The sequence below is a fragment of the Ixodes scapularis genome, unplaced genomic scaffold (assembly GCF_016920785.2).
Source record: "Ixodes scapularis isolate PalLabHiFi unplaced genomic scaffold, ASM1692078v2 PGA_scaffold7__128_contigs__length_106722199, whole genome shotgun sequence".
Classification (NCBI taxonomy): domain Eukaryota; kingdom Metazoa; phylum Arthropoda; class Arachnida; order Ixodida; family Ixodidae; genus Ixodes; species Ixodes scapularis.
The window spans coordinates 86,817,893-86,962,071 of record NW_024609882.1 but is presented as its reverse complement, the minus strand read 5'-3'; the positions used below and the strand labels follow the sequence as shown (position 1 = coordinate 86,962,071).

Here is a 144,179-nt window from a genome sequence, read left to right as displayed (position 1 = left end):
ACAAGGCTTGCAGCTTATCCGGCGCATATCCCACAGAATGGGTGGAGCGGGAGAGAAAACCGCCAAGACTCTCGTACAGTCAGTCCTCGTATCCAACATAATGTACGGTGTTCGGTTCCACAAGCTCACGCACCGTCACGAGAAAAAGCTTGACTCGTTATACAACGATGCACGGAGAGCCATACTTGGACTGCCAAGATTTGCCAACGTTGAAGCAACTAAGCAGTGCATACAGCTCACCGATTGGAGACTAGACCTCGAGAAACAAGTCCCCGCACACAACGCTCCACTTAGACAGACAGAGCACGGCAGAAAGATACCCAAGCTTCTCAACCCAGAGGGTAAGAATGATGCAGGGGACATCCCACTACCCGCACCCCCATGGGACCTCATCGACCTCACACAGTCCCAGCCAATCCCGCGCAACATGGACGCGCAGAAACACGCTAAACGAAGGGAACACTACGCCCGAAAACACGCGGTCGAAGTTCGGACGTTACTGGCGGACCCGTCCATCACTATCACGTACACTGACGCGGCAATGAAAATAGCCGGCCCAGAGAATGCCACGACAGCCGCCGCCATCTTCTATTCTACAGACAACCCAATGGGGACAGCGATCTCGACCACAATCCAACCACGAGGAACCGATCCTTACTCTCCCGAACTCGCCGAAGCCAAGGCAGTGCTCTTCGCGATAGAGAGCCACTTAAGACACCTAGAGGTGACACAAAGACAGCACGACGCAAATCAACTATACATATTTACGGACTCGCAGCACGTCACCCGAGAATGCAAAAGGCACGGAGCCACGACACGCAGAACCATCAAACGCATTTTCCACACGGCTCTGCACCTATTCCGTGTACTCCAAACAAAGGTCTGCATCCGATGGATCCCGGGACAAACGGCCATCCACGGCAACGAGGCGGCGCATGACGCGGCCGCGAGGGAGCTAACCAGTGCACACCCCTCGCGTGTCGACGGAGAATCCGACCCCTCATCGACTAACAGTGAAACTGCCGATACAACCTACGACCCGGTTGAAGCTCTGCGAATGCGCAAAAAAAGAATGGAAGCACCGACTAAAAGGCTCCTGGAACCCCGAACCAAATCCCATTCCACCGAACCACTTCAAACGCAAGGAAATGGTGATATTACGACGAATTCGTACGGGTGGCGCGAAAACACCATATATGACTCAAAAATTCGAGACCATCAAGAAACGCAAGCTGAACCCTGATTACGAAACCCCCGACCAAAGAAGTCAACTATGCAAAGGAGACGGCACACTCTCAAAAATTTACCACCTGATTTAGGAATGTGAGGCCCTCGCCACACACAGAAGCGATGCTTGGGCCCAGCTGGGCCAAGACACTGCTACCTCTTACGAGAAGTGGATCAGACCGTTTGGCGACTCTGAAAGACGAGTCAGAATTTTACGGACACTGCTCGATTATACGATGTCGAGCAACCTAAGTTAGGACATTTAGAAGAGATGATTTCGAAGGGAAAAGTCCCGAGAAAGAAGTCACGCGCAAATGCGACCACTTCCCCTTTTTTTTTTTTTTTTTTTTTTCATTAAACGTTTTACACACACATTATATTTTTTCCTCATTTTATTTTACTCAAACAGCTGAACCTGCAATTGGTTGCCTCTTTTCTTAGATTTTATGTGGAATCTAGAGGCCTTAAATACATCTTTAAGAATAATATGTAAAAACATTGACAAGTATAGAAAACTTTCAGGTCTCAATTAAAATTGTACAAAAGTAAAATTTGTAAGCACTCGATTAGGTGTTAAAACGAGAGGCTGGTTCCAAAATCTGCACCGGGCTTCTACTCCTATGACTCTGAACCAGGAGTGAAAAAGCATTCTCAATCGTAGGTAAAGATCTTTTCTTTTTTTTTTCTGTATAAACGAAATAACAGGAAAGATACATACACTCTGATAAAATTACGGGATATAAAACTTAAACGAAAACGAAGTTTTAGTTCCTAAAAACTGCTTCAGCGCTTAAAATGAAAAAAAAAAGATGAAAACATCACGTTTTGTACTCGGAAGAATAGCGGCACTGAGTAGACCGTACCGAAAGGCCTGCAGTGTCGCAAATGTTTATAAAATACACAGAATATACACGCACATATATACGTAGCGCTTTTAAAGATTAATAGTACTGCAGTAAGCTTAAAAACGACAACTTAGCGTCAACCGCGTCAACGCTTCCCCGATAAAAGAACAAAAAAACTTAGCTTTTTATGTTTTTTAATGTTTTAGCACTCGTAGGTCACATAAGCCCGAAAGCTCGCAAAAAAAAAATAAAAAAAAAGGAAGCTGAGAATGATCCGACATTTTTAAGAATATATTCGCACTTTGGCGGTCTGATATGGTGACTATAAACGACTTGCGGTTCCTCTAAAGCCGAAGGGCGGACAGGCACTGACGACACACTGAACGATTATGCAACTCGTGAGAGATGGTTGCGAGGATTATCCTAAACCACATTTGGGAGCCACGGTTGGACGAACGGATCTAGAGCGGCTCAGAATGATCGGATCCGAGCGCGGGCTCTCAGTGGGGTCATTGGCACGCTTATATGACGGGAACGTCCACGACACGACCGGCATCGCGCTGCCGAGCTGACCGAGATATCCTGACGCTTGGGAACACCCAGAGGGCGCCTCCGCCGACAACAGGAGTTTAGAAAAAAAGTAAGGAGGTGGTTTTTTTTTTGTTGTTGTTTTTTTGGTTTTTTTTGGAGGTGAAGGGAATCGAATGCGCCACTTTTCCCAGAAACAGGTGCTTCAACCGAGTCTGCTTGCCACGACCGTGGTCTATAAAGTACCATTGGTTTAAAAATTATTCCTGACAATGATAGCACGAACGGAAGTAACGAGAATAAAAGAAACGCGGTGGCATAACGACAGCGCTGTAGCTGCCGACGGATTGCGTTTGCGCGTCGTCCGCTTTCTTTTTCCGGCCGGCTACACTCCCCGACGGTGCTTCGAACGCCATCTATCAATACGTGCGCCAAACGCCCATAATGCCCAGAATGCAGCGCGCGCAGCCACGTGCGGCGTGACGTGTGAAGTCATACGGGCCTGTGACGTCATGAGCCTAACAAACAGCTAAATATGACGGGAAAAGTTTACCGCTAAGTTTAGCGAAATGTTTTCCTGCCAAATTTAGCCAAAAACTTTCCCGCCAATTTTAGCAGACAATTCTCGCGATAAATTTAGCAGAAAATTTTCCCGAAAACAGCCTCTCAAGAATCGGCCGGTTTCAGTCGCGCTCACTCTCTTTTCTGTGGTCGAGAAACGCTCGAGCTATGTGTACCAAATCTATTCGAGTCTTCGGTCAACAAATCCGCACATTCAAAATTAAATATAAAAGAAGATACGAAAGCAGTTTTGTGGCCTCCTTAAAACTCCAAATACGTTGATCAAAAAAGTTTTTGACGACCCGACCAATGGAATTTATCTAATGGAAATAATTTAGCATTCGCTCTTTCTCATCTACTTTCGACCCTTTTCCATTCGTTTAGGACACCTAAATTACGTTTATCGCCGCTTTCCTTTCGCTTATTATCCATTTCATTAGTTCATGACCCCTTTCGAATCGTTGATGACCCGTTATCGATCTTTTGTCACTCGCTTTCGCACTCTTGGAAAGTACCAAATCCATTGCCAGAGCAGCGGCTGAGCTGGGCCTCGTTCCAAAGCGGCGCTGCGCAGGCTCTTCTATGGCTCCGCGCTAGCTGTGCGACGCTCGTATCGGTCCGAAGCGCTGACGTCAGCACGCGTTACCCTCTCTTTCTCGCCGCTGCCGTGGTAACACATTGAATCTAGAAACACGATACCTCCTCACCACCCCCCTCTCCTCGCGACAGCATGCATGGTGCTGACAAACGGACGCACCGACTGACACCAGCGGATTTTTGTAAAAACGAGCGTTATAATGTTCATGCAATAAAAAAATTTTGCACAGGTTACAAGAGGTACATGTACACGCCATTCTTAATGTTGCGACGTTCCGCAAGCTGGAAGACGCGGTGACGTCGCACGACGTACCAACGTTGCAAAGGACGTGGGGCCGCTGCCTCGGAAGTGTCGTTCGTGCTACCGGCCAATGGATCTTCAGGCGCAGAACATGAAGTGGAAGCGATATAACAGCGAAATAGTCGCACGACAAACGCTGCCCCCAAATGCGTGGTCGTCGTCGCCTGCTTCACACTCCGGAAAAGCAGAGAAAATGTAGCGCGGTCGATTGTAGCCGCCTGACTTCCGGCCATAAGTTCCAGTGCTCGTATTTCGGTTTCAGTTTTGAGCAGTTGAGTTTTGTGGCTTTATCAAACATCTACGTGACTCTCCAGCTCAATTTGTATTCGGTAATCTCCAGACACCGTATTAAATCGCATGGGAAAAAAATGTCAAAACAAAAACTGTGTATGTGTGTGGGGGGGGACGTTTTTGTGGATGAGAATGTCTAAGAACGAACCGCGACGCAAGAAACGTGAGCATCATAAACTAAGCTCCGCGGTTCTTCAGTCGTCAACGAGCGTGGCCGAGTTCCTCCTGAAAGCGCGATGGCTCATGGATTGCCGAGCTGCGCACTTACCTCGCGGTCGACGACGACAGTATTCTCCTTGAGTTCTTCCTGGCTGTCCATGGACCAGCCGTCATGCAGACCTGCCCGCCTGGATTCCGCGTACGAGTGGCGCCTCCTGTCGTTCAGGGAATCCTTGATTACGAAATCAACTTCCGCCGGAACTGCCCCTGTAGGCTGAGAACGAACAAGAAAAATTTATCGAGTTATTATTAGGGCTTGGCGTCGATCAAACATGTTAACGCGATTCGACGCTGCTCTTTATGTGATTTATATATCGACTAATTCGATGCGTTGAACTTCTGGTCTCCGATTCACTTCTGGTACCACCACCACCGACGCTTCGATCCAACGGACTCAATCAACCAGTGACGAAAGAGTATCGCTACTGTGATTTTTTTTTCTACGTTTTTTTTACAGATTACACCAATCACGCAAAGTAAAGTCGCCGTGGTCCCGCGCTTTAATTTGTGCGTGATTGGTTAGGTCAGTGATAGCTTAGCCTTTGTATTGTGCAGGCATACTTCCTTGACGATACAGTTTGGTCGCTAGTTGATTGGTTTTGTCGTATGGGTTGCCTCGGCTACCGATGGAAGCTGAAGCGAGACAAAGTATAGCGCAATATGGGAAAAAACAATAAAGAATACATATGTTTTCATTTCGACTACTTTTAAACGCAGATTTCTTTTCTTGTCAGCCTGTTTTAATTTAGTTTTCTAACTTTTGACTGCAACGGCCAGCTATAAAGTTTGGCTTTCACTGCCCGGCTCTAATGACCGGCTACAGCGGCGGGCTGTAGTGGCCGGCTGAAACAGCCGCCTGTAACGACACCGAAACGACGTACGCACAAAAGGAACAACATAAAAAGACCCCTCCCCCGGTAAACCGCTGCACGAAGACCTATCGTACATTCAGTGCTTACGAGTTATGGTTAGTGGGATAAAGCGTGTATGCACTTTGCAACATCATTAATGGCGATGTGTACAAGGTTCTTTAAATCTTGGTGATCTGCCGCCCAGAAAAAAAGAAAAAAAAGAACTGGAAACCAGTTTTAGAAAAGGGAGCCCTTTTTGCATCCTTGCCTTAGCTTTATATTAAACCTAAATTTCAATTATCGCGCTTTGTAGCCACTCGGCAAGCTCAATGTGAACTCATCAAACCCTTCCCTATTTCCCATGAATTGCCGGAAGGACTCTGATCATTGATACGTTCCCGCGCTCAACGGTTTTCTACGGAAATAATTGATATAATTTAAAACACAGAACGCTCGTGATCGGAAGGCGACAAGAAATAAGCCCAGTTCAAACTTACGTTGGAGATACGTTAACTACGGCGTAACACAAGATAGTCTGCTATTTTTCACGTGGTTTCTCAGAACACCACCCAGACTGATCAAATCTTGCAAAATCTCTGCCTCAAAGTAAGAGAATCTCACCATGCTTCGTGTCACCTTATGCTCGAACGCCGTCGATTTCACGAGTTCATGGGGCCAACCAAACAGCGTCAAATGCCTCCAACATGGTCTTTGCTATGTTTCTTTACGTGTGTTATCATATTTGACCCAGCCATGTAAAAGAAAAAAAAAGGCAAGTTACTTGCGTTTCTGCCGCTCTACGATTGGTTTCATCTCTTGGTGACGTCGGCTGCGTCTGGGCTTATAGTGCAATAAAGTATAGGATGCCGGAGGGGGGATCAGTAACTGGGTTCAAGCCCGAAGCCAAGTGTCCTTCGCGCGCTGACTGGTCAAATGATCCAGCCCACCACTCACGAATCAATCCTGTTCATATGTGAAAGCGCTCGATCTCACTTGAATGACGTCAATGTTCCAAAGCATAGGCTTTGAATTGTATGGGTGACGTTGTTCTAACTATGGTTTAAGTTTTAAACTCTAATACTTTAAAACCCTTTATTTTCGTGGCCTAGATTTTTTGCAAATTGGAAAGTGCAGTCATATTCGTGACCATTCAATTTCGTGAACTCTAAAAACTGGAATCCGCTTCTACAGACAACATAAATATTCGCGCCAACTAAAGATTGCGAATTCTAACAGTCTCGAAATTTTCGAAAATTAGGTGCTCACCAATATTCCGTTTTACAGTATTACACTTTAGGTGTTTCTGTGTAAATATTGTTATCACAGTGCAGTTCATAATCTGCTAGTTTACAAATACGGTCTTTTTGAAAGTTCAAGCTGTTGGGGCGTACCTTCACGACAGAGAGGAGGTAGGAGGCGTATCGAATCCGCAAGTTGTTGGCGTACACTTCGAGCACGAGGGCGTTTATGAATCCGGCCAGAATTCCCGTGGCCATGGTGGGGTCGATGAACATGGACACGACGAAGGCGATCACCATGACGGATAATAGAACACGCCACACGCGGACCCCCGTCAACCGCAGCAACCAGAGCGACGCTCGACGACTCACTGGGGACTTCGTGGCGATCAGACCGACCAGCATGGACGCGATGGCGCGCAGGATGTCGTCCTGGACAAGGAAGTGGCAGTGCCAGGCTGGTTTATGGTTATATTTATTAAAGCCCGAAATGCTTTTTAACACCACCCCTAATTCCAAATTCTTGTGCGTCCGTCCGTCCGTGCATATTTCGTTCAACTTAGCGGGGAAAGTGGCATCACGTAATCTATGCACGTGACGTATACGTAAACGCAGTTTCCCCGCTAAATTTAGCCGCAAAACTGACGCCTTGTGGCCAAAACATCAATTCAATTTCCCTGCTAATTTGAGCGGGAAATTGACATCACGTGATATATACACCAATTCAGTTACTCGCTAAATTTAGGGGGAAAATTCACGTCTTGTGACCCAAACACCAATCCAGTTTCCCCGCTAAATATACGGGGTGTCTCAAAAAGCGGGCAGCATTCTTAAAGTGACCGTAAAAATCGGTTTCTTAACTTAGTGTTCTACGATTTTGAGCAGCGTTGCTGTCGGGTGGTGCATGTTTTCTATAAAAGTTGAGAAAGGAGAACTTGCCTGATGAAAAAGTAAAAATGAAAAAGTCTTAACTACTATGGTGTGACGATATGAGTAGGATTTAAACGAAAAATACGAGGCATTGGGTGCGCGCGAGAGGTGCGTTCGGAGCAGAGGACCAAAGGCAGTGACGAAGAAGGAACGCATCGCCGCACCGGTGAACCCGACGACCGAGTTCAAGCCCGGACAGACGTCGAAAGGCCTGGCGCCTGCTCGGTGTCATCGCCACGAAGAATCGACATCCAGGCTCAAGGCTGCTGTGAACACCAAGAACGAGCAAAGCCTTAATTGTGAGCGGAACCTGTCTGGCTGACTTTATGTGGAGTCGTAGCTCGCTCTGCTTCCCACACTCTTTTTTATATTTTTGTAAATAATTTATATTCTTTTGTACACACTGTTCTGAAATCCCGAGTCCTCATTTCCATCTTTTTGTATCACATATGTAAACGCAGCAAAGCCAGCGGTCTTCAAACAATAGAGCGCCATTTGGCACGAGACCAAAGAGATGGCGCAAGCGGCCGCTACGCCAACTGCCGCCAACGAACGAGCACACGGCGCCGATAGCCGAAGTCGAAGAGCAGACAATGTTTTCGACTCAGAGACCCGAGTTTTCTCGATGTCAGTTGCAAATACATGATATTATCTTCCTTACTAATAGAACACATTGAATGGACACATAACTGATTAAAAATATGTTGCCGTGTTATTTTGACTGCTTTTTTTTTTTTTTTTTTTTGGGGGGGGGGGTATTTAATTATGTCGTCTGTTTTGCAGTTCCTTGTGACTGCGCATGTTTTTTTAGTTCTGTGACTGTCGCCGCCTGCAGAACGCGCGCCGCTTCTGAGTCTAAAGGATCGTCTGCTAATGACGCCGGCTTCCGGAGCCGTATGTTGGTTCGTTGGCGGCAGATGGCGACGCAATCACTTGCGCCATCTCTTGTATCCCGTTCCACCGGCGACCTATTGTTTGATGACCGGTGACTTTGCCGCTTTTCCAGAGGAGTGAAGCCTTTCTTCTTTCCTCAGGTACGTCTGCTCTTTGCAAATTTTATGGAAACAATGCACCATCTGTGGGCAACGCTGCACAAATAGTGACGCGGTAGTTTAAGAACCTGGTTTTTGCGGTCGATTTAAAGAGCCTGGCTGCTCTTTGAAAAACCCGGTAAACGAGGGGGGGGGGGGGGGGTCGACTTCGTGTTTCCCCCAAAACATTTTCAGAGAAAATATATATCACGTGACAAACCAGTTCCCTCACCCCCTCATTCTACTTTCTCATTATCCTTGCCTCTCCCATCCTTCCCCCACCAACGCTATTAGGTGCTGCTCTTAATTTCATGCATTACAAGACTTTGAATGTACAGGACGCTGCCAATATTTATTTATTTATTTTTTTTTACTTAGTTCACAAAAATCTCTTCACCTTGCTTGAGAGTCTGCCTTATGAAAAGGTCAAATTTAAATACAAACATTAAAAACATACATAAAAATAATTCTATAACTATTTTTGGCAGCATTTTTTCTTTATTTAAAACTGGATTGCATTCCGGGCGCACGCCGTAGATTTCTTGCGAGAAATATTTCTGTAAAAATTAGCTTGACAATAAAATACACTAATAAAGCATTCTCAGTATTCCTTTGGCTTTCACATCTCTAGCAGATATGAGAGCTTAGAGACACGTAAGTGAGGCGCTTCTAGGAAACAACATATGAGATCCCGAACATGTTGGAATAGTCATCGGCCGCTTTTATTCAGAATGCCGCGGCGAAAATGTAGAGAGGATGCCTTCCCTTTCAGGTCAATCGTATTTTACTCCTCTTCAGAGTAACGCTGAGGTCGCAAACACGTTGTGAAATGCGTGTTCATATCCTCTCTATTGTTCTAATATATACACATGTTTAACTCTCAACACACTCAGAGACTGAACGAACTCTGTTGCCCACAACTGCAACATAGAAGCGAGAGGAAGCTCCAACTACGTGACCTGTAGCCACTGGCAACTCAAGGAAATGCTGGTCGTGACAAACCTCGGCCATCCTAGTATCGCTCTATACTCAAGGAGATTGTGAATTTTGCCAGTAGAGCTTAAATCAACTTATGAAGTTAAAAACGTGCATCTAATAATGCACGGAGAAGAAGACGAAGCATGGAAGTAAGACGTTCTGACGTCGAGCTTCGTTACCCGTTGTTTTTCGCCATAAAAGCAGAGATCAACGTACCAAACTTTGGTAACAGAAAATGCCGAAAGGTAAGAGGTCATCAACGCAGAGGCTGCTACCACCGTAATCACCCCCGAAAACCGGGAGACAGGTCACTTTGTGCGGCTCCGCTGCGGCGGCCGCGATAAGCCTAATGGCGACTTCGGCAAGCCACCTCACTAGTATCGGAGCTGATTTGGGACGGCAACCAGAAACCGATGAACATGGAAGCAGGTTCCAGTTCAACCACGCCGCCATGCGGCGATTAACGAAACGCTACCGAGGAGGAGACGCCCCATGGTGCCGTTGACCTCCCAGCACCCAGCCGCAAGGCTGGTGACACCAGCCCTCCCTGCAGCCACGGTGAAGAGCTTGTAGAAGCTTCTGACCTTGCCAGTGACGCAGACTCGCGCAGCAGCTCAGTGGACCGAAGGCCAGTCACGCTTTCATCAGTTAAACCGTCTGAAACCGGAGCGGGACTAATCAACGCCGCTATAAACAGGGTGGAAGGCATTATGCGTGACGTTGCTCTAGGGAGCCCTTTTTTTAATGGCGGCCACACCGAAGTTATGCGAAATCCCCCATCTTCCAAAGAACTCGAAATGACGACAAACGACGGTTGGACACTGGTGAGAGGAGGAAACAAAAAAAGATGGCCCCCCTGACGGCACCACTAGCAAACCCTCGAGGAGACTTACGCGGAACGTGACCACACAGCGTCGAACGTTCATCTTGAGACCTCAGCAACTCGTCCACGTTGCCGAAATAGCACCTCGGAAGATCCTGGAAGCTGTACAAAAGGCAGTGGACAGCGGCGGATTTCTGCTGGACCTTCGAATTCGTATTAAAGAGGACGCCAACACAATCGCCGTCGACGTTTGCAACCCTGCCCTGGCGGACAGAATCCTCGCGGCGACCGACGTTCTCGTCCAAGTTGGAAAGAGTTCCATCGGCTTTCAAGCCTACGAAGCCGCCGGCCCAAACCAAATAAGGTGTGTTATTTACACTTTTGGCTTGGATGAATCGTTGGAAGTAATTTTGGCCAACCTGAAGTGCTGGACACACGGGATTATCTCAACCCGACAGTTAGGAAAAAGCGGCGAGACCGGAGTCATCACTTTTGAGGGCAACACGTTTCCGTACCAAGTCACGTATTTCCACAAGGTATGCAAAGTCGCCCCTTACCGACCCAGGGCGGTCGTCTGTTACTAGTGTCACCAAATAGGACACAAAATGGATGTGTGCCCTGACGACTTACAATGGTGTGGACGCTGTGGGCGCCCTCACAATGAAGAGATGTCTGATTGCCAGAACCAGACCCCGCAATGCCGAAATTGTAGGGGTGGACACATGCCCACCGGTGCCACGTGTCCCAATACAGTTAAGGCTACACAAAAGAAGCGGCGGAAACTAAAGCCCAAGAACGGCAGGCTTAAGGAGGTTCCCAGGTCTCAGTCCCGGGACCGGGCAACAAACAAGAATCAACACGACCCAAGGAAGAACGTCGGGTCTTCAAGGTCAACACCGTCCGAAAGAAACGAAACGTTGCCGCCCCCCCCCCCCCCCCCCCCTACTTGCTGTGGAGGACTTTCCCGCACTCGACTCTGGACGTCCAAATTCGGAGAGGGCGCCCACGCTCGGCTCAGTAGTTGCCGAGCACAACAAAGCGGCGAGGGACCAGACATATGCCAAAAAGGTCAAATCCTCAGCACGGCGAAAGGGGCCCCCGAAGGATAGTCCCTCTCCAGAGGCACGGCCACTCGATTAGGACTCCCCTTGGGAGCGGCCTGCCGTATGCCTCACTCCGCCGGTGAGAGCGATAGTTCTACTTTACCCCGCAGCGCCAGCCGTGGCGCTCGTTATCGGTGAGAGATAGAGTTCCTTTCGGGGGAGCATATCGAGGAATTCTATACTTCGTTTCAAGTTAGTATGTACATGTTAGCCGCGCGTGCTAAAAGCGCGAGATAGTTGCTTCGAAGGAAGCCTCGGCGGCTGCATGAGCGCTCGTGCAGCGAGTGCTCCAGTCAAGGCAGTAAAGGCTAGCCGCTCGCGCTAGCACAGCGTTCGCGGTTAGTCCATGCTAATTTAAGACGAAACATAGTAAGAGAGAAGCAGTACGCGCGGCCCGGCCCGGTGTGGCTATTTAGATTTTGTTTTCGTGAAGCCGCAAGTCTCAATTGAAACGAATGCCAGATTGCATGAATGATGTGACAAATCTGTGTAGAATAAAAGCACATGATTCTTTCTGCGAAAAGCTCACAGAGCTACAGGCTGTGCGTTAAAGCTGCATTCTGCTGGCAGTATGAGCGAATTGTCGTTTCCTTGTTCCCGGAACTGTTGCCCCGTTTCTATTACCACTTTAATATAGGAGTTATAGTTGGATAATAGCTAGGCCGTATGATTTCCGGTTTTAACCGACGCTCGACCACGCGCGAGCTGTGCCATTTATTCATATGTGAAGGACAATATAAAATCGGATTCCGAGTACATAACTTCAGCAATATAAACTTCATTGTTCACAAAAAACAGACCCACGGAGTCGTATAGTTCACAAGCGAAGTACCTTTCGGGAAAGAGGCTTCTGCGAAAGCCTCAATATATTCTCTAGTGGGCTGTTTAGGTCACGAGCCCAATTTGCCAAAAAAGGTCTGAGGAGTTTTCTGAGAAAGAGCTCTTCGCTGTGGTAGGGGTCTCGGGAGTTAACACACCAGATCAGCGGGCAGTCCATAAGGTGTGAAACCACCGCGCTCGAGAGGATCTTCCAAATCCTTCCACAACCACGAATCTCTGCCGACTGTAGAGCCCTTTCGACAAAGGTGCAGACGAGCTTGCACAGCCAGACAGCTTCAGGTCGTGGATAGCTGAGTCCCCCTTGGTCAAGGCTAAACATGGACTGATATGCTCCATCATGTGATGCATTTCCCTTAAGTTGCGCTTGCATTCAGGACACGTCACCTGCAAAGTTTAGCGGGTTCTATACATTAGCCTTCCTTGCTTTCACTGAGAAATTCTTATTGCTTTGCTAGGTTGAATGTTTCAGCTAATTACTTTGAAATTACGACAATTTATACAAATAAAAATGGTCACCTTTTGTTGGCAAACGAAGGCCAAGTAGCCAGCCATGTAAGTCAGCGGCGCGACCCGAAGTTCGGAAGAGACTTCATTGTACTTCATCAACTGCAGGATTTCCTGTTTCACGAGTGGAGTTGGCACATTTTATCGCCGTCTGGCACTCAGAACTAGAACGCGCATTTACATTTCCGGCAGCTTCCAAAATGCCAACACAAACCACACACGCGAGCGCAGAGTGACACTACGATATTTTTGCCGAGCACACCGGTGCGTAGATGGGGGGAAAGCGAGTTTTGCTGCCTTCTGCAACCTCGGCACCGCCTCGGTATTGGCAAAGCCAATGACAGGAAGATATTCGGGTGGCGGAGCGAGAGCGCGTTGGGCGCCTTCTCTATACTCCGTTTCACTTTATGTTGTACCGCAGCGAAGGCTGGAAGCGCGTGCTCATAGCGTTGACAGCTGCCCTTACTCCACGAGAGCTTGTGCCGCCGAGATCTGCCCCAGAGCAAGGAGCTCGCGCTTACAGCCTTTCCTGCGGTACAACATAAGGTGAAACAGAGTTAGCTTTCAGCTGACGAGACCGCTCACCGATGTGCAACGCACCCACGGAAGATGGGAGAAGTTCTCCTTTCACGCGCGCTCTTTTGTTTTCGGAAAAACATCGGCAGGCCGCACCAACAGGGGGGATTGAGTGGCCGTGCCAGAGGAGACCCGAAGTCAGTCCTTGCTACGAGACCTCACGATCGCCATCGAAAAGCTTCCTGGGAGAGATTTCCGCACTCCCAGATCAAAAGGCGATAATGCAGCAGCAAGTACAGACACTGCAGGAGCTAATTGAACAACAAGCACTGATAATAACCCGCCTATCGGGAACCACTCAGGCCATCACGGGAAACCTCAGACGAAAGCAAATTGCGTTCGCCCGCCGTCACACCGGTGGTGACAGTAACCCGAGAAACAACCAACACCACGGCGCAGTGCAGCAAAATGGGAAGGCGCAGGCGAGGTGGCGTAGGGAAGTCCACGTGGATTCTGCAATGGGACTGCAGGGGCTTCACCGGCCGCCTCGCCGAAATTCGACTCCGCCTCGAGAAGGCAAGCAAGACACCAAAGGGCAGACCCCTCGTTCTCCTCCTTCAAGAGACGGATAATGACGCCATGTAACTGCAAGGGTATTACACCTACACTGCACCTACGATAGCCAGAACCCGAAGAGGGGTCCGCAGAAAAGGAAAACCTCCGGTTAAAGATATTAAGGGCTAGGCGGCAATCTTCGTAAATAAAGACGTACCTCACGCACAACTGGACACAGTCCCCTTTTGCGATCCGGGCAGGGACGTAGCAGTTGTTAAGGCGAGTGATGGGAACACGAAGATTAATCTTGTATCAGTGAACTATAAACCCGGGGTTAAGCAGTGCGAAAAGGCGGACTGGTTCCGGCACCTCTGCTCAGCGATCCCCTTGGATGAACACATTTATATAGGGGGAGATTTTAACGCCGCCCACACTATGTGGGGTTACCCTCGAGATGCTCCTAGGGGAGTCAACCTGGCGCGAGCCGCATCAGAAGCCAAGCTCAAGCTACTAAACGAGTATGATGTTTGCGCCAGGATTGGAACGCACAAGAAGCAACATGACACTTCCCCGGACCTCCCATGGGCCACATCGAAGCCCCGGTTAACCTGAAAGGTGTTACCAGACTCTATGGGTAGCGATCATCTACCCATTGCAGTCACCTTCAACGCATTGCGCAGGTCCCAGGCGCCGGAACGAGCGACTTATATAATCAATTGGGACTTGTTTCCGGAAGCACTGGAAAAGAATCAGCGGGAGCACGAACAACCAAGCCTCACAATACGGATAGAAGCAGCTATTGGCCTCGCGACAGAAACCCGGGAAATCAAGGTGGGCACGCCGACCTCCGACTTACACCTATTAAACCTCTGGGCGTCAAGATTACAAGCACTGCAGTGGTACCGCAACAACGGTAAGACATTGCCGTGACGAGTCAAACAAAACTGCGCCATGGCGAAAGCGAGAAGGTACACCCTCGAGCTATGCCGACAAAGGTAGAGAAAACACTGCACCTCCTTTGGAGTCAAGACCGGGCTTGCTCAACTTTGGGGCACTTTCCGAGGAATGCAAAATCGTGGCAAGACACGCACGGCAGGACAGAACTTGGCAATCCAAATGGGCCTTATGGAAGAAGAGCTAGCCATCTTAACGGGAGCGCACTTCTTCCCACAACCAACCGGCACCAACAGCGGAGCACCGGGAGCGGACGTCGAGACTGAAAGACCGGAGGGCGGTACAGTTTCCGAACGCTCGCCCATGGATTCTTCCTTCACGCGTGGGGAGTTGCTCTCGGCCATCCATAAGGCCAAGGCTGGAGGAACCCCTGGACCAGATGGGATCTCAAATACGGCCCTTCGAAACCTGCCCGAAGACCGGAAACATGAGCTCCTGGACTGGATAAGCAATATCTGGGAGACAGGCCGGGTCCCAGAGGAGTGGAAGGAGTCCTGGGTTGTGCCCATACCAAAGGCCAGAAAGCCCCCTACGGAGCTCGGCAACATGCGACCTACATCTCGCATATCCAACCTGTGCAAGTTAATATAGCGTCTCGTCTTGGGCTGTATCCAGTGGTACGGAGAGGCAAATGACGTCCTGGACCCACGCCAGACGGGTTTCAGACCCCACCTCTCCACCCACGACAGCCATCTGTTGCATCAGGACGTCCTAGCAAAGAAGCCCAAACTAGATCCGAAGGTGGTCGTCACAGTCGACGTCAAGAAAGCATTTGATTCGGTGCCGCACCACTCGATAATCGAAGGAGCACGAAAGAGCGGTCTCAGTGGCAGAGTCATCGCATTCATTCGCTCGTTCCTCGATGGACGTCACTATAGAGTCAGAGTGGGCTCTACCGCGGGCCCAACAATGAGGAACGGCACAGGAGTCCCGCAAAGGGACGCTCTATCAACGATGCTATTCAGCCTCGCGATGGCAGGCCTTCCAACGAGGTTGGGCAAAATTGAGGGTAACGGCTTCTCCATATACGCCAATGATATTACGCTCTGGACTTCAGAGGGCCCGCCAGGCGCCCCAAAATAAGCCCTACAGGATGGCTTAAACACCGTGGCGGATTATCTGAGAGAAGTCGGGATGTCTCCCTCTCCCGAAAAGACGACCTAGGTTGTGGTGGCGGACGCAAGTAACAGGAAAAAGGGCATGAAGAATCTCTCCAACCTATGCCTCGACGGCCGTCCCATTCAATGTCAACACAGCATCCGTGTTTTAGGACTCCCCAGCGACGAGGACGGCGGAGCGAGCACCTGGCTTACACAAGCCACCAAAACGTGGAGACAGACGCTGGGACTCATGAGAAGGGCCACCTCCAAATCGGGGGGGGGGGGGGGGGGGGGGGAAGGGGGGGGGTTCAGACGAAAGCATTTTCCGCATGTTAGTACATGCCCTCCTCACGTCTAAGAGAATGTACGCAATAAACTACCTACGTGTCACAGGAGCACAAAAGCGCAAACTGAAGGTGCTGCACAGAGAGGCAATGAGGGTGGTCACCGGCCTCCCCAGATTTGCCCCAATAGAGGAGCTCCACAAACACTCCAAAGTCAATACTCTGGAAAATAGGCCGAAATCCGTCGCAACGCACAAGTCCAGAGATTCGAGCAAACCAGACACAGAAGGGCCATCCTCCAGCTGTTTTGGTGTCAGCTAATGGGCCGCCCCACGATCTTTCCTCCTCCACCCCGTGGGAGGACGAGGGAGTGGTAAACCATCGCCCCATGAAACAGAACGTAGACAAAGACCAGAAGGGCAGTAGGAAGAACGCAGCCAAAAAAGCACGCGGAATCCGTACAGGACGCCCGTCTCTTCTCCTAAACAGTACGCGTCTCAACCGGCGCAGCTGTCAGAGAAGACGGAGGAGGCACAGCCATTGCATGGTTTTGTCTTAATACAGAATCTAAGGCAAACTTTGCGTTTCACAAGAAACACTCGACCAAAAAAGGAGAGCTAAGAGCCATATTATTCGCCATGGAAGACGAGTCCTTGACTCCAGAGGGGTCCAAGCACCTACGCGTGTACACAGACTCGAAAGAGGCCCTAGCCAATTGCCGCAAGCGAGACTCCCCCAGCAAAACAGTAAAAAAAATAAAAGCTAGAGCAAAGACCCTCAAATCCAGAGGAGTTAAATCACCATCTCTCGGGTCTGGGCCACGCCGGGATCGAGGGAAACGAGAGAGCACGCGAAGCCGCGCAAAAGCTCATTCCTTCTCCCCCCCCCCCCCCCCCCCCCCCCCCGCCCGCAACAGGCCAAAGTGCGATTCTCGACAACCATCCGCCCGCACTTGTTCAAGAGGACTCTGATGACGAAGAGGAGCCTGACTGGGACGGGGAGGCGACCCTTGCCCGCCTCGAGCGGCGAAGGGTCCTGCGCAATAAGCTACCTGAAGACAATAACCCACTGCCAAACGGGTACGGTCGGTGGGCTACAGTGCGTCTTCGGAGAATCGGAACCGGAACGGCCGTGTCCCCAGCAGTTCGGGCTAACTACGCGAGATGTGCGCTCAAGATAGGTCTAGAAAGAAAACACGCCGACGATGAATCTTGCAGACGATGCGCAACTGGACAACAAGCCACAAGGGCCCATCTCTTATGGGACTGCGTGGAGCTCAGCCGGACGCGGGAAGAAGCAATTTGAAAACTGCAACATAAGCTGCGCCCGGGATGTCTTCGGGACTGGATATACCCGAGGGGCGCACCGCAGCACTGCAAAGCCATATTGGACTCGCCTCTTGACTTTGTCGCGACAGCAAACATCCAGGACTCCATCTGAATAGAGACATTTCTGGTACCTCCTTATCTATCCACACCCCATTCCCCCACCCCCATTTCTCTCCGATATCAGTGGACAATTGATTAGAGAGAGTCATACGCGCTTTACTTCTTTTTTTATTAATAAAACATGTTCAATCAATCAATAATCTACGCACTGCGTTTCTTTAGCCGTCATTGAATAGAATCAAGACGAGCGAGCATGCGATACTATTATTAAGAGCCTTTATTTACTCTCATTTTAGAAAACAACATCTAGGATGGTCAGGCGTATCAAAATATTGCCTATACCTAATGGGTTTTAATCTAGATACAATCAGTATGAATTTTAAATACCTGTAATACGCCGGTTTTCTTAAAGGGGTACGGAAACCAAATTCTGGAGCTCATTTCTTTGTTTCAACACGACGCAGGTAGCAGCACAACCACCGAAACATAAATATTGCGCTAGAAAACGCAAGAAAACATATTTTAAAGTGAATTAAACGATAATCAAAAACCACCTGGTAGTTGGTTATGAAGCTTCAATGGAATGTCGTGACGACAACATGCCTCTGAAAGCAGCGCCGCAGCGGTATGTCCGCTCACTGGTATAGATTGCCTAGGCCTGAACGCAATACCGAGGCGTCTTGGTGGAAAGAGCCAAAACGAAGTGAGCCACCTTGGTTTCAGCTCTCGCGCGACGTGCAAACGCGTGCTTCGGTTGTTCTCAGGTTTGGTGCGCGTGCTGGCCCCGCGATCTCTACAGCCCTTGGGTACTTCGACAAAGCGAGATTGTAACGCGTTGACGCCTCCAAGTGGCAAAACTCGTCACTACGGTACGCTTGGTCGTCCGAGGCATGATGACGTCAAGACGTCTGCCGGATCTCCCGAGATGCATCGCGCTCCTCCATGGCTGATTTTGAAGCGCTCGCCAAAATCGCGGCATTTAGAGCATAAAATATAGCCATCTGCTCAAAATACGACCGTGCGATTATTCATTACAGGCTTAGCGGATCATATTGAACTCATTTCTTGATGTTTTCTCTATATTTCAAGTTTCGATTCCGTATCCCTTTAAGGGGCGGTGCAACAATTTGCGGACTTTGGCTAATTATACGCGGGAATTGATCCCGGCCACATAAAAAAACGAAGGACCGAAAACTATTCTTTCCTGCTTGCCCTAGTTTTCATTAAAAAAAATAAAAGAAATTGGTATCTCTGGCACCCCTCAACTCAACATTGAAGCGGCACCAGCTTCGCCTGTGACGTCATTCGGAGTGCCGTTGGTTTCCGGTTGGGTGCTTCTGGCTTCCGTTTCCCCAGCGCTCGCCGGCTCACCGGGCTCGCCGCTCTCCCGCTCTCCCGTCGATTCCCGACCAACATGGCGGCATGGGCGGACGGCCTGAGTGACGTCGAGAGCAAGATGCTTGCGTATAGTAAGTCAGTTGGACTTGTGCGGCGGGCAGTCGACGCGGCGGGCAGTCGAAGTCGAGGTCGAGACACCAGGAACAATAACGATACCACGACCAACGCACTCCGTCGAGCGAGGGAAAGACAAAACGTCCGGGGTTCTCGTGTATCCGCCGTAGGCGCCTCAGGCGTCGACGGATGACGGCGACGGCAGGTTTGGTTGGCTTGCGGTAGATGGCGCCACAAATTTTTTAGCGGCAATATTAGGCTTTTGAAGCGTTTCTGCATGCCTAAACAACAAGATTTTTTAAACTTAACCTTAGATCATGCTTACAATTGCCTAACACTGTCACTTACAAAAGCCACTCCGAATGACGTCACACCAAAGGTTCCATCTGCGGCCACCATGTGGCCGCAGGTTGTGAAAAAAATTGTTTTTTATTTTGCGATTACGCAGCGAAATAGAGGTATTTTGGGGTATGATGGCACCTTTTCTCTTACTTGTGCCGAAGTAAACAATATAAAAAATACAAGCTGTAGATTCGTTCAGTGTTAAAATCATTGTACCGCCCCTTTAAGACATCGCCTTGGACGCCGTATATTTTACAATTCTCTGAGATTTTAAGGCTAAACGAGACAATGAGGAAGTTCGGGCGAGAAATAATAGTTACGAGAGCGTGTGACACACACGTCGCTATTGCAACCCGGCCTATGGGGTGGCCTCTCTCTACTTGGTGACAGGTTAGAAGTACAGTATAAATGTTGCACTTCCTCCTCGCGCTTTTGAAGCCCACCAGGATTTGCCTGCGTGCGTGACCAAAAAGTGCTCAAAGGCAGAACGCTCGCGCTGGAGGCTTCGCATCTACTCGGTTCTTCAGGCTTTAGACGCTTTGCAGCAGCTGTGCGTGGACGCCACCATAACTGACCTTCAGTTTTTGTTTCCTCTTACTCCGTTTATTTCACTTCATCATTACCTTAGCAGGCCAGGTTATTGCCATATTAGATTCAACTGTGTCCTTTTCTAAAGCATCGGCCTTTGTAGAGGATCATCAGCTACCGTTTCAGTTGCTCGGCATCTGAGTAAGACAAGAGAAGGTCAGCAATGGCGGCTGTAATTTGGCGCGTGTGTAAAGCGTCTATAGACTCCTTTGAACTGAAAATACCTGCATAATTTCTGGGTTCCCCACGCATGAACGCCGTTGCGCCTGCTTCACATATTTACCGCCAGGGGGCGCCACCTTCCCATAAATTGAAGGCGATGCTTGCGCGCTGCGCACTGCTGCTACAAAAACGTGCGTGATTCCAATACCTTCGGAACGCCTATTTCACAGCTGGTGAGCAGCAGCATACGTAGTTCCTGAAAGGTAATACGTCTATTGGAGAGATGGCAAAAGAATATTTTTCAAAATTCATTAAATAACATCACTAATTACATTTCTTAGGGATACACAAATCTAATTAGAAGACACTGCAAATTCGCGCATACTAAAACTAATTACTTTGCAACGCAATTACTCTGAAAAATAATGGAATTACCTCTAATTTACTCTTCAATTCATTCAAGCAGATATTCCCGCCCGTGACGACGGAAGTGTTGAGCGTAATGTAGACATCCGTAAAATATGACTAAAACAAACACATCACCGGTTTCCCCGTTGATTCGACGGTAAACTCGATGTTATTATTCAATCCTTATTTTGAAGAAGTCCTGAACTTTCGTTGGTCGGGCAATGGCAGCTCGTTTTTACAAGAAGTCGTAACGAATCTTGTGAGATGTGGCCAACCTTTGCCGAATAAGATCCACCATTACCGAATCCATTTTGCGGAAAGCTGAGGAAATGTCTAAAATATCTTTCTTCTGACTCGGACAGAGTGGAATCGTTCTCCCTCAAGGTCGACACATTCCCGGACATTCTTCTTGAGGAGTATCGTTCCATAACACAAGAAAAGCGCGTTCTCACGCAACGGGGCCGGATGTTTTTTAGAGAGAAACGCCTCGAGAGAAGCAAACGGGTGGCGGGCGCCTCCTGAAATGTGTCCTTCTACAACGAATCAGCGGTCATATCTGCCCTTTTGATTTTCCCTGAGTTAACTTCCCAAGGTGAGGCTGCTTTGCTCGCTTTTTATCGCTTGACTTCATTCCGCTTACCCCTAAGCTGACAGTGCGGTTGTAGCTACGCGCTTGTCGGACCAGTCGGCCGTCGCCTCCCTATCTTCGCCTGACTTCGCCCTCTGCACCTGAGTTTTGTCCTAGGCGTGATCGAGTGACGAAACATCGACGCACGACTGCTTCAACGAGTGTTTAGCTTCCACCGCGATGACAGCTCAAGTGTGAACGCAGCATAGACAAAGCAGATTTACCTACGAGGGACAAGACAACTCACGAGAAGTTCTGGGTCCTGAGCGAGACATTTAAAATTAACTCCTACTTCATCATCGCAAGTTTTGAAATATGTTGATCTGTCTGGTGACGCGCCTTTCATATTGTAGCCATGAACAGCCCCCGATGATTTGGCGCCGTGAATCCGTCGTGACTAGAGTTTCGTGAACCGTAGCTTTCCAGCTGTCTTCACTCAACCGTTTTTTTTATTTGCTTTTGTTTTTTATTTGCATTTGTGTTTTCTTTTTTTTCTTCGCTTACGACTCCCAAAAAAAGTCAAATTGGACGTTTTAGTCATTTATACAGCGTAAGGTTGGTCTGCCAGTAGGGGCGACACTGGTTTACACTGTAGATGAGCAATTTTGCCAGTGCAGTACGACTGCTAACCTGGGGTCTTTGACGTGCTCACGCAGTAGTAATACACGACCGCACGCCGGTACGATGCTCATCCAGATCGAAACGGGCAGGCGTGGAGCTCGAACCCAGGATCCCTGGGTTCTGCAGCGCGAGCTTTCGCTGACCCTCGACTCCCGCGTCACAGATTTTGTTCACAGACGGGCCTCAGAAAATGTAATTACGAAAGTAATTACTAATTTCGTCAAAGTTACTGCATGAAAGCAATTAATTACATGATAAGCTACGAGCATAGAAAATAATTCAGTACATTAGCCATTACAGCAAAAAGTAATATAACTACAGTAATGTCATTACTTCCATCTGTGATGTCATGGTCGGTAGGTACAGTTCAAAACAAATCACAGGTCAGACGGACGAGCTCGTAAACTTTCAAGATGTCAAAACAACGAGCACTGACATTTTAGAGCTGAGGCCAGGGAACAAGCGAAGAGCAGAATGTGAAGAGGAATTGCAACGGCCGGGGTGCTTTGCGGTTACAACCGCTCTGGAGTCCCCTAAGCAGTATGGAAGGTGTTAGTACTGTTGGGCGCCACGTTTTGTAATGACGTATAGTGCCTGTCATCCGGCACCCGTCGAAACCTCAAGAAGCATGAGAGAGCTGGGCAGGCCAGCCTGTCAAGCAGCGCCATAAAGAAGCCGTGGAAGGTTACTTAAACTTATTCTCCTTTGACAGCCGGGAGGCCTGAACGCGGGGCTTTGATTGAAACCTCGGCAGAATGCTGAAGCTTCACGGAAATAGACACAAAGGAAGGCCTGTGTAGAAAGGTTTTCCCTAATTATCGTCACCCAGAGATGCCTACAACTTACTCTTGAGTAGCAGAAGGTAAAATTTGGGACGCAGTTTTTGTGAAATTGAGCTTCTATCACTTTTCATTGCCCGGGATGTTGCTAGGGTCTCGGGAACTGACAGCTCCGGCATATTATTTTGCAAGTCTGCCTAAAACGCGGCAATGAGAACAGTGAAAATAAGAAACAACTTATCATGATGTAGAAAACCTGAGACTGTGGTAAAAGCAGAGAAACTTGGTCGAAGACGAAAGACAGGGGAAGAGAACGTCTCAAACTCAGGTCCTGCGTTTATTTCCACAATGTCTTATATACCCGCAATCTAACCACCGACCGCCGACGTCATAAGGTCAACCTTTGTTATCTATACAGTACTACCCACACTGGTCTTCACCTCAGCCGTAAATGGTGACCTCAATCCCGAACTGAAAGCTAAGGATCTTGAAGAAAACGAACACAACAAAACAAACACACGGGAAAACGAGAACTGCTATGACGCCGCAAAATGACTCATTGCACGTTCACTTACAACTATTACAAAAAATGGTAGACGGCTGGCGAGTGCGCGCCGTTCGGGTGGAGGGTTTCCGGCGTGTGACGGCAATTTACCGGCGCAATCTTTGCCCAAGCCCCAAGACCAGGGACAGCTTGCCTGTCAGACTGTATCCGGTATCGTCATATCCAAATGGAGAAAGGGGAACAAACGAAACAATGCGCGCCGATTACGAGTTCGATAGAAAACGAAGCCTTCGACACAGACATACCTTTATGCTCAGTAAAAAGATAGTAAACACAACGAAGAAAAAGATATACTATTTTAAAGGAAGCTTGCGCAGGCCCAGTTTGCTCTGGATCACAGCGTTCTATCACACTCCTGTAATAAAAAGAAAATATATATATATTTATAGTCTTGCAGCCCGACACTTGAATGCGCATTGCAATTTAAAAAAGGTGGGCGCAATGAAAAGGCTGAGGATTCCAGAAATGTTAATAACAAGAAAATAAAGTATAAGCAGCGACGCTGGTAAGCCTTCTGGGAGCCTCATTATATAGCTTTATTTCTTGGAAATAAAAAAAAAATATTTATATTTTAAAATTTGAGGCATATGCTCCACACATATTCATTAATCTGAAATATTTAATATAGTAGATCAACGGCTAGTTGGTCGTTAACATAAATGGCTCGCCCTGTGTTATATTTCTGTAGTGTCCCCTTTTTTTTTGCGCAACTCTTCACGTATGTTTACTAATCTGCACTCATATTAAGTTTATAATTTAAAATGCTGTAATCTGTCTCGACTGTGTAAATATAAATACCAAATAATATAAATACCACAACTGAGAGTCCGAATATGTGTTGCTGATGAATTTGCCAATGGCATCCTAAAATAATCGAAGAAGCTAACAAAGCTCACGAGCGTCCCAGGCAAACAAAAGCGCCAGTTGCCGGTGCTTTGAGTTCGAGTGGAGAGGCTCAAGGGGTGCGCCTCTGGAGCGGTTTTTGTTGCCGGTGCCGCCGGCAAAGGCTCGCTGGCGATTGACCATCCGAATTCGCCATCAGTTCCACATATTTTACAACAGTGTGGAGTAGCTTTCATTGGGGTTAGAAAACTCATTAGACATAATCAAATTTGTGGCACCATCTATCAGAAATATCGAAAACATTATTCAGCCTGCCTTAGAGATGGCGGCACGCCATCTTTGTTTTGGGACACAACAGAAGCCACTCGGGGATGTCATGCATAAACTTACTCAAGACGTTCTTCGTCAATCTGAGCGCCTCCGATGCAGCAGTCACATTCCGATTCTCAAATCTGATGATATGTACAAGCCACATAAAATAATTCCATCCATTGGGCTTTTTTTTTTTTATACGAAAGTTTACCCTATATCGACAAAATTATGCCATTTCCCACCCTTTCACTCCTGCCGAACACTAGCGCTTGCACAGTGAAATCGTGAGCCTGCGAGTTTGTATAATGAACTTCGATATTGGTGGAACGCATCTCTTTAGCTCCATTTTTGTTTAAACGCAATGTTCGCTAGTTCGCAAGTAAGAGATTAAACAGGTGCTTAATCATTGGATACTGTGATCAATAACGAACCTCGTCAAATGTCAGTGTGCAAAAAATTGCTTTGTTCATAAACCAACGGTCCCCGCGGTTTTGGAATTCCTCATCAAGGATTGGGTCGAAACGCAGATGAACAGGCCTTCGTCTTTGAGAGTGGCAGCCCGGCATTTTCAGTAACGGTCCGATAGGCGGCGCAGAGAAAACATAAGGCGTATTAAACCCTTCTTGGGTGCAAACGACAGCGCGCCATGGCATTGCCTTAAGTGCGTGGTTCAGGCGGTGCCAGGAAATATCCCCTCAGGCTCTCGGCCACGAAAACGTTTTTTTTCATGTTTTTTTTTTTTTTTTTTTTTTTACTTAGTTTTTTTATATTTTACTATTGACTCGGGTAATTTCCAACATGATAGGAGGGAAGCCCAGTTATAACCTCCATCGGGGAAATAACCACGTTCTCTTGGCATTGCCGTACTGTCAGCTTGCGGAGCCCAAACTCGTATGCCTCTTTTGCAGCGGTTATGTTCACGTCAGAACGCCAAGCTCTCAAGCAAGGATAGCGGGTAGACCTCAAAGCAAGCTGCCTTGATGCCTACCCACTATCTTTCAAAGGGAGCCAATCAGCGCCTGGTGTTAATTTGCAGTCGACACAATCCCTGCAAAGGAAGCAGACAAACTTGCGCTCCGCATTTTTTCGGTGGCGTTCACTGAATTAGTGTCGAAAGGGTGAGGGTTTGAGCCCAACGCTTGCCGGTCCAGCAGGAAGTCGGTGTATGGCGGACGCTCTTAACACCACCTAGGGAGCGTCGTCTCGATAGAGTAGTCATAGCGCGCGCGCGGCTTTGGAAAGCGAACGTATCATGCGTCGTACGCACGGACACTGAGAAGGGCACCGCGGGTTGAGAAAGACCGCACAAGCCAGCAGGTCTAAATTTTCCTCTGCCATGATGAAATTTCCCATTTGCTTCGAAACTTTTTTTGATGCGCCGTTTGTATTGAAAGCCAGCCGGAACAGCTGACAGACGAAGCAGACCACATGCAAGGAGCAGACGTCCCTTAAGCCAAACTAGCCGACCGAGCGGCGAGCAGACGATGGGAGCATAGGTCTCCTGCGCTGAAGTTTTGAACAAACTGTGGCGCCCTCACTTTGGGTAGTACAAGCTCACCTGATTAAGCCTCGCTTTACTTATGACTAGGGTGTGTACTTTCCGGTGTTTATTTGTGAGAAAAATCGGCGGCTGTTTTTCGGTGTTTATTTATTTTCAAAACACCGGTGTATTTCGGTGGAACGTCTCACGACGAGGCTAAAATCGGTGATTATCGGTGAAAAAAAAGCGATTGATCACAGACAGAGAGTTCCAATTTTATTCACATAGTTCATACACTTCTTCTCCAGGAAGCAACTATTTCTCACACTTGGTTATTATAGTAGATGCAAGCACACTTTCATGCTTGCATCTACACGCAAGGAACGTGCTGCCGTCAGGGCAGCACGTTCCTTGCGGTTCGCAACCCGCAATTATGAAAACGCACTCTCCTGTACGACACGGACGTTGGCAGTGTCTTCCAGGATCCACAGCAACCTCTGAATACATGGCTTGCACCGACATCACTTGGCCAGACACAATGGGGAAAAGGCACGTGAGAGCCTACCCTCCACTGTGTTAATTTTTCCACAAAAGGGGGCCATGGGAGACACAATAGGGGAAAGGCGTATGAGAGCTTAGCAATTCCACAGCGTTCACCAGACGCTTTTGTCCCCCAGAAAGGAGGGCGGACTGACGCCACCTGCAAGCCATGTATAAACACTGGAAGAATGCAGGATCCACGAAATAACACGTTTGACGAACCTCTACGGGGAAAGGGTTTCGCTAGGTCGGAAACTAGCAACGACCGGTGTTTTTCGGTTTTAACCAGGGCGAAAATATCCAACCACCGGTGTTTTTCGGTTTTAACCGATTTTATATTTTTGTCACCGACGGATGTTTATCGGTGTTTTTCGGTTAAAACCGGAAAATGCACACCCTACTTATGACACTTTCGCTGCGCTTTTTTTCTTTCAGTGAATAGCTCAAGAACGGGAACACACCTTTCGAGATTCAAAATCGGCTAGATTCAACGCCGCAGGACAGTGGAAAGAGGCAGATTCATGCCACCACCGCTAAGGTACGCGTTTCTTATCTCTGTGTGGTGGCATCAATACATCTGCCATCTACACTTTAGTTTTTTTTATCTATTTTTTTTTTTGAGTACGTGAAACGAAACGGCGTCTTTTGGAGTCACGCTTTCAGCGTTTTAGCTAAGACCTGGATTTTGACGGTGTTTTATTGTTTGCTGCTTTGTATTTTTGGTTATCTTGTCTGAAATGAAACAGACACACTTCTACAAGTCTGATAATTTGAGACGGTCAAGTTTTTACTACCATGACAAAGCCTGGTAGATAACCACGAGAAGCGGCCCGCGAAATTCAAAGGAAGAGCGGCAGACAAGGGATGAGAATAAAGCCACGTGACGGGCGCCCCGTTGCGGCGACACGCCGAAACATTCTTCTCCCGAGCGATGTAATATCCTCTCGCGCTCCTCGCGTTCCTCGCTCTGCCGCTTCCTTTCTCGTCGGGTTTGAAAACCATGTTTCGGGCCCTTGCCACTGCAAAAGCTGCGCGCTGACATTTAGGTTCGCCGAGAAATGCTCTGCGCTGCCTGTAACGCGAGTCATGATTGTGCTTTCATGTTATCGCCGCCGCGCTCTTCTTATCTGTTTCACTGCTCACTGCTCTGTATATATTATCTTGCTCCTGGCAATAAACGTTCGTTCGTCACTTGACACGCAAGAGACTACACTACCAGATCCTCGCGCTCCAAATGTAGGCTTCGTGAATATAGAGGAGGCTGTGGTAGTACCATGGCCACTTCTATAGTCACAAAGCCTGGCAGGTCGACGACGGAGCCATAGAGTGCCCGGTTGCAGATTTGGAGTGCGAAGATCTGGTAGCACAGAGCATTTGTCGGGGAACCTCGACGTCAGCGCACAGCTTTTGCAGTGGTGAAGACACGAAACACGGTTTCAAACCCGACGAGAACAGAAGTTGTAGCGCGAGAAACGCGAGGGTCACCAGCGGGGATTTCATCGCTCGGGAGAAGTGTGTTTTGTCGTCTCGCCGCAGCGGGGTGCCCGTCACATGGCTCTCCTCTCATTCGTTGTCTGCTGGTCTACGTTTTCAGTTTCGGCGGCCGCTTCTCGTGGCTATCTGCTAGGCTTTATCAGTATAGAGGAGGCTATGGCACTACTCAAAGCGAGTCCTAACAAGTGCCTTTTCGCAGAGCCCCTTGGGCAACGCAGGAGACCTACGGATGAGAGCGCATCAGGGCGTAAGACAGTCCGAGATTCGGTACTTTTTAGACGTCGCTTGGCATGACGCCTTGCCAGGTGATGCCCTATTTAAGCGTCCTTAATTTACCCCCTCCACTCGCGGACAGAAAAAATAGCCACGTAATTTGGAGCCGATTGCCTTTTCTCTCCATCGTCGTAGCAATAGACCTTTCGGAAAATTACTAGGCATCAAAGATAATGTTGGGAACGTAGGTTCACGCGCTGCACGTGCCCTCTTTTCCTATATAACATATTATAACTAAATAAACAAATCAGAGCGTACGTGCAACGCGCGCGTGAAGTGCCATTTGTTTTAATTTTTTTTTTCTTCTTTCAAACACTTAGAGCTGAAGACGCCAACACGCGTATCGCGTATGTCTCCGTTCCCGGCAGTATTTTGTGTGCTTGGGTGATTCGGCCAAAGGTCTACTTAGCACGACTCACTATACTCCGTTCAACATAAAGGTGAAACTGCAGCCAGTGCCACAAGCACGAGAGCTCAAGGTCGCTACTTTGAAGCCTATTTCCGCAGAAGGAGCGCTTACGATAGAAATGCACGTCTCAAAGCCAGGCACGCGGGCTAGATCGCTCTTGTAGCTTTGGCTGCAGTCTATGATTAAGGGCGAAACAAGTATAGCCGCATACATGTCGAGGCATTCATCATCGTTTGTAACGAGTCCAAATCGAATACTCACGCGGTGCTCGTGTGCACTCATTTCAGAATTTTTATATCGTCACCGCGGCTAGGGAGCCTACATGTCTGTCTGTCTGAGGGTGAAGACATCCATTGTTGCTCTGAATGTGCCAGCGCGTGACGCTCTCGTACAGTCTGTGCGTGACTTGGGCGGTGAAATGGCGTCTATGCATTAGCCAAATCTACGCGCTCGAGCTGAGTTACACCAGACTGTGCGCGCTTCAGAATGCATAAAAAAACTATTGGGCAGAAAAATGGCTGAGATGTCACCACTCAAGCAAAAGCACGCCTCTGTATGAAGGCACTCTAACCGCGGCGATAGGAAAGTTCTATGACAAAATCTTGGAGATCGAAATGTTTACAACGCCAATAATGCAATCCCCACAGCATCGTGATGGAGTTTTGCGAAGGAGTGACCGAAAGAATCCGTGCTCTTCTATCCTTGATATTACGCGGTAACTAAGAGGCCTCCTGGTCAGCTTACTGCGTGCGAGTGCACTTGGGTCCCATTAGTGTCAGCTAGCTTGTGTAAACTGAGAAACAATCCTAGCCAATATCGTTGCACGGCTCCTTCAAACAAATTTGCTGTCGAGCCCCGTGCACCTGGTCGCTCTACGGCCAATTGAATTGCGCCGGAATTAGCCGACGAGGATTCTGAAGAAGTTAACACATAGCGTAGACCCGGAACGCAGTAAGCCACTTCCGGCGTTATTTAAGCTGTCAGCGTCCACAGATGAAGCCAAATAAGGCGGCACGTACGTTCATGTACGCTCCTGAAAGCTCCTTGGCCTTGAGCAGCTGCAAGACGGGGAAGAGGAAAAGGGGCAGCACGCACGAGATCTGGTACGGAATGGGCTCCAAGATGAACAGCACCAGGAGACCGATGATGACATATAAGCACTGTAAATGCTAACATAAAAAAAGAGAAAAAACCTTTATTAGTGTAGCGTTATTAACACATGAAAATAAGGTAATCGCGTCAGCCCAAGCAGCACGCTGGAAAAAAAGTTTTACAAAATTCAGCGTTTTGCATTCCAAGTGGTTTATAGTGTCTTTATATAAGCCACTAGTCAATGCCTTAAAGAAATTATTTTGAATAACGGCTTATACTTTGAGGACGATTTTATTCTACTATACGTGATTATTGTCGAGAGCACACTCAGATATGTCCAGCAGAGAAAAGACTTCTATAATAAAGAACTGGGCTTACGAGTTTGAAACTCGTTTCTGCGCTTCTTTTTTTATTTTTTCTCACTGATTGACATGCCTACGACCTAGTAAGACATCTCTAAATTATAACCTGCCATCAAGACGTAGATCACGCGAGCTTGGTTTCTTGTTGAAATGCATACATCCATATTACAATATTTGTCTCTGGTCTGATTTAATCACAGTCATATACCCGACAGAAATGTTCGTCGTATACGCACACTTCAAGTCAATCGTACTTATCTAAAGTCACCCTCGGGCCGACTGCAACTGACATTGACATTTTAAACCCAACTTAGCTTAATTTGAGAAGTGCTTGCATCATGTATTGAAATAAAGTTTATGCCTTGTGGCTGTGCAATTCTTGTGTTACTTCTTTTTTCGGTAAAAGAAATGTGTGAACCAATCTAACATTTCTTTTTTATTTATGCGTAATATGCGTGCCAACTCACAATTGCGCCAATATGTAGGCTTCGGCCGTTTTTGCGCGCTTAAAATATTCAAATGCAAATTCGAATACAAATGCAAATGCCGCCTTCGCCGTGAACTACTCCACGCAAGTGACAACATTTACTTGTATGCCGTAGTTGCACAATATCGTGCAAAATTTAATGACCCTAATGTCTAATCATTTATATAATCTAAGGCTCATTGTGATATCTACGGTATGCAAAGCGTAGAAATTAAATTACTCGCCTTTCTGCATATGATTGTGTAAATTATATATATACTTATTATACCTATACTATTATTTCGAAGTCTTTAAACAGGTTTTTCTTTTCTTTTCCTTTTTTTTACAGCAAGTGTTGGTTTCGGTAAGAGTTGGGTATTTTTAATGCAAGGAAACATTAATTTGTAGGTAGGACAGAGTAGCCGCCTTCACTGAGTGGCAGCCAACCTCTTCCCAAACATAAGCGTTAATTTTTTTTTTTTTTGGTATTTAGAGTGCTTTGCGGGGTGAATTGAAGAAAGCGGAAATGTTCTGAGTTGTGGTCACCCAATATTATGGTAACCGGACAAAAGCTCACCGGACAAAAGCTCACCGGACAAAAGCTCACCGGACAGAAGCTCACCGGACAAAAGCTCACCGGACAGAAGCTCACCCGTTTTTTCACACACACGGACAAAAGCTCACCTGATTTTTTTTCGTTACCCGGGCGAAACACGGGCTGAACTAAAATGCGGACGCGATGGACATTGCACCATTTTAGGTGAACTTGTGCCTCATCCTACGCAAGGGTTTACTACGGTTGATCGAATGTCATTTCGTCGAAACATTTTTTAGAGAACAGGCACGTTTTATTGAAGCCCCGTTTAGAGAAAGCAGAGCCTCAGTTTAGAGATATTGCCGCGCGCCAAGTAGGCAGCGCGGCCGTAGCCTAATGGTTATCGCGCTTGCCTCCCACGCGAAGGGCCAGGGTTCGATTCCTGGCCGCGATTATGCATTTTTGTTAACACTGTAATGTGATGTTCTGGTGAAATCGAGAATCGTCTAGCTGATTCGAGGTCAGAATGTTCTACGCGTCGAACCTTCTACGTTGAATGCTCCAGAAGCCAACGTGTGTACAAAAGCGGCTCCGCAGGCAAGCCGGAGCCAGTCTCGCCCCAGCGTTGGACTTTGCTGTCACGCCGACTTCGACGCCCGCGACGCTCTGTTATTACCTTTTGTACCCTTTTTATTTTCGGCACAAGTTCGCCACATTAAACGTTTATTTCTTCTTGTTTATTTATTGTTTTTGGTCACCACCCGTGACAATATACCGTTTATCAAAAAGGGGACGCTATTTAAAAAAGGCTTTTCTACTTCACGCGTGTATCACTGGAGCGCATGTTAACCCAAGCCCCCTGCTGCGCTCCCGCCGCTTCGCCGGCGGCAGTCTGCGGCGGCTCATTACAAAAATGTTAACTCACCTGACTTATCCGTACACGCCGCTTCGCGGTGGCCGAATTCGCTAAAAGGAGGCTCATCGCCTTTTTTTCTAAACTTGGTTTCTCTGTGAGACCAACATGAAATTTTCTCTTGGTGAGCTTTTGTCCGGGTCTTTTAAAAAATGGTGAGCTTTTGTCCGGTGAGCTTCTGTCCGGTGAGCTTTTGTCCGGTGAGCTTTTGTCCGGGATTCCAATATTATGGTCTTAAAATTTCATCAGAAAAATTACGCACAGTACGCATCACCAGAGGTAAACGTTTCACTGATATGCAGGTTATTTTTTTTCAAGGGTTGAACCATGGGACGATAATCGGTCGCCCAGTGAGCGAAGCGGTGATCAGATCGGATGAGGATGTTTTAATTAAGCTTAGGAAGACAGACACGATACCTATTATGCAAAGGTGATGGTATCGCACTTAATATTCCTCAAATTCCATAAACTGTCAAATAGGGGTAGAGCGAATTAGTAATTATGTTTCTTGTGAATTATTCTTGCTTCGAATTATTCTAAAAATAATGATCATTTGGTCATTATAAAGCAGTTCTTCCTGTATATCAAGGTTGTTGGAAATCTCATTTTGTGTCATGCTTATTAAACATTCAGTTATTTGCTGTGTCCCTGGTGATTTTAAAATAACTCCGTGCGTCTTTAATTTTTTTGTTTGAAGAGATGACAGACATTTGTTTGTTTCAAGTGGATATTTGAAATAAAAATAAGTCCGTCTTATGCTGAGAATTTTGGTTTGAAGGTTCGTTTCTAAAGGTGAACACGTCTCTTAAGAATTTAAGGGACTTTCATACCCTACAGACGTACTGGGACAGAATCCTTCCGGAGAAGTTAAGCTAACATTGAAATACCCTTTGAATTCGGAAAGTGTTAGTCCTAACCTTTTTTATGAACTTTTTTCGAATTCCCGTTTAGTAAGAGATGCGCTATGGAGTATACTTCAGTTCGGTGTGTGCCATCGCTGCCACTCACCACAAGGGCAGACTTGAAGCCCAGAATTATGAAGATGATGAGGAGCCCATATCCAAATACCATTCTTACAATGGGGCTTCCATGGGCTGTATTATCGAGGCGGTTGCCTACCTCGACAACCTTGACGAGGGTCGGATTTACCGTCATTTTGGTTTCGAAATATTTCTTCTCCCTGAGGGGTACGCTTCCTTCTTCTGAAAGTTCAAAGAAAACGTTCGGTCGCTAATATAAGTTTCTGGAATGCAAGGTCTGGATCTTTCACTTCATCTTCCTTTTTTTATAAATACTGCATGCTATTCACGACACTCTACCACGTGACTTGGTGCTACCTAGGATGCCTTAATGTCCTTCTGTTTAGGGTGATTCCACCCTTTGTAGTACCCGATGCCGACAGCACGCGCTTAGGGTTAAAGTACAAAAAAACCGACGAAAGCAAAATGTCGCCATATAGAGTGCCTTTATACACACGCACGCTTTTGCTTGAGTGGCAACATCTCAGCTATTTTTCCGCCAATCGTTTTTTTTTTGTGCATTTTGAAGCGCGCGCAGTCTGGTGTCAGTCAGCTCGAGCGCGTGGCTTTGGCTGATGCATAAATGCCATTTTACCGCTCAAGTCACGCATCGAGTGCTCGAGAGCGTCACGCGCTGGCACATTCAGGACAACAATGGATGTCTTCACCCTCAGACAGACAGACATGTAGGCACCCTATCGCCATAGCACAGTTAGCGCCACAAGTGCTTGCTGGGACACGCTCTTTCACGCGCATCTGAACAAAAATGAAAAAGAGAAGTGTAAGACAAATTGGGCCAGGTTCGCTAAACTCGTCAAACAGAATGTTGGCGCCGAAGTTTGCAGAGCGTGCTGATTGGACTCCGGCGACGATCGTGTCACGCGGGAAGAGATGTCAATCATCCAAACTCTCTCGGTGCTCAAATTCAAACGATATTGAGGGCCGGTTGCACCAACACCGCTTAGCGCAAAGCGGAGCTTAGCCGGGAACCTAAGCTTAGTTTCGGTTTCATTCGGTTGCACCAAAATCGGTTATCGCTAAACCTAGCACTAAACTACGCTTAACTTGAGCGCTCAACATTGGGCGCTTTGCTTTTGGTTGTTTCTTAATCCTGGATTTAAAACATGGCGGCTGGTTTGTCGCGGTCGACGCGGTGGACGAAGTTGGTTGTGCAAAGTGTTTTAGGCTACACCAGCGTGAAAGTCTCGACAAAATGACCTTCGAATGTGACAAGGATGCAAAATATTGTCGCGTGAAGTGTTTATCGACCCCTGTTTTCAAGTTGGCTCTCCACTCTCAGGGCGTGTTAGCCCTAACCGCGATACGTACGGAGCTGTGTGGCTCACGTCTGTCTTCCCGTTGGTTCTTCTGCCAACGAGCTTATTCGCACGTACTTACTAATTTTCGCATAACTGTAACGTATTATTATTTACCACCTTGTTTATTTACACTTGCAGCGCCTATCTTTCGATCCGATCAGCACGTTGAATAGTGGCAGTACATGATCTCGGCGATCAGCTCATTGTCCACACCTCTGCCGTTTGCATTAGATTGCGGCGCTTTTAAGTAATAAAACAAGCAAAAAATTCAATTTCTTTCGTTTTCTGAGTTTTGAGATACTCTTCAGTGAATTTTCCTAATCTAGCGAGTAGAATCTTGGATTAAGAAAACTGTATCGTTTCATAACCGTAACTTTTTTGGTGATCGCGATTTTTTAGGAATATTTTGCTTTATATCTTTCATTCGTGGCGACGACAAATCGTAGCGACTAATATGCTAGATTCGTTCATTGCTGTATCGGGGCAGGCTGGGGCAGGTGATGCGAAGAGACGTCCGTTCTTATCGGCACGATGTGATGTACTAGTGGGTGTTTTCTTTTTTTTTTCTGAACTCGACAGTGTGAAACTGAAGTCCGTTTGAGGCTGCAGCGGATGTTCAACGACGGTACAGTGCAGTTTTGTCATCTTGCTGACAGCAACGAGTGCCGTCGATGCAAGGTTTCTTGACCTGACCTCTCGACGACTTCCATTCGACGATTTCCGGGCATTTTCGCAGCTGCCGTGGCGAGTTCGTCACTGCTTTGAGCTTGATCGGTCTCAGGCATGACTTGATTTTAGTAGTCATCTTACCTGCCTACTTATATCGATGATGTTTTGTCTTCAGCGATGTAGCGAGTAGAGTGTCCTTCTCGCGTTCGGTGAGATTTGGGGCCCCCGATGGCTCCTTCACCTCAAGATGTGAGCACGAAAACTACTGCCACTGTCGAAATATCCTGTTATCAACCGATATTAAACACACAATCACAGATGTAAAGAGCATTCGTGTTTATTTAAAGCTTTGACTTCTGTCATTGAAAGTTAAGCGAAAAAATGGTTGAATTTGGAGACCTTTAATTTGTTACTCACCGAAGAAATACAGCGAAAGCAGATGCCGGCGGCGACTACTACGGCAGTTTTTTTTTTTACATCACGTGATTCCTATCCGCCAATCGTACTCGTCCCTCTGAGCGTTCCCTAGTTCGCTCTGTTTGTCCCTACATTCCCTACGCAAATCCAGCGTTATGCTAGGGGCGCGTCTGTTAAGCCGGGTGTGCGTTAGTGCAACGGGAATTTAAACCCGTGCTTAACCGAGCTCGGTTTAGCACGCTAAGCCGACTTAAGAAAGAGCCGCTTTCGGTTAAGGTAAGCGACGTTGGTGCAACCGGCCCTGAGAAACACATTGTCATAGCGAGCTTCACCAAAACGTGCGCGAGCAAAAAAAAAAAAAAATCGGGTTGTGTATGTTTATACAGCCTCGAACTTGGTCTCCCTCACAGGGGCGACGAGTCTCCCAGCTGTAGATGAGCAATTTAGCCAGTGCTGTACAACCGCTAGCCTGGGGTCTTTAACGTGCACCACGCAGTAGTGATCCACGACCGCACGCCGGTACGATGCCCATCCAGATCGAAACGGGCAGGGGTGGGGCTCGAACCGAGCGAAACCACGGGGCCATGCGATTGTGCGGCTGCACTGATGACGTCACGCCCGCGTGTACCTACATCCCCACAAGCCTGCCTAGATTCTCCCTAGGCGGCCTGCAAATGCTCTGACCTTTATCGTCGTGAGATCGTCGTTCGTGGAAGTTATTGGTGACGACAAAGTAACTTGCGCGGTGACGGCAAAGTAATGCGCGGTGAACGCGCCTTTAGAGCTCATCTTCCGCCGCTGTCAGCAAAGCTACCGGGGTCACTCAGAGGCGGTTTATGTAGTGACGTCAGTAGTGTGTGAGATATGAGGAGGCAACGAGGAATGGGCGTGGAAAAACAAAGGGACGCAAATAAAAAGGTGTGTGTGACCAATACACACACACATACAGAAACACATGCAAATAGGTGTCAAGACGTGAGGTAGAAAATGTTCGGGGGAGAGGGGAGGGGGGGTGGTAGTGAAGAAGCCGGATATCCCTTTTCCTGAGTTTTTTAGTATTCCTTTGTGAAATTCTCAGGCTGCAACGATCGCCCCCCCCCCCCCCCTCCCCTTCACCTTTACGCCCCTTGCCCATCTTTCGATGCCACAAGGGTGGGGGGGAGTGATTCCCCCCCCCCCCCCCCCCTTCAGCCCCCTATTTTGACGCCCCTGGTCAGGAGCGTTCCAACTGAGCGACAGCGAGGTACAGCACAGCGTCCGATTTTCGGAAATAATAGTTCTATACCTTGTTCCATCTTCGGTCCAGACGCAGCCAAAGCTACAAGCGCGAGCTCCAGGCTTTCAGCATCCCTGCCAAGCACGCGCGCTCGTGCAGTGCAAGCACTGTTCTGGGCCACATGCTCCCGCTTGTAGCATCGGCTGCGTCTAGACCGAAACTGAAACGAAGTATAGATGTTCTGGAATTAAAATGGTTCGCGTTTCATGAATTCAAGAGCGGCCATTACATACTTTCAACAGAGAGGCTCTTGCTAGGGCCCGTATACGTCTCAACCGAGCATGAACTAATCGCAAAGACTGAGAAAGCGCGAACAGCTTGCCTTGACTGCTTTGACTGCAGCACTCGCTGCATGAGCGCTCGTGCAGCCGCCGAGGCTTCATCCAAAGCAACTAGCTCGCGTCTTTAGCATGCGTGGCTAATAAAAGACCATGCTAAGGCGAAACAAAGCGTAGTGTGCAGTCGCGTTCGGTGGCGTCCTTTTAAAGTTTATATACCCTTGACGTCAGGGTCAGGATTATCACTTGTGAATGACAAATTCAATGGAGCGTGTTCGACGGTGACAAGTTTCAATACCATGAAAACTTGGATTCATCGTGTTCCTAAACCATCACCGTCAATAGTGCAACCTGACATTACTCTTATTTTTGTTGATGAAAGCAGAATTAATTCGTCTGGCTAATCTTGAAAAGCTGACCACACCGACGTTTTTGCTAGCCTACGCGACCGACGTTTTTGCTAGCCTACGCGGCCAATAGTCATTCATTAAGAAAAAAAAATTGTGAAATGATTTTATCCCGCCGATGGGGGGACAACTGCACGTCGAAAATCGGACAGCGCTATTTTGCTGGTTCTGACCTAACCACGTCGAGCTACATTTTGATCATAATCAAATGGCCGAGACCGATTAAAGAAATGGCAGGGACGTTTTCCAGAAAGGTTTGCTTTATCGACGGAAATAAGAACAATATAAGACTGTCAACTTCTACGGTGTTGAATTTAGAATGCATTGATCTGAAGCCTCCGCCGTGCTATTTGGGAAGTGTGAAGCCTGTTGGTAGCAGCTGATAATCTTTCGCGTGACGTCACATGTATGAACCAGGGTCGTCTTCACGTGCTCTGTCGTGCCGCCCTTGCTCGGCCCCCAGGGAGTGGTAGGGATGTTTCGCCCCTTGACAGGAAAATATCAAGACGATAAACGGATCTGCGGGTTTGTGAGAAAAGAAAACTTCGCGGCAATCTTTCGGCCCCTCCCCCCAGTATGTCATAACACAAAGAGCAGATGCGTTTGATGAGTTTTGCGACCCTGATGTCTCCACCCTAAGCAAAGCTCACATGAAGGCACCCTACTGCTACCATACGGTGCTACTAGCCCGAGTGGGCTAGTGTACACTAGATTTCCTATGTAGGCTCCCTACGGGAGCCAGGGTTGCGCGTTCATCCCCGCAGTGCCGTCTTTTCCGCATGAGATGTTGATCCTGCTCCTCACGTGTCTGAATTCGGCGAATGGAAGCGCCGCGAGTTCGAGGCGCGCGGCGCGCTCAAGAGCAGGAAGCGTTTGGTGGGGCGCGCGCAACGTATACTTTCCTGCACGGCACTTGATCCGGCTCATCACGTGAAAGGATCTCGGCGAATAGCGGTGCGGCGGCACGTAAAAAACACACGTGCAACTTTGGTTCCCGTAGGGAGCCTATACAGGAACTCCAGTGTACACCAGCTTGGAGCACGTGGACCGAAAACTCGCGCTGCAGAGCTCAGGGAATAATGGGTTCAATCCCTCCCCCCCCCCCCCCTCCCCTTCCCGTTCAAATCTGGATGAGCATCGTACCGCCGTGCAGTCGTGTGTCCCTACTGTGTGGTGCACGCTAAAGACATCAGGCTAGAAATCGTACAGCACTGGCTAAATCGGTCATCTACAGTGAGCGAAAATGTTTGCGTGTTCTGGCAGACTAAACGCCTGCTGTATAAACAGCTAGCAACTTGTTGTGCGTTAGAAATTCTGCTTCATTTTTTCAACAGACAGCTTGACTTTATTATTTTTATTTTGATATCACACTTATTGTTGGGCAGTCATTGGCCAATTCTTCGTCAGTACTTGGACAATTCTAAAGGTGCCGCTTTATGGGCAACATTAATTATGGGGCATCTTTGGCCATGGTAAGGTGAATTACACAACGACCTTCTCTATATGGAGTACCCTTTCAGAGGCCATGTACACAATTGTGCACATTCCAAAACCGCGGCCTCTAGAACGAGCGTTTCCGAAACTCTGCATTTCTGATGAATTTAGACAATTTGTCTACTATTTATCTGACAGCCTAAGCGTTTACAGCGCCATCTAGTAAGTGGTGAAGCAAATATACATGTAAAGAGACAACATGGCAGCGCGCGGGACGGCACCACCAGGTAAGGCAATTCTAACAAATTTTGCTGACTTTCCTTCTTGTCCCGAGGATATAATAAAATATGAAAGCTATGTGTAATGCTTTATCCTGTGTATGGTCAAAATAATTTTGCCTAAGCACAAACAGCACCTTGCCAACAGCGCAATTAGTGCATGGTTAGAATTGTGTACAAAGCGTCACAATGGAAGCAAAAAATAACCGTGTGCCAAACGCGCTGCCTAATGTTCCACATTATGACTTTTTCAGGCTTTCTGGAAGTGCCTTGCACATCTCTTTATAAAGTAAAGCCCCATGCTGCGACAAAAGAGTCGGCCGACCGATTACTAGAAAAGATTGCTTCCGGGAACACCTCCGACTTCGGTGAAAGCGATGACGAAGATGACGTTGCTCAAGAAATAATCGATGAGAGCATAACCTCTGGCCGCGAAAACGAAGAAAATGCTCACCAGACTCCACTATTGCAAGACAGAGGTCCAGAGGAAAATGTTGCGAAGAACTTTCAGTGGAAAAAGAGAAGATTCGACCCCCCACCAAATATCGACTTCAGCGGCCACGGCGACTGCCTATCTGAGCCGGACGAAACGTGTACGTCGCGCACGTATTTTTCAAGGTACGTGCCAGAATCCATTTTCAAGTGCATGGCGGAACAGACGAATCTTTACAGCGTCCAAGAAACCCACAATAATGTGAACACGACAGCTGACGAAATAAGTAAGCCTTTTGGTATCCATATCCTGATGGGTGTCGTTGCTCTGCCTCGCGTCAGGCTCTACTGGGACCCCATCATGAAAGTTCCCTTGATCAGCGAGACCATGCCTGAGAAAAAATTCTTCAAGCTCCGCAACACTCTGCATATTGCAGCTGAAGCTCCTGACGAACAAAACGACGATCGCCTGTGGAAAGCGCGCCCTTTCTTGGATCAGATAAGGCAGCGGTGCTTGGAGCTTGCCATTGAACAAGAATCGTCAATTGATGAACAGATGATTCTCTTCAAAGGCCAACTTTCCATCAAACAGTATGTCAAAGGCAAGCCGACCCCTTGGAGGATCAAAGTATTCGCTCTCTGCGGTAGGAGCGGCCTGCTTTACGACTTTGCGGTTTATCAGGGGGAAAACACAATTCCCGCTGAGCTGAAGAAAGACTACGGCCTTTGTTCTGGTGTTGTAGTATACCTGTCTAAAAGAATCCCAACTGGCTGAAATTATCAACTCTACTTTGATCATTATTTTACGTCAGTGCCGCTCCTCCGCAAACTCCGAAACGAAACGATTCTCGCCGCAGGGACTGTGCGGATTAACAGGCTGGGCAAGTGTCCCCTTGAACCAGCGAGAGTAATGAAAAAGAAAACGCGAGGATACTCCACTGAGTATGTCACAAGTGACGATATTGTTGTGGTTTCGTGGAAGGACAACAGCAGCGTATGTGTGGCTTCCAACTTCGTTGGAATCGGAAACCAACAGCAGGTAAAAAGATGGGACAAGGGCAAGCTTGAACACATCTTTGTAGGGCAGCCGGAAGGAATTACAAAGTACAACCGGAATATGGGAGGCGTCGACAAGATGGACTTCCTGCTTAGCCTGTACCGAATCAAAATCAAATCAAGGAAGGGGACGCTAAGAGCAATCTTTCATTTTGCAGACATTGCTGTATGGAATGCTTGGCTAGAGTACATACAGCATCATCCGGACATGCGGTTGTCAAGGCTACTGGACCTCATGCATTTCCGCCTGCAGATTGCGGAGGCCCTCATCACGTCTGTGCCAAGCGAGAGAAAGCTTGGGAGGCCGTCACAAGAAATTGAAGATGCTCCCATGGATCCCCCGCACAAGAAGGCAGCGGGCATCCAGCGGCCATGCTCGGATAGCCGTTACGATGGCGTGGATCACTGGCCAGAAGCTCGAGATCAAGCAGTCCCATCAAGGTGCAAGTATGAGACATGCAGAGGAAGATCCCGAATATTCTGTAAGAAGTGTCGCGTCCCGCTTTGCCTGACGAAGGACCGCAACTGCTTTTACAAATTTCATGCTTGAAAGCTCCCTTGTTTCATGACCTTTGAGACGCTTTGTACACAATTGCCTACATGTCTGTAAAAAAATAAACTATAATGATTTTCTTGTAAGTTGCACGTTATTTCGTCTCATTTGGTTGTAAATTGATATTTCAGACACAAAAAAAAGGTCTCTTTCCGGAAATAACGATTGGCGTCTGAAAGGGTTAACATGACTCCATATTAGGTAGCCCGATTTCTGGGTGATCTTTAGATTGCATGCTCAAAACAAACTCATAATATTAGGTTGCTAAAATCGGCATTCTTGGTGGCGTTTGCCCGAACTAGAAGCAATTCAGCGGGGCGAGCTTCAGGCTCCGCTCATGATTTCAGTTGATCCTCAAAATGTGGAAAGCGATCAAGTGGAACCACGGTGGAAGAAATACATTTAGGTGATGACTCTAGCTCCTCTTCCCGCGGGGAGCGAGCGACCAGATCGTGTTCCGAGCTAGCCTCGAACCAGGAGTAGTTAGTTCTTCGCCACCACGGAGGGCGCTGAGGTATCAGGCAGTGTTGTACGGAACGGCGTTCCAAGGAACGGCGTTCCTGGAACGCGTTCCTTTTAGGAGGAACGAAGGAACGCCGCCGTTCCATTTTGCATCGCTGGAACTGGAACGGGAACGCGTTACATTTCTACTGGAACGGAAAGAGTAACGGCGTTCCTTTTTTCGTCTAGTGGGGTGATTTCTATTTTTTTCTAACAGGGAAAGTACGAAAGTACAAAAAAAAATATCTTTACGAAGTGCAGGATCTCGTTAACGTTTTGGCTACTAATCTTATGAACTATTTTGTGTGGTCCTCGCTTGCTAACAGTTTCGGGTGCAGGAGAGCTGGCGGGCATTGATACTTTTTTGAGTGCCCGAAACTGCGGTACAAAAAGCAAAACTTTTAGTCGTAGGAAAAGGCAAAGAAAGAGGGTTGTTGCAAACTCAGGTACTTTCTTTGGTTCTACGAATCCTCATACACCCAGAAATCTTTTTTCCTACTACATCCATTTTTGAACTTCAATAACGAGACCTCCAATTACAAGAAGATCACAGATTGTCAGATATAGGACTCACCCTTCTACCCCGACCATTATTCACTTAAAAGATACACAAAAAAATAACCTTTATTCCTTTCCTTGTACCCCACCTCCAAAAAAAAAAAAAAAAAATCTAACCTTCACAACGAAGCATTTGTAGCTTTCAAGACTGACTTTCCAAAAGCCCTAGCCTCTCCTTCCCTTGCTCGTCTTACGGACAGCAACATCGAGAAGCAACTGTTGTTAAGTTCTAACACGGGACTCTGTTGAATTGAAACGTGTGAGGTAGTTGTAAAACGCTCGTGCAATCTTGGATAAAAGTACATTTGGCTCGTCTGAATTATCCTCTACAAACATGGACATGGTTGTTCGCTGAGATTTTTAACATGAACATGTCAACAAATGAAACCCTGCTTCCGCGTGTTTTCTTTTCCTTGTGCCCTTCCATCACGACATACAAAATCGTATGCTGACTATTCATGGGATAGATAAAAAAATTAAAAAAACTGTTTGATTTAACTAACTATGGTAATTAGCCAAAAATACAAATGTAACGTATATGTAACGATACGTTCCATTTTTTAAACTGTAACGGGAACGAGTTCCTTTTTCACATATGGAACTTGTAACGGGAACGCGTTCCAAAAATCAGAAGGAACGAGGAACGAGATTTCGTTTCTTTTTTTGAGGAACGTGTACAACACTGGTATCAGGTCCCTCCTCGGCGGCCACGGTGTCGGCGGCGTAGAGTCCTCGCCTTTTTCGCGGTGTGGTGGTGTTTTGGTAGTGTGCGGCCAGTAGCTGGCCTTGTGTTTTGCTTTGGTGCTGTGTCGATCAAAGGTGCCACCATCGTGCACAAAGGTGAGCCTTAACCCGAAGAAGGAGAAGAAGGAAGACAACACAGATTTACGGACTCTGGCGACTCGGTGGCGGCGTGGCGGCGCTAAGGTGCAACAAGACGCGGTTAGCGAGGGAATGCGGGACCACCGCTCCGAGCAACTACCGGAGCGGTCGGTTTGGGAGGGATCTCATACTTGGGCGCCATCTATCCCCGTGCGAGTGAAACGCTCGGTGCGCTGAACATAATGTAGTCGCCGCGTCGGGCAGAGGGTCATCAACTAAATGTTCCTTCCACCGTGTCTCAAACCAAGGAGACCGTTTGTAATTTATTGTCGGACGCCTTCGGCGGAGGTTGGTCGTAAGAACGCATTCGCTGCGTCTTCGTGTGGGAAGGAGGAAAGGAGATGGAAAGTAAAAGACGCTCTCAGACGACCAGCGTGTTTGTCCCATCCTCGCGGCTCGTATTTCAAGCGCAGCCCCCAAACCACGTCACTCGGATCGAGAAGTCCACTCTCTGTTATACCCTCTCTCTAGAGTCTATTATGTCGCAATCGCACTGGCGGACACACTCGTTTTCATTATCGACTTTCAGCCTGAAACTTTACTGTATTTCTAAGCAACAGCGTTAGCAACCATTTCGCGATTGCGGCTCAAGCGCCGGCGTGAACGAGGCATTACACTCCATTTCACGACAAGTACGAGGGCAGCCGACTCCATAGTATCCAATGGAGAGAATCAGCGGCACCAAATATTCTCGTCATGCGGTCATCGTCTTTACGTGTTTCCTACTGGCGACAAATTAAACCAATAAAGCACAGTGAATCTACCGTTACCCGGTGCATTCACTGCGCCGGGTAGCGGGGCGTGATTCGCTCAAACGGGGAAAGCGAATGCGCAAAAACGACGAGCAGCGTGACAATGCAGCTCTCATGCTGCTTGCGACGCTGTCATGCTGCTTGCCAACGTCGGGCTCCGTAATAATTTTTTGGTTAGAGTTTTCCTTTCATTGATATCTCTCATGCCGCTTGTTTGACTCCATCAAATCTTAGTGTCAGCCGCGCATCGATTCAGTGTGGAACGTATTCTAGTGTTTTGCAGAAAAGTTGGACTAGATGCGTGAAAGCATAGCTTTACCGACGCCCCGCCGAAATGTTGACGCCCATTAGAGGTTCTCGAGGGTCCAACGGTATTCATTTCCATTTAGCTGTTGCCGCATATCCGAAGGCATTCCTGTGTCTTAAGGGGATAAAAAAAAAAACATAATGAAAGTCACTTTTGCATTAGACGTTCCTTCAGGCAAATAATAAGGGGAATAAAAAAAAAAGACAAAATGAAAGTGAATTCGCAATATACCTTCCTTTGGGTAAATAATGTGCCTTAATGACGTAATCGCTTGAATGTCAAAATATAATTGTGGGCGGTCGAGTATAATGCGTCGTGTATTGAGGCAAGAAATATCGTCCCAAACAAAATAGTGTCTTGCATAATGAGAGGTTAACCGTTTAAATCGTTGTTTTTGCCTTTAGTGTAATACATTGGTCATCTTAGGCCAGACCGCACTTTTTATTAGACGATGCCTTATGTGAAGTCACGGGTAAAATGTGCCAGGTCCACTAGTTTAGAAGACACATGCCTCAACGGTCGTGAACATAAGAATGTCAGAGAGTGAAAATCTCTTATGCTGGCAGGAATCGCGCTGGTTCTTATTTTAGTCACATGACTTTATTGAGGTGGTTCTTATGGACCGGGGCTGATTGTCTCACATCTCCGATGCTCCGTTTAGAGGGCGACTCCGCTCCATACTTTCGATTTTGGGATTATGACTGTTTTTAGCGCAGTCAGTGCCCCTGAATTACAGGGTGTAATTTTTTTTTTCTCTTCATTGTGCATAGTTTTAAAGATATCGACGCCTCAAAGTTTTGTTTGGGGCACGGCTGACAAAACCAAAACTAGCCGCTCGAGGCCCAAGCAACACTGCAAATCAGCCTCTATGTGAACGTGACGTCTGGATCGTTCTCGTTCAACAAGTACGCAGGCCAAGCGGCAACTACCTCTGTTGCGCTAGCCGCCCAAAGATAGAAGGTAAGCTGATTTGGTTTTAATTCTCTATACGTGGTAGTTATCGAGCATATGTAGCAAGAGTTAGTGCCTATATCCAAAAGCTAGCGACTGGAAAACCCGTGAACTCGTTCGGCGCCGTACTCGGCGGCCTCCCCCGTACGTGCGCTATGCCGTACTCGTCGCTTGTATACCCAAAAGCAAGCGACTGGAAAACGAGTGAGCTTGTTCGGTGCCGTACTCGGCGGCTCTCGCCATAGGCAACCTGCAATGCAGTTTGGCGCTACAGGTTTCGCCATCTAGCGGCTGCAACATAATGAAACTGGGTAGGCCAGGACTACGCGGGGCCGCGGGGCTGCGGGCGGGCGCATCCAGAAACCACGTGTGAACGTTGCTTTTCGGAACAGCGTGAGTTTTTTTTTGGAACCGTCTTTCGTAAAAGGAAGTCCCAACTTCACGTCTCTATAACCTCACCTGGTTCCTGTGACATCTCGCCTACTCCTAGAGTTCCCCCCCAAAATAAACGTAGCTACTGCTGCATGAAAGACGACCACAGTCGCGAAGATAACTCAAGCGTCGAACTTCACCGCTTCCCTTCGAGATCTTGGGAAGCGACACGGCGACAGAAGTGGATTACTGCTGTGCGACGCAACAAGTAAGTGAATTTTACAGAAACTGTTGGGGGGGGGGGGGGGGGTAGGGAAGTGAACGAAAATCCATATGCAGGCTTGGAAAGTGGTCGGACGAACTCATTTTGCAGACTACTCGGCAAAATAACATATTTATACAAGTTGTATTACGAGTCGCTTTGACAGCCACATTAGGGAAATGCGATAGGAACAATCGGGCCGATTGTTGCTTCGCTGTGACGTCGAGGATTGGGCGATCAGGTCTTCAAGCGAAAGGCCCGTCGGCCCGTTCCGGCACTCGTAATGCCGTTCGGCACGTGTGGTCGCAACCAAAACCTTCCAAACCTGCGAGTTTTCAAAAAGTGGATTTTCGTAGTACAAAGTTTTGTTTGTTTCAGCAACCAAATTTAATGCTGAGTCTGATAACAAAAGTGACGGCGTGAAGAAAGCAGAATGTGAAAGTTTTTCTTTGGAAAAATCTCGCGCGTAGTACACTTCGTTGCCTGTCGCCATTTTACATCAGGCTTTGCAATGTGCGTGCGGTTCTGTAGCATGCAGAGTTTGGTTCTAATTACCCAAATTTTATTCTAGTGTGTGTGGGCGTCGGAAAGAGAGGACGGCCGAGCGAGGCGCGAGCGGGGGCCAGCCGGCGAGGAAAGAGCGTTCTGCACGAGGCTCGGGCCAGGCACGAACGATAGAGCCGTTCTGGCCACTGATCTCTATGACAATTGGTGGATCGCGCTTCCCCGCTTGTTCGCTGCAGCGCAACTGAAGCCACTGGACATCACTCGCTTGGAATACGATTTGCCGTTTTTGCTAGCCTTTGCTGCGGTTTTCCAGCGTGCTGTGGACACGTTTTCTACTCGTTCGTCGTCATTCGCCGAAGAAGTTTTTTGAAGACTCTGTGTATTGTTGAGACTTGCCGTTGTGAACACGTGGAAAATTTTACGAAAGTGCAGTGTCGCAGGAAAAAAGGCACAACGCGTCGAAAGGAAGGGCTGGCGGCGTGTTCAAAGCTTCCTTGGCACGCCGAAGTGCCGTGTCTCTGTGCCTTCGCACGCTTGGATACCGACCAAGAACCGATGCCGTGTGTATGTGTTTAGCGAGTGCAATGTGCATGAAGCTGTTCGTGTCTCTGGATCGGCGTCTTTTCCCCTCGTGGTTTAGGAACGAGCTTAATCCAGCGTCCACTAGCGACGGAAGATGGGGGGAAGGAGGTACGTCTTTTTTTCGTCCTTAGACGATTTACACAATACCGTGCACAACAGCTCCTCATCACTGATCAGTGCTGGCTTATTATCAACCTACTTAATTGCACTTGACGTTTGAGCGCGGCTCGCCTAATTGTAATTGGTCAACAGATTGCACACGACGTATCGGCCGCGCTTCAAAGATTTTCATTCTCGCCGTCTTGTACTTTTGCTTGCTTTCGAAAACCCCCCTGGCTCCACAACGTTACCCTATTCGTGCTCCCACGGAATCTATTAGAGTAGATTTGGGACATAGCCATGGTTAATATAGTACATAAGAACACGTACAGATCTCCCCCTTTTATTGATAGCAACTCACCGGAACAGCTGGACGATCCAGAACTCCGTGGCCGATATATATAAATGATCTAAAGGCATCTAAGCGCGACACACGTTCAGAACTTTGGCGACGCGTCAATTCTTGACCGGTATCCAAGCGTGCGAAGGCACAAAGATTCATCACTCGGCGTGCCAAGGAAGCTTTGATCACGCCGCGACACCGGCGACACGTTTTCGACGAGTTGTACCTTTTGATACGGCTTCACGCACATTGCACTCGCTAAACACATTCACACGGCGTCGGTTCTTGGTCGGTATCCAAGCGCGCGAAGGCACAGAGACACGGCACTTCGGCGTGCCAAAGAAGCTTTGAACACGCCGCCAGCCCTTCCTTTCGACGCGTTGTGCCTCTTTCCTGCGACACTGCACTTTCGTAAAATTTTCCACGTGTTCACAACGGCAAGTCCCAACAATACACAGAGTCTCAAAAAACTTCCTCGGCGAATGACGACGAACGAGTAGAAAACGTGTCTACAGCACGCTGGAAAACCGCAGCAAAAGGCTAGCAAAACGGGAAATCGTATCCCAGCGGGGTTGCGTCCGGTGGCTTCAGTTGCGGGAGCGGCAAGCGCGATCCAGCAATTGTCATTGAGATCAGTGGTTCTGGCTGGTCTTGCCCATGGCGATTTCCGGGAGCATTCCACCAGCGAAGTTCGGATCAGGACCGGCGGAAGCGGCGAGCCCTGACCATACTGGCCTAGTCCATGACGATCACGGAGTGGTTCCGCAGCGAGACTCAGGCTGTGATAGCCCGGAACAGCTCGCCTACGCAGCATTGGCGTGGGAAGGGCGATCCGCAGGCCTGGACACGGGCTCCGACTGTGAGCTCTGAACGACGGGCGACAACTAGCTAGGGTAGGCGGGTCCGGACTGCCGGCTCTCGAAGCCGGGCAACCGGGATGTACAATAAACCCATTCGCTGCCTTCTCGTTGTGTTGTGTCACTTCCTGGGAGACGAGCGAAGCACAGACCGATCGGCCGGCCACAAGTAGTGAAGACAACTCAAACTGGTGTCCAAATGACGACTCTAGATTATTCTCTCAACACTTGGACCTATCAAGGCTCCCGATGGCCTTAAAAACCGCATAAAAGAACCAGGGACATGGCACGCAGGTGCACACGGGGACTGCTGAAATCGGGGTGGCCGCCGCTCGCAACGGCCCGACGAGCAAACTGGCCGCCCCATTAACAGAGATGCCTCTGCTTGTGGCGCTGAATGCAGTAGTCTCGTGGCGCCGCCTGGCCATTGCCGGCTGCCTATACGTGCGGTCTTCCGTACTCGTCGCTGGACCTAACTTCCCATCGGGGTTCTGTGGATGGAGCTGCGCTGCTCTACGACGCGCTGCCAGTGACGTACAGTACTGGGGCACTCTCGCTTTCGCGGTACACTCTTAGCCGGGTACCCTTTAGTAGGAATACGTTTTTGTAAATGTGTACCTTTGATTATAGGAGTTACAATGTAACCGCCATTACTGTACCCTCCACGCAGTGGTCACGTGGAAGCTCCTATATAAAGGTTACAGTAGAGTCTGACGTACCTTTTTTTTTTAAGTTTGAAAATGTAGGCGGCCGTTGCGTCGCGGCTTTTTTTTTACAGTTGTTTTTAGAAAAGGCGGTAATAGCTACGTGGAGGCCGTCTTCACCGTAGTTTCGCGTGGTCGGCGCACATTATACGAGTGGATAAACGTCACATTATATTTACTAATTAACCAAAATTTGATAATTAACCTTTCAATTAATGGTTTACTTGGTACCATAATAAAGAACTTATCTCTCTCTCTCTCTGGTGTACTTGGTCATAACGGGAGTGATGTTTATTACCTAACCCGATTGAGGCCATTTGTGAAAAGACAACAATCTTTGAGATATTCATGGTCAATGTCTTGCCTTTGCTCGATTCAAGACCGCAAGCTGATTATAATCCGTACGAAAGTGACGTAGTTACTTCTCTCCCTCTCTCACTGTCATTTAAGTTTGGCGCCGGCGCGTCCAACAAAGGCATGCCGTCGAGACAGTTACAAGGAGGCCAGATACAACTGCGTCACGCTTCTATGCACCATAATCAGGCGCGCTTCTCTGCGAGCGGTTTTCAATCAAGCGCGGGAGGTAAACTTTTAAACAATAATATCTCAATGTTTTTTGTTTGTTTTTTTACGAACTGTCTAAATTGGGTCAGGTTTTAGTAATTGGTCCCGTTCAGACTGCAATTCCGACGATTGAGCTATTAATTCAAAAGTTAATCAATATATTTTAATTATTTAGTCAACAAAATGTGACGTTTATCCCCTCATCTAATGTCCGCCGAGCCGCACAAAAATGCGGCCAAGACTGCATTCACGTAGAAATACCTCCTTTTCTTAAAAAGACCGTAAAGAATAAAAAAAATTGCGCTCTGTATACAGTACATACTTACGTATACTTTCCAGCAAGACATCTTCGCCCATTTGAGACCCTCCTTGGATATAACATTTGCGCAACAAAATTAAACACGAAGCAAGTTCCTCGCCTAAAAATCTGCCTTAATTTAAAGTTGACTATAATCAATCATATTTGTGACCCTTGTCATTTCTACGCTTACACAGGCTCGCTGATTTGCTAATATGGACGTCCGACATAAATGTATGCGCTTGGGCAGCCTAATTAATGCAACAAATGTTGAGAACTACTCTCTTTATTGTCAAAGCCGTAAAGTAATTACAAAGGATAAAACGCTCTGTTCACGACGATGTTCCAAAAGGAATTAACTTTTTATGCAAGTTAATGTTCGACATAGGTCACACAGGTCGTCATTGTCCCAGCTTAACCAGCAATGCTGTCAGTTTTCTGTTCATTAACCTTCGGGGTGCACTGCCCTTGGGAAAAAGCAGTTTTTTGGAGCAGTATCAACGGCTGCGCAAGTGCGAGAGGGTAGTGGATGTTCTTAATGTAATAGATGGCAAGGCACATCACGAGTGCTTTCTCCAGTGTGCAGGGATCACTCAGTGGAACAAGTTCTGGTTTTCCGCCGTAAATCACAATCTTCTCAGCTGCTCCGTATATGTGAGGGACAGACAAAGTGGGTTTCTCTGGCCTCTGTGCCTGCGGTGTGAACAGACAAAAAAGAAATTAACTCACCAAGCTTGGGGAATTCCTGCATATCGTTGGTGTGCTGAAGGTTTATCAATATTGGTCTGACAACATATGTGTATTCTGTCTCACGTTAAAAGTAATACAAGGGGACATTGTCTGGCTCTATGTGATAAATGTTTCGAACTCACTATTTTGCCAAATTAAGGGGTTCTGTACACATTGGTCTCAGTGTTGATTAAGATACCACGGAATATATTCGCCCCTTTATGCAGCATGCTTTTGGTTTAATTCGTCTTCTTTGAAAAGTGGAAAAATTAAATTGTAGTCCCATGAACTACGACAGGTGAACATAAAGTACACAGCGTCATTTCACTACTTTTAAAAATAGAACATTTAAAGCGTGCTCTTAAGTGTAGCTTTGTAAAACCCGGGAGGCATTCACTTGATCGAACGACGTTTTGGCGAATGAAAACAAAACCACGACGTTTCATCGTATGACGCTGGGAAGGGGGGGGGGGGGGGGGGGGGGGGGTTAGTGAATGAAAATAATAAATATAATATTAATAATAAATTTTTATTTCCATCGATGGTGATGGTGGGACCCGTGGAAAAAACCTGCGATATGCAGCTTGACTAATCCTCGGGTCCCTACAATGGTCAGCAGCAACAAAACGAAAACAAAAATAAAAAAATAAAAAATAAAAAAGATACACACAAAAAGTAACAATAGAAAGATACATAACTACGCACTTGCCTGCTTTTTGAAGCAAATAGACAAACACAAAAGGCAACAATTAAAATTTACAAAACTATGCACTCTTGCCTATTAATGGAGCAAAATAAAACAGAAAATTGAAATCAGGTACAAATCAGGAGCAAAAATACAAACGCAATTCTTTAGAAGTTTTAGAGTCAAAATCTACACCATCATTATAAAAATTATTTAGCAAGCGTGGCAGGGCAAATTTAAGCATTTGGAAACCATAGTTCGTTCGCTGAGTGACCATCTTCCACTTCTCCGCGCCGCGAGTGGGGTATGCTGGTGAATTTTCCTGTAAATCTGCAAGGATTTCTAAAAAACATGAGCCCCTTATTTTTTCCCTCCTGAAACTAGCACATAGCCTATAATCGTATAACTTGTAAATTGTAATTATCTAAAAAATTTTAAATATTTCAGAAGTGTGAGCATCATATTAGCGAATCGGTCTACTTACAATCATCGACAGCTCGGATTAGCTTATGTACCGCCTTGTCTGCCGCCATGAAGCGGCGCGGACGAGTGGTCAATAGATAATACGCGCTTAGTGATACACGCGAGACGAAACGTCTCTACAACGTGACGCCGTCTACGAACAGGAGTAAGCGGTTGCATCAACAACTCAATTTTTTTTTCAAGAATTCCTTTTGTATGTTGTTGCGAAGCGGCGTAAACGGGTTTTTCGCATGGGTTAACGTGCGTCTCAATGACACATGCGCGACGAAACGTCCCTACAGCGTGCCGCCACCTACAAATAGCCTATTCGCTAACCGTCATTTGCGAAAACGTCTATTCGCTCAATTGATTCCTATTCGCTAAAGTGTCATTCGCTAAAACGTCATTTGCTGATATGATATGGATCCCTGGTAAATAACAGCTTACGCAATCGAAGGAAACATAGCAAACAGAACCAACCGCCAACAGAAGGTTTCGCGCTCTAGTCAAACAAAAGGCTAAACCTGTGACATATGCGCGTATGTTCTTGCGGTTGGGAATGGCGATCGACACACTCTTCAAATATAGCCTTGCCAATCGCGTTTGGAAGGAGACCATCCGCCTACCGAAAATCCCCAGGCGCCCATGCGTTGAAGGTGTGTGCTGACAATACCCGCATTTCAACTGCGGGGCACTGGTAGTGAGGGAGGCGGATTCTACAAGGTAGCCAGAACACTCGCAGCCTTCTTCTTTGCACCGTCGTCTTACGATCTCAAATAAGTCTCTCTTCGTCAAAGCCGCCATGGCGACCTGAATAAACGCGAAGCATGAAGCTGTGATGCAGATTCAATTCTGCGTCGAGTATAACATCATTCTCACCAGCCAAGCGTCAAGCATACCTTGTGAAGATTTGGCGTCTTAGCGTAATCCAGATGAAACAGCAGCGACGAGTTCCGAAACAAAATAATCCGGCGCAGCCGCGCGCGGTCATAACGGCAATTCCTTCAAAACCGAAGCGTCGGCGGCGAAGGCAGTGAAGGCGCCAAGGAGTCTGGTCACTAGAGGTTACGTCTCTATAGTTTCGGAATTTGTTGAACTAGAAAGTTGGGTTCTGCCTCCTCTCTCGCTCGTGTGGTCCCCTAGCTCACTCCCCCTCTCCCTTTTCAAGTTCTCTTTTTGAGAGGAAAGAAAAATAAACAATCGCGCCAATCGTGTACAGGTTACCCGTTATTGTCCAACGTTACATCTTAGAGGTTACAACACAAGAGTCACAGCGTAACTTCTAAATATGGTTGTAGACAAAAAAAGAAATCGCCGTTTAAACTTCTAATGCAACGGAAAATGTATGAAACCTTTAAGAGCGACGCCTGTAACTTCCAAAATAAAAGTTTCATTCGTCTATAGGTAGCCATAGAGGGTACGCCGTTAAGAGTGTACAGGTCAGTCCCAGACACGAAGCTTTGAGGCTCTTTGGCGCGGGCCGCGGCGCCCGAACACACGTGTGCTTGGCTGCCCACGTCTGTTTTTTCGTCCTTCTTTCCTCAGGCGCTTAAAAGCCGATTTTGTAAGCTACGACACTAATTTACCACATCTAGGTGGTAAATCTAATTTGTAAAAATACAAAAAAAAACTTGTCGGACTCAAAAACAGAAAAAGACGAAACATCTATAAGCAGACATTTCCTTCTCAAAGCTAGCAAAAGTTTTTGTGGGTGATAGAGGAAAACAGAGAATGTTAGCAAGGTCAGAAGAACACGTCCTTTCCCTTCCGCATTCCCACCCTCACCCACAATGACACTTTTTTTATTGGAATACATAGGATTTTAAAAGTCTTCCTCCGTTACTTTTACTGAGGCAAGTGTTTTTTTTTTCTTTTTTGGCATTGTTAAATCTTATATTTACCACCAGCCAAACTTGGGTAAATTGGAGTGTTATAACTTACAAATCGGAATTTTTGCGATTTGTTTAACCGCAAGCTCAGTGTTAAATAATACTGCTGCATAACGTGTTTGACCGCTCGTGCTAGAACAGCGGGCGGACGGTGGGCAACGGACGACGGCACGGCATCCTGTTTAAGCCTCGAGCCCTTTGCTGACAAGCCACAAGCAACCAACACTTGTAGGTGGCGTTCGTAACTCTCCGGCGAAAAAAGATGGGAGCAGAGCTTCGATCTGGGGGTCGGCGTCCAAGGCTTTCCAAAGTCCACTCGTCCCGAACAGCGTTCACCCATATGTACCTTCTCCAATTTCCGGTCCGTTGGAAACTGCTGAAAAAGTACCTCCGGGTTGCGCAGGGGGTTGTTTGAGCAGCCCACAACGCTACATGTAGTACTTAGCATCTTTCGAGGAACAGCTGGGCAGTCTTGGCAGCACCGAGGTTCTCGCTAAAATGAGTAGGGGAGTCCTCACAAGCAAATAAACAAAAGGCTATACCGAAGCTACACGGGCTACAGATAAAAGCAACGGGTAAACACGCCAAACACAAGCCGGAGTAGTGGCGGAAGCGGCTCAAAGAAGCGCACTTTACACTGCTCGACCGCGCAACGGGTGCGCCCGTACGGACCGGAGAAAAAAAAGAACATTACCTGACGTCACGGCCCAGCGTTGCTTTGGCGATCGGCAACCCGCTGGCCGCCCGCTAAGGAGCAGCGGCTCGCGTCGGGTCGCAGTTTTATTATCGGAATTAGTTGGGAACGCGGCGTCCCCTTGACGTAATATTTTGGCTGGTGTCGTATTTTGTGTCACTACAACGATACCAGTAATTTATTTAATTTTGATTTTTGGCCGAAGTTGCCCTTTAAGATGCGGTATGTGACTTCTACGGTACTGGTAAATGCTTGTACACTATAGTGATACGGACACTGGTCGTACAAAGTGCTGCTATGGTGACTCATAATAATGCTAATTTTCATGACCGTACAAAAAATCAACCTTTCAGTTACCCAGACGGTGTAATTGCTGGGTTATTATCGAAGAAGTTCGCACTGGTATTCACACTAAGCCTGTTCCAGCTAACAAAATGAATAATTATGTCCTTCAGTTGCTGTAGGGTGAGTTAGTTGTTCAAAGTTAACAATTTAGCTCATTGTTGCTAAGAAACACACACACACACAAATATTGTTTGGTTTGTCCTCTAGGGTGTTTTGCTTTTGAAGGGACAGAACATATTTCTTCGTGTAATGATTTGCGAGAAGCAGCCGATCAGAATAATGTTTGCTAACACATGTGTGTCGTGTGAAGCTAAAAACACCTGGAATGTAAAAACTTTTTTTTTGTTGACTTAACTTATGAGAGGAGAAAGAGCCTAGATATTGGAGAGAAATAACCTGCAATGTTAATACATATCAATTTGGAGCAATACCAATGCATGTTGGTCACTTGTGACTAAGTCTGTTGCCTTCTGAGTTTCACTATGTATTCAAACGTCATAAACTATATCAAAGTTTTATTGGTATAATCATGTTTCAGTGTAAAAGTCATGTACCTCGTTGTTTTTAAACAGAGGCGATTTTATTGCCATTATCAGCTTATAACATTATACACTCTGTCATTCTTTTGCGACCTCGGAAAGCTTCGGAAGGATTCCCTGTATAATTTACGTCCATGTGACCGCAAAATCTTCATCCATTGGTTGATCAAGATCCAGAAGAGTAAGAACCTGCGAAAGAATCAAAGTTACGCAAATCAATATTGGGGAAGACACATCGTCTTTCCGACTTCGTAAGCCAATACCTATTTCTAGTGTCGACTGTTATTCTTTTTACTTACACTACAAAACGATACGGCTTATTTTTTAAAAGGACGCTCTAATTTCAAGGTAAAGTCCTAAGTCAACGACATCTGATAAACAACGAAGACATGTTTAAATATCTACTTCTCAGACAAAATCGAAGTCATTTACAATTTACAATTTTCTGTTACGCCGAATTAGAGCGTAGCTCTTGAAGAGGAGGAGGGGAGGGTACGGAGGGGAGGGTATGCCCCTCTTTCTTTCCCGCAAAATTTATCGGGGATATCTTTACGTTAAAGTTAGCGGAATACGTTTACCCTCGTGACGTCACAAGTGATGTCACGTAATATAGTTGTGACCCTCGTAACCCTCACGATAGTAGCCCCCGTGACGTCACACGTGATGTCACGTGGGACGTCATTATGTGAAACGCCCCGTAATGCAGGGCGCGCTTACGCCAAGGGCGAATGCGACAGCGATGCCGCTCAAGCCGGAAACGGGCACCTAAGAGGTGCGCTTTCAAAAATCGAAGACACCTCAACATTTCTGATGAGTTGTGAATGCGGATGCATGCATTTCGTTATTTCGCTCCCAGAGTTCGTCTGCGGTGTACTGGCGTGGACGGCCACGCTTCGCTGCTGCCGAGCTTGCGGCCGCCGACGATATGGATGCTTCAGGCGATGCCATGTTCTTAAGCGGGTTTCACATGCAGCAATTGTGTCCCTAGGGCAGCGCGATTTCTGCCGTCGCGACGCTCTGGCCAGCGGCAGCGGCTGGGCGGCACGGTTCCACTAGGTTAAAAATTATCCGCCGCAGCAGAGCGGCAGCTCAGCCGCGGGACGGGAAATCACGTGACAGAAGGAGAAATATTGCCTTAAGCCTGGTTCACATGCAGCGGTTTTGGCCCTAGAGCGGCGTGATTTCTGCCGCCGCGGCGCTCTGGCCAGCACCAGCGGTTGAGCGGCACGAGCGCCGCGACGGCAGAAATCGCGCCGCTTTAGGGCCAAAATCGCTGCATGTGAAACACGCTTTAGAGCTGGTGCATGGCACGACGTCGTTTTCGCCTTTTCACGTTCTTGAAGCAGACGACGAGCAGAGAAAGCACGCAAGCGACTGGATTCCGTTTTTTTTTTTTGTTTTGTTTTCAGCGGGTCGAGCTTCTTTGCTTCAGCAGTCGCGTTGGAACTGTTCAGGAGATTCTAGAGGAGAGCTGTCCACTTCCTCGGAATTCGTTTTCTCAACGAATTGCGCAGCTCTTTTTTTACTTTTCTCGCCTCAGTGCCAACTGGATCGAGCGCAAGAGACGCTAATCGGAAGTGGCTTGAGCAAGCGCTAGCGAGAAAAACAAAGAATGTCAATAACTGAGCGACATTGACCTGTTTTTTCCATCACAGATCGTTCCACCAAGTAAGCCAAAATGTATCGTGCCCAGTTCAATGAACCGTTAATCAGTCAAGTGTCGAAGCGTCAGGTTCTTTGGGACGCGCAGGTTCAAAGAATTTAGGAACAATGGGACCGAAGGGCAAGAGCTGACTCAGGAAAGTAACCGACAAGACCGGTATGAAACCACTGCACTACTACTCAGGTCCAGGAGGTTCCGGTCGGCCCATATCAGTTAAAGCCTCTCCAACTGAGGAAGGCGCTGCCCGCGACGCTGCCGAAGATGATTCGAGATTTCACCCTCCGCAAAAACCAAGTTTGAAAAACAAAACAAGTTAGATTAAGGTTTATTTAGTATTTTAGACGCTTTTGTTTTGTTTTATTAAGGTGAAATTAAAGCAAAAACTTAAAACTAAGGCATCAAAATTATTGTTAGAAGCCACTGTAACAGACTGCGCGCATGTTCTTGCTGCAAGCAACATTGGCCATCGCAACGGCAGACAACGCTCATGTGAAATGAAACCTCGCGCTCCGTGCCGCCTCGCCGCTAGCGGCAGCGATTTCAACCGCGGAATTGCTGCATATGAAACCCGCTTTAGGCGCCGAGTGGAGCAGAATCGGTCGCATACCCGGCGCCGCGTGTCACGAGAGTGGCGGCCGAGCGCGGGCCACGAGGCACCGCTGACTCGGAGAAAATGGGAATGTATCTATCAATCCGCAGCTACAGACTACAGGCTTCGCGCCATTAAACAGGGTAATTATAGGTACCGTTGGGCGCGGATTCAAAAATTGAGAACGCCGGTTCGTTGCATGGAACAGTTACTGCTTTCACATTATTAAAAACATACGCGCCAACATATAAACTGTAATTCCTGTACGTTTTACAATCTGTCATCAAGACAAGTACAGCAGACGATTGTTGAATACAATTCAAACACAGTGTATCGAAAACTTTGTACGTTTTACTCCTGGTTTCAGTTTGCCACCGCCTCCAAGGAACATACTCAGTTGTAAATTTTAACTCATGTTGTTATATTGCACTGCTCCCACACGTGTCCCCCTCCAAAAAAAGAGAGAAAAAAAAAACATCAAGAAAAGGGGGGGGGGGGGGGGGTACCTTGATAAAAATTACAAACGAGTGCGAATGATAGTGCGTACTGTTAACCGCACTAATAGCTTTTCCAGAAGTATGCGTTCGGCTACCTAATTTGTAATATTCTGGGCGCATAAAGTGCCTCCCCAACCTAAAAGAAGGCATTGCAGGTCTTCACGCCTTGAAAATTTTTGCATACCTTCCATTATGCTTTCAAATTATCAAACGAAATCCCTAAGATTTTGTCATGAAATTCATTTGGGGCGCTGAAACTGTGAAACACCTTTTCGTTCCGTCACTCCACAAAACCTATCAGGTAACAGAATACGACAGCCACTAATCGTGACGTCACGCCCATTGCGGTTTCCCTTCTTACTAATGTCGAGCCGCTCTCAGAAGCCCCGTCCCTACAAATGCCGGACTGACGCAATAGGAACCGATACATACATTGCGAAGAAAGCGGAAGAATGAGCGTTTTAAGAACCCTGCATCCTGATCCGGTTACGTTACAGCTCGTTTATCGATTGAGTCACATTACGAAATATTCTATAGGAATTGCATATACTTTAATCTTCAAATCACATCTTAAGGTGTAGTGGGGGTATCCATGAGAAAGTCCTAAAACCCGCCAAGGTTTTCTTGTTTTTTTTATGTGGAATTAGCAACCTCTATATTTGGTTGGAAAGGTCCTTTAATACAAACAAAGTATCTAACGTTACGTCCGATGTAACCCAAGTTACGTCCAAATCTCCGGCTTCCCTAGGTTCCCGGGGGGGAGAGAGGAGGGCGGGGGGGAGGGTTAGGTATACACGTTTCAGTGCTCCGTCCGGACGTAACCCTAGCCACAGCGTGATACAAAACCTGCAGCCGGTATCCACGGGCGGGTTCGCTATTTATTCTTGTTTATTTGTTTGTAATGTTTAAGTATTTGTCTTGTTTTCGTTCGTTATGGGGGATGAGGGGCATTGTGTGCTCGTTTAAATTCTCCACCACCATGTTTTGCTCACGAAGCTGCAAGATTCAGTTGCATTCGTTTTTCAATCACGGATACCTACCAAAAATGTAATCCAATAAACACACGATGTTATCCAGTTGTTCATACTTCAAAAATCAAAATATACTGGAACTGGATGCCCCGTTTACACTATCATAGAAGCCGTAAATTTCTTTATAGGCAACTCTACTGAAATTTATTTGTGATAATTTCCGAACGCACAACCCATTGTTAGTCTACACGATGGAATGCTCTATGAGAAGGTGGTGCACTTGCACAGCGTGCAAGTGCATACTTAGACATTACAAATATGCCTTAATTTCCCAAACTTGTACTGAATGCTGCCGTCTATAGCAACTATCGATTTGCTCTTTAAGCGTTATGTGATGCAGTTCCACGTCCTTGCAAAGGTAAACAAACATCAGTATGGTAACTAAAATCAACATAGAGGACATTGATTGATCTGGTTAAAGTGCACTTTCCTTGAAGTAAATATCAATCATCCTCTAAACATTGTGTGCTTCCCTAGTTTAAATTTTGATATTGGTAAACCGGTAATGTTGCTCATCATAAAAGAGTTTAAAAGGCGATTCACAACAACATAAAGCCACCGTATCTTGTGGAAAGTAAAATAAATTTCAACCGTTAAGCAAGCAATCAGGGTCGTTTGTATAAGACACACGTTTCCTGTACGTAATCAATGCAATCAACGTTACGTGTAGCACATTTTAAACTGTGTATTGTTCAATGAAAGTTAAATACCTCAGTTGTTTCATTGTAGTCGAACTTCACGCTTCTGCCTTCAAGAGAAACAGTTGTTGGCCCAGTAGAAACACCGAAGACCCTCACTCTTCCCAGAGTCACATTATCCGCATATCCTCGTTTCGTCCGGCTGATAATAAGAAGGTCCTGAAAAATAAGTATCATGCATTCTTAAAGTAATTTTTCAGATAACATCCATGTAATTTACAATAAATGTAAATAAAAATAGAAAATGTACTACGTAAGCATACAAATTATATCACTGTAGAAACTCGAAAATGAAATAACACAAATGGAGAAATTCGGCGTTGGGGTACTGTCTCAGCACAGGTCAGGTGGTCACCTCCAAGGTGCTAACGTTAAGGTATATTTTTAGTGAAGTTTTTATTTCTGAAGTGCATGTATTGTGGCAGGGATTTCAATGATCTGAAATTTGGTTTTCTCAATCTCTTGACTGGAGCATGCGCTACCGATGTCTTTTGAATACGTCTCGGCACGGCGTTGAAATTTCCAGGGATTGCTTTCTGATGTAAACGACACCCAAGCAAAAAAAATTAATTCTTCGAGATAATAGCTCAAAATAACCCATCTGGTTAGACGTTTAGCCCCTCATCTGCCGCATCAAGTGTTCTCGCTCATTTAGCAGCAGCATTTCCAAATGTATTATTGAACATAATAAGCAAAAACATTGACAAGGACCGTCTTTGCTTTCTTGCTGTCCTCGCATTTTATATTCAAAATGCTTAACCAATTAGCTTACTTAATATTGATTATATCCATATGTCTTCGCACAATATATGTGGTGTATGCATTACATAACTATGTCAGCTGTGCAAGATCGGACATTTAAAGTGCACGTTGCAATCTTCCATTTAATAATTATAAATGTTAATTAACCCGGGCAAACAAATTTGTTCCATTAATTAGCAATATGGCCACCAGTCAACAATTTCACAAATCTTGCCCTCTGGTGAAAAAAGATATACAAGGTGTTTCCTTTTAATTCGAAACTATTTTAAACAAAACTGTGCTCAGAGTTACAGGATTACCGTCTTCACCATGTAGTTATTAGGATCGGCGGACTTTAGATGAGTGGACAATCGTTATGCTAAGCTGACTAATTAACTAAAATGTGTTAATTAACATTTAAATTATAAGTTTTATTGGTCATGTAGGAATTGCAGTATTGATGGCAATTACTATTTGCGTCCAGACCACACATTCTTATTTGAAACGAAGTAATGATTTTTCAGCGTAAATATTAAGTATAAATTTTTTCCCTCCGGATTTAAAAATTGCACGCGCAAAAAAAAAAACTTCGCAAGTTTTGCGCACGTTGGCTGCGTTAGGTGCAAAATCCATGACTTCGACTCGATTCACTACGTCGGAGGCTTTAATACCGTGTTTTTAAAACGCGTCGTAATGCAGTTCGCGCCCTCAGTATCATGGTTTTGGGTGTTTAAAAGAGTTAAGCAAGATAGCACACGAGACTAAGGTCTAAATTGGCCCGTGTTTAACAATCCTTGAACTCGCGGTTTTTCCTCAAAGGCGTTAGTTAGTGTCGAAGTACATTTATTTGGTCCTAACTAGCCAGAGGAACGCGAAGTTGGACTGCTTTGTGGTCTCTTACGATTATTGTTAAAAAGAAGAACATCAGCAAACGAAGTCACATGACAAGCGAACAACAAGCGACGAAGTATAATTTTTGCTTTTGATCCGGGATATAGCCTCAAAGATTCCAGAAAGTAATCGAACCGGACAGTTGCGCCTCTCTGACACCCTTTTGGCGATTTAGGCTATAATGAAGCAAGTTCACAAAAAAAAAATAGGAAGGGAAACCTAGTTCTGGCATTTGCTTTGGAACTGAAAAACAAAGACGTCAGTTGCCAGCAAGCTTACCAGGCATTGAAGCCTATTGTACTCTACAATATATTTGGTAGATTAGGGTTAAAATTCCAAACTCTGTAGAAAGAATATCAGTTTTGGCTACACTGTTTTGGGGGCTTTCGGGTCCCTGAACCCACACAAGGCCAAAGTTTCATCCCGTTGAACTGCCTTGCTTGGCTAAGTATGATTGTACAGATTTGAGTTACACTCTGAATATATGTGTAGTGGTAACCATAACATTTGAAGAAGTAACAATAGAGAGGGAGCATACCATTTAAGGCAAACTGCAAAACTATAGCCTCCGCGGTTCGGAAGGGTAAAATAAGTTCGTCGTTTCCTTCTCGCCTGTGCAACTCTATGTTTGAGCGAAGTCGTCGGACAGTTTGAGTACCTCGTACAGTTTTCACTAAAATATTAACCCAAAGGAGCAATTGACGAGCCGGCGAGGGGGTGACACCTAATGCTGTAGTCACGCCAACACAACGGGGCTAAAACTGCCTGGCGTGTGCTATCCTTGTAACATCTGGGAAGTCAACAAACAGAAACCAAGCTCGCTTTCACAATTCCACTGCTCTGCCTCAGGCTTCCGCCGGCCACTCATGACTGTGCACATGTTGCTTGCTCGTTGACAGGAGCGATATCGTCTCTTTTATTCATCGCTTTACCGTCATCAGACGTATTTTAAGACTATTAAGTTTCAGTGACCATCGATAACATTGGCGATGTAGAAGAAAAAAATTCTTGGGATACGATAGTTGTCCGCGGAAGCGCCACCGAGATTGACAAGCAGTAACGACCTGTGAACTCTGAATTTTTTGTGTGTCCGCGACAACGTAGCACCAAGTCTGGCAATTTATTCGCTACCGCCATCGATCTGTTGGGCTTACGTTGTTTTAGTGCCGACAGTACCGTTCAGTGTAGTTCATTTCAGTTTACGTACGAATGCCACCAACGCTACGAGTGAATTTAAGCTCCCCAGAAAGAGCTAGATCACGGCATTTTTTTACTGTGTTTCTAGGCGCGTGTTGTATCTAGCTAAAATCTTTAGATAAGAGCTTGCTACAAGTAGCGACATTCTTTGAAGCGCCGACAGCGTGACTGTGCGGGTTTTAGGAAGCGAATGGCGGCGCACAGCAGAGGTTTGAACTAAATGCCGCTATTTGTTTTAGCGGAATGTGCTTTGTCATTTGTATTGGTAGTGTTGTCGTTACTTGTAAAATAAGTATCAAAAAACTTTATCTCTAGCCAATCCAATCAAGCGTGAATAATGAATCGAGACATCTCGTTATAGTCTGTGCGTTTGTATCTCATGCAAATAGCTTTTGGCCCCGCTTAGAGTTAAGCTGAAACGCAGCATACAAACAGTTTCATCACGAAGTTCGCACTCTCTATTTGCTCATACACGTCGTCGCCATACGCCAATTGAAGACCGCAGGTTGAGCTCCGCACACGCGCAGTGCTGCACACGCAACGCTAACGCGAATGTACAGCGCTTGCGTTCGGTCGTATATCGAACACTAAAACTGACCAAAATAAACCGCCTCAATCTAAGGAAAAGTATCAAATCAAGGATGTATATTCTGGATTTATGTGTATATACATGTACATATATACATGGACATATACATGTACATGTATATTTTTTTCCTTTTTAATGAGGCTCTCTCCTAAGCCTACAACTTTCGTAGCAGAGGAATGTGATATGAGGGATACAGGTATTCGTCATCTTAATTTGTTTAGTGTGGAAAATAATTATCAATGTAAAGTATGGTAATTTCTTAACTTCGGGCATAGCTGCGAAGTTCACCAATGTTTGGAAGAAACAATTGTAATAGATGCGAAGTATATGGAATGTATCTCAACTTTTCTTATTGTGAATATGACCTGATCAAAGCAGCTCTGTGGGCTCAGATATATCACACAAAAAACTGAGACGTGTTTCAGAAAGAATGAAAAACGAATGATTTCAAAATCCAAATTGACACAAAGTACAGACTTACCTTTACTAGTAAGAACTCATAAATGTTGTATTTATCGTCTTCTATGGTATCTGAAATGGCATAAAACAGTTATGAGTCATCTTAGCCTGTACTGATCTTAGCAAATATCCTATAAATACGCCTTTATAGCATGGACAACAGCTACAATGAGGCATGCTTTCAAGAATCGTTCCAAAGTGGTTAGGTGACTCTGCACATTCAAGTTAGAAGAAAATATTATCTTCTGGTTCAAACAGAAAAGACTAACCTACACTACATAAAGACTTTGCCAAAAGTAGCAAGCAGTAGGAGTAATAAGCGTTCGTTTCGCGATACTGGAAACCCGTCAGCATTAAAAACAGTGTTGTCTGTTTATATCGTTACTTTCCAACCCTGTACTCGGCATTAACCTGCACGAACTAAAGTATTTTTGTTATAGAACTGTTTGTTTATAACACGTATTAAAGATGGCGGTTTACACATGGCTGAAAAGATGTCACGTCTCATTATTGGTCATTCTTAAAAATTGTTTATATCAGTCATTATTTGAGAGCGCAAGCAGAGAAAAAGTAAGTAATATTTTTGGAATAAATTTAGGTCACGACAATTGAGAATAATTTCGTTCCATTTTAAGCATTCATTTTTATATGCTGGGAAGGCGTAGGGTCACTATTTACGGGTTGAATTGTGTTTCTGCTTACTCGAGTCCCGCACTCGTATTTGTACAAGAATGTTGGAATATGATCGTCGCAGGAGTAAGAAACAATAATAGGACGTAAACGTGAAAACCCGCAATGAATTTTTCCCATGTAATCAATAATTTTGGTAACTTATTTACATATCAAATATTTTGATTTATCGCACTGCGACAAATAAAGATGACGCAGTTACAAAACACACTAAAATAATTGTTTTGAACTGCAAGAACCAAATTAAAGCATGGCGTAGGAGAATGCTTGCACGACCAAAAACAGTAGCGATAAGTACACTTCGAACCTATTTATTTAGTTTGATTACACAGGGTGTCTGCTTATAATTCGAAGAGATTAAGAAATAGAATATGAGATTTCGACGTGTGCCGTTTTTATCATGCATTTATCAGGCTTGGCGGATGTTAGATAAGGGAATTGCCGTCATGGTTAAAAGGCTAATTGACTAAATACCGTATTTTACTTTTTTAAAATTTAGTTTCAGGAATCTTCACGTAAAATTAGTACTGACAGCATTTACTATTAGAACTCAAACCCATTCAAAGAATTAGCAAAAATGCCATGGTTTTCCTGATATCAATTATTCAGTTTTGGCTTTTTTTTATCCCAACTTAAAAATTGCGCCTAGCCCAGCTTACAATAACGCTTAGAATAGTGGCGTAGTCCTTTCAGCCACCTTATCGCTATCTCGGCAGCCTGTCCTTGATTGGTACACAGACGGCACAAGTGATGTTATGACTGGAACGATTACGTCACTCTTCTGATCGTCATTGTGGGCATGACTTGCGACGCCCTTTTTTTACCGCAATTTGAAGTCAGGCTAACACACATGAATATTTATGAATTAACATCTTAAAAACCATTACATCTCTACACATTATTACAATCTTCTGGGCTCGAACAGTAATTGCTGTCAATACTGCTATTGCTACATGCCCCCTAAGACCTAATCAGTCAAATTACTATAGCTATTATTTTTTATTGATTGTTCGCCGAGCCTTATGAATGCTTGGTAAAGACGGCAGTCGTCTAACTTTCGGATACGCTGTTTTATTTTCAATTTGTTTAGATTCAAAATTAAACATTCTGTATATTCTCCCATGTGCTGGCCTTGTTGTAGCCCATTCCTTTCAGATGCAAACTAAAACCTTAAAAAAGTCAGTTTATACTATATGTTACTCAAAGAGGTGGCAAGTTAATGATTCAACAAGTTCCTTGGAAGTTTTGGTATCTAAATAACTGATTCCCAGTATACCATGCTAACAATAGTGAGTTCATCTCGCTGAAGCTTAAGGCTGCATTGTGAATTCCGAAGCAAAGCCGAAGGATTCCGAAGTAAATTTAGTCCAACTAAAAAAAACTTTCGGCCTTTGCACTCTGGTGAGGGAGGAGGAGCAGCGAAGTAGTAGCTTCTGTTCTCGGCGGTGGCGTTTCAGGCGAGGGAATCTGAAGCGCTGGATGCAGTGGAACTTTTGTCAATAGTGGCTTCCCGGCGGCTGCGGAACCATGCGCTGCTGCGCACATCGCCGCTCCTTCCGCTCTTCTTTCTCCGAGTAGGGTGCCTACATGTCTGTCTTGCTCAGGGTGAAGACATCCATTGTTACCCTGAATGTGCCAGCGCGTGACGCTCCGGCGCACTGGATACGTGACTTGAGCGGTAAAATGGCGTCTTTACATTAGCCAAAACTAGGCGCTCGAGCTGCGTGACACCGGATTGCGCGAACTTTAAATTGCATAAAAAAACGATTGGGACAAAAAAAAATGGCTCAGATGTCACCACTCAAGCAAAAGCGCGCGTGTGTATTAAGGCACTCTACATCCCGAAGAAAGGGTGCCGTCATCTATGAGCGACGGTGGCAACCAGTTGTCTTTTTGCCACCGTGGTTCATAGATGGCGCTAGCTGTCCGGATTTCAATGTCATCATTACTTTGCTCGCGGACACAATCCTGGGGGACCTCGCCCTCAACAGCTCCGCTGTAAAAACATATGATTAATATTTGCCTTATCGAGAGATGCGACAAAAATACAATCGCAAGAATAAACAAGCAAAACAACAACCGGCAAACATTTGCTGTTGCAATACGTACTGATTGAATCTCCATCGTCCCAGAACAGGTGTCCTCGTGCAGTGCCCTTGCGGTCAGGTGCAACCAGCAAAACAAAAGGGTTCTGTCGACTGACATAAGAAAAATAGAAGCAAAACTTGTTAATTGAAATGTGGGGTTTCACTAAGACGCTACGTTGGTGTGATTGCCAAGGTACAGGTAAAGTCTATTCCGTTAAGGCAAGTTCACATATTCTCCTTTGAGTCTAATCGACAGGGTTATGTAACAATACTCATTATGTTACGCTTTAAGGGGAATTCACACGGAGAGCATTCTTCGTTTGTTTTCTGAAATGCGCATTATGTGGTACTAACGTTTCTCCTTTGAGCGAAGCTGAGTGGGCGTAGATATTTCAGTAGAATGGGGGAGCTTTTGCTCGTGCATAGCCTCCTATATACTGAACACATCTGAGCGATTTCTGGTTTCCCCATGCTCTGGCGCTGTTGCACTTGCTACACATAATCGCCGCCAAGGATGTCACAATAAATACAATGCTTGTTCGCTGGCCCGCAGCACACCGCTACTCTTGCAGCGCCCGTGATTCCAACACTTTCCGAACGCATATTTGATAGCGGGTAAGCAGCAACAAATGTAGCTTCGAAAAGGTAATATATATGTTTGTGTGTACGAGGAGGTAACCTTAAATAAAGAATGTCAAAACAGCGAACACTTACAACTTTGAAATGCCTAGGCCAAGAAACAGGCGAAGACAGTAATGTAAAGAGGAGTTGCAACGGCAAGGGTCCTCCGGGGTTACAACCACAACAAAAATTCCTAAGCACTGTGGAAGGTGTTAGCTGTACCTCAGCTCACGATTGTGATGACGTACAGTGCCTGTCTTCAGGCGCTCGTCACAACCTCGAGGTGCGCGTTAGGTGTCTGGTCGGGTCAGCCAGTCAAGAAGCACCGAAAGAGTCCGTGGACTCTTTCGGTGCTGCTGGACGACATGGGCAAATCCAGTTTCGAAAATAGCGAGAATCACACCAAGTTGGGCTTTGGGTGAAACCTCAGCAAAATGCTGAGGCTTAACTCAAACAAAAATTAAGGAAAGCTTTTCAAGACCGGTATTTCTAATGTACGCCGCAAAAAGGTGCCAACTGCTCGCCTTTAAGTAGCGGGAGATAGAATTTGGTGCGCAGTCTTTTATCAAAAAAGCTACTGTCACGTGTGAGATCTCTGGTGTTGTTGTTTGGGGTCTTGTAAAATGACAGCACCGAGTCCTTCTTTCGAAAGTTTGCCTAAAACGCCGAAAAATCTGTGGTAAAACGAAAAACTAACTAATTAACTAGGTTCGACCAGCAGCTACAGCGCCATGCCAAAAACAGGACGAAGAATGCAGAAACGCACAAGAGAGGCTTCATCACGTCATTCACGTCATTAATGTCGTTCACGTTTTCTGTCTTGTACGGAAAAGAAGGGCACACTTGTTGTGATAGCTGGCAACCGTCAATTGGGCAGGCATTTTCAGTATACAGGAGACTACCACTCGGGCTGCACACAACGATCCCCACCTTGGCATGAATCTCTTCACAATTGGACTTAGCTTGTTCGCCTGTTTGGCAACTTTACAGATTTTGCTCAGCGGGATACCGGCGGTGTCATTGCGATCGCCTGATTGCGGCGGCTTGCGCTCGTGTGCATGTCGTTCGAGGCACCGATGCCTTCCTCAAGGTGCCCCTTATATATATACATATTTTTTTGGATTCCACGTTCTTTGTGTTGCATCCACCCATTTAAGAAACATTTTTTTTAGCAGGAAGCAGTTCCTCGTTTTCAGCATTTAACAGCGTGGTTGCCATAATCGTGTATCACGGTTTTATATGCGGATTCATTTTTATACTCTCGTCAGCGCGCACCGAGCCCTGTTGTCGAGGGTGCGACCGCTAATGCGTCTAGTAACATTGAAATCCTACTACGGTCCCCGCCGCGTGTGTAAAGCTGAGGTCGGGGAGGGTGTTCCGCTGATTCCACCGACAACTGACGTCCCGCTCACTCCCTCCTCAAAAAAACATCACCCGTGTTAATACCACTTTATGAGCAAAAATCTTGGGACCGCTATGACCCGTACGATAATCATACCTCTCCTTTTAACGCTGTAAGCAGTACAGAGAGCTGCAATTTTCGAACTAGTTTTACGAGCCCGTGCAGCGCAAGCATACCTAATGGAAACATAGCAAGTGCGCAGGCGAGTTGGTGGTAGTTCCTCTTGATGTTTAAAACCCTGAACTCTATGAAGGGAAAAAAAAAAGTTTAAAGTGAATGAATAAGGCACAGGAAAAGACCTCTCAATTGAGACGTCCTCTCCTGAGCGGTTTGGCGTAGAACTGCGTCTTTCCCGGCACTTAGAACGGGTGCGAAATTGGGATATGAATCTACCGAGAACGTGGTCACAGAATGTAAAAAAAAACTTGGTCACCGCAGTGACGTCACGCACGTCAAAAGAAATTTGGTCGGGGGTACAAAGTTTGGAAGTTGATGTCATAAAAACTTTTCAGAGACGTGACGTCACGCATGTCAAAATAATTTGCTAGAGGGTACAAAGCTAAGAACGTCGATGTCACAAAAACTTGGTCACGCAATGTCACAAAATCTTGGTCACAGAAAAGACGGGCACGCACGTAACACTTGAAGTTATTTTGAATACGGAACAAAGTAAACAAAGAAAATGGGAGCTCTCATGCTTTACCATGCACTCCTTGCACCACGGTACACTAATGACTCAGTGAACATGCTGTCGCGTCCGTTACGGAAACGCCGCCGGCTCTTTTCAATCCTGTGTGCTCTTTCCCGAAAACAACTTCGTGTCGTGTCTCTTAAACGGCCCAACAGCGAGCCTAGGTTTCCTCCGTCTAATTACTTCGCACGTAATTCCGCATATGCGACTCGGAATGATATACGCGGGGCGATGTAAAATTGCTTCTACGTGACTCTGAGTCACAAGGATTCACTTCTTGCGCACCCGCCATCGTCATAAGGAACGGGTAAGTGGACCTATCTCCAGCCGCCACGAACCACATATGAGAGAAGTGTACAGGGCACGGCCTCTCTTATCTTGTCCCCGTCTTATTTCTTGCGCCACCCAGACGTAGTTCTAAGGAATATTGTACAGCTCAGTACACCGATGCACAGACCAATTTTTCTTCGACTTTAAAATTTGCTAATATATCCCTAACAACAGTTCCGTGTTTTAAACATCAAGGTAAGCTTGCTCCTTTGTCTCATTAGTAGTGCGGAAGGAGGTGGCCGCCATGATTTCTAGACATCTCACCTTTCGGTTGTTGTAAGAGCCGGCTTATGACCGGGAACGATGGATCCACCTCGGATCAGGGTGTTCACAACGTTGAAGGGCGCAGGGAATGCCTGATAACGCCCGGACGTCGCTGAGTAGGCAGTCCCTCGGTCCACGTCATACCACACGCCGGCCGGGATGTAGACGTTGACCTCAGTCTGGTTCTGCGGTTGAGAAGGACGACGATTCCGTCACGTCGCGAACGGAAAACACCGAGAATAAGGCTGCTCACAAACAAAATCTGGAGCCTCGACATCCCCACGATGCACTTGGGAGAACCAATTGCTGCAAACTACGGAAACAGGTCGACCAGTCACGACTTTTAAGATTTGTTCAGACCTAAACAAACTGTGTGCGCTGTAGCATTGAGCCCCGGGAAACGCCACACTCGGTGCAACACTCTAAAAAATGTCTTTGCGCCTACTTTCACGCACAACACTTGGACAGCCAATCACCCACAACTTACGGTGGCAGCTCAGTGAATGACGATGCCGAAAACATATGAAACATATGCTTAGACCAAAAAATGCAGTTTTAGTTGTGATGTTAAGCAATGCAAAACGTCACGCTCGCATTGCTTAATGTCACAACTCAAACTGCGTTTTTTGGTCTAAACTTATGTTTCGGCATCGTCATTTGCTGAGCTGCCTCTGCAAGTCGCGGTGATTGGCTCCCCGAGTGTTGTGCGTGAGGGTAGGCGCACAGACTTTTTTTAGAGTGCAGAGAGCAGACGCTTTCCTTTTTTGGTCTAGACATATTTCCAGCCTCGTCATTGGCCGAGGTCCCTCCTTTTTTTTACAGCGATTGGCTCCCACACGTACTGCGTGGAAAGTAAATGTTTATATCTTTTAGACTGAATAAGTATTGCGCAGAATATCTTCTGGGAATGGGTTGCATTGACGAAATGGCGCAAAGAAAAGTGCAGGGCAGACATGCAACAACGGAACGTTACACGCTGGATTAAGCAGATTCCGGTCTTGCTTAATTTAGCGGGGAAGCGCTCGTCTACTAATGTTAGTAAGAAAACGAAATTAATGTATAACTTTACACCTATAAGAATTCGCCCGCTAAATTTAGCCAGAGAAAGATATCCTCTAAAGTTAGCGAGATGTGAGTACGCAAAATTTTAATTACTGCGGTCGTCAGCAGAGCCCGTAACACTCAAGACGGGTCAGAACATGCTGTACATTTTACTCCTCCAGTCATTACCGTTGGGATTCATTCTTTTTCTCTCACCCAGGATTTGACTGTCGTCTTAGAGCTCTATATTGTTCGGATAAACTGAAACTATTATTAGAGGAATTACGGCGACAACGTATCTTCGATTTAGTTCTTCATAATACAAAGGCTGACTGCAGGCGTCGAAGGCGTTCGAATGCAAAAGCCAAACGCCGGGCGGCGCCAGCGTTCCGCGTTCTCACGCGTCCGAGGGGTGCAGTGGATACAAAGACATCTAGCTTGTGTTCTACAAGCTAATCATTTAATCCCGAGCTGAGCGCTCTGACATCACCGCTCCCTCTCGTCTCGTCCTCTTGCTGAGTTTTTCGGCGGATTGGTTGAGCAGCGCGAGCTATTCGTCCACGTGCTCCGAGCTAACACTCTCCCTATAATTAACCTAGCTCCACTAAGTGAAGAGCGTTTCGTTCGAAAAACATGTTACTGAACACTGCAACTTTCTCAAAAGTCTCTAATTTGCTGACAGGAGATCGGGAGCAATGGTTAGCTGCAGCATTCCGAGAGGCTTTGTCTTTGAACATCTTATGTTAAATGTTTCCAAATGCATACGATCCAGAACAGTTCTTCAGGTTGACCCGAAAATTTGATCTCAACCACAACAGCAATCGTTCCGTAAGTGGCTGATCACCAGATGCATAATAAATATATTAGCCCCCTCTTAAATGAAGGAAGTGTTGCTCTTGGAGGTTAACTACACAGTGTCCGGATTTGTGTGGTCTTGTAATGAGAATTAAACTTCAATGTTTCGCCATAACATTCAAGAGCAAATAGTAAATTATATTCACATGTTCAAATATTTAGCGATTCGGCATAGCCCCCCCCCCCCCCCCCCCCCCCCGCCACCCCGAAAAAGGAAAAGAAACTAAGATAAGTCAAATGAACTTTAAAACGTGGCACCACAGAAGGCAAGCTAGCTTCTTGAAAAGGAAAGTTAATCTATTTTAGAGTGGGCCCTGTCTGGTATTCTAACTTAAAGAAACATGTTAATCAGCGCAACGCCTAATGTAAGGACATTCTTTCTCGTTTCTTACACAAGGCATCGAAAGTGTTTCAGTGTAATTCATGACCACTTAGAGGGACGCTGAACACCCTTAAATTGTTTTTAGGTGCCCGGATACAAACGTATGGAGCACAAACAAGACAACCAAACGTTCTAAAAAAACATAAATTAGCACAATATTTAAATCTTCAGACTGATCCCGTAACTTCCTTCTCTTTTGCCACTTCGACAGAAAGTAAACGCAGAAATAGCACGGCTCGGGCTCGAGTTTAGTCACTCAATGTAAATATACCGATAATTTTCCTTGGGAAGCCTATTCTGTCATATACGCCTGTATTATCGAAGTCTCTTAAAAAAAATTTTTTTTTTTTTGTAATTTTAGTATCTGTTTAAAGGAACACTGAACTAATTTTAAAATAGTATCTTGAAGTAGCTGTATAACCCAGTAAGTGATAAAAACACTTTCTACAATAAAAAAAAATAATAAAAATATAGGACCTGCAAACCATCGTGAGTATTGTCTTGCGCTTCTATTCGTTTCTCTTTTTTTTTCTTTTTGTTTCGGAGCAAAGTGCGAATATAGAAGACTATTCCGGAATTGATCCTTACTCAAAAGACGTCTCACAACCTAAATATTGCGCTAAATGTTGTTCTTTTGTTGCGTCTGTTCAGAGTGCACTTATTTTATAATAATAAAAAAAAAAAACATGTCCAAACCAGACGTAAAAAAACAACACTTTCACATATTATTGAATATTATAGATCTGTGTCTCAAGCCGCCGAACATTTTTAATAATTGTAAATGAAGCTAGCGCCATGAAGAAGTCCTAACATATTCATTTCTTTGCGGGACTATGCGATCTTACAAAATACATGGTTCCCTTCCAGTCTCACTGTAATTGTTATAGTTATTGTTTCCCGTAAGGTCGAACCGAGAGAATATCTTTTAGTCGGCATGTACGCATCATATGATGTATTTTACTGATTCTTAAATCTTCCTCTGTTTTATTTATGACTGTGTCATCAATATTATAGTTTTTTTTTTGGGGTGACTCAAATTTTCGCAGATTTTAATTTTTTTTTTTTTTTGCATTTCTATGTAAAGTGGCCCAATTTTTTAATAATATCAAGCGAGCGTCGACCGCCGGGACGGCCAGCGCCGTGCTGCGGAGGCGTGCGGCGATACGGGAGAGATTAAGCGCGTGCGCACAAAGCCCTTTCTCGTGGGAGCGCACAGCCCCTGCTTGGTACCAAAGGAGGGCAGGGCGCTTGCAATGTCGAAGTGCATCGCCGATACGCCCCTCCTCTTAGAATGCGTTCATAATCCTGTTGACGTTAGCCTGTGTAACCGCGACTGTTTTTGCTATATCCCTTTGCGTCATGCCGCCCATCGACAAGTTCCCCTGTTTCTAAAGGCACTCGAGGAGGCAGAAAAATGTGCGCGCGCCCGCCGGTCAAAGAAACGTGTGACCGTGTGACTACCCGGCTACATAGGCTAGATGACGACATCAACAACGCAGTTGATAATACAAAACTCCAAGCCGAAACGCTGTCCATACTCCGTTTTACTTCGTGTTGTACCGCAGCCGACACTACGAGCCATCTTGGCCAGTCCGTCGCTAAAAGTGTGTCACGTGGCCTTCCTGTTGGGCAAAACTGCACGTGAAAGCACGATGTCACGTGGCAGGGTTAAAGCACTGGATTGGATTGATGGCTCGTAGGATTGATTGCGGTATATGTTTTCATGCATCGTTTCATTCTGTTTGTCGCGTCACCGTATATTTTTTTTTTGTAGGTGTTCTCCAAAGTAAACGACAACATGAAGTTACAAAAAAAAAAATCAAACTCGAGATGACGCGTGGTTTATGCAACGCCTGAGCAGTGTCGAAACAAAGAGAAAATAAAAGCGAGCGTTGTTCAGATCTTTGCTTAAAGGCTGGCCCTGTTAGCTATGCTAGCAGATGAACAGGGGCTGTGTTCGGTCAACGGAATAGCCTAGCAAACGACGCTCGCAAAAAAAAAGAGCGTTGTGCGCACACGCCTAATCTCTCCCGTGACGCTGCATTACTCCGCGGCACAGCGCTGGCCTTCCCAGCGGTGACGCTCGCTTGATAACATTAAAAAAATTGGGCCAGTGTATTTTTTATTTACTACACCTCCAATATTTCCGCAATCTAGGAATATACATATATTGTGAAAGTGTTTTTGGTCGCTTCAAGAAGAAGACAAATTCCGGCTGTTTCCTGATCGAGATGTACATCAGCACGCGCTACCCGAGTCTCGTGTCCCAGCCCCAGCAGCGCGCAATTCCGCGTACCGACGATTGTGCTTCCCACGCCACAAATGCCCCCTTCGAAGGAAAGGCATATATATATATATATATATATATATATATATATATATATATATATATATATATATATATATATATGTATATATATATATAGGAACAGCACCTGGGGGATAACAAGAAGGCACTCGAGAGAAATATGTTCACAAAATATTTGCCCTTATAGGAGATTGTCGTCCAATTTCGCCAGAAAAGTGATCTGCAGTTACGTTTCGGGCCTGGTAGGCTCGAAACGTATCTGTAGATCAAATGTTTTTCGGCCTTGGCCCACCATCTCCTATAAGGGCAAATATCTTGTGAATATATATATATACATATAAGAAAGAAATACAGTGCTGAATCAAAGGAATAGGAAAACCTGGAAAGGTAACAGAACCTAGAAGAACTGTTTCAATATTGTCCTGCGAAGCGGTTCCTGTATAGGGCATTCCATACAGTCAACAAATCTAGTCTCGGCCTAGCCTCCCGCTATAGTCGTTTATACTAGACGTTTGTGCACCAGGAAAGTGTCAGTTAGGTGGTAAAAGTTATAGAGACACGGCGGCGTTCTGGACAAATTTAAATATCGAAAGATTATGATAGTTGGGAAGAATTTATCTAAAACATTGAACTTGAAAAGGTTGTTTTCTTAAGTGCCAGGATAGGATACGTATGTCATAAAATAAATTTACACAAAAAAATATATTTCTGGCAATAATTACGTTACGGGACACATTTGATTTTAATCCAGACAGATTTCGATAATTTCGGACGTCAATCCAAAATATGCGAATATTTCAGAATTGTTTCTAAAGACATAAAAAATAATAAAAATATAAGGGCAAAAACAAAGTCTACCCGCAAAAAAATAAAAAAAAAATATTTGCGCGAACAAATGAATTAGCGGGATATTTTTATTTATTTTGGCTCACTTTGAGTAAGGAGAGATTCCAACACATGCTTCTATTTTTGCACGTCGTCCCCAGTATAGTGACTGTGGAGAAACACTTCGTGTCATCCAAAACAAATGCCTCAACCTGTATGATGGACACATTTTTTTAAGGTATGTTTTTGTGGCAGTTGCATTTATCCGAGGCATTTAAGCATTCCATGCATTTCAGGCATTCAAGAGAATTTTGCTTCAGAGCTTCTGTGAATCTATTGCCAAGAATCTCACGTGACCTGAGGCAGAAGTGACGAATGAATCCGTCTCATGCACTCACCGGGTATAAGGCCGGGCTGAACATCAGACTGGGACCCCAAAGGAACTGTTCATCGATGCTGTAGGTGTTCGGGTCCTCCGGAAACCTGCAGATACAAACGTCGCATATCGTCACCGCTAAAAAAAATGTTTTGTAGTCGTTTTTTTTTGTATTTGAAAGCACAGGGGCGAAGGAGTTTTAACTTTTTAAGAATCCGCGTTTTATGTTATTTAATTTATATCAAATTATTGTTGTTTCATCGTCCCAGATGTTGCAACAATGCGTGCTATTGTAACATTCGCCGCACAAACAAAGAGCTTGACACGTTGTGCCTGATCTATCATAGTACTCCTCTCTTTCTTATTTCTTGGTTTACAAAGTATGTTTGCGGTGTTTTCTTCTAAAGAACACAAATAGATATCTACAACGGTGGTAACGTACTGCTCGTAACCATCAGTAAATATTTCAGCTAAGTAATCGTGAGTATTACCGGTAATGGTGTCTTTGGAAATCAAAGCAAGTTTAAAGCGCAATTATACGTAGGTCGCTAGAGTGTGAGATCTGACTATCAAATATAAACTTACGCACAAAGATGAGACAGTTTAATATCATATATATGTCTGCATTTGACATTGTTTATGCATTGCACGGTAGGAAGTTTCTTATAATGTAAAGATTTTAAAATTTAAAATAAATACTTAATAATATATATATTTCACTGGCTTCCAGTCGTCCTAAAAAGCAATGTTGCTTTCAAGTGCACACCCTGAGTTTTGTATTTCGCCAAGCTGCTCTGTTTTTTTTAATAAAATTGCTTCGAATAACGCCATTTCAAATTATCTAGTGATAAAACTCTCAGACACTATTACGTTGCGTTGAATTTTCGGCACTGAGTATCAATGGTCCAAAAATAGTAACCAGGCTATATTATTTGAGATTGCAAGCCATGTTTCAAATTACCGGAGAATATGTGTATTATTTCATCTGTATCAATACAAAAACTTGATAGGGTAGTTTCTTGTTATGTCTCCAATATATTAACTAAAACCACACAGGTATCCTAGCATCCCTCCCTCCCCAAAATAAAGTTGCCAACTTATTGAAAAATACTGAGCGATCGCCGTCAGCTAGCTGACCAGACGAACTAAGTACCTGTAACTATGTAGTAAATAAGTTGTGAACTGACAATAGGGTTGAAGAAAGTATCGAAAAGCGAGTTATACTGTGACGGCGTTTCAGTCGTGACACAAGTACAATAACAAAAATACCAAAAACACTTTTTCATTGGAAACTCACTTATCACTAGGGTTTCGTGTATTAGGGGTTTATTTCCGTTGAATTAACGCGAGGGCGTTTTTCTGGTAGTTGGTTTCTTTCTCGCCGTTCCGGTATTCTTGGGAGTTAATTTTTGCCGCCGGAAAAAAGATCGCCATTGCTGAGAGTAATTATGAAGACGAGAAAACAAGGATACGCGAGTCAACACCACATAGGAGAATATGCGTGAAAAGAAAACTTAAAAAAATAAAAACGTAACGCTGGTCATAAGAGCCTGGAAAATAAACAAAAAGGTATTGTTTCGATAGATAGAGGCAGTCTCACAGACGGTCTATTGGGGGCTGCGTTTAGGCAGACCTGTAGATACATGTTACACAAAAATGTAACTAATTACCCACTTTGTCCTGAGCCCGAGACTGAGGCAGGAAAAGAGGAAAGTTTCAAAGTAGAAGAGAAATGAACTCGAGGACTGGCTTCGACTGCTCGTTTTCCTCTTTTCCTGCCTCAGTCTCGGGCTAACAACAAAATCGTTAACATCCACCAGCTCGCCTGCGCATTCACTACATTATCATTCACTAATTATCGTTACTCTCTGTTCGCTGAAAAAGTAGCTGAAAACGTTACTCGTTGCCGGTTCTCATACGGAACGTGAAACTTCACATCAAATGTAACGCGTTACTTTTCTCGTTACTTTGACGACCAAATACACAACTGCTCTTGTTTCATTGTTTTATTTTCAGTCGTTGCACTTAAGGTGCAGTTGCACCTTGAATGCCGTTTTGGTTCTTCTTTAACGGTTTATAACCTCTTTCCTCAGTAATCTGCAGTCAGAAAGTTAAAGTCAACTGAGAGAAATATTCTTCAACTATACTGTCATGTATCGACATTACGTGTATTTTTAGTTGTTTGTTTATTGTTTAACCTTTAATAAACCACAGTTTTTGATATTGAACAACTCCATTCTCGACTTAGAGCGTCCTAGTGACCACTACAATTTACGTGAGCGGTCTCTTGGATATTGTGAATTTAAAACTGGGTTCCCATGTTCCGAACTTTGAGAATAATGTACAGGCATTGTTTTCAATCGTTTCGAATCATGATAAAAAAATTATTTTTACTGATTAGTGCCCCTTTAAGCAGTAGCTCAATCTCGAAGTTTTCATCGGTTATGCTTTCCCGCTTTCTTGGAATGGATATCTGGCTATGCAGAAGAGTCGTTCTAAAAACGCGCTCTAAAAAAACGGAAAAGTTGTGCTGTAGCAAGAGCTGGTGAAAAGGGGATTCTAATCTCTCCTGCGTTTTCTCTGGTTCTAAAGTTCGAACTTGACAACGGGTTCTGCGCCTTTCCGCGTTGGCAATATTCGAGTTTACATTCGGTTTGTACACGATTCTAGAAGGTTTAACCCACGTACCTTATTGTGTTCTCTATGTGAGCGACATTCCCAGCTGTAGAGTTCGACTGGCGTGTTCAGCAATAAAAGCTGCGAGTTGTGTTTCGGGCTGCTCATCTGCCTTTGTCGCAATAGACGCACGCCAAGGTTAGAACTCTTTCAAATTAACTAAATACCGTAACTCAGTACTTGGCTTTTAAAGTAACCAACTACGTTACTTGCTCTTTTTTTAGAAATGCAACTGATGACATTACTCGTTACCAAAGAAAAGTAGCTACATAGAAGTACCTCGTTTCTCTTAACGCGCTACGCGCTCGTGTGTGTTTAGGGTTTAAAAAAAAAATAAACTTCTGAAAACGCCTTTTTCTAATCTACAGAAAATCCCAGGAGTGTTTTTTTTTTTTATCCTCTGTTTTTAGATTTTGAGAAAACGAATATTGGTGCTGATTTTCGAGTCTTATGTGCATGTAAAGAGAACACGCAACCTTTATTATAACCCCGAAATTGCGTTATTGACGTTATAGAAGGAAGGACGGGCTCTGCGTACTCAAAGAAGAGAGGCCTAGCGACAGTCTCGCCGATTGTGTGACTTCTGTAGAACAGCGTGTAGAGATACGGCAGCAGCGTGTACCGCCCCAGCAGGGTGCTCCGGGCAGCATCAACCACTAGGGGGCCCATGCTGTAAGGGTCTTGGTCCTGCGAGAAACAAGCGACTTCAATCACTCTACAGCAGCATTCTACTCGGTTTTTTACGGCATTTCCAAAGGGACACCAACATTTAGTTATAGCGAGAGAACGGTTATATTCGGTTTAAGCTTTTTCAAGATTTAATGACGCTTTTTCTTGAAAGCTTTAAGAGCGAGAAAGAGCCTTCTGGGAACCTATAGGGACGCTGTTTTACACACTGTCGCTAATAATTAATGTTTGTACCGTTACTTCTTCGTAAGATATGTATTTCTTGAAATATTTACCGAAAATATTGGACGAGAATATTGATGCGAAAGCAGCTCCATATGTGTAACATCGCTCATGAACGAGGTGGTCACTGACTAACCGATTTCTTCCAAAAGATTAGTATAAAAAAGGCATGGGTAGCCTAAGGGACAGCAATAGAGTTAGCGGGTCGTCGTGTGCCTGTTGTGGGTGTGTGTCATCTGTGTTCGAATTACTCATCTGAGGTAAATGTATAATAGGTCTGCGAATCTGCATGTTTGCAGCGTTGGAAAAAATCTACCCCAGCGAAAATACTCTTCATGCGTTAGCATTAGGATAGTCGATCGTTTTCACAAAAGCCCGGAGTGTCTTTCGTTTGTGAGTGCCGGAGAGAGAGGGAGAAGGAGGGGGAGAAGGTGACGCGTATGACACTCTCGTTCATCCGAAGCGCTGACACCAGCGCGCATCAACCTCTCCCTCTATCCCCGGCGCAGACAAACTGACAGACAAAACCGGGTTTTTGTCAAAACGAAACCTTTCGTTTTCGTAGTCACGGACACAGCTGGCGCGGAGCGAGAAAGAAGGGGCACTGCACCGCGGCGCGGTGGTATGCGGGCATGTTTAGTTACCGCTGTGCGGCCGCCGGGTTTCCTAGTAGCGGTGCGTGGGCTGTGATGTGTGTGTGTGTAATTAAAACTATAGATGCGGCTCCCTCCCCGAGTGATATGGATACGGATCCTTCCATGAGTTGTATGTATGCGGTTTTATCCACATGGTGATATGGATGGCCGTATCCAACGGCTTCGGCGTACAGTAAAAAAGGGGTGAAAGTAATTACATAAATATCCATTTGTATATTCTTAGAAAATGCGTCATCATGACACTTGGGAAACGCCACATGCGTCACCCCTCGGAAAACGTGAAAGTAAGAGGCAGCGAGAAATAGATGAAGCAGAGTAGAAAGCCAACAGAGAGAAGTCAATTGGACAGCTTTAGGGTTTCCCAAAAAGGGATGTGCGTGGCGCTTCGAGGGTCATGTGAACGCATTCCCTAAGAATCTACCAACGAATGTTCTTGTAATGTTTTACTTTACAATTTTGAATTTGACGTTTAGTCGCGCCACCTGGGTTCGGGTAGCGATTACTAGGTGTTGTGACAGTTAGTGCCGGATTTTAGCTAAATATAGTTAAAGATACTTGCTTGTTGAGTTACCGTTACTAGCTTATTTCCTAGTAATCGTTACTAGCTACGGCTACTAGGTGCCGCCTAACGTATGTGACAACCAGTTACTAGCTTTTACCTAGCAAATACTATTACCTCTATTTTTAAGAGCGTAAACTTCATGTCGAGGGTCATTTCACACACCTAACTTTAAAGCTAAATAAATTTTCGTTTTTCTCAATCGCGGAAATTCCTGTTTCGGTCGCCGTGATTGAGGGATTGACTTTGGGGGGACACCAGTTGGAAAGTAAATGCACCACAAAGTAAAAAATAAAGTAAGCTTTCATTGAGCAATACAAAACTTATAGATTCCTGCTTTTTAATCATAAATTGAACATTTCCAAACATCCACCCTGTGAACACCCATAGGTCGAAGTCATCCAATCCCCGATGTGTTGTATGTTCTATGTTAACTTGAGCGGTGCTTTATTTTTCTAGGAAGCATAATAGACTTCAGAGGTATTAAAATATTTTCAACCTAGTAAATAGCTCTAAGACAACTTCGTAGTCTTAGAGCTACGAAGTCGTCTTCGTAGCTGTAAGACGAAGAGCTACGCAGACTCGTAGCTTTTCATAAGCTACAAAACGACGAAAAATGCGTGTCCATCCCGTATCTTCAAATTTTATCGAACGCTAAATAGGATATCGCATGAACCGATAAAAACTCAAAAAGAAATAAAAAAAAAAAAAACACTGTATGATATAGTGAACCATTTCCAGCCCGTCTTCTTGCGCCCTGTTGTTCTTATCCAGTTCAATATATTTAAGTAAACCAATGTGACTACGCTTTTTCCAGTTAATTGCATCTCCCAATGAAAGCCAATCGTTCAATATCTGATTTATCTCTCAGAATACGCCTAAAACACCTTCCTACTATTAACACTCTACTTTTTTTTTCTTTCGAGTACGGTCCCTTAGAGACCCCGAGCGACTAAAGTTCGCGCTTGTTACCTTCTTTTCTTTCGACCTTTACCTTACATTTAAGCCGTCAAAAATAAGAAACCACCAAATTATTTCTCATGCCAGTTGCAAGCGCGAGCGCACTTTCAACGACACAAACATGAATGCAGCTCGCTTTCGAGTTCATCTGTGTTACCCGCCCTAGCCAAAAAATACAGAACAAACACAGATATTAGTAGGGTGCAGCACATCATCATTTACGCAGGACAGACATGTTTCCGGATTATTTATATTCAACTGCGCACAGCTTACCAAGCCGTCATCGGTGTTGTGGTTTCTGGAGAAGGGGTAGAAGGCACCGAGGGCCTGCCAGCGTGCACACAGTTCCACCGTGGTGTTGGAGTTGAAGCCGCAGATGTCCGCACCCACCAGCGGCATGCCGTACATTCCGAAACTCAGCATGTCTGCAGAAAGCGTGACGGCAGAAGCGAATGCTGATGCGAATGTTCACCTCACGTCAGTTGTTAAAGGTGTAGGCGCGAAAACCTTGATCAACTGCACGGCATGAGAACGCGTAGCAACTTAACACTTAAGATGCGCGGGGTGTCGAAAGTCCCGTGCATCTGATTATTGCTTCTTAGCCAATGAGATTGCGACATTCGGAAAATAAGAAGTCCGAAGGTTTAATCGCGAAGCAAGGGGCGTGAACATAATAGACGACGCCTCGCGTTTCTTAAGCCGTGGGTTACCCTAGGAGCCATCTACATTTTCAAACCTGCAAAGAAGGAGCACCGGCATTATATTCAATGTTGTTTAGGAAGTCCTGGCATAATAATTCCGGCATCTTTTATTTTGCGAACTGTTTTTCGGCGGTGCGTACACTCTAAAAAAAGTCTGTGAGTATACTTTCACCCACAGCACTCGGAGAGCCAATCACGGCAACTCACGGAGGCAGCTCAGCGAATGACGATGCCGAAACATATGTTTAGACCAAAAAAACGCAGTCTGAGTTGTGACATTAGGCAATGCAAAACGTCACGCTTGCATTGCTTAATGTCACAACTCAGACTGCCTTTTTTGTTCTAAACATATGTTTCGGCATCGTCATTCGCTGAGCTGCCTCCGTGAGTTGCCGTGATTGGCTTTCCGAGTGCTGTGCAGAAAAGTATACGCAGGGTCTTTATTTAGAGTGTAGTTGAATTCAGTGAAATACTAAAAGGTACAACCTGAATGATAAATCGTACAAAGGACATGTTTTAACGAGGGGGACTTCTGATCTGGGCACCGCACCTTAGGGCTCTAATTTTTTTCAAATTAGAAAAATCAAAAACGCTTCCTCGGAGGTTTTTTTTCCCCCTATTTAAGTATTTCGTTATCAATATTTGGTGCGGGACGTAAAAGCGAAGTTTATCAGGGTTCAGAAAGAGGAAAATACGACACGGGTATACCCCAACCTCGAAGAAACATTACACATTACCTAAGTATAGAAAACGTTTCTTACCGATAAGAAAAAAAAAAAGAAAAAAAAAAAAAACACGTGGTAAGATGTGCGGTTCTGTAGTAGGAATAAGCATTTGAACAGTCAATGCGTGCTGCGCTCCTGGAGAAGGTGCAATATAGATCTAGACCAGTAGTTCTCAACCATCGATATTTCGCGGACCCCTTGGGAATCCGCGTAGATGATGGAGGACCCCATTTATGACGAGAGGAAGGAAAAGTATAGGTTCATTATTATAGTGCTTTGATAAATGGATACAAGTAAGGCCTAGTGTGAAGTAGACTTCACTTTTTGACATATACACGAGAAAACTCACCCGAAAATTGGAACATTTCTTCACAATCTGAGAAAATACAACTTTTATTTACGGGCTTCACTGATGAGGCTGGGCTTCGCGGATCCCTAGAATGCCTTCGCGTACCCCAAAGGGTCCACGGACCCCCATTTGAGAACCACTGATCTAGAAAAAGACTTACTTCCAGTCAGACTTTGTTGTCCTTACATAAGGGCTGTTCCCGTTCGGGGTTTATTGGTTTTCCTTGATCTCTTGATATTTTCCGAAAACGCAGATCCTTACTCATTAAATACATTTTAAAGGCAATGAATGGTCTCGTATGAATTCTAAACAAGGCATTGAGGTTTTTTTTTTTTTTTTGTGTTTTTCTGCACGTTCGAAAATTCGAACTGTTACTAATCTCCAGCGTTTTGAAAAAAAAAAACGCAATTTCAAACAGTAACACAAAAATATAATTTATAGATCGAAGATCCGAGAGTATTGTTATATTACGTATAATTTTGAAAGCCGGGTAGTCAGATAAAACTGCACACTAGAAAAAAATAATAGAAATAAAAGCGAGTTCATCTGTGATCACTGGCAATGAATCCGGAGTGTTGAAAGATGAAGGCTGCAAAAAGCAGACAGCTTTCATGCAATGATTTTTCTGTCCATCGATGCGCAAACTCTTACACTTACGGGCTGCTGTTTCTTTTAATAATTAGCAGGTCATCCCTAGACACGTAAAAGAGCAAGGCCAACATTTATAATGATTCATTAATGCGATATTTGTTTCGGTCTCGATTTCCGGGAGCCGAAGTCTCAGAGTGACGCCACGCACCAAGGTGCGCAGCATATGGTGACGGTCACATCATCCAAAAAATTGTGACGTAAATGTCCTAGAATTCAATTACACGAGAAGGTCTCCACCATGTCACCGTTATCGGGGCCTCGTGATACCCTCTGTGGTTGCGCTGCTTGCTCTCTGACGTCATCCCAAGATTTTAGCTTTTACTCTATGGGACAGCTTAAGAACCCACAGAGATTGCTTCATTGTGTTCGCACTTTTCGCTTCGTGATTCATTCTTTGCTGCTCATATCGGCTAATGTCTCAATGACATTTGCTTTCTAGTGGTACCAAATTAACTGCAACAACTAGGCGTATTCTTGAGTGCGTTTGTTGGGAAGTGACGCCGAACGAAATATTAAATATGAACCAACGAAATCAAACCGTTGGTGTGTTCTCATTTTAAAAGAAAATATAATCGTTTCACACCTATTAAAACATTATTAATTGTTAGTTATCAAAATGAACTAGACGTAGCTGCAAACGAATTATGTCCCTACTAATTTTCCGAGTGTAAACTCCCCCTAAAAGCAGAAATTTGGACAAAGCGACCAGTATAAAATAAACAAACTTGCGATACGGTATCAGGCACGCCAAACTTGTTGCATCTTACGTACTTGGTATGCTCAGTCGCATGTCCTCCCAGGAAGACGCAATGTCCCCTGACCAGTGTCCCGACCAGGCGGCTTGTCCCGGTGACGTCGCTCGAGAGATGATGAACGGTCGTTTTCGTCGGATGGATGCCAAGGCTCTTGAGAATATAAATACCAATACAAATGAATCCATACCAGATTACAGTCGCTGAGTAGGATTGCCCTTATAACAGTAATATTGAGCCACGTCAGCCATACACTTCATATGTATAATATTCGTCTAGTTCCAACTTTTTAGTATATAAACATAAAACAATTATAAACAATTGGTTTTCCGACAAGCTTATAGTTTTGGAACCCAGACGACAAGAAGATATAATGAAAGTATCTAAGGTAAAAAATATGGGCCAATTTTAGCCTTGAACGCATCTGGTAATTTAAAAGGCCCTTTGCAAAAATCCCTAAATCCCGAGCGCGCCGCGCGGCGAATAATGGGAGTCCTCGGTACGCCCCTTCTCCCGCTACCACGTGACCACGTGGCACACGCGAGCAGGCGCAAGTTACCACGGTAACAACTTTTGAGCAGACTTGTCGGGCGAGTGACGAGCCAACGGTTGCCCCTTTCCTTCCTCATCGCTCTCCTTTCTACCGGCTCTGTCGTCTGCTGCGCCAACGCTTTGTCGAACCTGGTGGAAATCTGCTACGGTTGCGGTGCAAAACAAGTTGATTCGGTGACACTTCAATACGTGAAGGTAAGTTACGACGAATGAAGTATTGAAATAAGTTCACCTGTCGCGATGCCTTTACGCTGCCACAGATACGGTACGCCGTCAACGACGTACGACTCGGCGGATGGACGGGATGGCGGATGGCTGCAACGGCTGCTGGCGGTAACTGCCGGGGCACGCGCGCAGTCGCGGAGGCGCAGCGAGAAAGCCCGTGATCTGTACCGAGGGTTCCCAAGATTCCCTGCCGTCGTGGCGCTCTACGTTTTGCAAAGGGTCTATTCATCACAGGACGTCTACCACCGTCAGTCAGTCATCTATTTTTTTAGAACATATCACTAAGACATCACTTCATTAAAATTTATATTAGTTTATACGCATGACCACCATATGCTTATCGCCTAGTGACAAATCAGTTAAATATATATTCGCGATCAAATATGGTAACAATATGATATGGGTTTAAGATTCGAGTTGACACATCTCGTCAACCAATACCTGGCTGTGCAATTTGGCATACAGAACATCTGCTAAATAACCTAAACGCCCCCGGTCGGCCATCACTATAGGAATCACAGGAATGGTGCTGCTTCAGGTACCTAGCTATTGGTAATTTTTACCAATTCAATGGCTGCCCAGTTTTGAGTGCAATCTCGAGTCACCCTGAACAAGCGCGGTGTGGAGGCAAAGGACCTGACATATTACTTTTACGATTTCGCATCAATGTCACCGCTTTTCATACAGTGCATGCGATCCACCCTTCAGCCTGGCTGAACTGCGGAAATCTCTTTCAATATTATCATTCTCGTGCAGATTCAAAAATGCTGATATTAAGTTACAAACGCTAAAAATGCAGTAAACAGCAGCTCTGACTCAGACCTAAATCCTGGTTTTGATTGTAGTCAATTTTCGGCTTGTTAAGCAAGTGATCTTAAAAAAACGCAATCACGAGATACTAACGTGAGAGATTTATGCAGCGTAGCCAGGTTGTAAGGTGGATTGCAAGTACAATATTCAAAACGTAATATATGTAAATATATTATGTTTTATATATTTATATTTATAATATATATAAATATAACATAAGTATTCAACAAAAAAATTTAAGAGGGATATGACAGGTCCTTGAACTCTACACGACGCTTGTTCAGGGTGGCTTGGATTTCACTCAAAAGTGTGTACAAATCGGTCAAAACTATCGAAGAATAATAAGCAGAAGGACCACCGTTCCCATAATTACTCGAGGGCCACTTAATTGCATACGCAAGAAGCATTGTAACTATTTCTGCATTTTGCAATATAGACACTGTAATATTGAATACTGAAACTTCAGCAACTTGCACACCAATCTGTTTAGCAAGCTAAGTTCCATGGACGTAAGTACCTGATCATCCTGCAAGAGTCGTTAGAATTCGTTTGCATGTTGTTCCATTTTATGTATTTCTTTAGTCTTCTTTATTGCCACCTTTGCTGTATCTGTCAGTTCAGACGATTTCGAAACCGATGCTTATGAACCTTATCCTTTCATCCGTATTAAACGAGCGGGATGCATTTACCTTATGCTAAGACGCCCTGCGTACTACGTTTGCCCCTGTGCTAATCGTCGGCATATAACGCTGGGCTAAATCAAATAACCGTAAATATGTTTATGCTATTTTACCTCCAGTACGGCGGTTTTGCAGCGGAGGGGCAACAAATTAAGCTGGAGACATTTCTTTTTAGTCTCTATATACCAGAGTCTGCATAATCTCTAATTGGTCATGCTGTGCTTGGCCAAGAATATTGGACTAGAGACTTTTCACCGATGTCGCCTTCTGAATTTCTGCCAGGCGAAATCTATATTTACTGTGGTATTAAAGTGAAAAACTTAGTAACACACCTCCAAGATAAAGAAAGAGGAACCAAAGCCTCAGATTCTGGACTGTTTCATGGTGGTTGCACAATTCTGTAATTGCTGCCGGTCGTCAAAACCACACGAGGCATTTAAATTGTCACCATTTTGAGCTTTATAATGACACTATTTTTGAATCAACTTTTCGGCAGAACAGCGTCACCTGGAGTTTCGAATCTAACTTTATGAATATTACCAATCGGAAGGACGAATGGTAATGTGGAAGTAAGGTAAAAGGAAGATATTGCGCGCATACCAATTAGTGGCGATCTTCGTTAAAGTAAAAAAAAAAATTGTTTGCATTGCATCCCACGAAGGCAAGCATGCAGGCATTTGCAAGAATATACTACGAATCTCAAAATTCGCTATGATGTAAAACGACTAATCCTGGGCTCTCCAAGCATGTGTGATATAGGTTACAGTTGACATCCGTGAAAAAGGCACAGAAAACAGGAAAAGGCCTAAGACGCAACCCAAAAAGTACTTAGGATCTCTACCTACTTGTAAGTTGCCTTGGCTTCAAAATATGAGTAGATGTTGTGCACGAAGTAATGGGGTGCGATGTGGTGGCGGTCGCTCATGCAGAGAGTCCTGGTGTAGAGCGGTTCTCCGCCAGGAACGTACGGGGGATGATCGAGCCTGTCCGCTGTCGGACAACCGTCCGCATGACCGTTGTAGAAGTTGGACGGCTCGTTCATGTCCTACAATTAGGGGCAATATAATCTCCATTAAAGCTGTACGTTCTACAAAATGGCATTTATATTTTTACGTTGAGATATTTGGACACCTCAAAACTAACAATTGGACAATCGTAATAAAAGCAAAATAAAAATGTGATCATTAAAATAAGTATTGTACGCATCATGCCGTTTTCTTCACAAAAATATTTTTTTTCATGGTTTTTTGTAATTGTTTGTGCCGAGCAGATGAGCACATAGATAGTTCCTTTCCCAGCTATATTCTTACACTTCATAGCCGTATTTAGTTTCTCTTCAAACATTAACAATGGTTAGAGAGAGTAGCTTATAATACATCACAATTTAACTCCTGCCTTAATATATTCAGTTCACACTTTCTCCGCAATTATAAGGAGTTAATGTACATTTGACAGATGCATTCTCCAGATGTTATGCAACCGTCAAAGATATATCTCAAGTACCACCTATACTATTTCAGTAAAACGATTCATGTGGTATACGTTGACAGCATGAATCAGACTCATTTATTTATTGTTTAATAGTCCTCCTTGCAATTAACAATCATGATGACAAAATTATTAACATATCGTAGTTCACATAATCTGCCAAGATCATACCAACGCGTTGAATTTCTTTGCACCCTCTGCTTAGACCTTTCGAATCGATGATTCGCAAACACAAATAGTCTGTTCTAATAAATTACCGCATAAAAATAACCTCCCAAATAATCTTGCATTCAATTGAACTGAGGCGTGAGAAGAGAGATTATTTGTCATCTTATCTTCCACTATTCGAGATTCTCAATATTCATTATATTGAAGAAAGTCTAGTCAATTTCTCACACCATATCCCAAACTTTTGTGGACAACAGAGTCTCGGTGCATGAACTAACACGATAATTTCCACTGAACAGCAAATATCGCAATGTTCCCCGGGAATAATATAGATGACAGTCAAATAATATATATAGGCTTTAATGAAACTTTTGGGCGGATATAGTTTTAATTCCATGGCACTAATCATGTTTTTCGCATTGAAGCCTATGTGTTACATTCGTAAAATTGCCAATTTGTGCATTTCTTGACGAAATATCGTAGTGTTCCCGAGCACTATAATTGCTTGGCCATCATAAAACGCAGTTTAATAAGAATGTTCCTGTTTCCTTTAAAGCTTTTGTATCCCACGGATCCTCCCAGAAAGTTGACCATGTATTAACACGATGAAGAAATGTGGATGAGTCCAAGGAACTAGGGCCAATAAATAAGCTCCTCTTTAGGGAAATGACACATCAGATAGTGCGTTGCTTGGCGTCATTGTTTCCAGTTAGTCATCTGAAGTTTCATTTAGGTTCGGAAAACAAAAACGCTTTTTTGTCTTTTAGCAATGTTAAAACAGTCATCAAAACGGAAAAAAAAATCTCTGAGCCTCTTCACACCATTTCTAAAGCTCTAAAATTTGCATTTTTAATAGTAGTAACCATTGACGATTGCGCCTAAAGTGCACCAGGGACAAAAATGACTTCGCCAACAAGGTAATCTTTGTAAGAAGTGCTTCCGGAGGCTCCAATAAGAATGATTCAGCCAACTCACAATCCATGCCCCGTCGAAAGGAACGACGTTATGGAAGTTCTTGAACTGCTGAGCCCAGTACTCCTGGGCCTTTGGGTGTGTGAAATCTGGAAACACGCTACTCTTGTCGTTCCACACCTGCAGCGGTCCAAGACACATCGATCATTGGGTTGTTCTTCACAAAGTAACCCTATTTTTGAGTCATTTCAACTTCAAACTTCCGAAATATGAGCTTCACGCCTGCATAAGCAAGGCCTAACGTTTAAACCAAGAATAATTCAAGTGCACGCAGGAATAATATAATAACAAACATTTTCGAATCTCCTTGATATCAGATTAAAACTTTTAAAATAAAATTGGTGGTTTCAGGACGCCATCTTAAATACAATACATATTATTTTATTTTTAATACACTTCTCTCTGTACCCACATAATAGAATAAGGCTTGTGCGTCTGACACGGCAGGAAACTAGCAACCATATTTTTGTTTAGTTTCAACACATTTTATGAGTTTAATCAAACAAACAGATTGAAAAAAGAAGCGGATAACGCACTGATACACAATAACAGTTGGAACGGGCCTCTATTAGGTACACACTGCTATGTACTGATACACTCAATCCGTTGTTTTAATAGTGAATACAATTCATATCGTGGTTACGGCCGTACGTAGGTAAAGTTCCTTATTAAATGTCAATTGTTTTGATGTCTTTGTGTATTGATCCATCGTCTTGCAATGTCTTTTTTTTAATTTCATGCGGGTATTGGCAATTTGTCAACTATTCAGGTAACTGGTTAAAACATTTTGGCACTTAATAGTTTGTAGTAGCCTCTACACACTTTGTCTTTATTAATACTTCAAAATATTTCCTATTTGACCTTAATCTTCTTTCTTTAGCAGTTTCTATTTTGTGGTAACTCTTTAAAAATAATTTTATAATTCTATCGTTTTTTAATTGATCACTGAAGTAAAATACACATAGGTCTTTATGTATATCATCTATTGGATCGTTTCCTTTTTTTGATTTTGCAACCAACTCTTCTGAATGTATGTTCTTGGAGAGTTTTAACTTTTATTTGGAGGTTTTGGCACAGTGCTCGTAAAGAGTTATTCAATATTGTATTACAGATTTTCTTAATGGGTGATAAAATCATTTTATGTACACAATGGGGGCCAATGTCTTGGATGTGAAACGTATAAGCCATCAATGTCCTAAATCTTATCCATACTTGCTCTATGTGAGAGTACCGTTTTTACTTACATATCAAGGTATTTTTACATTTTTTAGCATAATGAACTGCTAGGGATGAACAGTTATTACAATTTTTATCATGTATTTTAATGGGTAATTAAGTTAAAAGTATTTTTCTAGGGTCTCTAAGTACATTATTTAAGGTTTGGAAGTATTTACGATAATCTGATTTTTACAGTACCATTCAAAAATATGGTGAATGCCTTCCTTTACTTCTCCAACGGCGACTTCATGACTTTTATGGCCGTATACAGGGATGGGCGAAATACAATGACAAAATACTTCATCAAAAATGTATTTAATTACAATCCTAATTACATTTCCAAAAAAACATTTAAGTACAAGATACAAATACAATGAAATGTATTTGGTCTCCTCCAAATACTTTTCCAAATACATTGCTCAAAATTTGCGTCAGCGGTTTCAGGGCACCTGCAACGGGTTTCTGTGTAACTCATTTTAATTTTGCATCGCACACTCGGCAGTTAGTGTGCGAGGCTCTAATGACGTAATAGAAATATAATCGCAAAAAAATGTAATCAGCTTGGATGTAATAGGTGAAAAAAGTACAGAGCTTCAAGCAGCAGATTTTTTTGTCGATTACATTTTGGTACAGACCAACAAAGAACCGAGACGACCAAAACGCACAGCACAAGCTAGAGAATTTTTTATCGTTGCAGCTCGCACCACTTGCGAAAATCTGGACGACCCGCGCATTTAGAATGTTCGAGAGAAAAATATGGATGGAAAGCAGGCTGGAAAGCATCACACGTTGTCACAGGCACTTATTTAGCCAGTCGGCCCGTGAACGTCGATTTTGTCACTATTCTTGCCCTGGACTAGCACCGCCATCACAACGTCACTAAACGCTTGTGCTTGATTGAGAGACACTGCATTCGGTGCAGAGCGTAGTTTTTTTTTTCGTGCTCTGGTCAGTGACAATAAATTTGAGCGATGTATTTTCGCCCACAAAAATTGTATTTAAATACAATTGTATTTGAAATACCCACGTTTTAGTATTTAAATACACAGGTCAAATACATTACCCAATTTTAATTAAATACAAATGCAAAATACACAAAGTATTTGAAATACGTATTTCAAATACTTGTATTTGAAATACTGTCCATCTCTGGACGTATACATTACTGTGTCATCTGCGAACTGGATTTGTTTGCTTGTTAGTTTTACCTGAGCAATCTCATTGACTAATGAATTAAAACGTAGAGGACCCAGTACTCTACCTTGCTGTACTTCTTGTTTTACCCTAATTGCTTTAGTATATTGAAATCCTAGTCGCTCTATTTTATATTTGTCTAGAAGATAATTTTCTAACAAGTCATGTACGTTTTTCCGAATCCCTAAGCTGTACAGTTGACCTGATGAAATAGAGTGATTTATAGTTTTAAACTCCCGTGTAAAATCTTCAAAAACAGCTAACACATATTTTGTACAGTGAAGGTTTTCGTATACATAATCAAAACAACCCTGCAGAAAAAGTGAAGTTCCCATTTTTTTTGTGAAACCATATCGCGTGTCAATTATGATATTATATTTCCCGATAACACTCCCAAGTATGTTAGTGATGTATTTTTACAGTATATGATTAACTACCAAGAGTATACAAACATGTCTATAATCAAGAAATTTATTTTTCTTGCCCTTCTTGTATATTGGGCGAAAAATAGTCTCATCTTTTTAGAAATGATATAACTTGATAATATGCAGATTTAGAACCTAATGATAGCTGAATCAGAACTGTTTTCATAATGTGGATGTGGCATTTAAGGTCCCTTGTCCTTGTTTTGTCGTATCCCACAGCTTTATTGGTTGTATTTTTTATGCAATATCGTTTATTTTTGTCATTCTCCGTGACCCGTAATGAACAAACTGTACTTATCTCAATCGATTTTTGAACAGTAGGGGTTGGAATTATTGTAAATTATGCGTATACTGATGTCCAGAGGTGCACATAATTATATTTATTTTTATAACCTTGTAAGGCTTTATCTCAACAAATACCTTTGCTGAATTGATCAAGTGTTTAAAATCAGGATATCTAATTGAACAAGAATACCAGCTGGTATCAGAGCAATCTATTATTGTAGAAAGACAAAAGTATACACTGAAGAACATTTAAAAAAAAATAATTTCAACAACCCTTGCTTTTAACATCCTACAATACATGAAATGAAGTGTGTAAGTAATCAAGTTAATATATTCAGAAGATCATACTATACAATCTTGTATAGTAAAAGTCACGTCACATCTTGTCGCGAGACGTTAATTTTTCCGATAACTATAGCAGGGAAACTACATTGGTCTGCAGTTCACTTGACGTCAGATTACAAGATATCCACTCCCCCCACCCCCAATTTAGCAGAGAAAATGAATTGGCGTATAAGTAACGTGACGCCATGTCACGTGACATCCATCTTCCCGCCAAATTTAGCGGTGAAATTGATTTCGAGTATTGATCATGCGAACTCAATCTTTCCTCTAAACTTAGCGGGGAAACGGAGTTGGTGTATAGTTGATTTGACGTTAAAGTTTCCGCTAAGTTTAATGGGTGAACTGAAGTGGTCTGTATGCCCCGTGCCATCAGGTCAGGTGACATCGAATTTCTCGCTAAATTTAGTGGGGAAACCCAATTTTTGTAGAGGTCACGTGACATCAATTGCCCCGGTAAATTTTACGAGATATGCACGGACAAACGGACGGACGGACACAATTTTGGGATTGGAGGTAGCGTTAAAAAACATTTTATGCTTTAAAATAAAGACTACAAACGAACTTCTGTTATGGGGACTATAGGCCTGCTCTGTTCATATAGCGCTTCAAGTTACGCGTGTATGTTATTTAAACTAAAGGGGTTGTCTTCAAAAGGAATCTTAACGCTATAGCGTTTAGGAGCTCGTCTCCCAGAAAATCCGGCGCCGGCGTCGGCGGGAGCGAAAAATCCCATAATGCAACGCTCACCACCACGCGTGTCACACGTGACGTCACACGCGGCTGCACGCTTTGCATTACGAAATCAACCCGCTAAACTTCGCGGGAAAATTTCCCCTCCAAATTTATGAAAAATCTTTAACGCCATGTTTAGCGGAAAATTTTCCCGTCAAATCTAGCCGAAAAATACATTCTTCCAGATTTATCGAAAATGTTTCCGACAGATTTAGCAGGTCAATAAGGTTATGACATCACTGCCACGTGTGACGTCACGTGACACCTGATGCTACCGGCTAGACCGCGTAAACAATATGATTGCACGGCAGAGCAACGAGCACACGTCTGTATCAGAAGGCTTTGCGAACAAAAACCGATCACGCTATCGCATTCTACTCTTAAAGGCCAAACTTAAGCGTTCTCCAAGTTTTTATGGTCACGTTTTTGTTGCTCTGCGGCTGTGTTAAGTGCTTTCTGCCCCTGGCAGACGGCGTATTAACGGTTCTTTTCACTAAGCTCCTTTAAGAAATCTACCAATCAGCATGCGATGTTGAGTGCGCAAGTGCCCTATACGGCGCGCGCTTGTTCGCCAATTTTATAAAAGAGCTTGTTTTATAGGCCGTTAAAATGTCCGTCTGACAGGGGTATTATATTTAGAGCACTTAGAACCAAAAGGTTGGTTCCAGAAAACCGCTTTTTTTTCCCGGTAAACCACTTTCCGGCATGTTGAGAATGAGCGTCCGCCACTTTAGCGATTTGCATAGAGGCAGATGCTTAGTTATTGGCGCCGTGTTTGGTGTTGTTGGACAACGAAAGCATGGCGAATGGCTCCGTCGACAAAATAAATCAGAAATTAATATAGTGGACGTATTTTGGTTGCATAAATTCAAGTTTATTACAACTTGTTTCCTTTAGGAATCGCGCGGTCGGCATCTACTGGAGCCATTATGGCCGCCAACAGGTTATTTTCGATCGCCAACCCATACGCCGTACGAATAAAGACCGGTATGTACCTAAAATCGAGTATCAGATGATGCTCCTTCGTGCCGCTGACTACTCCGGCAGATGCAGTCAATCATGATACTAAAATACTCGACCGAGATAGAAAAAGCCACCTCCGCGCATGAGCAGATAAAGTTCATAAACATCGTGTCTGGCGAGATTCCGAGCAGGAAGTGAGTCACGTGAAACCTCCCAACGGCAATTTTTGTTACTGACCTTGGCATAGACCACGCCTCCGGACATGTTTTTCACGAAGATGTCCATTTCCATGCCCTGGTCGTAAGGGGGGTACGTTCCGGGTGGCTCGGAACCACTCACAGCAGGATCCTGAAGGAAACGTTACGGTTACTGGGTGTTTTCCGATTTCAACGTTGTTACCCAGAAACGGCCCTGCAAGTATTCCTATATTGAAATTGCAAAACTTTAGTTAGGTCTAATATACTTATTAGTTTTACGACATCGAAGCTCGAGGAGCGTATCCACTCTGAGCTCCATTTCAACTCTGTTATATATTTGTTGAGCAACACATGGGTGTTAGATATACGAAACTTTTTTTTATATTGTCTTCTTGGCAAGAACTTAAAAAAAGACCCTTAAGTCCCGCCGCAGTTGGCGCTTTAATCGTGTGCAGCCAATCAAGCAGTGCTAAAAGTGCAGCGTCACGGCATTTAATATATGTGTGGGTTTGCAATCGGCAACTAAACCAATCACGCACAGTGATTGCCCATTGATTCTTCGCTTTTTGCTGTGGATGATTGGTTTAGCAAGGTAAACTCCAACCCACAAAGAACAAAAAAAAAAAATAGCGTCCTGACAATGCACTTTTACCGAGGACTGATTTGCTCCATCAAATCATAGCCACACGAACACAAAGCAGCGAGCTATACCACGTGAACCCTACCTCGAACTGGTTCGGTGTAATTACAATGAAAATTAAAACACATTCGCAGCAGACCAGCATGTTAAGAGATTACCAACGTTTTAGTAGCGACGGTGTTTGCTGTATCGAATGGGCTCGCTGGAATACCACCTCGGTTTGTTCGGAGCAGATTGCGTGGACCCCTCTAGCAGGCGCTGAAACTGCTTGGGTATGCTTTTGCGTCCCGCTGTACTAAATGTGTTCTTTTCACACGCTCCTAGGCATTCGACTGAGAGCTCGTGTTCATATACATTATTTTATAACTCTCCATTGTTGCGTTATTTAAGACATAACGAAAAAAATTTTACCTGAAATACTCATGTAGAAGTAGCCGCACATTAATCAACCGATTTCTGTCAGGTAACTGCTTTTTTTTTTTTTTACTTTTTGAAACATCTTATTTATGAAAAGGCAGTGCAGAACATCGGTTTCTATAGTTAGCTCTCTTCCATTAATCAATTAGTAGTCGTCCTTTAAGAATCTGTAGGTTTCGTTTATTTTTATGTAGATTAATAAGTTTCTTGGCTATTTACGTCTTCTTCTAACAAGGCGTTGTTAAAGTTTGCAACGTGCAGGGCGCGACATTGTTAGCGCTAACAGGACATCGGTGTTTAATTTGCATTTTTATCGGAGCACATACAGACGGACACTAAACTTTACGACTAAGATTACTGCCCTCGGCCTCTAAAACTCGTGAAACCCAAAGTTGAAGCCGAAGTTGACGGAGCGCACCGATTGGCCTGTCACGACAATTAATTCTCGCTTTCTTCGCCGACTCGAAAGTTCGGCGCCACCCTTGTGTTTGACGATTTTAGTGCCCTTGAAAGAGAATTAAGCGCAACAGTGGGTATTTTTATATGAGGTGTGTAATTTCAAGTGAAAAAGAGAGAAATGATGGCGGGCGCCTCGTTTTGAATAACAAGTACACCATGTACATAGAGAAATATACACTTCGAGTACTGGCTGATCGCCACGTTAAGTTCATATATATATATATATATATATATATATATATATATAATCTTTTTTGCACATATGTTTCACTTTCCACCACTCACCACAATTACGACGTAGTGGCGGCCACCAGCGTGCAGATCATTCACGAAGTCTGGGAGGCCGTTGAACCTTTCGTCGTCGTAGGTGAAGTCGTTCTGCCGTACCATGTAATCAATGTCGTTCCACTGCGTGTCCTGGAAGTCAAGAATCACATTCCAAGATGCTTGATTTCAATCCCCCACAATTTTACCGGTAGACCACAACTGGGCATGGTTTATCTCTGACGTATCAAAATAAAACCCGAAATTATCAAAAGCTTATGCTTCCATAAGAGACTGGACACGTAGGCTTCCAATCTGAAGCTTTCAGGAAATTACTTCCAAGTTTCTTTCTGACTGCAACCCTTCGTCCATGCGTTTTTTTTTTTTTTTTACATCCCTATTGAAAAAGATTACTTGACCCATACGATCCATATGCAGTGCTTTGTTAAAGAACAACACGATATTCAATGCGAATTTTTAATAATAAAAACACCCAAATTCAATTTAAGATTCAGCTGCGGGTGTCTACCCCACATTTCCAGTGAGGTCAGATGGCAGATACTGCGCATTGTTTTCTTCCACTTGAATTTAATAATTTTACCACTGACCGATCTCACCGGCCAGTTTGACTATTCCACCGCCGGCGCAATGCATTGAGTTAACTTCAGTATTTGAGCACACGCGATAAACATACTGGAGCCCTGCGCGAGCAGATCACGAAACGGCGCAAGACGTCTCGAACACTGCCCCCTGCCTTGTGTGAACTAACGTTATAACCACCTCACGTATGCGAGAATATTTGGTGAGATCGGTCTGTTACTGATAATTTAATTAAATTAACCTGACTTAGGCTGCCGGCAATATATTTTTTTTCTTCAGGCGTGTGAAACCTGCATAAGATACAGGAAATTCCATGGAAATAATAATATATTGCCAAATCCACAAAACAAAAAACTATATAATTTTGATATTTTTCTTCATATGGGTCTTTCGAAAGGTTTTATGGAATATGGGTCGTAAAAGTGGGTATGCATTTTTTAGCGGTGTGTATGATTACAATCTTTTTAATTGTTGATGCACATAATATATTACATATGTCAAGCACACAGCGATGTATACCTGCGCAAACCCGTTTCCAATGATCAGGGGCACAAGTCGAGAACCCTAATATTTCCTAACAAAAAATAGTACCTACTTAAAGCTCCTGGAAATAAATTGAATACAGAGGCCTAGAAATAAAGTGGTAGCTGTACCACGCGACGCCTCTTAAGGAGTGACAACATCCTGGGCTGGTTCAGCCTCGGTTATTGAGTGGTCTAAGTGGTCGAGAAGCTTCAAGCTCAGGAAAATTGTAAACGTTTGTGTGTAGTACAGTACTTTCTGGGATCGATTGGTGAGGTTACTACAAATATCTCTGCCTCCCGCTGGACCTAAACACGAGCCAGGGAGCGCAAAACTACCAAGCTGTCAGCTAAGACACCTAGCCGATACAGACACAAAAGTAATATAGTTTTTTTTTTGCTTTGTTTTACTGTTGGCAGCAACGTATTTGACACGGGAGCGCCAGCGGAAATGACTTGCTGCGTCTTCTGACAGCACGTCGCCGTTCTCAGGTAAAAACGGTTTGCTCATGGGCGTCCTTTCGTGCTTGACAGTAACGTTTTTTTTTTTTCTTTCTTTTTTATTACTGACTTTAGTCACACGCAAATGAAATAACTGGAACCGGCGAAAAATTCCGCTTAGCCAGCCGTCGTGCCGCCTGTCTGCATAATCCACCAGGATGGATGGCAAAGCTTTCGTCTTCGTATACCGGATACACCTTGCGCCGGTTTCTGTTGCCTCGTAAGCATCAAATAAAAGCGAGTAAAAAAAAACATTACAGCGAGCACGAAAAGGAAGCACATCAAAGCATGAGTCTTGGGAGCTTCCGGGCACTGTCGGAAAGCGAAGCAAGTCATTTTTTTTTTTTTGGCACGTGTTTCAGAAATTTTCACCGGCGTCTGTACAAGTGTTCTAATTTCCCACAATTTTTCGTCTCACAAAAAAAACGAGTGTTCGCAAAAATCAAATAAAGTAACCATCGTCTCATTTACTGTACTGTACGCTAGATCCACTTTATATGATAACCATATACTTCTTGCGGTTCTAGTATTCGCGAGTAGCAATCTATATCGACGTTCCAATTTCAAAAAAAGAAAAAAGAACTCAAAATGGGCCGAAGAAAATATGAGAAAAAAAAAGGGAGGGGATAACGTAAGAAGTTCAGGGTGCAAGTTCGACAGCAACATAAACTGAAAGCGCAACGTCGCGATCCATTCTCAGAAGCTGTCTGTCTACCATGGAAAGAGGCTTTCGTTGACATCAAGTTCCGGTGAAACTCCGGCGTGCTTACCAGAGGAATCCCAGCTTCGATGTTCTTCTCCATGATAAAGCGGGTCCTGTTGAGAGTCCCGTACCCAAAACGGCACAGGTGAAAGCCGAGGCCCCAATAAGGGGGCATGGCGGGAAAGCCGACCACGTTCTGGTACTGCTGCACCACTTTGGCCGGAGTCGGACCGACGAAGACAAACATGTCCAGGATGCCGCCGATGGCCCGGAATGTGGCTGCGGGTGCAGGCTGCAACACCACCTCTGGAAAAGCAACAGCCATGTTTGTTCACTTAATCTGATATGTAAAATTACCATTGCAGTAACCCTTATCTTCAAAGTCCCATGATCCATAAAACGCGGAGTTTAAGACACGACTTTTTTTTAAAATTTCGTTGTAAAATATTAGACAGCCGACTCCGAAAGGGGAGCAAAATATCTACTTGCTTAACTTCCCAGATGAATCCGACGCGTAAATTGGGAAGTAATAGCGTTGCTTGACCTTAGGTTATCTGACTTGGTCACCTGACTTGACGTCACGGTCACGTTGCACGTCTTCATACGAGCTCACGTTGCGTCTCATCACTCTTTCCGTTACATTCGGGGTGTCGCAATTTATACCATGACGACCCATACCATTTTCCAACAACATTTATCGAAAAAATTGACGTTATGTGATCTGACTTCACGGGAAGTGTCCACATACGGTGACATCACAATATCAGCGTCGGTGTCAGGGGTTACCCTAACGTGACATGCTTTTAATTTCCCCGCTAAATATGCCTAGAAAATGCGGAGACGGACGAACGAATGGACGGACAGAGAAAAAGAGATATGGGATCATGGTGTTCCTTTAGAACGCATTACTGTGCTTTTATAAGACACTTATTAAGGGTCGCTGCGAGGACAAACTATTGTGAAAGAAACCCATGAATGCATCATACGCCTCGGTAAAGTCAGATATCCTCGGTGTTCTCGAGCGACCTATTGTGTCTAAGCAAAACATTATGTTCACTTTCTACTGGTCGGCGACCAGGGGCCGAAAGAGTCGCACGACAGCTTCGCAAAAATATTATTTATTGTTTGCGCTACATAGACACGGAGCGGCGTTTGGAAAGCAATGTGTGCTGCAGTTGATGATGCTTAGGCAATATTTCAAAACTCAACGCGCCCTGCGTAGAGTTTAAGGGACATCGAATAATAGTCATGTGGATCGCAGATATGACTTGATGCATATTGTTTTACAGGTTCGTCTGTATAAATCCGGACGTTTTCCAGTTTTTCTCTCAACGAGACAGAGCAGCTAACCGGCCATATTTCGTTTTTGCGGCCGCTTGATTTGGTAGTGAACCACGGCCTAATAGACAACTCGCGACTTTCTATAAAATGAGCACAAAATAAGACCGGAGGGCAGCAATATTTGATTCCCTTTGCGCCTGAAAGTGGTGTAAGCAAACCATCGCTTGCTAAGGCTACAAGACGACACAAGTTTACAGCATTGCTAAGATTTTCAGAGAATCTGTCAGTCAGGGAGTCGTTACGGCAGACAGGACAATGCAAAAAAACGACCAGTAATAATGTTTTTTTTTCTGCCTCTGTGTGTTTACATGAATATCGTGAATTTTTCGGATTTATCTCGCCGACCATATATTTTTTTATCGTGGAATAGAATGTTTGCCTCCAAGGGTAATTCTTAGACAGCTATGTACTTTTACGGAGAGATGTAACCACACGTAGATATATAACGTCGCGAAGAGAGAGAATTTTTTTTTTTTTTTTGGCTAAGCGCAGTGAAAATACTTTCCCCCGTAATTGAGGCAGAGTTTACTGCCAAATTGAACGGCAAAACTTAGACACGTCAAAGAACACGAAACCACGTTCTAATCAAGGCGCGTGTAAACACACTCTTGGTTCATGGGAAATTGTCTAGAGCCTAACTGCTTTATCTTTCTTTTGTGAATTTTTTAAAAATAATTTTATTAAATCTATTAAGAGGCGGTAATAACCACCTCGCTGTTTAGCTCACCCATTGAGTTGCTGTTGTGCAGGAAGACACCGTGGCTCTTGCCATCTTCTTCAAGCCCCAGATAAAACGGATGTGTCCCGTACAGATTTCTTGTTCCCTAAAGACAAAAAAAAAAAAGCTTCATTACATGCCCATCTTGAAGGACGCCAGTTGGTCACAACAAAATAATAATTCCACAAGCTGTGCAGAAATAGATATGATATTTATGAGAAACGTTAAGTCGCTTTACAGTTTTCGCACCAAATTGACGCAACGCACAGCGGTCAGCATTGTAATTGTAATAACCCGTATCCAGGGATGGGCAAAATACACGCAAATATGTATCGAACTACAATGGCAAAATACTTCATCAAAAATCTATTTAATTACAAATCTAATTACATTTCCAAAAAAGCATTTAAGTACAAGATACAAATACAACCAAATGTAAATGGTCCCCTCCAAATACTTTCCCAGATACATTCCTCAAAATTTGCGTCATTGACTTCAGGGCACCTGCAACGGGTTTCTGGGTAACTCATTTTAATTTTGCATCGCACACTAGGGAGTTAGTGTGCGAGGCTCTAATGACGTAATAGAAATATAATCACGAAAAAATGTAATCAGCTTGGTTGTAATAGGTGAAAAAAGTACAGAGCTTCAAGCAGCAGATTTTTCTGTCGATTACTTATTGGTATAGACCAACGAAGAACCGAGACGACCAAAACGCGCAGCACAAGCTAGAGAATTTTTTATCGTTGCAGCTCGCACCACTTACGAAAATCTGGACGACCCGCGAATTTAGAATGTTCGAGGAAAAAATATGGATGGAAAGCAGGCTGGAAAGCATCACAAGTTGTCACAGGCACTTAGGCAGTCTGCCTGTGAACGTCGATTTTGTCACTATTCTTGCCCTGGACTAGCACCGTCATCACAATGTCACTAAACACTTGTGCTTAATTCAGAGACACTGCATTCGGTGCAGAGCGTAGTTTTCTTCCTGCTCTGGACAGTGAGAATAAATTTGAGCGATGTATTTTTCCCACAAAATTGTATTTAAATAGAATTGTATTTGAAATACCCACGTTTTAGTAGTTAAATACACACGTCAAATACATTACCCGATTTGTAATTAAGTAGAAATGCAAAATACACATGGTATTTCAAATACTTCTATTTAAAATACTGCCCATCCCTGCCCGTATCGCAAGGTGACTAAAACCGTCAACAGCCAAAACAAAGTTGAATGCAGTGAAATGCAGCCGTGGGAATGGGGCACCAAACTGACGCTTAAGCGGTGCCATCGTGACGTTTGCATTGATCATACAATTGCGATGAAGAGTAATCTACACTTAAAGGCCAGTCGCTGCAACATACAAATTGAGCGACTCGGTGAAATGTTAATTTTAAAAAGAAACGATATGTGTCATAACGTTTCACAGGTGTATGGGCGCGACGAATACTGCAGAGCAGATTTTAATATTGTGTCAACAATTCATGGACAGGCTTTTCTTTTGGCTCTTCGAAAAGACCTGCTTGCAAGTATTCTTTGCGCTTACACACAAAAAAAAACCGCAAAAAACGCAACTCACTTTTTCTCTCTACGCATAGTATAATTTACTCGACTTACTCCTCGAATAATGAAGTCTGTAGCCTCAAAAAATCTGCAATTCGCAGTAGCGACAATTCAGCCATTTTTCTTCCCTAACATCGTTGCTACCAGTACCCGACCCTACATCCTAGATATTTGGAATCGCGTCTACGGAGCCCCAAATGCTAAAACTGTCCGTGACGGCACGAAGTTGTGTTGATTGAGCATCCTGCCAAGGTATCTAAAGCTAAGGAAGTCGCATTTTCAGTTTGTAAAGCATTGCCAATAGACCATTTTTAAAACTCGGCGCAACACCAGTCCACGATTGGTCGATCACTGACTCTGAGCATGGATGGGCAGTATTTGAAATACATATTTCAAATACTTTGTGTATTTCGCATTTGCATTTAATCACAAATTGGGTAATGTATTTGACGTGTGTATTTAAATTCTAAAACGTGGGTATTTCAAATACAATTGTATTTAAATACTATTTTGTGGGAAAATACATCGCTCAAATTTATTGTCGCTCTCCAGAGCAGAAAGAAAACTACGCTCTGCACCGAATGCAGTGTCTCTGAATTAAGCACAAGCGTTTAGTGACTTTGTGATGACGGTGCTAGTCCAGGGCAAGAATAGTGACAAAATCGACGGTCACAGGCAGACTGCCAAAATAAGTGCCTGTGACAACTTGTGATGCTTTCCAGCCTGCTTTCCATCCATATTTTTCCCTCGAACATTCTAAATGCGCGGGTCGTCCAGATTTTCGTAAGTGGTGCGAGCTGCAACGATAAAACAGACTCTAGCTAGTGCTGCGCTTTTTGGTCGTCTCGGTTCTTTGTTGGTCTATACCAATAAGTAATCGACAGAAAAATCTGCTGCTTGAAGCTCTGTACTTTTTTCACCTATTACAACCAAGCTGATTACATTTTTTGTGATTATATTTCTATTGCGTCATTAGAGCCTCGCACACTAACTCCCGAGTGTGCGATGCAAAATTAAAATGAGTTACACAGAAACCCGTTGCAGGTGCCCTGAAGTCGCTGACTCAAATTTTGAGGAATGTATTTGGAAAAGTATTTGGAGGGGACCAAATACATTTGGTTGTGTTTGTATCTTGTACTTAAATGCTTTTTTGGAAGTGTAATTAGATTTTTAATTAAATACATTTTTGAAGAAGTATTTTGTCATTGTATTTCGATACATATTTGCATGTATTTTGCCCATGCCTGACTCTAAGCATCTGTTGGAAACAAGTGCTGCGACAGCGTTCGGAGTCAACCCGGCATAGCTCGTATTGAAAACGAGCGCTTTCGTCAGCTTTCGGCGAGGACTCGTATCCATTCACGCACTTCGCGTGCAAGATATGGCAACCGCCAATTTCGCTTAGCGGATTTTCGAAAAGTCTATTCCGTCCGCTCTGCACTCGGTAACAAAATGGTGGCGCCCACAAGACAATTGGTAGAGGGAGACCGCAGACCATGAAGCGTGCCATCTTTATGGCTCTAATGAGGACAAATCAGCTTTCCGCTGGACAATAGAGGTAGGCAGTTAAGTATGACTTGTCTTATAAAACGACACGCTCAAACACAAGGCTGCTTCCAGCATTTCCGTTTAAAGTGTGATCGAGTGTGTTAAGGTGGCTTCAAACCGCTTGTAATCGTGGTTACAAAATGCGCATATTGTAAGTGTTTTATGTTCCTGCCACTAGATGGCGCCGGGAGGTTTTGTCGTCCGAAATACATTAAGTGCATCTTCAGTCGTTCACAGGCGGAACATTCAGTAAAGCTCCTCCTCTAACGCGCCTTCCGCCTAGCTCTGGATTTGGGTTCGTCGAGGCAACTTTACTAGATCAATGTCAGTTGACAATGTTTCTAGAACGACTGGCTCCTTTTCGTGGCGTGTCTGCTCTGTGGCACTGGCTACGCTGTCAGCCCGCCCTATGAACAGAATCGACGGAACCTGTGGAAGATCGTATGCTCATTTCCAGCGGTGGAACGTGATCATATTGTGTGTGTTTCTTTTGAATATAAATTGCGGCAAATGTTTGCTCAGAAAGAGCATAGTTCAAAAATGGTCCTCTTCCGTTGCCAGTGGAAACTGTGCCGCCTGTCACGCTAGGATCGTTATCGGCCCGTACTTGCTCGCGTGGGGGCCACAATAAAGAACGGTTTTCGGAAGCCGTATTTCCTTGAAGTGTGTCAACTGTTAGATATAATAGGGTTTTACGGACGACGTCCTAGCTAAGGGAGCAAGCGCGCACTGGAGGAAGATCACCTACTAAATTGTGAATCTGTCACCGACTGTAGTCATCCACATTTTAACCCATTACTTTCACCTCTTCCCCCTCCCTACCCACTCCGGCTCGAAAGCTTCCAGTAGGAAGAACCGTAGAGTATATCCTTTCTAGTAAATCAACATCTCTTCCGAAAACGAGGTGGGTACGAGCGATTCCAGGGCTGTCGTTCAGTCTAAAACACAAATGTGTGAACAAACCTTTAAAATAAAGCATTTTTATCGACCCGGCTCACAGAATACGTAGTGGATGGGGAAGAGAAATAAATACGTCGTATTACAGTAGGTGCTAGGTCCCTGTTGAAGAACACGTGGCGTGTCCAATTGGTAGATCGGCGGAGTGGATTCCACTGCTCTCCGAGGCCGTAGACTGTGTCAGAAGGCATCAGCGTCGACAGCTGCAGAAACTGGTTGGCGAAGATCAGTCGGGACAAATCCGTCTGAAAGCTAAAAAAATAACATTTGTTTGTTGTTTTGAAAAACAGGCAATGTAATGTACTACCTTGTGCTCATACCAAATCTAAAAAGAGAGAAGAAATTTGATTTGTTACGTCATAAATTTGTGCTAACGAGTGAGTATTTAAATTTTCACAGTAGGCGTAACATGGCACCTTGATAGTTTCTATCAATATAACTTTCGTAATTTGAGATTTACATATCCAAATATTTTAAATAAATATGTTTTTATTCTACGGCGAAAATAGAAAATAACAGAACTACCAGCAAGTTTTAAGCTGCGCTGGGTGTTTATATTTAGGGTTTCAGAGCTATCAGGTCTCGCTTCACAGAGTGCGACTCCCGACTTAATACCTAGCGTAAAGGCATGCTCAAATTTATTTTAGTGCCGGCGAAACAAACTGGACGGTATTCGTACAATGTTTATTGTGTTCACAATACTTCTTCCAACGGACTTCATCTGCACCTGTCGTAGGAGCCTTCCCGACATGTTGTAAGCGGCTAAGCCCGCAGCTGCGCTTCTGTAAGGGACTATGACGTTATTTCGGCCGATGCGGTCACACGACGGTGTGATAGAGTCGTCTGATCTCCTACGCACTCTGGTTACTCGATACATAGCAGCTGTGAGCACTCGTACCCTTGTTGTCTAAATGGTTGAAATGAGGAAAAGGGAATTCTACAACATGCAAACGAACGCTTCCAAGACCTCTCCCTGTCATTTTTCTTAATTCCTTTCGTCGGTGTCTTTGCGGTTTTAAACCTTATACCTAGCTTCTAATGCCTTTTACACTGCCCGCAAAAATAGTTTTTAAACGTATCGTGCTGAAATTTACTACAGAGTTGCAAGCGAATGGTGGAAGCTTACAGGAAAAAAATGAAGGCACAAACTTATATGGTTCAGAACAATTTAAAACAATTGTTCTTTGAAATCTTCGTTGCCACTTCGTAGACGATGCACGCGTACGGAGATGACCTGCCGACAGATGGCGTACGCCGCTTCAGGGGATCGCCGGCAGTTTTGAGTTGAAAACAGAGGATCTCGCAAAGGAACCCGAATCAGCCGGCGTACCCTCGATGCGGCTTACGCAATCTGTCGGCAGCACTTCCCTCTACGCGTGCATCGTCTGCGAAGTGGTGGCGTATATTTCACAGAAAAGCTGTTTTTCTTCGGAACGAGGTGAGTTCACTCTTTAATTTCTTTCAGTGTAAACCTCAATCACCTGACTGCATCACTACAGTAAATTCCAGCGCAATAGGTTGAGAACCCGATGTTCGCGGGCTATCCAAGGTGACTCAGAAGCGTTAGGTTACATGCTGCTGCCGTAGTCACTGACAGCATGAGAAACGAAGTGCATAGTTTATTATGTTTACGCGTTTTACTTCGTGATTGGTTCTTCGTAATTTTTATCGGCTAATGCCGCAGTCTTATTTGCCGAGGAGCGATAATGCGATGTCTGGCATTGGCTCCGCCCCTCGTTCCTTAAGCTGTATGTCACAAAAGCAAAGTGGGTTTGAGCGTGATTTATGCATCTAGCTGCAAGTCAAGAGGGCAAGGGATCGATTTCCACAGAAAGATAAGTTTTTTTGTGTGTGTGTGATTTAACAATTACTATATAGATTGATTTAATATTTTGTTCATTGATGTAGGTATTGTAAGCCTGAAGATTTCATTTGTTTTGTTTTTGTAACGCTTTTTCGTAACGTTAAAGGCCAACCTACCGAATCCTCTTCTGCCGACAGAAAATAGGTTCCCAGTTTCCTTCTATCCATTCCCTCCCGCACTCTTCTCCCTTCCTCCGCCCATAAAAGCGGATCTACGATCTACTCCCCGCAGATTGAAGGACGGTCTCCCTCTATCTCTATTAGAGATGAGGAATTGAGGAAGAGTTTTCTCCTTTCTGCTTTTTGTCGGCCTTTAAGCTTATCTCGCAGAAAACAAGCTCACAACCAGAAGTGTACGGTATTTTTGCATGTGATCAAAGTACTTGTGATTCGTTCCTCTTGTAATAACTTTGCAGTAATTTGATTACTTTTATTACAAAGTAATCTCAAATGCAATTTAATTACTTTAGGAAGTACTAAAATTGCTTGTAACCGTTACTATTTTGCATGCCCCTTCTACTGGCGCCCTCTGTTTATAGTTTCCTACAAAGAAATCCTGTAACCAACACTTCTGCAAAAGGAAGGCTTATAAAAAAATTATTGGTGCATTAAGAATATAATTACTTCGTAATTTCGTAATTTTAATTAAATAATACAGACTACGAAAGGGCCGTTTTCAAACCGGCAAACAAATCTGTCGTTTTGAAAATCTCATGTTATCAAAAAAGGAACGGTTACTTGCTCCAGTAACAGTCAATTACTTGTTCTGCCAAGTAATCAAGTAATCTAAATGAATACATTTTAATCAGGAGTAATTATTCATGGAACCTATTACTATTGGTTATTAATGTCTAGAAGACTGCCTACAAGAAGGGTTCTGTTTTTTGGAGTTTATTTTGTTGAAATTCATTTCTTTCTTTTTTTCGGGGTTAATGTTTTTGTTATTTTTTCACGAATATTCTCGGGTGTTTTTTGTGTCACTTTTTGGCGTCTGCCAATAAAAAAGTCCTGGTCTCTAGGGGCTTATAATGAAGCTAACGTGATAAGATATGCCCTGATAAGTGGGGCGGATAGGGGAAAACGTGGGCAACAAGAATCTCCAGCGAACGAGCGAGTAACCCGAGCATTATGATATCGTTGCAGTGCCGATAAGGAGAGGAAAAAACTTAAGGGGTGGGAAGCTCCCGAAGAAAGAAGCAGCCGCGCTGAGAGTTCTGTCTGCGCTGTGTTTCGGGTTGTAGGATTTCCCTTGTCGCTGCTTACCTCCCAGAAGGATACAACGTACTCATTCAACAAGGCGTAGTCATTTACTGAAGTCTATCGCCCCGCGACGCGACTTCAAAAGCCTCTCGCGCATAGCCTGCCCAGGCCTTTTCCCAGTGGCGGAGTGCTGCTTGCGTGGCAAGTTGCACTCGGCTGCCTCGAGGAGGATATGAACAGAGACGACTAAAGATGCGGGAGACCTGGTCGGAGGGTTTGGAGCTCCCAATTGCCCACAGTATCAAAGCTAAAAAAACAGTACTTAAAGATGCATTTTTCGGAAGCTTGAGTTTTTTTCTTATTCAAGAAAAGCTGAAATTTGAGATTTATTTAATTTTTCCAAGATTTTGCTAAAATTGGCTCGGAGGATATTTTGAGGAGTTTATTGATAAATTCCTAAAGCAGGAAATTCTATTTACAGAAACTTTTGTATTCATAATCGCCAAAATTATCGGTCAGTAACCGCCCTGCACGACATTTTATCTGGTTGAATAAATAAATCTTCATTTAAACAAGCAAAGACAGTTATTCTTATTTTTTTAAGTAAGGTATCGTAAAACCACAAGGTTTCATCGAATAATAGCCTAAAATAAACTGGTGCGCATAATTTGCTTCTTGTGTTTTTAATGCGGGGACCTTCGTACAGAAACCCCTTTAGAACTTGCATCTATTTAGGCCATTAACGAGCTAGCGACGAACTATGCAGATTGAATACACTGCGCAAAAAAATAAGCTTTATATCCAAGGGCGATAATACCAATAATTACGTTAGAAATCAAAAAGCGCTTCGGTAATTATATTAACAAATGTTCCAACCCTGCCGGCTGCTTCTTCAAATACTTCGTTGTTCAACCCATTCCTTTATTATAAGAATTTAGCAATTAATGAGTATCTCTTCGTACCGCATTTCTTGCGCACAGTTTTTATACAACCTTTGCTGCGGAATCGTTCAACACACATGTATAACTAAAGCTACAAAGGGTCAGTTGAACCTAAATCATTGTAATGCCTCTGATGTAGCTATGTATAGACGCCGGCCGAATAAAGGAACACCGAAAAGGTAATTATGCTCGCTGAGATTTTATAGAAACTGGACCAGTCAGAGTTACACTACCCAGAACATAATTTACGGCTCGAAATTTGTTATCCTTCCGCCCGTAAACAGCCGGTCGAGGATGGGCTGGTTTCAGTCGCGCTCACCCTCTCTTCCATGGTAACGTAGCGTTCTCACTGTGTGCACTAAATGTATTCAAAGTGGTGGCACTTATAAGACGAATATATTATTAAAAAGAACAAGGTTGAGCACTTTTTTGTGACCTCCCAAAACTGCAAATAAGTTATTGAAAAAAAAATGTTAGAAAGATCTTAGGAAGTACATTTATACGTCATTCACAATATGCCGACGTGCCGCAGGCTGGACGAGGGAGTGCCGGCACAGGACGGGCCAACGTGGGAGACGCTAATTAGGAAATGTCATCCGTGGTACCAGAAAATCGATGCTCAAGCGCAGAACACCGAGCGGGAGGGATGTAAGTGCGAAACAATCACACTACACACCGTACACGTAACTTCGTTGTCTGCTTCACACGCCAAAAACGCGGAGAATGAAAAGAAAAATGACATCTGGTATTACGGCGCTTTTAGCCGCGTGATTTCCGGCCATAAGCGTCCGTGCTTGTGTGATCATCTCCGTTTCGAGAAGCTGAGCATTATTTTTTTTATTAATAAAAATATACATCAGTCCGATGTAGTGTATTAGTGTATTATAGCCTGGCAAAAAAAAAAATTCTGAGGGTGGCAGTGTTCTTTCAAGAAACGTGGTGTGGGGCCTATTTTAATCACCTCTCTTTCTGATTTCTTTTTGAGAACTCTTCTCAGTTAATGCCTCAACGGAATTTGCAGCGGAGCGATTACAGCATGCTCGGCACTCGCCAAGCACTGTGTTTATTAAGCACGGAATGACTACACCACCAAAAACATCTATGCACATCGCGGCCTTACATGATAGTCTGAGAGTCTCCACGGCGCTGAACCACCAGCTTGCCGCTGCTTTTGTCCAAACCGACGACGTACTGACGGTCGCCCGAGAAAGTTCGGAAGGGGATCTGGGGCACGGGTGGAATGAATCGCCTGTGAAATGGATCCAGCACCTGCAACAAGCCATGCACCAATCTTTGATGAACCAAGAACGTAGGCACTGTTTGGTAATGTTCATGCAGCAATTAATTTCTTCAAATGTGACTGATTGTATTTCGTTGAATTTTCTGAAATTGTTTAATACACATTTATACGTATCTTTCTTTTGGCAAGCTGAATACCCTTATTTCAAGTCTACATATTCGTTTGAGTCAATGCCGTTTCAACAAACCCAGCACAATTCATCATATTTCCGTTCTATGCATTCATACGTGCGCGCACACACACACGAACTCAGAGAGGAAGGCCACGCATTTATTGCGCTGAACATATTTAGATGATTATATCATCTGGACGAGATGATTAGATATACTGTGACCTTGCGCGTTTGACGAGTTCAGAATGGCCCCATCGGTTGTGCTTTACTTAGTCTGAAACGACGTGTATACGCCCAATTTTAGGACACCGTCTCTGTATCAGAGACTTTTCTACACATCTTTCAACCCCAGAGTGTTTACGCGCTAACGATTGGGTCATCTTCGGTTACAGAAAAAAAAAAAAGAAAAATCACCATTAGTTAACTACAAAGATAGCATAAAAAAACAACTTTTACGAATACAAAGTTATTAAACTATTGCCGCGAATACACACCTGCGCGTCCTAGAATTTCGTTCTGCGCCATGCCTGATTATTAAAATATATATTGAACATCAATATGGCTGACACACTATCACGGAATATTACCATTCATTCAGAAATATTGATGTGAGTTGTGGGCAAGCTACAAGAACAAAAATATTTTTTTCGCTTGTCTTTATATCTAGAATTGCCACTACAACTTATTTTGCTTTAAAGCAACTTAGTATATTGTGCTGCCACATGAAACCCGAGTGTTACACTTGCACCGTTTTTTTACTTCGTTTCATTCGAAGTACAAGAGGAGTAGAATTTATTCTGCGAGTATTACCGCTCACCTCTTTGTTTATGCGCTATTTTAATACGTTGTTTAGGTACCAAGTGGATTAACTTATCCCATGATTAAAGCAACCTTTGTATGAATTTAAACCTTCCGCTCAAAGAACAGATTCTCGACTGTGCTGATTTCAATCAATCCAGGACAATACCTCGAATGCATTTTAACATAATTGAAGTTACCATTTTTTAGTTGTGAGCATTTGGCAAATAGACATCTTCCAAAATTCGAAGTTCCCCATCGCGGCGAAATGACACGCGGTGCACCCCGGGAACTAGTTGGCCACTCAGTATCGGTTTCGATTGAGCAACTTCAGTTCGTGCTATCACGCCGTAACCGAATGCGCCGCTTGCATTTTCGATCCTCTGGCTTCCCACGAATGTATATTACTCTCGCTCTCGAGCGATATATAAATGGAAGGCCGGGGCAATTTTTATGCTTCCCGGCATGCCGGATATTGTGTGTGCGTATGCAAACGCAGAAGACGTGTCTTACCTCCCCTCACCCACCGATTGTAGCTTTCAGATAAATTACAATAATCCTGTCTAATACGTTGGAACAACAATTCATATTCGGTTGCTTTAAGCCCTACACATATTTTGTTTGCCAACGTCCGTGTTTTGCTACTTGACTGGGCGAAAAACAAACCATATCGTCATAGAAGTCTCAACGTTGAACCCAGCGTTGACGCTCGAAGTTTTAAGGAAGCGAAATAAATTCGACCTCTCTACTGCACAAGAATTACTATCAAGTCTTCCTGTTATCATCGTATATTTCCTACTGAAATGGTATACTAATTAGAGATTATGCTTTCGCAAACGCTGAAATTGGCTAGCTACGACGGAGACCCAACAAGCGTTCCCTACTCATCGCTAAGCCTTTTTGTGCGATCTTTTGCTGACGCCCAAGATCTGAATCGGAACGGTATGTCTGAAATCATTTTGGCATACTCAATCAAAATGAAAGGAACCACATAACAAACCTTACAGCCATTAAGAACATTCAAGCGCGCTTTGAATCCTTTAGTTCGTTTTGCGCACAGCATAGTTTAACGCCCGTCTACGTGCCGTCCGGCGAACGGCGCTACATTATTCAAGCAAGTGCTCGACCACTGTTTTCTTAAAAACGGGTTTCTATATGCGAATGTACCTATGTGACTACAAGGTAACTTTATGTGCATATGCGAAATTCAAGTAGTAGAATGCAAGCGGGCCGGGAGTTCATACCTTGCAGTGCTGCGGGTCAGTATAGATCGGAGATAAAAAGTGTGTTCGATTTTAGCTTTCCAATGGCGTCTCCGAGTTTTACCTCGAGTACTCAGGCGTATTCAAAAAAAGACACTAATTGCAAAAAGGTAGTCTTCGTCAATGGACGCAGAAAACAAGGAACAAACTTTCTGACCAGCAACACTTCACTCTAAAAAATTCCTGCGCGTCTACTTACCCGCAAGACGCTCAAATAGCCAATCTCTCTAATCCTCGAAATCAGCTCAGCGAATAATGAGGCGATACATCTGTTTAGACCTCGAATTAAGTCCAAGCTCTGGCATTGCGCAATGCAACCATGACGCTTTATATTGCGTAATGCCACAGCGCAGACTTCATTTTTATTTCTAAACGGATGTTCCGCCTCATCATTCGCTAGGCTGATTTAGTAGACCGCAGAGATTGACTCTTTGAGTGTTTGGCGGGTAAGCAGACGCGCAGGCATTTCTTAGAGTGTAATGTAAATGTGCGAGCTCGGTTTACGTGTACTCAGCCTGTCCCCCGACGCAAGCAAGATCCCCGAGCTTCGCAGCGTCGAGATTTCCAGCACAAGCTCGTCCACATACCTTGAAAAGCTAACAGAAGGGCTCGAGTACTGAAATGCAACAAGCATGTGTGAAGACAAACTTTTCGTATGGTTCGAGCTTGAGCTAAATATCCGAGGGTGGGCCACTTAGGTAAGTTTTCAGAAACAAAACGATGCGTCCGGGACCAGAAAACACAAGATAACGGTTGTGAATAGATCAAGGTCTTTGTGTGATCTCTTGCCGACGTGTCAGTCGAAACGGAAACCATGCTACTCTCTTCCCTGGTCATCTAGTTCCCAGAGTGCAACTCCCGCAATGTTGCGTGCAGGGTTTTATGAAAGTAGTCTATTACATTTTATTTTGATATATTTCAAATCATATTTCCGCAGTATCATTCATTCAAAATATATATGCCATATTCACCATACACTCGATTTATGCCTTGAAACAAAAACAAAAAACACGCAAACTGTGTTTCAGAAAATACTTTTTTTTTGCAAGTCTGTTACAATATTTTTGCCGTCTTCAAAATTCCAAGTCCCACTAGGGAATATATCTGCGGCTTCTTGACATTAAGAAATAAATTGCCCCCCCAAAAAAGTGAAGTGCGAATGCGAAAAATAGTGTTTAACCGACAGAGAAAAACTTTATATTCATAAGAATGTAAAACAATTGTTTCAGAGACCTACATCCACAACTACATATGTTTAGCACCCTTAATTGAAGTAATACATGTTTTAGCCGTAAAATAGATTACTCTTGCCTTGAAGCACCATTTATCCTCGAAGGATGTTAAAGGGGTTTGGAACGAGGGGCTACGGCGACATGAGGCGAACACCCTTTTTGAATGGTGTTCGCATTCAAAATCATCTTCAGGGGACGGTATTTTAATGGTTATTAAAAATACCTCTTGCGTGCATGAATGTTTTCCTCTCGGAGATACATTCTTTGACTTTACATATAGTATTCATTACGAGAAATACGGAGGAAAAAATTAGTATGTTTGTAACCTTCGTAATTGCAGAGGTTTTGTTCAGATGAGGGTCTCTGAATTGTCGAGTATATGAGGTGGGGGAGCAGCCAACAAGCTCTTAATTTGTCTCTCGTGCGTTATTTAGTGAAACAAAATGTTAGCTGGGCTTCTTGGTTCATGACTGGAAATAAGCGCCAAAGGAGCGGGGACAGGTGAAGAAGTGTACGAAAACAAAAGGCGCTCACAGTGCACTAAAAACTAAAATCACACAAGACGGGGGCCACTCGCGAACCAAAGCAAATGCCCTGTTGTTGTTCACTTCTTCACTTGTCCCCGTTCCTTTGGAGCACATTTCCAGTCGTGATTTACTGCTTGTGTACTGGAATTTTCTGTTTATGTGAGAACTGAATATAGTTGTAGTTGCTTGTAAACTGGTATCTTGTGAAAGACATCGTTGGACGCTGCTAAAATCGCCAGCATCCTATTTTAGGGTGTTCACCTGCAGTCTAAGGTATTGGTGTAACACTCTTAGGGACATAACCTTTCAAAAAGTTAATTTAGACCCCTAATGGTGTAAAACGTTTTAGTAGGAACGAGTGAATATTCGGAGCTTACCCTGATTCTGAGTGTGTCCTGGTCGTAGAAGAGAATCTCTACGTGCACAAATGGCACGTCCACGTCGATTCCCGATGGCGTCCGACGCACGAGCATAACATCGATCCTGTCGTCGGAAATCTCCGCATTCTCGACGTAGTAGCCAGCGTAATTTATCGGGAAGTAGCAGTAAGGGATATCGAGCTTCCTTTCACCGGGAATTTCGTCTAGTCTTCCCCAGCAGCACCCGCGAGAAAGACAGCCAGCTTCGTTGGATCCGGGTTCTGGATAACAGTCGAAGCGCTCCGAAAGCTTCCCCACTTGGCACTGTGCAGTGTCTCCTGCAATTTTATGATCATTCTATAGCCATCGACAGAGCCAGAAACGCAGTGTGGGCCATCTTTCGTGCATCTTATTACGCAACAGCCAATTAGATTGCGACATTAGTGGGATAACAACACTGAAAAAAAAAATCATGAATCAAGAGATGTGAACGTGAATGCAATGTCCGGCGTCGGACAAGCTCTCAATCCTATAGTTGAGACCTGAAAGTAACACAAAACACAACAGAAATCTCGTTTAATAAATAAAACGAGGACCTGATTTTAGACTGCCTTGTTTTATATATCTGGGCCCCACTTACATGGTGCATAAGACAAGTTTAATGTTACGTTTCTTTCACAAAACCGGGTATGATATTGTCTAGAAAAGGGTGCTTTGAGCCCACGTATGTTATAAATAGCGTTTTTGAGCTGCCCAGTTATTGTCCCTCCACTGTCAAAATGTGACAGCTTTGTGCGTAGTAGCACGTCACTAGTATGAATGAATACGACGTTCTTACCCTGCAAAACCTGTGGTCGATTCCACATAAAAAATCTAAGCCACACTCAACCAAATAATTTCCGCATATAAGCCCAACAAATGCCACCTTGTGGTCACACATTGAAAAAAAAGTATAGCTGACCATCCTTCACCCAAGCGGGGACCAGTGTACACAATAGACGTTATTGACTACGCCCATTGCAAATCTGGGTATTGTGAGCTGCATTTTTGGGAACATGCAGACTGCCCTTTAAGGCCGCTCGAAAGACTACCAGCTTCGAGTTTAATTCGTGTCTCTAAAACTCCTGTGCACGAAACAAAAAACTTGCTGTCTTGTTTTCCTTTTTTTTTTTTTTTTTTTCTAAGGCTGTTTTTGCTTTTGCTGGGAGGGATTTGCCTGGAACCAGGCTGACGAACGCCCAACTTACGACTTTACATATCGCTAAACAAACACTCTAGATTAAATCAAGTCACGCCTCCATTATAAACTACCCAGCATGAAAATAAGAGTGTTTGATACGGTATTTTATATTTAGAAAGCGTTTAAAAGGTATGATTGAAGGACTTTTCAGTGGAACCTTTCGCACTCTCGCGCCAATGGAAACGAAAATGAGAGCGCCGCCCGTCATTCGGAGATTTTCCGAGGTGCCCATGCTTCATTCAGTCTTCTATACGTGTCTCATTCTCCAAGTTTGGGTCTATCGGCATTTGACTCAAGATCCGTCCAAACGATTCGTTAGATGTGGTAAAGAGAACCCCCAGATGTCTTATCAGCCCCTGAGTGCGCCTTTGGAGCTGCCCTAAACGAAGGAGGTTTAAGAGCGACCTCCACACAATGAATGGGTTATTTTACAGTGCAGCTCTTAGGCGCCTGTTTCCGGCTTAAGCGACGTCGGCGTCGACGTCGCCGTCGGCGAAACCGCGCGGTGCATTATGGGAAACATCCCATAATGCACCGTGTTGACGCGCTCGTTGCCTTATGTGACGTTTCCCATAATGCACCGCGCGGGAGGCAGGACGAGGTAGGAGGGGAGGGTGAGGGAAAGGAGACGGGGGAGGTGGGGAGGAGGGAGCAGGAGGGAGGAGGCGGAGGATGGAGAGGAGGAGGGAGGAGGAGCAGTAGGGAGGAGGAGGAGGGAGAAGGAAGAGGGAGGAGAAAGTGGGAGGAGCAGGAGGGGAGGAGGACAGAGAAGGAGGAGGAGGAAGTCGGGGAGGAGGCGAGGAGCACGGTAGGACTATATGAGGAGGGAGGAGGAGAGGGTTCGGATGAGTAGGAGGAGGGCATACCGTCCGCTCCGTACCCTCCTCTCCTTCCCCTCAACAGCTACGCTATAAATCGGCAATACAGGTAGTTGCAATCCCCTTTTTTTTTTTTTCAAGTACTAACGGGATAATTTTAGGTCTTTTATGGTATGTCAGTGGGGTCCGCAGTGATGTCTTCAAGAAGTACCTATTATAAGAACCCTTTTGATTGACAGACCCGTCATCCTGGAGTAAATATCTTGTAATCCAAATTTGTAGTGACCAATTCGGGTTTCTAAACATCGTCTACAAATTTCTTATCACCGTCCGTATAAAACATATGCCCAAAAAGTAACTCTACATATTTGCGGTCAGCACCAGGCGGTGCACGGTCGACGGCAATAATGTCCGCAGGTTGACGTAGCTACAGAGCCGCCCTATACGGCAGGGTCTTTATGCTGCTGTAGAAGAGGCAAATCGAATTGATGGGGTGTAGCATTCCATTCCGCCTTGCTGCGCGTGACACATTTTAGCGCCATGAACATTTGAACTCGCTCTAATGTGTTGCGTCAACCATCGTAAACCAAACACTTCTCACAAAGCAATTAATACATTTTTTGGCTTACGCAAAGCTGGCCTATTTCAACTTTTACTTTCCAAAAAAACTCACTTTGCAAAACAGGTGGTCGCTAGATGCAGACCTTTCTCTAGGTTTCTCAGAAATTCGTAAACAAAATTTGAATATGGTATTAAAGTTTTGGGCCAGTTATTTCAAGAACAATGCAAGGAAAATAAAATGTATTACAAACTTTTTTTAATACACTCGTTATTCACAATCAAGTACAGTAAACCTTTGATATCCATCACAGGATAGTGGTGCACATTGCAATGAATATACCTATCATAAGACTATTACCTAAAATGTATTGGCGTGAGTCCTGCGCAGTGTAACATTTTGACCTTTCCCAAGTAGCACACTTTTTGGGCTAATTATTTTGTCACTTGTCTTACAATTTCAAAGTATAAAAGCCGCAAAAGCCAAGTTAAATTGAAACTTGACATTATTTATCCAGAATGTATATTTTTGCGCAAAATTTCTAAACAGGAGCCAGAGTCAGGCTTCACGTCCTCCTCGCTCAGTGGTCACCTGCCTCTTTTGGGCCTGAGCTCCAAAGGAAACGCAAGAATTAGTCTTTATTTTTTGTTCGGTTTTCACCCGGCAACTTTGGACCTAAATCGCCGACCAAATGCCAGAATCTTTGTTCACCGTTGGTTGTCCGCCTGATTCTTCTTTTTCGCATATCTGGCACTTGGGCAATTATTTGACGACCCACAAAAAGGTCATTGCATAGCTAAAGAACAGTATTTTGGCATAACTATTGCGTTGGTGAAAATATAAGCACTTAGAAGGGAAAAATGTCGGCCAAGTAAGGCGTTTCTCTGGAAAGCTCTTTTCTTGTTTTATTTCCCTTTGCCCTCTGATACCCAGTTTACATATTCGGTACGGGGGAGAACAAATAGGCACAGCATTAGACCCTAAAATAAATAAATAAATACAGAAAAAGCAAAATCAATTAGTAACATGATCACTTTCCAGTGGCGTGGGGTATGAAAACCGACGTTTTGCCTCGAACCGGAAGATCAGCGATTCAAGGTCACGACGCCCAAGTGTAGAAGGTCTATGCACATTGGCCGAGCATCATCCTAATTTCTCCACAAACTTGCCTGGCCTGGCGTGCCTCCCGTCTTGTTCATTGATACCAACGCGCTGCTCCGCACTGGTGTCTTCGATATTGTTGAGTGAACATGCAGCAATCGCCCAGATAATGACTCTGTAACAGCGAACACACAACAAAAATGTTGAAATAACCGTATTTTTTTTATTTATCTGGTGAAACGGATTAGAACTCCACATGATCTTTGACGTAAGAAACACTCTAGCGTAAGGTGTACGTCCCAGTTGGGGCGTGGTGTTCAAGTGTGTACGCGTTTTATAGCGTCACTGAGCTGCCGTGGTCAAAAGAAGAAACAGTTGCTGAGAAATATGGCATAGAAGCTGAACGATTCTAGCTATCACAAACATTGATGTTTCTAACGTTAACGCCCTTCTGAAAGAAATTCATCTCATACCCACCAGGTTATCTCAAATTTCTAGATCTGCAGTCTCCAACAATTTGAAATCCCGACTGATCGCGCAGTTTTCATGCGGCTGTATGCGATTTACTTTGGCAAAGACCACAACGCTTGGGGTGAGAAAATAAAATATCCTTCGCAATACACTGTTCCTACAAATAAAGCGCCCCTTGCCAAATTAAACTTATCAACACTACCGAAACTGTCTGGCCGAATGGGTCATTCATATTCTGAGAGACTGCACCCTTCACAAATTTCTCAGCGGTCTGAGAGCTTCGTCATTGTTTTCTGATAAATCTTTACGGTCTGAACCAATCTGTCCCGTGAACACACATAACCATTCAAAATAATTCTAAACGTTCTACGGTAGGCGAAGTCGATTTTTAAATTGTGTTTCGGGCGGCCGCAACAACGTTCGCTCCACGTCGGCTTCTCGTCCTACGCGTAGGAGCGGTTCAAAACAACTCCTAAAGTGTGCGAGAACAGGAGGAGCTTACACAGCGGCTTGTTTCTTACGCCACTTAGACCACCCAACACAACGAACCCCCCACCCGGGAAAGTGGGCGGGGAGGGGGGGGGGGGGGGGGGTATCCACTTCGAACTTAAGCGATATGACGCGAAGTGCGCCGCTATTCTCTTTACTGCACTCTCTATCTGGCGAGGCTCATGGGGCCCAGCTTCCACCTCGATCATTTTCAAGGCACCTGGCTTTCACTCCCATATCCAAAGACCCAGGCGATCTAAACGCCGTTAGTCCAATTGCTCTCTCTGAGGAAGCCCTATAAGATTGATGCTAAAATTCTGAACCACCGCTTAGTCAGAATCTCGATAGTATGCTTCTGTGTGTGACAGAAACGATTGAAATTGAAAATGGTACAAAACTGTTATTTTGTACAGTTTAAACAGTTCAGGCATTGGTGTACCACAATTGCGGGTAGGTAATACGCACAGGGAACGTTCATAGAAAATTAACATTCTGATGTGCTGTTTCAGAAATAGCACGCTCAATTACACAAGGTACCAACCTTAGTTCTTGCGCCATTAGTCCTTGAACGTACGTGCCTGTGTGCTTGAGGGGGGGCTTCCGGTAGCGTGTCAGGGGCCGTATTTTATTCCCTCGCAGGCCGCTGTTGCCGACCCCTGACCTAAATTGTTATAGCCTGCGATGTTCCTCATGTACTCCGAGGCACGCAAATTTGATATTAATCAATGCCGTTCCCCAGCCGCTCCTCGTGTAATTGGTTTTTGATTCCATGTCCTTTTAGTTGCATCCACCCATTTAAGAAGCATCTTTCTTTTAGTAGGAAGCCACTCGTCGTTTTCTGCGTCCAACTGTGCTTCTACCATATGCGTATCGACGTTTCTAGTACGTCCTTATTTCTCTACACTTGTCATCGGACACCGAACCCTGTTGTCGAGATTGCGACTGCTAAACGTGTCTGAAAACACTGATATCAATCTCGGATCCCCGCCCTTCGTGTGAGTACTTGAGTCGGGCAGGGACTCCCGCTGGTTCCGCTGATTACTGACGTCATGCACATCCCTCCTGAAAAACATCCCTTCCGTGAATATTCCCTTAAAAATGCGTTATTTGTGTCCGCTGCTGCCGTCAGTAGCATTCATAAGAAACCAATGTCCGAAATTCGAAAGCAAGTATCACATATGGCAGAATATTTTGCTGTTCCAGATACTGTACAGGCGTATGAGTTATGAGCAGGCATACTTATGCTGCATTGCAAATGCTTAGACTGCGCAGAAGACACTCCAAATGTTTGAGATGAGCCTAAAGCTATAGCCCGCCATGACCAGCGGGCCGGGATAGAAAGGCAGTAGGCAGCGCACAGTTGTGCCACGTCGTGTTCGACCACAGCTTCGCTCTTGATTTTTTTTTTTTGCCGGTCTACAAACCCATGGCCCGGCCATTCGTTCTCAAGCCAAGGCTTAAGAATACAGCGTTCGAATCCCGCGTCTCGCGTCTCATACCTCATGCGACGGGTGACGCGTTGTGTAGCAGCCAATTCAAAGAGCTGTTCCTCACGTGCCATACAAAGGATCAAAGTCCTGGTATCTTGCAATTGTATCTGAACACAATTTACACAAACTCTACACTTCGCGCTAACTTTCTGTGAAAATGAAAGAAAGATCTAAGTGTCCAGGTGGTCGCGCAGGGTTACCACCGAAGGAAGCTAGGCAGCCGTATCTTCGCATATTGGAAGATGCGACAGAAGGAACAAATCGCGCTGAATTCATGGCCAGGCACGTGTATGTTTGTTGCGTCGGAAAGTGAGCAAAGAAAGCACCATGGAAATGACCGCTGAAAAACGCAAGTGATGGAGCACTGCTGTTCCACACAAATCGTCTTCAACAGTGGATTTATTTTTGGCCGTCTTTGAAACGGAACTTGGGAATGCATGAACCTAAGAGGGGTTTCTGTGGTGCGATGGTGCATGGGAAAAATTGCGCCTGGTTCATCTGAAGATTCTTTCCTTTCGTTCTACTCTTTGAGCCTTTGCTTGAAGTGATTTTTCGCTTCATTGCAAATGCTTTCTGTCCACTTTTTTTTGCAGTGTATGTGGTTAAATAATTTGCGTATATTACGCATACGTTACTTGATCTACGTTAAAAGGTCTAAACTAGCAGTCGTATCCCACATACCAAATTTATTCCTTATGAACTTTATGAAAGTAAATTACGTAGTAACATATCACGTACTCAGGTGGACACGTAGTCACATGTTGATGGCTGATTAGATTCCCGTTGTCTAGAGGTAGCAGTACGTATCTTATCTTACGCTGTCCGTCCAGCAAGCATAGTGCGCTTAGTACAGAAATCCGGATTTCGTATGACGCACCTCATCGCGGTATTGAAAAAAAAAGAGCAATACATCAGTTTCTTCAGCTACAGTTCTTCTCCGACGACTGTAACGGCTGAAAAAGCTTCCCGCACCGGTAATTTTGGAGGCTGTGATAGAATTATAAGCGTTTCATTTGCCATTAAGCGAAGAAAATTGCGGTTGTAGGATACCTTTTGGAACTGCCTGAATGTAAATTATTTGATGTAACTTAATTTTGTCCCGTTTTTCGTTACATGTATTTGTTTGTCGCACATAAGTATCCTGCAATCCGTTTTGAAGTTGGTTAACAACATTCTAACTGGTCAATGCTACTTCGTCAATAAATGTATGAAGAATTACCTTTTAATACCTGAATTAAACACCGCAAACAGGTGTTTGCTATATTTTGGCGTTCATGCTAGTTGAAAGATGGAAAGCAAAAAATTAAGGAAAAGTTTTAAGTCAACATAAACTGCCGAATGACCAATGAGAAATTCTAAAAGTTCTTTAAATATATTCGCGCACCAAGCCAGGATATTCCTTAGTACTGTAACTTTAATATCGAGCATTTTGTAGCATTACACTCCAGAAACGGACTCACAAACCGGTACACAGATTCTCAAAATTTCAGCGTAGAAACGTTGTAAATTTTTTTTTTCATAAGCACACACATAAATTTAAAGGACATCTCCAAGGATTCCACTTCAACAAGATGCTAAAAAGGTAGTTCTTGACCGTTTTATGACGGCCAGGTTTTAAACTTTCAAAACGCTGTGCCGCAAGTAAAAGAGGAGTACAAGTATGCAACTAATCACTGGCACCGTTTCCTGGTTATTCATCTTATTTCTTAAAGATGTGTTGGAAGCACCGTTGAACTCAAAAGAAATTTTATGAGAATCCGTGCTTCGTCTGCCGAGGAAAGTGGAGTTCTGATCTTTCCTCAAAGTAAACATAAATCTGCAACGAATACTACTACCTGAGAGGCAGAGAGACTTTTTATGTCATTTTATAACAATAAGGAATCTAAACATTGAGTTCCATGTTTCCTAGATATGTGCTAAATCCACCAACACAAGTGAGACCGAACGACGATGCAAATTTATTTTAGCCTTCTTTTTTTCATGAAAACGCGACAGTATATTGGCGTTTTCAGTGAATGTAAAAAAAAAAAAAAAACATTAAAATCACCTTGGCCATTTAAATGTCAGATATGTATTTTTGTGCAGGTTCTGCCGGCAGCAGGATTTGGCTGCCACAGGTTCTGAATATCTATGCGGCATACTTGTTACAGCAACCTACAGTACAAACAACAAGTTTATTTGGAGCTGGTTTCAGTATATAAACATTAACCTAATTGAAGTTTCAAACCGGCAACCAGCGCTTCGCTCTCAGGCCAGGTCAGGTTCCTTTAGAAACTGAAGACTTAGTTTAAACTTAAATTGATATCAAACTTAACAAACACAAATTTTAAATTCTATTAGGTTTCTATGACAGTGCACAATACTAACCACACCTTAGTGGAGAACCAGATAGCTAAGAAAAAATACTTTTAGCACGTGGTAATAAATATTTTACACTTTATGTGTACATTGAACAGCCACTGAATACGTTACGTTTCAGACTAAAAACAGATACGCTACATTCTTCCTAAGAAATCACTAGTTAAAGTTATCTGAAATTTCATTTGCAAATGAAGAAAGCCCTTTTCCGCCCTCTCTATGATAAAACAGTGCGCGGTTAATAAAAAAAAAACGATATCGCTTGAACTTGACATTGAATCTTAAGCTTAGGAAGAATATATTAGAATGGTAATTACAACAAATTAGTCCCGCTCTACAGTCGAAGCAAAATGATAACCACCCCAAGGCAATTGTGGGGTTGGCTGTGAATACCCTAAGCGTAACCTAGTGCCTCGCGGCAGTGCGCGCCTGTCAGACTAAGTGTTCAGGTGAGGGAACGAAGCAGGAACGAACGTTCTGAGTCAGCTACTTTGGATTCTGGTCATGATATTAGGGTCACAGAAGTGGAGCTCTACTGAATTGAATGCACCCATATCTGTACCTCTGCAACATGTTTTTTTTGCAAGAACACTTACGCTGCGAAGTACGGTTCTAAAGAGAAGTGTACTCCTCGTGCGTGATGCTGTACTGCTCCTGTGTGATGGAACGAAGACGCTTGAGTTGCATCATACTACAAAGGTGCAACCATCTCGCCTTCTGCGGTAAAGAGAGCAATCCGGTTTTCTCGACTTTGTTAGAAAAATATAGTAAAAACTATGACCGTAAAGTAAAACCCATAATATTTGTTGTTAGTGTAGTTTTTATTTCTGCGTGATTGTTTGGGCGGCTAGGCACCCTAAATATTTCTAAAAGAAAATTGGGTGTAAATATGCTGATACGGCCTAGGAATGAGTCTGCCTCAACGCGCAACTTGTCTCCCAGGTGTAGGTAACACCTTTAGCCGGTGCCGTACAATGGCTAACCTGGGGTCTTTAAAGGGGCCCTCCGGAGCGTTCTGCGATGGTCTATTTATGGCAATAACTCAATCTACAGGCCCTAAGGATCCTAAAAATCATAAAATTACGGTCATGCGCGGCGGATTTCCCTATTAAAATTGCTATCAAAGTCCCCGGCACTCCCCCCTTTCTGAGATGACCCCGGAAAACGGGAGGGGCATCTCTTTACGCGTCAGCCAATAGCAAGCGAAGGATTCCGGCGTCACTGCGCGTCACCAACACGGCCGACCGCCAACCCGTGGAGGAATCTCTAAAATACGCGCGGACCGTCGTCAAGGAGCCCGGACTGCCCGGACTTTGTGCTCGGCAGTCGTCGTTCGTCGCACCGCACCGTCGCGCTGCTACTGCAATACGCAGTCGCATTCCACAGATGACAAGGAAAAGTTTGACTCGTTGACGTGGAAGGATCGCAAAGCTGGCTTCGGAGTCGCGATCCACGGGAAGAAGGAACACGTGTCCCGCAAACGCACGCCTGCTGACGCCCCGGGAGGCAGACGAGCCGACGCGCCTTCGCATCACCCCCTAGCAACAAGCTTGCGGGGAGAAAACATAGTTCGCTGGTTTTGGAGCGATAATTGCGGACCACGTTTCCCGCACCACAATCAGTTTACGTTTTTCTCAAACTCTAATTTACAACAAGCTTAAAAAGCGTTGCAATAATAAGGTTCGCATTCACCGCGAGATGCAGCATTTCCATTGGTCCAGTTTTAGCGATGGGCAGAGAATGGGGGATTGTCTTCCAAGAGAAGATAGTCCCGATATATTTTTTCTGGCATCTGCTTAATAAACGGTTTTGTAATCGAAAACTTTTTATACATACTAACTTGCACCTACTGCGCAATATAACAACATAAACAGACGATCGCAGAAAGCTCCGGAGGGCCCCTTTAATGTGCACCCCGCAGTAGTGACAAACGACCGCACACGCCTAACCATCTTAAACCGTTTGCTCACAGTATTTCCCACCCGCGTCCTGTACCAGTAGTGGGTGCCTAATTTGCGGCAACTGTGAAAAAAATGATACGCATATTATATGTTTTATGTTTGCTATACTTGAGATTAATCACAATCTCTAAAAGTACCGAAGGACGTGAAGGAAAACAAAATAAATACACATACAGCGTTCCTATAAGTGCACACATTCTCAGTTTATGCAGGCGACCCATTCTGCAGCTTGTTGCGCAGGTCGTACTTTCAACACTCGTCACTTATGATAAGTATCAAGACTCGAATTTGGAACACTTACACTTAGCCGGTTTCTTAAGAAGAAAAAGAACAACGATTCGCACACTTTGTCAGAAGCGCATTGCTGTAAAGGTGTTCGAAAGTGCGTTTTTGCTGGATTGAAACAAATTCTAGTGCAAAACCAACAAAAATCGACTACAATCACCTTGAACGAACATTTTTCTTGTTTGTTGTACACGAGTGAAATTTAAAAGTAGTGTCATGTTTATATTCATTGTAAAGTAGGTACGGTTGCAATCCATATAACAGTGAACACGCTTTCGTGTCCACAGCCGCGTATTTCCAGCGCCTTGCATTACGCGACAGCTGCCGTGGCTTGCGCACCTTGCGAATCAAATGCGGCGAAAAACGCGATAAGGTGCGCAAGCCACAACAAAAGCTGATCCATGGGAGTGATGGCACCATGCGCGTCAGTCGCCTGTTGATATTAACATCTATTGTGATTGTACCTCTTGACGGTCGTAACCCATCTTTACTTCGCGCGTGAAGGTCAGGTAAGAAAGGAACCTTATCTACGCCTCTTGCGCTCATACACCCATGCCAATCATTTTCTCCCAACGTGTTGTCTAAGGCAAGGCTATCAAAACTATATATGTTTTATTTCTTTTTCGTAGAATCAGGTGTGATGTTTGCTTGTCTTGGACACAAAAATTGTGTACGTTTTCTGTTTGTTTGTTTTTAAAGGGGAGGGGGATTGTAATTTTAAGAACAGTCCCTTTTTGTCCTTTTCATGGTGGTGACCAGTATGTTAGTAGTTCTTTTTTTTTTGTGCTCTTGCCCTTGGAAACATTAGAAAGTTGAGTTCAGTAAAGGGTTGCAGTGCTCCAGTGCAAAAGTTTCCGTTGTATAATTTTTATTGTAAGCGAAATTATACTTGTGAAAAGGGGTTTTGGTGTCTCGCTTTATGTTTTTTGTTGAGTATCGCCACCTATTTAAGGGCCTGTCGTGCACAATAACATTCCACTTTGTTCCAAAATGCTCTGTTTGTTTCGTCCTGTAGAAAAACCCAAGTCTATGGCGAAAGCAACTAGTACAAATAACCTTCATCAGCTTAGTTGCAATTTAATTTTTTATTTATTATTATTTACATACTGAGTACACATAGCAAAAGTGAGCTATATAAAAAATAAAGACGTTGGTTCGTTCAAAAGCAAATCACGCATTCAACCTATGTTCCGAGATAATAATAATGCTATATGTACGTCTAAAAAGTCGAACGTTAGTCAGCCAGAATGGGCGGCTTGTGTCTTAGGTATTGAACAGAAATTTAATAAGTGCTGTAAAACCCCTAGTCTGTGGTACTTAACATGCATCAGGCAGTAGTGACACACGACCACCCTCCAGTACGATGCTCATCCAGATCGAAACGGGCAGGAGTGGGGTTGAACCCAGGATCCGAGCGAGTTTTGACTCTACGTGCTCCGAGCTGGTGCTCGCTAGCTCACTCTGCTTGCCATATGCATAAAAATATAGTTCTAGACGATTGAAAGCAAGGGCACTGGGCGCCGCCATGTCTCCGCTCGTACAGACAAGCTCGTGGAATTTCAAGCCTGCTAGAGCTATGTTCACGCGCAAGCTGTGCGTTATAACACGCATGGGACCCCAGTTGGGAAGCCCTGCTTGCATTTGTTTATAGGATCTCCTACAAGTAGAGGGGCGGATTTTCGAAAACTCACCCTATGAAAATACGAGCCCAGATGTGGTCCATTGTGCGGCACTAGGCTCTGCGAACGCCTCCAGAGAGCACCGCTTTCCAAAGACTCCCGTCGCAGCAAATATATTCGATAGGAGTGTCTGTAATCTCAGTGACTGCCGTCGTCTCTTCTGTCGTCAGGGTCACTTTCCCTCTCTGCAAGATTCCGTGTATCCTCCCCCTTGACGGTGTACGATATCGTCGAGAGGACGAGTCCAAGTCCGGTTGGGAGAGTTTGAAAGCACGGACATGCAGTGGGCTTGATTTGAACTCGAAAATATATCTTAATACAGAAGCCATGAAAGGCACGCTAATGCGGTATGCGCAGGTGAGTTTTACGGTTAGGGAGATATAATATAGGGGAGTAGTCGTTGCTATAACTCAAATATTAAAACAAAACTGATTTGATAGAGTTTTTAGTTTGCGATAATAAACATATGGTTTCAATTATAAACTTGCCGAGTTTCATTCAAAATCACTAAATTATTAAATTTTAGCAAGACGTAAAGCAGATGTGCAGGGCCCGGGCGTGCTACAGTACCCACTGGTATATCATGCGCAAGGCTGGCCCTGCAAAAACGAGGTAATAAGATTGTCCGCCGCGTTTTCGCGGATATGGTCAGTTTCCAGATACATTCTTGCGTCGTAAAAAACGCGGAGTAAATCACGGCGAAAATCTACTCACAAATTTCATTACTATTAAGATAATAAAAAATTCACGTGGGGCTTTTAGGTCTTTTTTAGAGAATATTCACCTTACAAGAAGTGTTAGGAAAACGTTCACATAATGGGATCCCATAAATTGAGAACACAATCGGGAAAGACATTTTTTTCTTTTTATGAAAATTACATCCTGCTAAAATCATTTTCTGAAATTATTATTTAACCTGATAGTGAGACAAACATACCGACCCTCCCACCTAAATGTATCTCGTAATACTAAAAATAACATAACATTTTCTAAAACATTAAAATATTGAACTCTCTTGCAACCTATGCTTTTGATCAGTCGTAAGACACTCGTACTACAGTTGACACAATTTGCTGAATCGCGAGAGAAAAGCATGACTATTTCTGCGCTTAATCTTAAAATATTCCCGATCATATTTTTAATGCCAGCATTCCTAGTCGGTCAATACGCGCTTTCGTTGTCGTTATCTCGGTTAACATGAAGTCACGGTACACTTACTATTTCTGGTCCGCTATCTCTCTGCATTTAATCCAAAATCAGTGAGTACGCGACTTGAAGGAGGAGATAATCTGGAGTCCATTTTCTGGAGCGCCAATGAGTGTTCCACAAAAACTCAACCTCTCAAGCTAATTGTACGTTATAGGCGAGGTTTTCCGGTAGATCCCGGTGTGTGTATGCTACAAGGTGGGTGATGTGGCCCGCTAGATTTAGCACGGAACGCTTCCTGCTACATTTAGCGGGGAGTTACGGTCTCACGTATCACTTCGACGGCCCGTAAAGATTTTCCCCATTTTAGATTTAGCGGACGAATCCACCGCTAACTATAGCTGGGAACACAACAACGGGAGCTAGGTGACGTCATCTAGTCATTGTGACGTGACATGATAACTGTCCAGACGAAACCTTGCAGGGAAATGGACTCCAGATGGCGTCATGCGATGGGACGTCACAACACATATCCGCCTTAAGAAAACGTTACCGGATTAGCTCTGCAACTTAACTGCTCATTTACGCTGCTTGCACGAGCAGTGCCCCCTCCCCTCTCCCCCCAAGGCCATGCCAGGATTCACCTCCCGGTGCTGATGCAGCGCCGTTTTGGAGTATAGGCAGCTATGGTAACTACATTGCATTTTCTACGTTTGTCTAGAAGCCCACCGTCTAGATGGCGTTTCACTGTACTCTATAGAACGCACAGTTTTGAACTTAAAATATCGATGGTGCTTCAAAAGACGGAAGGCAGACCGAAGGGAGTGAGGGGAGGTGGGGGACGGGTACCCCCTTTTGCCGAAGTATCTCAACTGACCAAATCTAGTAATGTTGCGTCGAGATACCTTGGGATATCGGAGCGAGATGTGACATTAGGGAATTGTAGTAGACCGTTTCCTCAGCCCGCTAAGCGCACGGATAGCGCTCCGTAATCCGCTACAAGACCTTGAACTATGGAGAAAAGGCTGGCGACGCGCATGCGCAGCTGCGGCGTTTTCTTCGGAGATACCGTAGCGGAGGAGAAAAACGATCTACTACAACTCCCTAGTATGTCTCATGAAGTCACGGTTTCGCTGCTATATTTAGGAGGGAAGCTGTGATACCGCGTAACAATGTAATATTTTCACCAGTCGCCAAATTTCGAGCGCTTGCGAAGAATTCTTGGCTGATGTGTGCACGCACAAAGTGTGCGGCGCTTCGACTGAAGTTAACTTGGGGAACAAGGGCAGGCGAATTGGCTATGTGTTTGTACCGCGTTGCAAAGCTGCCATGTACAACTTCAAATCGGCGGTCGTGTAAAATGGTTTCCAATCGGAGCGTCAGATCTCCGTAGTCAGCGGATAAACAAACCGTTTTTCTTTTTTTTTTTTTTTTATGGCGGCTTAGGGGAGACACGTTTTTGCGAGTAAGCCTACAACCCAGATAAATTCCCGCATTACGCGAACTTTTATCTAGGGTGCCTTCTTAGCCATCCCAAGCGCTCATGCACCTTGAAAAGTAAGGGGATCATGATCATAACTTTTGTTCGCCTTTGAAGGAGAGCTAGTTCAAATTAGTTTTTTTCGAAAACGCTTACCCTCTCCCTCTAGGGAATTTCACAAATTGTTCATCAATGGATCTTGTGTATGTTGTTTTTTTTCTGAATGGCAACAGAGAGGCCCCCCAAGTCCCATGCAATCGCAGGCAAACACTTTGTTGGTTTCTTCCGTAAGTAGAGGCGTATTTAGCACCCGGTCGCAAAGTTTCGGGAGTGCAAGATTGCCATTCCATTTGGCGCTGCGCCCCATTCTTTTGGCAAAGTCGTGGTTCATGATGCTCTAGACGTGCCCCAATTGTTGCCGAGTTCTTGAGCCATATTGGTTAAGGAGTTTTTCAATTACGTTGATGTCACAACAACAAACAATACGTCAGATCCACGACTCCGCGAACGTTTTGTTTGGACGCTTGCTATCAGGCATCTGTCTGCCATGTTCGGAAACAGCTGATGGACACTCCTAGCTTTGGAACAACATTCGAAATGCGTTTTTTACAACAGGAAATATTTATTTATATGCCATTATTAACTTCTTTGGTTGCAAGTATACTATAAACTAGATGCTACGCTACTGTGGAGCTCGAACAAGATTGTCTCCCGTTGCTCCGCTACAAAACAGAAAAGATCCTCACGATGAGCATATGAAAAGAGGGAAAAAAACGACGGATCTGATGAAGGGAGATAGAGACAGAGTGCTTGCCCAAGCTTCAACTTTACTACTCCGGTTGCTGGAGAAACGAACGCTCGTGTAGGGAGTAGGAAGGTCCGGTGTACCATAGGTATGCCAAGGGGACAGCGTACGTACTTCCGCGTTTGCACTTCACACCTCTCAAAAGACTGAAAGATGCCAATCTCGCCACGTCCTTACAGTGTCAAAGAGGGCGGTTCTCCTCTGAGTGGCCTTCCTTGGACCCTTGCTCCTACCGTTACGTCACTTTTGTTTCTAATTTTTTTAACGTCGAACGTAGCTATCCTGGAAAAAAAATAGTTTAACGTGCCTTTCTTTTTGGGGCAAGTCGGCACGCAAGATAAAAAAAAAAGAACTGTTAAGCGCGAACAGAAACGGAAACTGGAGGACACGGAAAGGGGAAACTTGTTAGCGTTTCGCCGTCTCTTCATGTCCGCCTTCATTTGCTCTTACAAGTTTCCTGATCCTCGATGGTTTTATTGCATTATCACTGCGCAACCAATGAGTTGTATTAATCGAGCGACAGGGATACCAGAGAACACAGCACGAAGCAAGATGCGTTAAATACTAAGTCATGCCCTGAGCTTTCTTAGCTGCAGGCAAATAATTGAAGCAGGTATGGTAAAAACTAGTATAATTCAGAGTTACACTTATCTATTGACTGAGAAACCTTACACTCATTTCAATTTCGGTTTAGGGCGAGTTATACAGTTGTGTATTGAAGCAGTCGTTACCAGGTTTAAAAATTGATTACTGTAACAATTGAAGTGAAGAATGTAGGGCTGCGTCCAATTTGCAGTCACTCAGACGCAAAATCAGGGTAGGGCACTTCCTTCAGCGTACAGTTCAGGATTGGGGCAACCTTATTTGTCATGACGTCAGCGATGGTGATCTTGACCGCTTGAATGGCCGCCGTTGCGATGTACTTTTGAAAGGCCAAGCCTGCACTCAGCTTGGACACATTTACCCCGGTGAATTCTTTGGTCTCGAAAAGCTCCACAGTAGGCTGTTCGCCCTGGTTAGCAGGAGCTGCGCACAACCACGAAATTTAATTGGTTTGCGTAGTTCATACGATAGAGGATAAGGTGATTGAGCACATTGGGAATTTCTCGCATACTTCGCTCTACTAAAAGTCAAAGAAGAGTCAAAGCTTACAGACAATCTGGCAAAAACGCACAAACTAAAAGTACATGAATCGTTTAGCCAGTGACAACTCACGCATAAAGAAGTGAACCTCTGGGTTTCGACAAATTAGGCGTTACTCGATTTGGTCCATCAGCTTTTTAGCTGCGTTCTGACTTAAAGTGTAAGGTCTTAAGGTGAAAGTGATCTTTATATGCCTGTGTTTGTGTCTGCATCTCTTCGAGTCTTCGACTGCTCTCTGACATATGATAAAGCAATGTATAGTGCTACTATTATTGACAGCCCAGCCACGTCATTATTATGACCATTGACGTCACAAGCCGGCGAAAGAAGCGCTAGGGCTTGTTCTGGTCGTGGGTGAGAAAAACGGGCATCATATCGCTGCTCGAGCACACTGCGCAAGCTGTCACAAGTATATGACCATCTAAGCAGGTATTAACTGAGGAAGAGGAGAAGCAGAATTCGGGACGGGAAGTCTAAGTGCAGAGCTCTCACTGGAATGATTAGCGGGTAGGCGGAAAGCTTATCTTTATCCCTACTCAGTGTTCGAAACCGTTCGAACGTCGAACGCCGACGTCCGGCCTTTGCGTTCGAACGCGTTCGAACACTGCGTAGAGAGATAAAGGCAGCTAGATTTGCGTCTAAGCACCGATCATCTCAACCAGTGCTCGTTGCTTTGACGTACCCGCGCGCACCATTCACCTGTTCTCGTCAGTCTCTACCAGTTTTGAATGAGGGGCTCGGTGTCCGGCTTTGTTAGCGCACCGGAGCTCGGAGCACGGAGAGCAAAAGCTCGCGCTGCACATCACAGAACTCCTCGGTTCAACCTCTATTCCTGTTCGTTTCAACCTAAATGAGCATCGCACAAGCGCGCGGTCGAGTGTCCCTATTGCATGTGCACGTTTAAGATCCAGGATTATATTCTGCTCACCCTGAAGCTGAGACTAGAAACTTCGCCTTCGGCGCGTGCTTTCTGCATTTGCTAACACAAGTGTGAATGAGCAGGCACGCGCAACTAAAGCAGACCGGAAGCCAGCGAGCTCGCGCTGAAGGCAGACTTCTAGCCTAAACTTAAGGCTGCGGTCCCACGGCAGCCATCTTGAACAAGGTGTTAGTTCAACCAATAGATGGCGACACGCACCCGTGGGGTGGCCAAAACATTGTTTCACGGTGGGATGGCTCGAGCACCATCACGTTCCCCTCGTGGCCTTGCTCGCGCCGCTGCCAGCTGAGCTCAGCTGGTTCAAGTAGCGTGGCCCATCAAACGGATGTATGCGAGAATGTCAGGCTGGGTATAAATGCGGTTCGGCGGCTGTCACGGGTTTTCGCAATAAATCTTACCAAGAAGGAATCACTTGTTGATTGACGTATCAATATTATATCATTGAAAACTTCTTCTGCAGGAATGCACGCTCAGCAGACTCAATCTTCCAAAATACCAGTGGAAGCGGACGTCAAGTAAACTGCTTCGCGATTTACAGTACTTACCTCACCATTATAATGACGACTGAAAAGTGACGTCACAAAATATTGTGTTTCACGGGATCCGTAAGATGTTGCAAAGGTTGTTACATTATAGTTCCCAGAAAAAAAAGCCGTTCCAATATTTTTGGAAGTACCGACACACATAATGTTGTAAGTACAACTTAGGGGGAATATGATGAAAACCATCAGAATAAATAGGAAGACGTTTATTTGCAATGAAGAGGCTATGAATGAACGGCGTTTAGCGACGGCAAGTTATGAGCGTTCGGGAATGTATCAGTTCACGTGATTGCTAACTATGGACATGCGGACAATGAAGGCCTGTTTTGTCAGGAGATGGAGTAGCGGTGATGACCTGATATCGGACGTCTCGTGGCAGACAAACAAGCAAGTTTCTTCTCAGCGAATGGAAAGCGTCCAGTATCAAGCACAGCACGTGGCTACCGACGTTGCCGACTTTTCGAACACTTGCGCTTTTAACAAAAGTGCTGACACCTGGACTAACTTTGTGGAAAGACTCGAAGTCTTCCTCGAGTCCAGCGCCATCATAAACAGTAATTGAAAACGATCAATTATTCGGTCAGTGGGTGGCGAAACGTATCCGCTTCTGCGGAGTCATTGTCGATACGTACTCTAAGTGGTTGGAAGTTTAAGGGCTGTTTATACTCCGACGCTGAGCGCAGTGAACGCAGCGTAGCGCAGAACGCGCGCCTTTCATAGGCCGGCGACCAGAAACTTGATATCTGTGACCAATGAGTATCAGTGTGCGCTGCGCTACGCTGCGCCCATCGACGTTACGTAGAAGTATAAACGTACCTTTACACGATGCCTGCCACGACGTCCAAACGCGTCATTGACGTTCTACGCTCTGTTTTTCCTACTTTTACCCTACCGAAAATACTTTTCTCTGATAACGCTCCAAATCTTGCTTCAAATAAAATAAACAAGTTTTTGAAAAAGAAAAAAAAAAAAAAAGAAAACCGGCATCAGGCATCACCTTTAGTGTACCATACCATCCTCCAACTAACGGGCAAGCAAAACAGATGGTGTGCGAAACGAAGAAAGCCCTCTTGAAGCTTACGGAAGAAACACTTCAGTGAAGAATCGCCAGGTTTTTGTTCCAGCAACACGCCGACGGTCTCATCTTACACGGTAAAAACACCCGCCGAAGCAATGTTCGGCAGACGAAGAGCCACACCCCTCGATCTCATGATACTATGGCCTACGAACGAAGATCGAGAGATTCCCACATCGGGAGTAATGGCAGTTTATTCGGTCGGACAACTCGTCTACCTGAGGAATTTCAGCGGAAGTCGGGCTGAGTGGAAAAGGCTCGTCATCCCTCTGAATACGTTGGATATCAATACCCTTCAGTGTAAATATAAAGAAATCACAAAACTCTCTTTGTGTATTGTGTAACTGCCCTTGTATGTGGTAGTAGAAGCTATAGTGGTGATTTGGACCTTTCACACCAGGCTCATTTTTCTTATTTTTCGCCTCATACTCCTTTGCGGTTTCAGCAGGGTTCAAGAATATTTTGGAACGGGGACGCTTTACGTCAGCGAAGCCATTTGTTCCAAGCAGTCAATCAGGGAGTGCTGCTAGAAATCCGTCCCTCATATTAACGAATAAGCCACACTTCTACACAGTGCAGTTTTCCTGTTCCACATAAGTTGTAAAGCAGCATCGTCATTGATTCTACCATATTCTATTGCGGGTGAAGAAAGGTCTTTGGGTACACGATACTTGAAACAAGTCTAGCAATGTACGTTGTGGTTCGACACCCACTAATGTCATCGTCCTTATAGAGCCTCATCATTTAATCATTACCTCGTCACCTCATATTGCTCTTCATCAACAGTAAGTACAATAGGCTACCGCTTTATTACAATCCAAGAATTAAAAAAATTGAGTCGTTCAGTTCTTCAACAAGTTTATTATTTATATAATGTTATTAGGTTACATTACCTCGAGACGATCGACGCCCAACGTCGATCTTCAAATACTTCTTCTACCTGTATATAAATTAGACGCACAAAAAGGGGGGGGGGGGATCGGTGGCCGAGTGCATGGTCTCTACTCTGTTTCATTTTATGATGTACCGCAGTAAAAGGTACAAGCGCGAGCTCCTTGCTCTAGGGCACATCTCTGCGACACAAGCTCTCGTATGTTAAAACGCTATGAGCTCGCGCTTCTAGCCTTCTCTGAGGTACAACATAAGGTGAAACGGAGTATTAGCTATGTGCGTGGCCGAAAGCGTCGCTGTGGTCAGCTTTCCACGATTGGTCAGACATTGGGCGTATGAGCATTGTTAGATTGTCAACTTTGACGGTTTTAATTTCGGATTGCGATGGCTCCTAGCTTCCACTGTGCTTTTTAAACACACCATCGAACTCGTCGTGGCACCCGAAGGTAAGTAGCCAGAATAACAACTGGTGACGTCACGGCGAGGCAAATCCGAGTCGTGACGTCACGAAGAGAAACCATAAGAGGGCGCCACCAGAACATTTCGGCGCTAATAGCGCACGCCAGCTCGGAGCACGTGGGGCGAAAGCTCGCACTGCAGAACCCACCCCGCCCCTGCCCGTTTTGATCTGGAAGAGCATCGTACCGGCGTGCGGTCGTGTATCACTACTGCGTGGTGCACGACCCCAGGTTTGCGGTTGTACCGCACTGGCTAAATTGTTCATCTATAGCTGAGACAGCAGACGCCCACTAAGGCAGACTAACTTCCGGCTATATAAACATACCCGGAACAATTTGCCATTCGTCGCACAATCACAAAGAACACAGCATGCCGCCTTTTTCCTTTGGATCGTATTTTTTTTAAACCAGCGCAAGCTCGCGCGTTCTTTCTTTTGAGACGGTAAGAACGGTTGCACATAAAACCTGCGTTTTTCCTACCCGGCTGCTTCTTTCTCTCATTATGTGTAGTTGGTTATGACTAAATAAGGTATAATAATAGTGTATTATTCATATTTAGTTTCAGTTTCAGTCAGGGGAAAGGAGATTTGAGGGAAGTAGAGCCAATAAATGAGCTGCGCTTAGAGTATCGGCAGTCTCTTCCCCGACAGTATTGTGAACGCCGCCATTTTCGTGCTTGAGCAGAGCAGGCGCAACTGCCGATCGTCATGATTCAAAAGTGCGACATCCTCAGCATTATATTCGGTGTTAGGAAGCTCATGTAATGTTGCTTTGCTTTGTCGCAAACTGTTTAAAGTGGAGGACGGAAAAGCGTTTCTTGTGATTTCAGATAAAGCTTCAAATAACTGGCAACCATGATTTTAAGCCACAATATGGCCAAGTGTCGCTACACTGAAGCGTAGCTTATTTAATGACACTATTCATGCTCTTGTTCAAGATAGGCTTGTAACACCTGGAGGGGCCATGACGTAAGCCCCGTGGATTCTACAAGCCACTACCTTTTGACACCTGCCTCTTCCTCATTGTTCCCGCTTGTGCCAGTAAATTAGCTACGGTCCAGAGTAACGACACTTGGCCATATTGTGGCCTAAAATCATGGTCGCCAGTTATCTGAAGCTTTATCTAAAATCACAGGAAACGCTTTTCCGTCCTCCTCAAATGTTTAGACAACCCGCGACAGAGCATTGCATATTGCATCAGCTTTCTTGCACCGCATCTAACGCTGAGGAAGTCGTACTTTTGGATCATGACGATCGGCAGTAGCGTTTGCTCTGAACAAGACCCAAAATGGCGGCACCCAAAACAATTTTGGGGAACGAAGTGCCGACACCTTAGAGCTCATTTAGTGACTCTAGGCATGAAGTGAACTCGGGTGTATTCTTTTCCTCTTCGTCTTTATTGTTTATTGATTTAAATAATATGGAATAATGAACACATTATATCACGCTACGCTTGTGTAATTATTTGTCTTAGATTTATTAACCTGACCCAGTACTTAAACCATTCATTTATCGATAGTAAATCTTCCAATATATTTTTAAATGTCAAGGTAAAAAGACACGGAGTTTGATGATGATACAGACGCCAACGCCGCCCTCGGAAAGTTTTTGAACATTAGAAATCAGCAGTTTGTCTGCCATCCGCCAGGTAGCGCAACAAAACGCCCAAACAGTTCTTAATTGTTTTTAAAATTAGCTAAGCACTACACCTATTAAAAAACCAAAGCAATATCATTCTGAGAATCTAATACATCGCAATGTATATCTATTCCAAACAATACATGTTATTAGATGCCAATAAATCTGTTTGATGTCCAAAAAAGATATGCGTCAAAAACAGGTAAGTTTGAAGGGCTCCTGGAGCGTAATGACTTTGAAAATGAAAAAAAGCCATCGTCCACCTCTTGGGCAACCATTGTAGCTCTAAATGTTATAAAAGATTTTATCATAGTTTAATTATTTCCTCAGCGGCATTTGAAGTACCATGACTCGAAGCACAAAAAAGTGCTACGTTTGATATAAAATATCTAAACAAAAAAATTTTACACAACATTAAATTTTTTTCTGCATATTACCAATTATAAGCACTACACCTGTAGCTAATTTCATTGTCCTAGCTCTTGTCATTAAAAAAATATTTGTGCAGAAAAATCTCAATTTTAGGGCAATATTTGGAAGGATGAAAAAAACAAAGTAGTTGAAATACCAAAAAAGTGTATCGTTACATTCTGCTCCGACATCATCTTAACAAAACTGCTATATTGGAACCGTGTTATCTTTAACGGATCGTTCATAAAACATGAACTAGCGGAGCAAGTGAGGGTCCGCGCCATCATATTCGCAACGCTACAAACACGCATGAACCGTAGAAACCAACACACACATAATATCAAATGAAAGAGGATTGCATTGCCTTTCGAATGACATCAATCCCACAAAACAGTATTTAAAAGGAGATGAGTAATGACCTGCCAAAAAGTACCTTTACTGCCACATTCAGTGGGACCGTGGCCTTAAGTGGGAACGGCGTATTGTCAAGAATGACAAATGATGAGGCGGCAAATAACTGGAGAAACTGAACGCTTAATGGGGCGAACTTGTTTCCAAGACAAAATAGAAGAAGATTATCGTCGCAGGCGTCGATATTGGTGAAACCGCAGGATCGAGCACTGGAGCCAGACCTAACACCACGGAAAGAACCATTTGTACCCGCGCAGATTTCTGGAACATTCGGCGTAGAACGTTCGGTGCAGAACATTTCCACCGCCGTCAGACGACAACGTACTCGAACTGACGAGAAGGTGAAATTGAGAGAATAAATAAAAGAAGCGGCTGCTTTCAGTAATCGAACCCGGTGCCGCCGCGCGAATGTAAAGGGGTATTCACACAAGGGAGAAATCCCGGGGATTTGTCCCCGGCACGCGCGCATCACGAGATGAAAACGCGAGGCTTTTGCACATCGCAAAGCTTGACGTTTTCGTCGTGGGATGCGCGTGCCGGGGAGAAATCCCCGGGATTTCTCCCTCGTGTGAATACCCCTTAAAGCGCGAAAACCATTTGGCCACTCACTTTTGCTTATTTTTTTTTTATTGCCACATCCGGCCACGCACGTGCGCGCTCGGCGACCAACCTTTGCAGCATAGATGTGTGCTCCGTTTGTTATACTTCGCTTCAGTTTAAGTCCAGACGCAGCCGTGGTACAAGCACGAGCATGTGGAACTGGACGGTTCTTGCACTGCATGAGCGCGCAAGCTTAGCACGAAAAATGAAAGCACAGAGCTCGATTTTGTAGCTTCTTTTGCGTCACACTGAAAGTGAAAATGAGTATAAATTTCCCAGAGACACCGGACGCCGACTGAGGCTGACTGACTTTTCGCTGTGTAATCAAACGTGCAACCCAATTACAAACATTTATTGCGTGGGCGGCACAATAAAGGAAACAGAGTTTTAATTTCTGTTTTTATTTTTGAAACTAACGGACTAAGACAAAAATATATATTTTTTGTCTTTGGGCTCATTTTAACATTCAAATTCAAAATGCGATGAAGTCACCTCTTCACTCGTATTCGATGCTTTACGACCACAGAATGTGAAAGTGTAGTATTATGTCAGAAATTAAAAATAAGGCGCTCTTTCGATTCGCAGCCCAAACTTTCCGAATGCAGAATGCAGTAGTGACCTACATGCAAATATGGGCCTTGTAATAGAGCAACGTCGCTTTACCTGACGTCACGCTATTCACCACCACTTTCCAGTCAGCTCGATCCAATTGCGTTGTTGCCCCCGTGACCTAACGTTCACATCACGTGATCTGGCGTGGTCTGACGCACTTCACATCGCCACTTGACCATGCCACACGTAGAGGATCTAGCCACGTGATGACACAGGCCAAACTGGTGTCCGGCCATTGGAGCCTTGAGCGCGTCTTCGACTGGAGTGTCGCTTCCTCAAATGCGGTGCCTCGCTTTCCGCCTGATCATGCCTAGAAGTGGCATCCTGTTGCCTGTCACGATCCTGGCGGTGATACAGCAGCAGAGGTGTACGAATATACAGACAATGCTTGTTCTGCTGTAGGTCGCTCTCAGCTCGACAGTTCACGGAATATTCTTCAGCAACGAGTTGGCATGCCACGAGGATAATAACAAGGACCGTTTGCTCTTCTTTTCCCCTAGAATTTCTGTGACCCCAACAGGACCGCGATATCCGAGAGCATGACATGCCGACCTCCTTTATGTAATTTTGCGACTTCCAGTCGATTTTTGATGCATCAGAGGACGCTAGACACACTAGTCCGAAAGCGTTCATGAGATGGACGTTGGCCCACTATGTTTAGCTATATTTAAAAACAACAAAGGCCACAAAGAACTAATGGCAGCATCTGGTCTTCTAAACTCCCAGTTGCTCCGCGAAAAACCATCTAGTTCAAGCCAGGTATTGTGTGCAAAAGCTGCGAACTAACTTGCTGACTGGGGCTAACCGAGAGGCCTGCGCGAGCAAAAGTAACCATTAGTCCCTCTGAAACATGTTGCATCTGTATGTTTTTGCTCCCTGAAGACAAACTAAATGTTCGCACTCGAAGACATTTGATATTTCGCTTGTCTTGGGGAACCGAAGCGACGCAGCCCAGCACGACTGAAAATGTTAACCAAACTCAAATAGAGCTGGCGATTTCTTTTTATGTTCAAAAATAGTTTTGTGATTACAAGGTGGAGCTTCACGCGTTGCCTGAATGCGAGTTAACAAACGTGTTAATCGCATTCGCACAGCTATCCGGTCAACAATGATATGTTGCCAATTAATAAGTCTCTTTGACATAATTTTCTATTGCAATAGGCATTAATCTACGTTAAGAACACATTGCATTTCAAATGGATATTAATCCCAACGCAACACCTTCAAAAACTAACACTTTTTTTTTTTTCAAATGAAACAACTTTAAACGTTTGTAGGAAACGCGCTTTCACCACCTGAGTCTCGCAGTCACGGTAATTGGCCCCCTGAATAGTTGAAACTGAGTTACTGAGAACAAGTCAAGACTCGTCTCTGCGTCCCCCCTGACCAACCTTTCTGGGTATACACCTATAGATCTATGCATCGCTTGTCAAAGTGGGCGAAAAATCCCGAGTCACTGGGCTGTGGACATACGCGTAACGTCTGGTATACAGCACAACAGAGCTACAGCGCATGCGCATAATGCGTTCCACCGCACAGCAGACAAAAATGGCAGCGCGCAGAAGGCGCGTTGGAGATTTGGCGGGGCCCTGGGTTTTGCTGGTGACGATAGAAGGACGGGAGGGACAATGAATACAGTCACAAAGGGACGATTGAAAGAATGATGAAAATGATATAGAACAATAAATGATGCACAATTAACTAGCACATCTGGGGACAGGTGGGAGAGAGGAGAAGTGGGACTCCCTCAGGCGGGGCTCCAACCCACCCAGACTCAATCCTATCCCCCAGCAGGTCCGGTGCTACGGTAACGCGGACAAGATTTGACCAGGGCAAAATAAGCGACTTCCTCGCCGGGGGGGAAGCGGCGGGTGGCGATGTTTATCAGCAAAGCTGTGTATGACTCACAGGTCGGATAATTAGAATTTCTTCGTGTCATTGCCCTCATTAAAAAAAAGAAAAAACCTTCAGCGATTGAAGAAAGAATACCATATCACGCATTCAACATACAGCGCAGCATTCTTTTCCATCAATATTAAGTATAAACGAAGCTTTCGAAACAGACAATTGATGATAAGGCGCTCCTGATAGCAAAACGAAGCAAGGAGCGCTCACCGCATACTCTTCACGGTAAACATTACTCTTCCGAAAGCTGCCACGGCAACGGCAGATTCCGACCTGGGGAGTGACGTCACGGGCCTTTCGTATATAAAAAGTTTTTGTACAGTGCATTTACTTGTCTTTCGTCAATCATTTTGTAGAGACCCTTTTGCTGTTTACAAACATGAACGGCCGCTTGCGTCCCAAGCGACTGCATGTCGCACCGTTTTTTTGAGCCTGTGGAGTTTGCTAATGACACTAGGGCTAGAAAGCATAAATGCTACACGGACAATGAAAGTTGGGTATTTAAGGAGAGCTTTCGGATTTACAATATTACATCTTCAAGCAGGCATGTTGGTTTAGACGATTATACGAAACATTTTAACAGAACTCGCACTCCTTCGTTCTTTTGGCGATCTCCTGGAGAATTGGTGGTTAAGCGTTCACCTTCATTTCAAGCAGTGGTGTTAAGGTGGCCTTTGTCCATTTCTTTTATAAACCGGAAGTTCTCTGGGACGCCAATAAGTGGAGCACCACCTGGTGGCGTTTGCAATGAAGAGGGTATATAAACCATTTCCCTGTTTACACGCAGGAACTCCCGCTTGCGTCCAAAGGGACTTCCGGTTGTACCGTCTTTGCAAGCCTGTTGAGCTTGCTTATGTCACCAGTTCTAGACAGCATAAATTCTACTGGGACAACAAAGGTGAAGATTTAACGAGGACCTTCCGGCGTGCAATACTACATCTTAGAGTAGGCAAGTTGGTTCACAGGAATACTCAAAGAATTTTAACAGTTCTCGCACTCCTTCGTTCTTTTGGAGTTCACTTGAAGATTTGGTGGTTAACTATGTCATCTACATTTCGTCTACATTTCAAGCAGCGGTGTTAAGGTGGCCTTTGTTCATTCCTTTTAAAAACCACAAGGTCTGTGGGACGTCAAAAACTGGAGCACTACCTGGTGACATTTGCCAGAAGAAGGGTCTACAGTACAGTGGAAGTCGCTGCAGCTGATATCATAGGTTCGCTGTCCAGTCGCCTCGCAACGTAAATTCGAGCCCCAACTTTTTCTTTGTTGCCCGATTTCACAAAGATTTTTTTGGTGATAATTAATGGGGGCAAATTGTCTTACCGCTCATTCACACTGGAAGCGGATCCGCGTTCGCAAGGCGGTTGCGAACGCGGTTGTATAAAGATTCAGTACAATTGCACCCGCACTTGATGTCATCGAGTGCGCGTGCAATTGTACTGGATCTTTATACAACCGCGTTCGCAACCGCTTTGCGAACGCGGATCCGCTTCCAGTGTGAATGAGCGGTTAGATGGGTGGGAGAATTCATATTTCTGTCTTTCGAAACCTAGGCTATGTTACACAAGCTAGCTCCCATTACAAAGGGTATAGCCATTTACATTCATTCATTCATCGATCACTCGTGCGCGCCCTTCCACCACCCCCCTCCTTTGCACTGTGTTTCTTGTAATTGTCGCTCACGAGTGAGATAAGGTGCGTCGGGAAAGTGTGAAGTGTGAAGTCCTTGTTTGCTTGAAGAGAACCTGTTTTTAGTAAGTTGAAAAACAGCCTTTTTGAGAAGCTTGTCGCCTTTTTTTATCCCTGCGTCGTCTCCAATTTATGCGGTACACGGTGTGGATTCGCGGTACGCAGCACTGTACTTGATAACTCCTGAAGTCACATATCAAGGTAACTTGATAAAGGTCTGTCGAAGTACTTCTACTTATGGTGAATTGATTACCTGCGGCTTCAGAAAGTGTTTTCAGTTTGAGCGTGTTCTCGCGCTTGCAAAGCGCAAGGCATGCTCCATTCTTCTTAGCACCATGGGAGCTGATTTTGTTATGCAGCACAGAGACCTGATAATCGAACGTATACGTTTCCTTTATCAAAGCCAGCGAAGCGCCAATTTTAGACATTTATTTATTCATTTATTTATTTATTTATTTATCATTACTGCCAGTTCCAAAGGGCGGTGGTAGGAGAGGCACAACAATACAAAAATAAGAAGACTGCAATAGACCGATCTCAACAAGCGTTCCACGCATGCGTGACGCCGCCATAACTGTAGTTCGTAGGAGGCAGACACCAGTTCACGAGACAGTTCATGCCGCCTCGTGCTATGCTCGCGCAGACCTCCAGCAGGGTTGTCGCGCGTGCAGAAAGACTACAGCTCCCACGATGCATGGCGGCAGCGGTGGCGTACTCAAACTAGCTGGTGATATCGGTCTATTGAACACCAGGGATAATGTGGCCCAAAACATTATACAGTATAACTAGGGTTCGGAGTTTTCGGTTTAAACCGGTAAAAATTGATAAAAGTACGCCGAATTCATTTTTAAAAACCTGATTTTAACCGAAAAAGGTCAGCTTTTAGGTTCGGCAATTTCGATTTAAACCAATAAAAGTACGTCGAATCTATTTTTTTTTTATTTTTTTTTAATTCAGAGTTAACCGGAAAAGGTCAATTTGACCTTCCAGTCGTACCGCAGAGCCGTGGCGAAAAAGTGGAACGAGAGTGCCTATCAAAAGGTGTACGAATGAATGGGATACACGGATGCCATCACGACGTTTAGTTTAATCTGCGCATCATCGATCGGAACGTGAAGTTCGAAATACCCCATGACTTCGCCATGTACGAGCGTGTTTTCAAACTTGTTCTATGGAAGATTGATACGATACAAGTTCTGGATATTGTGTTGTGCTTCAAAACGTCGCACCGTGTCTCTTTCGGCGGTCCCAATTAGTTTATTGGCCGATTTTGGCTGAGACAGCGCTTCAAATCCTCAGCCTGCCAGTGTCCAGTGTTAGCGTTGAGAGGGCATTCTCGAAGCTGAGGGTCATATAACAGGAAAGAAAGAGCGCGGATCAACAAGAACCTGGGAAAGTACATGTGTGTCTACTCTAATAAGATCACGTAATTCTGACGTACAGAAGGTCAAGTTCTTTGTTTTTTTGGGGGCATAAGCTTCATATCTGACTTGTGTGTACTTTTGTGTTTTTTTCTTGTTTCTTTTACAGTTGCACACAGTTGTCAAATAAAGTGCCCATCTCTTTTTTCAATGTATCTGTGCCGATATTCTTTGAGTAATTACAAATATTAGAGCTACAAGGATCATCGATCCGGTGTCCGTTGGTCTTTATTTTATATTCACCGAAAAAGCCGATACAATTTTGTGGGCATAAATATAAGCCGTAAAAAAAAATCATTTTAAAATAAACACCAAAAAAAGTACGCCGCATTTTGAAAAAAATACAAGCCAAAGACGCGGAACCATAA

At 44.5% G+C, this 144,179-nt stretch overlaps 2 protein-coding genes across 2 annotated transcripts; one reads left to right on the top strand and one right to left on the bottom strand.

Annotated features, from left to right (window-relative positions):
* Positions 1-39,266: 39,266 nt before the first annotated feature.
* Positions 39,267-40,232, top strand: LOC120846432 (piggyBac transposable element-derived protein 4-like). Its single transcript, XM_040218189.1, has one exon. The coding sequence runs from the start codon at positions 39,267-39,269 to the stop codon at positions 40,230-40,232; it is 966 nt and encodes a 321-aa protein (XP_040074123.1).
* Positions 40,233-54,967: 14,735 nt separating this feature from the next.
* Positions 54,968-126,827, bottom strand: LOC8036006 (lysosomal alpha-glucosidase). Its single transcript, XM_040218201.2, has 20 exons — positions 126,658-126,827; positions 117,981-118,087; positions 114,213-114,532; positions 109,725-109,873; positions 104,687-104,852; positions 100,541-100,637; positions 98,540-98,778; positions 96,169-96,300; positions 94,408-94,518; positions 89,012-89,128; positions 87,226-87,425; positions 84,133-84,266; positions 81,209-81,360; positions 78,390-78,538; positions 75,198-75,282; positions 69,389-69,573; positions 66,103-66,191; positions 63,326-63,375; positions 59,439-59,585; positions 54,968-55,137 (listed from the first exon to the last, which is right to left on the bottom strand). The coding sequence occupies exons 1-20, from the start codon at positions 126,687-126,689 to the stop codon at positions 55,075-55,077; spliced, it is 2,724 nt and encodes a 907-aa protein (XP_040074135.1). The 5' UTR covers positions 126,690-126,827; the 3' UTR covers positions 54,968-55,074.
* Positions 126,828-144,179: the final 17,352 nt, after the last annotated feature.

Excerpts from the sequence above, each read along its gene's own strand:
- LOC120846432 (XM_040218189.1), top strand. The coding sequence starts at position 39,267 with ATGACTTTTTCAGGCTTTCTGGAAGTGCCTTGCACATCTCTTTATAAA.
- LOC8036006 (XM_040218201.2), bottom strand. The coding sequence starts at position 126,689 with ATGGACCACATCTGGGCTCGTATTTTCATAGG. Across the intron at positions 87,426-89,011 it reads CTTTCGACGGGGCATGGATT|GACATGAACGAGCCGTCCAA; the intron begins GTGAGTTGGCTG and ends CCCTAATTGTAG. Across the intron at positions 66,192-69,388 it reads GCTCTTACAACAACCGAAAG|TCGACAGAACCCTTTTGTTT; the intron begins GTGAGATGTCTA and ends TTCTTATGTCAG.